The sequence below is a fragment of the Hemiscyllium ocellatum genome, chromosome 3, assembly GCF_020745735.1.
Source record: "Hemiscyllium ocellatum isolate sHemOce1 chromosome 3, sHemOce1.pat.X.cur, whole genome shotgun sequence".
NCBI classification, from domain to species: Eukaryota; Metazoa; Chordata; class Chondrichthyes; order Orectolobiformes; family Hemiscylliidae; genus Hemiscyllium; species Hemiscyllium ocellatum.
In genome coordinates, this window is record NC_083403.1 from 62,758,708 (window position 1) to 62,879,430 (window position 120,723).

General features: G+C 41.3%; 2 protein-coding genes across 2 annotated transcripts; one reads left to right on the plus strand and one right to left on the minus strand.

Moving 5' to 3' along the window:
* The first annotated feature begins 42,758 nt into the window (after positions 1-42,758).
* Positions 42,759-78,985, plus strand: slc35f6 (solute carrier family 35 member F6). The gene is made up of 6 exons (XM_060820982.1): positions 42,759-42,903; positions 60,950-61,022; positions 61,540-61,711; positions 70,150-70,365; positions 75,449-75,559; positions 77,731-78,985. Exons 1-6 carry the CDS (start codon positions 42,827-42,829, stop codon positions 78,201-78,203), a joined length of 1,122 nt encoding a protein of 373 aa, XP_060676965.1. The 5' UTR covers positions 42,759-42,826; the 3' UTR covers positions 78,204-78,985.
* Positions 78,986-84,432: 5,447 nt separating this feature from the next.
* Positions 84,433-120,329, minus strand: clu (clusterin). The gene is made up of 9 exons (XM_060820992.1): positions 120,165-120,329; positions 107,603-107,719; positions 101,509-101,657; positions 99,446-99,610; positions 96,872-97,259; positions 92,882-92,986; positions 90,492-90,712; positions 86,768-86,982; positions 84,433-84,628 (listed from the first exon to the last, which is right to left on the minus strand). The coding sequence occupies exons 2-9, from the start codon at positions 107,685-107,687 to the stop codon at positions 84,619-84,621; spliced, it is 1,338 nt and encodes a 445-aa protein (XP_060676975.1). The 5' UTR covers positions 107,688-107,719; positions 120,165-120,329; the 3' UTR covers positions 84,433-84,618.
* Positions 120,330-120,723: the final 394 nt, after the last annotated feature.

Sequence of the window (120,723 nt, forward strand, 5' to 3'; positions counted from 1 at the left end):
AGCATTGAGTATAACAGTTGGGAGGTCATGTTGTGGCTGTACAGGACATTGGTTAGGTTACTTTTGGAATATTGTGTGCATTTCTGGTCTCCCTCCTATTGGAAAGATGCGGGTAAAGCAGATAATCAGGAAAGAGAAGGGAAGTGAATGCAAGAAGAGGGAGGTTATACTGTAGTTACATAGGGCATTGGTGAGACCACACCTGAAGTGCAGCACTGGTCACCACCTTTATGGAAGAGTGTTAAACTGTGGAAACAGTTCTGAAAAGGTTTACTAGATTTATATCTGGAATTAATGGATTGCCTATGAGAAAGGTTTGACAGGCAAGGTCTGTATCAGCTAGTGTTTAGAAGAGTCAGAGTTGCATTAACTGAAACACAAAGATTCTGCAGAGACTTGACTGGGATGAGGTGAAAATGATGCATCCTCTTGTTGGAGAATCTAAAATAGGGATCATACTTTAAAACTGAGATTAGGGGAAAAAATTTCTCAGGTTTGTGAGTATTTCAAATTTCCTTTCTCAAAAGGCAGTGGATGCAAAATCTTTAAATATTTTAAGGCAGAGGTAGATAGATTCATGATGAGCATGGATTGAAATATGAAGACCATGCAAAAATGGAGAGCTGAGATTAAAATCAGATGAACCATGATCTTACTGAACGGAGGAGCAGGTTCAAAGAGCTGAGTGACTTATGCCCTTGTTCCTCATTCATGTGTTCATATGCTGGCTGAATCCAATGCATCTTGTCCACATCTCGCACTTCCACCCTCAGACCCCACCCCTCCAACCGTAACAAGGACAGAACGCCCCTGGTGCTCACCTTCCACCCTACAACCTTCGCATAAACCAAATCATCCACCGACATTTCCACCACCTCCAAACAGACCCCACCACCAGGGATATATTTCCCTCCCCACCCCTTTCCGCTTTCTGCAAAAACTGTTCCCTCTGTGACTACCTGGTCAGGTCCACGCCCCCCTACGACCCACCCTCCCATCCTGGCACCTTCCCCTGCCACAGTAGGAATTGAAAAACCTGCGCCCACACCTCCTCCCTCACCTCTATCCAAGGCCCTAAAGGAGCCTTGCACATCCATCAAAGTTTTACCTGCACATCCACCAATATCATTTATTGTATTTGTTGCTCCCGATTGGGGAGACTGGTTGCCTCCTTGCAGAGCACTTTAGGGAACATCTGTGGGACACCCACACCAATCAACCACACCGCCCCGTGGCCCAACATTTCAACTCCCCCTCCCACTCTGCCGAGGACATGGACGACCTGGGCCTCCTTCACCGCCGCTCCCTCACCACCAGACAGCTGGAGGAAGAACGCCTCACCTTCCGCCTCGGAACACTTCAACCCCAGTGCATCAATGTGGACTTCAACAGTTTCCTCATTTCTCCTTCCCCCACCTCACCCTAGTTCCAAACTTCCAGCTCAGCACTGTCCCCATGACTTGTCCTACATGCCTATCTTCTTTTCCACCTATCCACTCCCTGACCTATCACCTTCATTCCCTCCCCCACTCACCTCTTGTACTCTATGCTACTTTCTCCCCACCCCCACCCTCCTCTCATTTATCTCTCCACTCTTCAGGCACTCTGCCTGTATTCCTGATGAAGGGCTTTTGCTCGAAACGTCGATTTTACTGCTTCTCGGATACTGCCTGAACTGCTGCGCTTTTCCAGAACCTCTAATCCTGAATCCATCAATCCTGAATGCCATGATGGTTTCAGAACAAGAATACCTATAATTGACATTATCTTTCCAATCCTGTAGTTGCAAGGGAAATACTATGAAGAGACCATTATATAGTATATTGCCTTCATTCATCTCATCAAGACATGTGAGCAAAGGAGATCTATAGCAGTTGGAAGAAATTGGCTATCTGATGGAGCTACTCAATGTGAACTTCTCTTTCCAAGACAAGTTAAGCTATGACCAAGCAATACAGAATCTTTTCAGATCAGAAATGGGGTTAAACAAAGTTGTGTTCTGGCACTGATACTCTTCAATATATTCAGTCTTTGTTGCTGTCCTATGTATTTAGGTCATCAACAGAGAGTGTCAACTTACATACCAGAGCTGTTCAGTCTTGCTTGGCTGATATCTAAACACCATGTCCTTAGCAAAGAGGCACTTTACACTGAAGATGTCGCTCAATATTATATACTAAGGAACAACTGTAGTAGTAAAAGGACAGACTCTGTCACACATCTGAACAGTTTAATTTGACAGTTACCACAAGGAAGACAAATTTATGAGTCCAGGATGCCACCATACCACCACACATCATCTTTAACAATGTAACACGTTGGAGGATGCCAAAGGCTTCATCTATTCAGGCTGCACATTTTCCAATAGTCATTCAATGTTGAAATCAACACATGCATCACAAAAGCTACAACTGTAATGTTTAAGCTGAATAAGAGAGTGTGGAACAACAACAAAGTGACCAAAAACATCAAACAGTAAATCTTGCATGGCTGCATCATCAGCAAATTCCTCTATGACAGTGAGACTTAGACAACATACTCTGGGCAATGGAACAGCCAGAACAGAATCCTCCTTCACTACCTCAAACATATCCTCAGCTCCTCTTGGCAGGACAGATCTTGGAGTAGCTAATTTCATCAGCATACGCTTATTGTTAAGCCAAAGACATCTGCACTAGAAAAGCCATATTAATGGAGTGGATTTGGGCTGTATACTCAATGACCTTCTATACATTGAATTGGCCATAGGATCCTGGACATTCATATCTCCAACATAAGAACACATTCAAGTGAGATCTGAAGGTGGTGGACTTTGACACCGTGAATTGGGACACAGTCAGTAATGGCTACAGAGGAAATTAAAAGAGACAAACTACAAGTGAAAAGCTCAGCTGCTGAGAAGAGAGTACTTAGAAACAGATGCTAGCAACTTGTGCATCATCTTATTCACTGTATTTCTATGCAACAAATGCAGCCTCATTCCAGAGCGGTGCCCCTGAGGCATATCAGCCAATGCTTAACACAGAGTTGACAATCATAGCTCAAATCATCACTTTACAAGATGGAAGGCTGCCACCGATTGGACATTGAGTGTGAATTAAAACTAAGTTGGAGACTTGAATTAAAATTAATTCAGAGCGAGAAAAGCTATATGAAATATACAATCGATGTCTTATTCCATCAGTCAGATATCCATGACAATGTTTAGCATGTTAGTCATCCTAGTGATTTCATGAAAAGCAAGTAGTGAACAATTGATGACCATTTCTGTGCAGTTTATAATTGAGCAGGCATCAATTCCCCAGATCTGACAAATCAACCTGTTTACACAACCCATACCTTCTGACTTCTCCTGGCCTCTGCATCTTTTCTGGGATCTCAGACTCCACCTGAAATCTCCAACTACCTCACTCCACCCATTCTCTATCTCCACTCACCTTTCGAATTCTGATTTGTCTCACACTGAATTCTGACCTGTCCACCCCCATAACCCTTTCTCCTTACCATCTGAACTCTAACTGACCCCCAACTTCAATCTCTCACTGTTCCCCTTCTGTTCAATCTCTGATTCACTCCTGACCTAATCTCTGACTTCTCCAATCTCGCACAGACTATGAACTTGCCACAGGCCCCTTGCTATCACTGACCCACCTCCAGCCCTTCCATTTAAACCATAACTGACCTCATCATCAATCTTCTCCTAAACCAATCTGTAATTCTCTCACTACCCTGTCCAATGATTTCAAACATTCCTCACCTACCCAATCTTCTTAAGTCTATGACATAGTACTTTTTCAAATGCTTTTCTGAACTCATATGCACAACAAAAAACACACTCTGTATCAACATCCTTGATTCCTGGAAGAATATACAAATTCATTGGCATTAAAACAGGTCGCTTCTAAATTGGTGTACTTTTCCAAATGAGTTAGGCAGTAAAATCCCAGGGTTATTCTGATTTGCATGCATCGTTTTTAGCTTATTCTATTCAAGCAACTATCAATTCCCTTTTGCAAGATACTTAAAGACTCTGCTTTGAGAGGAAGCAATTTGTGGCAGGCAATTCACTATTTTACCAACTGAGATTAATTTCTAACTTATCCTTTCTTTCAAATGCCTACATCTAGAAAATAGTTACGGTCTTTTTCTTTATTTCCAGTACATAACAAATGCTGGTCAGAAAGCATGTGTGCCACCTGGGGAACGCCAGGTCAGACAGATATTAATCCTAAAGCCTTGTTAACCTCTTTTGGCCAGGTTGCCGGGGCCTATTGCACTTCCACGGGCAGCATACCCATTTAATTGGTATACATTTCAGGTCATTTGCCGCTTTTGAATTTAAATTTACAAACATATAGTAGTAGTTGCTGAAAAGAAGTGGAAAGGCAACTCAGCGCTCCACTGTGAATTGTGCAATTTTACAGAGTTTCATAAAGGAATAAATTCAGCTCCTCAGTTGCATTAGTTACCCATGCTCCTGTGCTCTGTAATCATGCCATTGTTCAACTGTCACAGAATAAAATCTTGATTTCAAGACATAAGAGCTCCAATATTTGCTATATTGTGCCAGCTGATTTCCTGAAGTGTTGTACACAAAGAGTCAAAGAATATGGTCTCTCCCATTCTGCAGCATTTCTGCCTTTTATTGCTGTTCCTTTGTCAGTCCTGCCTTTTCAAAGTAACACAATAAACTGGCCCCTGTTGAGTGATTATTTGAATGTAATTTGTCTATCGCATCACTCGAATTGGCAAATGGTATGGGTGAAATTACATGTGAGTGGCAGTAAGTATTCTCTCCTGGCTGTGAACGTTCTTAACCACCACAGTGGTTGAACTACAGCCATCAAAGTTTTGGATGTTTTATATGACAACGTTCATGGTTTCTTGCAGTTTTTTTGAAAAAAATCAAAAATAGAAAGTGGAAGATCACGCTAGGAGAATGAAAACAGAATCAGTAGCTCTGTTTTTCTAGTTAGACAAAGTGGTAAGGGAGAGAAATAATAATAATAATAATAATAATAAATTATAGTTACTTTGTCATCACAGATTCTCAGACTTCCTTACCAAGTGTCATGACCACAAAGTCTGGAACAGGTCTGAGTAGAAAAAGGCCGATCATCAGCGCTTTTAAAATGTCAAACAGGGACAGATAACATATGTTGCCTTTCTTGCAGCCCCCCTCATTCTGAAAACTGTATAAGTATTTAATCTCCTGCACAGAAATCATTAACTGAAATGTCTGCCACCAGTTGCTGTTCTGCAAGATTCTTGTTTTGCATGACAGCTTCCCTGTCTTTCATGAATGAGAGTCTGTCTGAATCAGGTATCTCGCAGGCAGCCATTGTATGTTCAAAATCTGACTTGATTGCTATGCAAAACGTTACCAGTCTCCTAGGTCGAATTTGCATATAGCAGCTGCTGGATAATGCTTCAGTTCACTTGGATCAACTATATTTCCAGGTCATTGCAGGTAAAGAAAAGTCTTGTATGTTGACAAACACAATAAAAGACTTGTTACTTAGAGTTTGGCAAGTAGATACAAGTAGCCATGTAAATCAAATGCTGTGATAATATTTTTACCTGCAGATCTTTCTTGCTACTTTAAAAATTTGCATTTTGCAATAAATTCAAATAAGTGGTATAACCAGGATTACATTGTCAACTAGCATATCCCATTTCCTCTATAAGCAATCATCAATGACAACAATATGTACGTTCAACACGTTAAAACATCCTAAAGCACTTGTCAAGGGAGTATTATGATGGATGACCAGACGCTGAGCCACACAACATAATATGAACACAAGTTCCATTGAGATTGGTCAATAGTGTTTAAAGAAGCATCTTAAAAGATAATGAGTTAGCAAATTTAGAGAGGGAATTCCAGAACTTACGGCCTACATATCCAAATGCAGTTGTCAGATATTTGATTAGATTCCCTACAGTATTGAAACAGGCCTTTTACAAGTCCACACGGACCTTTCAAAAGGTAACTCACCCAGACCCATTGACCTACAGTTACCCCTGACTAGTGCACCTAACACTACGGGCAATTTAGCATGGCCAATTCACCTGACCTACACGTCTTTGGATTGCAGAACATCCAGAGGAAACCCATGCAGACACAGGGAGAATGTGCAAACTGCACACAGACAGTCACCCGAGGTGTGAATTGAACCTGGGTCCCTGGTGTTGTGAAGCAGCAGTGTTAATCACTGAGCCACCATGAACTTTGAGGATGTGTGAAGGGCCTGAATTGAGAAAGCACAGTAACTTTGAAGCATTCTTGGGTTAAAGAATGTCATAGAGGAAGTGGATGGTGTTGGACGTTGGTGAGGGTGTTGACTGAGAATTTCTAATTTGAGATGTTGCTAGACTAGTTGGTGGTGTAGGTAAATGGGATGATCAGTGAACAAGACTTGACATGAATTACAATACTAGCAGTAGAGATTTGGATAAGATGGCTCCCATACAGTTGAAGGTGGGAAGAGACCATTGCAATCCAGGGCAACAAAAGTACAGATGAAGATTTCAGCAAATAGCTGAGGCAGAGTGGCGATAAGCAATGTCATATAATCCCTATAATGTGAAAGCAGGCCATTCAGTACATTGAGTCCACGCTGACCCTCTAAAAAGCATCTCACCCAGACCCAGCACTCCCACACACTATCCCGGTAACCCTGCAATTACAATGGATAGGCCACCTAGCCTGCGCGTCTCTGGACAACATGGGCAATTTAGCATGGCCAATCCATCTAACCTGCATATCTTTGGACTGTTGGAGGAAACCAGAGCACCCAGAGGAAACCCTCACAGACACAGAAGAACCTGCAAACCCTACACAGACAGTCACCCAAGGCTGGAATCAAACCCAGTACCCTGGTGCTGTGAAGCAGCAGAGCTAACTACTTCCCAATGTGTTATTATGATGATGGAAGAAGGCAATGCTGATAAACACTCGGCTCAGGGTCAAATTGAATCATGAAAAAAGGAAGGTGTGTCATAATATTCTGGCACAAATAGCAGCAGTATGGGGTAAATGTGTTTTTTGTCTAACAGCATGCCCTCACATTTTGGTGTTGTCAACGCAAGCTGATTACTGCAGTCAATACCACCTGATGAAGGAGAAGTGCTCCGAAAGCTAGTGCTTCCAAATAAACCTGGACTATAACGTGGTGTTGTGTGATTTTTAACACAGTGAATAAAGTAATACATAAAGTAATGGGGTACTGTATGATTCCTTCACTAATGGTAATTACTAGCTTTTGAGATCATCATGCCAAGGAAACCAGAACTAAAGCCTACCTGTTTTCTCCAATTTTCAATTATGTCTAATCATAGCAACATTATTTTCAGAAATAGGGTAACAGAAGACAGAACTCTATAGCAAAACAACTTTGCAGAGAGTGTGGCTTTGCAAAAAGAGCTAAGGCCATTTTTATTTGTTTTTAGGATATTATTATCATTCCTAATTCTTTTGTAACTACATGGCGTGCTGGGTCATTTCAGAGGGCAGTTAAATATCCAGCACATTGCTGTGGCTTTGCCATCACACATAGGCCAGACCACATAACGATGACAGATTTCCTTCTCAAAAAAATATTAGTGAACCAGTTGGGCTTTTATGGCAATACAGTGGCTTTTTGCTTCTCATTACTGAGACTAGTATCTAATTTGAGATATATTAACTTACTGAATTCAATTTCTTGCAACTGCTGTGGTGAGGGTTAAACAAATGTTTCCAGAGCATTAGTTCAGGCTTTGGTTTCCTATTCCCAAATCATTAGCTGAATGCTTCCGTTCCTGACAAGAGAAACAGCCTGAATATGAGTTTGCAATTTGCATTGTGTCTGGAGATATTGAAAAGTTTATCATTTCCAGGATGCTTTAGGCATTGATTGACTGTTTGATTTCAGCGAACACAGCCCCCTCACAGCTCATGAGGCTCAGAAAATCTAGTGAGTGTCCTTCCCACTCACTCTCAAAAGCTGTATTACTGGAGATGGGTTAGACATCTGGCAGTCCACTTGCCCTATGGCCTTTTAAAGGCCTAAAGTGACCAATGGACAGCCTCCTAATACCTTCACCACTGTTTTACAAGCAACAGGAGAAGCCAGAGGCAAAATAAGTACTTCTTCCTGCCAACCCACCCTACCCCAAGCCCATCCAAAATCCCAGACATACCTTTAAGTCCATACTTTCTTCAATCTTCTCCCTCAGGATGGCCTGTGCAGGTTGTTCTGCGATAATGCATGTTTTATAATTTAGGTGCGAACTGGGACTGGGCCAGAAGTGAAGGTTGCTTATGATTCCTGCCTGTTCTCTGGCTCCTTCTGATAACCACGTCATTTAGTGGAGGCAGTGAGGGCTGAAGATGCTGGAGATCAGAATCGAGAGTGTGGTGCCGGAAAAGCATAGCAAGTTAGGTAGCATCTCATGAGCAGGAGAATCGACGTTTCAAGCATAAGCCCTTCATGAGGGCATTCTTGCTCTTCGGATGCTGCCTGGCCTGCTGTGCTTTTCCAGCATCACACTCTCGACATTTAGTGGAGGCATGTGTCTGGTGGCAGTAAAACTACCAATCAATTCATGGTCAATGTCTGATCTGTATAATTAAAGCCACAAGCTTCCCATAGGGAGAGTAAACTAAGGTCACCATCCAGGAAACCAGAGAGCAGAATGCCAGTGCTTCAGCCAGGCATGGTGGCTGACTGCATCTTCCGAGCTGCAGAAACATTCTCAGGTCACACTGTCGAGGAGATCCCCTGTCCCAACCAACTGCTTGTGTATTTGAAGAAATGAAGGGGGTGTGTAAAGTAAAATATGTGCCCTTTCCTCTGCCTTTTAATACTTGTTAAACCTAGCCAAATATTAATGATGAGGGTTTTAGAGAGTCAAACCTGACAATGATTCGTTTTTTTAAATCGGAAGAAAAACGCAGGGCCAGTAAGGAACGACAATAACAAGTCTCTATCCAGGGAAAGAGAACACAGTCATAATTATTTATTTTTTATGGGCTGTGTTTTACAGCCCCCTCACAACTCATTGTGCTCAAAAACTCAGGTGAGTGTCCTTCCCACTCAATCTCAAGCTGTCCCCTATATTATTGGAGATGGTTAGGCACCTGGCAGTCCACTTACCCTATGGCCTTTTAAAGGCCTCAGTGGCCAATGGATGGCTTCCCAATACCTTCACCACTGTTTTACAAGCAGCAGGAGAAGATAGAGGCAAAATAACTACTTCTTCTTGCCACCACCCTACCCCAGGCCCATCCAAATCCCAGACTTACCTTTAAATCCATACTATCTTCAATTTTCTCCCTCAGGATGGCATGTACGGTTGTTCTGTTTTAATGCACATTTCATCAATGCAAATTGGCTGTAATGCAATTGACAAGAAAGGGATGCTGTTTCTAACACATGAACTGTTAAAAGACGTGTTGACTATAGCATGATTCTATCGCCAAAGCTTTAAGTGCTATTTGTATTGCACTTGTACAGGAATGTGGCTGTTGCGCTAAAGAAGTAATGACTTACTGCCAGACTGGCAGGTCACATTCATCGGCAGTTACCTAGGGTGGGGCTTCCACCCTGACAGGGACAGAAACCCCACGCTGAAATAACTCAGGTGGCTCCTGATGTAATAATACAGCAGTTCCAAGGAGAAGGGATGAGGACCAATTTTTCAGTCACCGGATGGGGTGGGGGTGCTGGGGAGTGTGGATTGGGGAACATATAATCCCATAAAATCCCATGAGGTTAAATATAAAGAGGCAAAGTTGAATGGTCCTCATAATGGGTGTGGGGATCATTGGCCATGTTTGAATACATTTGCTACAACTTTATGCAGATATGATAATATTGCATTCACCCCATGCTCCCATACCTATCACTCCCAGCTCGAGAGTCAGGACTGAGCCAACTTGCAGGTGACTGGGAAGCTCCAAGCTAATTTTATGATTGTTGGTCTAGGTTAAGGGCAAGAATTCCCCCATGCCCGTCAGGGTGGCAGACCCGTCTCTGAGAGCTGCCGGTCAATCAAAAGGTCAGCGGCTCTTAAGTCCCAGCAGGACCACTGGGAGGAGTGGTCACTGCTGGAATAACAGGCATTGCCCAGAGAAGACACCAAGGACCTCGATGTAAAGCACAAAGAATTACCATGGGGTGTGACCTGAGCACAGGTCACTCAACACAAGACAGCCCCAACTACCCAGCAACAAGGTCACATGCTTGACTTCAACCTTTAACCCTGGTAACTGCTGCCACAGGAAAAATTTTCACGGTGAAGAATGGAATCACTTTGTTCACAATGCGTCACAATTGTATTCCCTTGCACCCAAAAAACTCTGGCAAGATGCAGGAGTAGAAAATGCAAATATTTGGAATTAGTCTCATGCAAAAAGCAATTATTGTTGCATCCATGTTTGGGATCAAAAATAGAATTTGTCACATGGGGGTTTTCTGCAGAATCATTTAAGCTCTGTCAGAACAGAGAAGCAAATAAAATTCAGCTGCTGGAGTTCTCAAGAAGTAGAGTTCTGATCATGCACCAATTAGACTTTGCACTTATTTATTTATTTAGTTTATTTATTCTTTGGTGTACTGCAGAGGATGGAAAAGTAATTGATTGTAACTCAGTCTATAAAAATATTTAATCATTTGATCCTCTAAAATCCATTTGATGAAGGCAAAACTATCAGCATCTTTACAGCTGAATATAGATCTAACACTTCCGTTTCATTCCCGCCTGCTAAGAGTGAAATTCACTTAGGTTGACCCATAGGTTATCATTGCTCCTATGAATTTGAGGTCATGACCTCCTGTGCCCCGCCAACCTGTCAAATTGCTTGTCATTTTAGTGGATTGGATAACTTTTGTCACCCAGGGTGGGCTTCCTAAAAGTAAGCACCCTCCCTCTCCAAATATATCAGCTGCTCTGTTCCTGGTCAAGAAGTGGTTAGCAAAATTGAACAATGAGGTTGCTTGATGCATTCATTCTTAGATCCATTTAGTAATCTTGCTGTTAATAGTAGGGAATGCTGCAAACAGTGACTATGACTACATACTATGAATATGTATTATGTACTATGATCATGACTGTACAATACTATGACTCTATGATGAGAGTGATTTAATGGAATCCTCAGGTACATTCAGCTCAAAGTTTCAGGGTTATTTTGCGATTGCGAGTTTTTTTAATGTCCTCTTTGAGGTGTGTTGGCTACTGCAACTAAGTTTTCAAACTGTAGTCAGTGAACTTTTCGGTTTACTGAAAAGCTAGTTGTGGAAGAGCTGACTGAAGAGACAATTGGATACCTTCCTTTTCCTGGTTAACTCCAACATCACCAGTGTCCTTTTCTTCTTCATTCTGAAGACATATTCTAATGCTGGTTCCATATATTGCCCCACTGCCCAGAAAATGTATGCAACATAAAGCAAATTATCATCTTATGGGGTTCTAGACTGCAATACAAAAAGCTATCAGACCAGGCATAGCTGGACTGTCTGCTGAGCAAGAACTCTTGTAGAGTTAGGGATATGATTAGCATATTTCTGCAGCTGAATGTGAGTTCATGAACAAAGTGTGCAGTGAATAGATTCCATTCGCAGTCAGCCAGGCTTTAATTTGTTGTGTGGGGGTGAGCAAATTGAAGATTGTCACAAAAGCGACACATCAAGATGGCTACTGATTAAATTGGCACGAAACTGGGCTGCTGGTCAGTACATGTCCACTTTACATTAATATAGTAGAAGCCTCTATTATGCATGATGGAAGTTTTGTTACATGAAGATGCCCAGAGGGTAACCTGCATGCTACAACCCAGCCTTGCAGACCTCTACAATCTGTACAAACCTTGAGCTCTTCCTCCAGGTGCTAGATGCTCCTCCTCCCAAATCCTTCTTGATTCCTAGAAGCAGCAAGAAGTCTATGACTGCATTGCATGGCGCCCCTGCAAACTTGTTGTATATGAAAGCTTTTTGTTCAATACCAAAAATTATAAATAGTAGCAATTTCAAACTATTCAAGAATTCTAACAAATCATCTAAAGGCTGCAGTAGAACCTCATTTTACAGTCAAGCAAGCAGAGTTTGCTGCCACAAATATCATGCAAACTCAATTCACTGCAGTCATATCTGCAGATAACAGTGCTCAAAGGGACTTATCACCAATCTGTCCCTTAACACCTTATAGCAGCAGGATTGTTGAGGCATCTCCCAGGGAAATAACAGACTGTGGAGCACCCACTGTACTCTCTCAAGATGATAACATCTATCCCCCTACCACTCTACCACGTCCCTTATTAATAGAGACAATAAAAAACTGCAGATGCTGGAATCCAAGGTGGACAAACAGAAGGCTGGAAGAACACAGCAAGCCAGGCAGCATCAGGAGGTGGGGAAGTCAACATTTTGGGTCAACACTTCTTCAGGACTGGGGGTGTAGGGGGAGCTTCAGCTAAAGGGGGTGATGGGGGGGAGCAGGGTAGTGAGGAGGGGATAGGTGAACACAGGTAGAGATTATGACCTGGTTGGTCAATGGGAGGAATGCATCCGGTTGGTGGCTGGAAGGAAGGGTCCCTTATTATTGCCTGTCACTCAGACAGGGTAGACAAGCAGGTGACTGGAAGAACATAGCAAGCTAGGCAGCATCAGGAGGTGGAGAAGTCAACGTTTCGGGTTATACCCAAAACGTTGACTTCTCCACGTCCTGATGCTGCCTGGCTTGCTGTGTTCTTCCAGCCTCCTGCCTGTCTACCTTGGATTCCAGCATCTGCAGTTTATTTGTCTGTCACTCAGACAGGCCATACTACTGCTCCTCTCAACTCATCCATACAATTCAGTTCTTGACTGGAATTTTATAAGGGACTCAAGGAGCAAGCTGGGGTCTTGGAGGCAGTGGTACAGAAGGCAGAAATATCAGATGTGTGCGTGAAAGAGGTGGACTGTTGATTTTGTTGGGTTCAAGATCACAGTTTCCCTAATATAGGCAGCTCACCATTTGTAAGCAATTTTCAGTTAGTTTATTGAGCTTGTTAAGAAGCATAGCTTTAGATATGGTAGATGAGCTAATTGGGTAAAGAAATATACATTACTGATACCAGAGGATAAACAATTTATGCATGTAATGGGGGCTTTGCTGATTAGGCAGTGATTTATTGCCCTGGAGAAGAGTGTGCTGTCTTCTTGTACCACTGCAGGCCATGTGCTGTAGTTAGACCCACAATGACGTTAAGGAGAAAATTCAGGATTTTGATCCAGTGACACTGAAGAAATAATGATACATTTCTAAATCAGGATGGTGAGTAGCTTGGAAGGGAACTTGCAGTGTTCCAAGTATCTGCTCCCTTGTCTTTCTGGATTGAAGTGGTTATGTGTTTGGCACGTGCTGTCAAACGAGCTTTAGTGAATTCTTACAGTGCATCTTGTAGCTGGTACACGCTGCTGTTACTGAGCATCAATGATGGAGGGAATGGATATTTGTGGACTGGGTGACAATCAAGTAGGCTGATTTGTTTTGAATGTTGTCAAGTATCTTGAGTGTTGGAGCTATAGTCATCCAGGCAAATGGAGAGTACTTCATCACACTCCTGATTTGTGTCATGGAGATGGTATGCAGGCTCTGGGGAGTCAGGAGATAGTTTGTGGCTGCAGGATTACTAGTTTCTAACCTGCACTTATAGCCACCGTATTTGTGGTTAGTCCAGTTCAGTTTCCAGTCAATAGTAATGCCCCTAGTGGGGATTCAGTAATGGCGCTGCCATTGAATGTCAAGGGATGATGGACAGGTTTTCTCTGTTGGAGACGGTCAGTGCCTGGCACATTTCTATTGTGCTCATGTTTTGTGCCACTTTTCAGCTCAAGTCTGGATATTGTTTCGGTTTTGCTTATTTGAATGTGAGCTGCTTCAGCATCTGAGGAGTCCATGAATGGTGCTGAATATTGTGCAACCATCAATGAACATCCCTTATGACCTTTTGATGGAGGGGAAGGTCATGGATTAAGCAGCTGAAGATGATTGTGAGGAAGTTAGAAAGCCACGAAAGAATAAGTTCCGTTTTTACTTCTTTATCATGACATCTTGGGAACTCATGTGTTAAACATTCCACTGCTAAAAGGACTCACTGCAGTATCGATTGCATGCCTGTCCTCTTACAGAATGAGATGGGACATCACAGCACGGGGGCTGGCTGACTCCCAGAGAACACAATCCTTTGGAGCCATAAATGTGGATTTCCCTTGCAGTCTCAGGCAAAGTTGTTTGTCCTCCCTGGACAAGACTGATCGCCATAACCTTATTAACTGTCTCCTGTTCCCATTATCATGCTTCTCTTACCAGTTAACATGGGCATGTGAATCCAACAATGAGAACAAAGCAAAGTCCTTCTGTCTAAATCTCTATCCATCAACATATGATTATGAAGAATACGATAACCAGTCTCTATAAACCATTTGCTCGTTATCACAGGAAATCAGCTATCACCAGGCATTTAAAACTGTAATTACCTGTCTTAATCAATCAACTGTGTGAATCATCAACCTCTGTATTAAAATATCCTGTCTTCATGTGTGGAGCAGAGAGTCATTGAGAAGTGCTACCATAAGTAGGCTATACTTTTTATCGTGCTCTAGGGGCTGGTAGTTTCCCCTGAGTCAATCAACTGTCTGAATCCTTTTGGCCAATAACCATGGGACATATCGAATCATAAAGTCTTAGAGGTTTTACAGCACAAATCAAAGCCCTTTGGCCCATCATGTCCATGCTGTTCATCAAATATCCATCTATTCCAAGACCATTTTCCAGCACTTGGCCTATGGCCTTCTAACCTATGACATTTCATGTATTCAACTAAATGATTCTTAAAAGTCTCTTTCATCCTTTTATGCAGTGATTCCAGAAACCACACCCTCTGAGTAATTTTATTTATCCTCAAATGCCCTTTAAACATCCAGCTGCTTATCTTAAAACTGTGTTCCTGGTTATTGACCCATCTACTAAGGGGAGAATTTTCTCCCTAACTACTTTATTTAGGCCTCTCAGAGCTTTGTACACCTCAAACAGATATCCCCTCAGTCTTCTCTACTCTAACCCCTACCTATGCAGTCTATCTTCATAGCTGAATCATTCCTGCGCTGTTGAATATCTTGTTGAATCTCCTCTGCACTCTCTCAAATGCAATCACAGCCTTCAGCTATGGCCTGCACACAGAACTTCAGCTACGGCCTAACTAACATTGTATAGAGTACCATCATAGCCTGTTTGCTCTTCTATTCAATGCTTTGACTAATAAAGGCAGGATCCTATTTGCTTTCCAAACCATCTTATCTCTTTGTCTTGGTATGGATGAGTAGGATTGAAGGGTCTGTTTCTGTGCTGTATGGCTTTATAACTCTATGCTGCCTTCAAGGATCTGTATATGCACACCTCAGTCCCTCTGATCTTCTGTACTTCCTACACTGTGCAACGGGCATTTCTTTGCCTCACAAAATACAAGACCTCACAGTTTTCAGGATTAAATTCTAATTGCCATTGTTCTGCCCATCTGACAAGCCTGTCTATACTGACCAGCCTGTCTACACTGACCAGCCTTCTACACTGACCAGTCTGTCTACACTGACCAGCCTGTCTACACTGACCAGCCTTCTACACTGACCAGTCTGTTTACACTGACCAGCCTGTCTACACTGACCGGCCCATCTACACTGACCAGTCTGTCTACACTGACCAGCCTGTCTACACTGACCAGCCCATCTACACTGACCAGCCTGTCTACACTGACCAGCCTGTCTATACTGACCAGCCCATCTACACTGACCAGTCTGTCTATACTGACCAGTCTGTCTACACTGACCAGCCCATCTACACTGATCAGCCCATCTACACTGACCAGCCTGTCTATACTGACCAGCCTGTCTATACTGACCAGCCCATCTACACTGACCAGTCTGTCTATACTGACCAGCCCACCTACACTGACCAGCCTTCTACACTGACCAGCCTGTCTATACTGACCAGCCCATCTACACTGACCAGCCATCTACACTGACCAGTCTGTCTATACTGACCAGTCTGTCCTCACTGACCAGCCCATCTACACTGACCAGCCTGTCTATACTGACCTGTCTGTCTACACTGACCAACCTTCTACACTAACCAGCCCATCTACACTGACCATCCTGTCTATACTGACCAGTCTGTCTACACTGACCAGCCCATCTACACTGACCAGCCTATCTATACTGACCAGTCTGTCTATACTGACCAGCCCATCTACACTGACCAGTTTGTCTACACTGACCGGCCCATCTACACTGACCAGTCTGTCTACACTGACCAGCCTGTCTATACTGACCAGCCCATCTACACTGACCAGTTTGTCTACACTGACCGGTCCATCTACACTGACCAGTCTGTCTACACTGACCAACCCGTCTACACTGATCAGCCTGTTTACACTGACCAGCCCCTCTACACCGACCATCCTGTCTATACTGACCAGTCTGTCTACACTAACCAGCCTGTCTACACTGACCAGTCTCTCTACACTGACCAGCCTATCTACCCATCATGTGGTTTAAGGTTTTCCTTCTCACTATTTCCCACATCACCAAGTCTCATGTCATCAGAAACTTAATGATCATACCTCTTACATCCATGTCTAGATCATTAATGTACATTACAAACAGCAACACTGAGCCCTGTGGTACACCACTGGTCACAGGCTTCCAGTAACATAATCTGCAAATTGCCTGGATCTTATGGGCTCGTAGTTGCTTACATAATTAGTCTCCCAAAATTGACCATAAGACTTGCTGTGTCCATGCAGACTAGATGAGCCACATTCTGGTGGTTCACACCTAGTTTCCTCCTTGAAAGGTTCAATGAAATTTGTTAGGCTTGATCTCCCCTTCACAAAACCCTGCTGATTACATTACTTCATTAATCCTTGCCTCTTCAAATGTAAATCAATTCTGACCCTTAAAATCTTTCCAATAGGTTCCCTATTCCCCACAGTTGACAGACTCACTGGCCTGCAATGTTCTTGTCTATGCTGAAAATGCGTTGCTGGAAAAGCGCAGCAGGTCTGGCAGCATCTAAGGAACAGGAAATTCGACGTTTCGGGCATAAGCCCTTCATCATTTTCAGCTCTGATCTCCAGCATCTGCAGACCTCACTTTCTCCTCAATGTTCTTGTCTAACCCTACCACCCCTCTTGAATAACAGCACTGCATTAGATATTCCCCAGTCCTCTGGCACTTGTTCTGAAAGTTCATTTCAGAGCCCCTACAAACTCCCCCTAGCTTCCCACAGCAGTCTACAATATATTTCCATGGGCCTGGGGACTTATCCATTTTCACACCTGATAAAACAACAAATACCACCTCTTTCTCAATGTTAATTTACCAACTGTATCATCTCTGATATCCATACCTACACCATCATTCACGATAGTGAATACAGATGCAAAGTAATCATTTAAAACATAAAGCCATATCTTTTGGTTCCACTCACAGATTACTACTTTTGTCCTTCAAGGTCCTTACCCTTTCCTTGTATATCTTCTTTCTCCTAATATACCTATATCATACCTTTGGATTTTTCTTGATGTTAATGTTCAGTGTATCCTCATGTCCACTCTTCATTTCCTAGTTTCTTTTTGAGCAAACCCATGCACTTTCTATATTCGTCTCAGGCATTGACTGTTTTGAGCAGTATCTTCAACATTTATCATAAGCTTATCTCTTTTCTCCTTTATGAGTCCTGTACTTCCTTTGACATCCAGAGTTCAGTTTGTTGGTCCCACTTTTCAACTTTATGGGAACATAGAGTCACAGAGTCATATAACTCTGATACAAACCCTTCAGTCCTATTAGTCCATACCAACTAAGTTCCCCAAACTAAACTGGTCGCACTTGCCTGCATTTGGCCCGAATCCCTCTAAACCTCATCTATTCTCCTAAATGCCTTTTAAATGTAACAGTACCTGCATCCTCTGGCAGTTCATTCCACATATGAAGTAACCTCAACATGAAAATATTGCCCCACTGGTTCCTTTAAATCTTTCTCCTCTAACCATAAAGATATACTCCATAGTTTTGAACTCACCCAACAAAGATCTTTGTAATTCACCTCATCTATGCCTCTCATGATTTTATAAACATCTGTAAGGTCACTCGTGAACTGCCTATGATCCATTGAAACATGTTCCACCCTATCCAGCCTTGCCTTATAACCCAAACCCTCCAGGCCCAGCAACATCCTGGTAAATCATTTCTGAACCCTCTTTAATTTAGTAATATCCTTCCTATAGCAGGGCCACCAGAACTGTATACAGAACTCTAAAAGTGGCCTCACCAATGTCCTATACAACCTCAACATGATGTCCCAACTCCGATAGTCAATGGTCTGTGCAATGAAGGCAAGCATGCTAAACACCTTCTTATCCACCCTGTGTACCTGTGATGCAACTTTCAAAGAACTATGTACCTGGACCATGAGGTCTCTCTGTGCAACATACCACTCAAAGGCCCTACCATTAACTGTATAAGTCCTTCTCTTGTTTGGTTTACCAAAATACCATACCACGCATTTATCCAAATTAAACTCCATCTCCCACTCCTCATCCCATTGACCTAATTGATCAAGGTAGTTTTGTGAGCTTAGATAACCTTCAGCGCTGTTGACTATACCAGCAATTTTGGTGTCACCATAAACTTCCTAAATTCTCACCCAAATCCAATGTTTATATTAATGACAAACAAATGTGGACCTAGCACCGATCTCTGTGAACACTGCTAGTCACAAGCCTCTAGTCCAAAAAACATCCAGTCACCATCACCCACTGTCTCCTACCTCAAGCCAATTTTGAATAAAATTGGCAAGCTCACCCTGAATCCCATGTGATCTAATTATACTATTTAGTCTACCATGCAAAACCCTGCCAAAGGCTTTACTAACGTCCATGTAACAATGTCTGCAACTCTGCCTTCATCAATCTTTTTGGTGACATCCTCGAAGAAAATCAAATTTTCCATGCACAAAGTCATGCTGACCATCCCAAATCAGTCCTAGCCCATCCAAATGCATGTAAACCCTATCTCTCAGAATCTCTTCCACCAATATATCCACCACTGATGTCAACTTCACAGGTCTATAGTTGCCAGGTTTCTCTTTACAATCTGTCTTAAGTAAAGGCATAACATTAGCCACCCTCCTCACCTGTGGCTGCCAGTGTTATAAATAACTCTGCTAGGAGCCCCATAATTTATTCCCTAACTTCCAACAACGTACTGGAATACATTTTATCAGATCCCAGGATATATCCACCTTTATCCACCTCCAGCACTTTCTCTTCTGTCACATCTTCTGTCAAGACATCGATATTCATTTCCTCAAGCTCCCTAGCCTCCATTTCATTCTTCACTGTAAAAACTGACATAAAACATTTGTTTAGTACTTCTCCCATTTTTGTGATGTCACTCATTGGTGAGCTTGTTGATCTTTTGCTCTTTATGTACTTATAAAATCTTTTTCGGGTTCTGTGCTATAAGTCCCAACATCCCGTATACCCTTCAAGAGACTCTCTTGTTCCCAGTTGTCTGCACCTAATATATGACTCCTTATTCTTGACCAGAGTCTCAATATCTTTATTTATCCCTATTCTTACCAATCTTACCCTTCACTGTCACAGGAACGTAATGCCTCTGAACTCACGTTATCTCACTTTTGAAAACCTCCCACTTACCAGTCATCCCTTTACCTGCAAACAGTGTACTCCAAACAACTTTTGAAAGTTCCTGTGTCATACCAACAAAATTTGCCTCACTCCAACTAAGAATTTTAACGTTTTTACAAGACCTATCCTTTTCCGTAACTATTTTAAAACTTACAGAATTATGATCACTGGTCCCACAGCACTCCCCCGCTAACATTTCAGTCACTTGCCCTGCTTTATTTCCCAACAGAAGGTCAGGTTTTGCTCCTTCTCTAGTAGGTACATTTACATATTGACAAAGACATTTTTCTTGAACATATTTAATAAATTTCTCCCAAGTCTTTAACATTATGGCAGTCTCAGTCAATATTTGCAAAGTTGAAATCTACTATTACAACCCTATTACTCTTACATATATCTGAAATCTCTGTATATATTTGCTCCTCAATTTCACCCTGTCATTTGGGGGACCTGCAGTACAATCCCATCAAGGTGATCAGCCCTTTCTTATTTCTGACTTCCACCCATAAAGCTTCACTGGACAACCCCTAAAAAAAATCCTTTCTAAGTGCAGCAGTAACGTTTTCCTTAATCCTGCACTTCAGTCCTACCATTTTGAATATCTTCTGCTGATCAAATTGAATTTTCCTGCAAGTAGCTTTTCTTTGTCCGCTTTGGCCAGATCCTATCTTATCTTTTTAAATTTGGCTTTCCCCCAATTCAGAACCTTTATTTCTACTCCATCTTTGCCCTTATCCATTTTGACCTAAAACGTACTAAATTATGGCGACCACCAAAATACTGCCACATCTAACTCTTGCCTGGCTTTGATCCCTGAAATTAGATGCAGCACTGCCCCCACACACTTAAAAGCACTCATCAACGCATTTTAAGAATTCCATACCCTCTAAGCCTATCATACTGTATCTATCTGAGTTAATATTGGGGAATTTGAAATCCTGATTATTGTTAAAGCTAGATAGATCAAGAAATGATTAACACAATTGACAGCAAAGTTCAAGTAGATAATAAATTCAGACCATTTAAAACATTAATAACATTACATTTAAATACAAATGTGCTGGATTAACTCATACTGAAATTTAAAGAAAAACAATAAAATGAAAATAATCTACATCGTTTTTTAATCTGTTTTCATTCTGGAAATATTAGATTTACAAGTAAACTTTCTCGTAAATTAAGTTTTCAAGAACTTGCAGACTTTGTGTTAACATTATTTTCGTATACAGTGCTTAAAAGATTTTTTAAGGTATCTCCGAATATTACGCATAATTTAGTTGTAGTATTTGCAGGTGAAATTTTTATTCAGTAAGGTTTTTTTAGCCATCATTTTCATTTATGACATTTTTATGTATTCTAAAATGAGGCTGTGTTTTATGAAGCAGTGTCTCCATGTTATTTCATTTGGTTTTGTTTACTTTTTCTCTTCATTGTGTGATAGGAAAGAATTAGTGGACAGGTTCAAAGAATGCTGCTTTAGACAAAGACAATCTTTGTTTTACTAGTTTCTGTCTACATGAATGCTATAAGGGGAGATTTAAAGTAAACAGACCATAGAGTTATATGACTGGCACAGGATTTATTTTAAATTTAATTGCTATTGTCACTGCAAAATACTTTGTTCTGTTTTGAATTTTGGCGCCGATGTTTGCATAAAGAATGGATAAACCTTGCCACTTATCCTGAAATGTTGCTGATGAGCAGATCAAGCCTTTGTTCTTGGCTTGTCCTGTTCAACTACTAATTTGTTTGGCTCCTGTATGCCTGAGGCTGCCCATGACTCTGATTTGTGCTTACCAACCTTGGAAAATGCAAGAAAAAAGCTGTCAACTCAAAATAATTGTAGAGCTTATAGAATACAATGACAGCACAATGTTGGACACAGGGTCACAATTTGCAACCTAACCATTCCCATTGAGATGAGTTATAGACAACAATTTACTGTTGCCACTACATTTAACTGCTGGTAGTGGAGGCCTAAATATCATCTGAGCTGCTATCTACCTCCACATACAGATAAACTGCATGTGCTAATATTATGTGGTTCAGCTAACAGTATGTGGCCCAGTTTTTAAAGAGAGTCTGTCCATCTTAAAGGGAAACTGCATTGAATTAAAGGCATTGTTGTTTCAATTGTAAACAAAGAAAATATGAACAGGGTGGTTTGCTGTTACTGGTTAATAGATGAAAAAAATACCATGGGTGATTTGCTGATGGAAAAGAACAATAGCTGTGTAAAGAAACACAACTAAATTATGGCTGATCTCAGCAGAAAATACGTTCCTGAGTCATGATATGGAGTCAAAGGGATGTAGGTGGACAGGTGTGCAGTCCCACAGTTCTGCAGAGATTCATGAAATCCTCAAGAAGCCCTCCAATGGAAATATTGGATAGTGAGGCCAATTTCTGGCATCTGTCTCCAAGGACATAGCAGATATGCCACAAGATTTCTAACAACTTTATGCTGGGTGCTCAAGGTCAGTGAATGTGTTCTCACGTGCCATCTCCCACATCACCATCAGCACAGCTTACTGCACAATACCTCATTGCTAACCCACCTGGAGCCTCTGGCTCTCAGTATTCACCCTGACTTCATATCTTGTTCTGTTTCCACATTTTAAAAATTTGTTTCATGACAGGTGGCATCACTAGCTAGTCCAGCACTTATTGATCATCCAATTGCCCTGGCCAGACAGATAACAAGCTATCTTCTTGAACTGCTTCAGTCCTTGGAGTGTAGGTTCGTATCGGTGTTTTTAGGAAGAGAGTGCCATGATTTTGACCCCAATGCAATGAAGAAATAGTGACGTAGCTCCAAGTCAGGATAGTGTTGGGGCTTTATGGGGAGATTGTTGGTGATCATTTTCCTGTGCATCTTCTGTCTCTCTACTCCTAGGTCATTTACATTGCAAGTTTGGAAGATTTTGTCAAAGAGCCTGGGTGAGTGCTGCAATGCATCTTGTAGATACTTTAATGATGACATATCATATTTAGCATTTCTCAAAGGACTAAAGTATTGATAGTTTATGGAAAAATTGATTTATTTCAAGTTTGTGGAAATATCTGGATAGAGTTCAGGAAAAGATTATTATGAAGATTGGAGTGGTTTTTTGACAGGGCTTTCTAGTTCCTCACATTATTGGTGAAAACTGCTTGCTTCAGTGTAAACTCCTGCTGTCTGTGTTCCCTCTGCTTTATCCTCTGAGGCCTGTGCACAGCAACAACATCCAGAACGGACATCAACCCATCCTCACACTGATTGGCATGCAAACAGAATATACAGACATTCTCTGTGGCTGCATTGACCCCATGAGTTTGAGGGAACAGTGCGTCTCTGACTCGAACAAAGAGAGTGTTTAGCATCTGGAAATCACTGGGATCAAGAAGCCTGAATGAAGGGATGCCCAGCCAATCTTTCCTATTTACAAAAAGAAAGACTTGTTCAGCTCAGGGTGAAATATATTTGTTCTTCTTATACAGTGGTTGCAGGAACTTCTCAATATTATATTTCCTGAGCATTGAATACCGGAAAGCTTCCAGAGATGATCATGTGTGATTAGTGACATTACCACAAATACCAGAGCATCAAAACGACAGCTTCTGGAACATTCTGGAGTCCAGAAAATCATAGAATCCCTACATTGTCCACTCAGTCTATCGAGTCTGCACTGACCTTCTGAAGAGCATTTCATGCTATCCATGGATTACAATGGCCAATCCACCTAACCAGTACATCTTTGGGCTGTAGGAGGAAACCAGAGCATCGGCAGAAACTCACACAGAGAACATGTAAACCCCACACAGACAGTCTCCTGAGGCTGGAATCAAACCCAGGTTCCTGCCACTGTGAGACAGCAGTGCTAACCACTTAGTCATCATGCCACCCATGGAGAAGTTTCATAAGGCTGATATCTAGCTTTGGACATGTTGTCTTATGAGGAGAGGTTGAAGAGATTAGGCTTATATGCATTAGAGTAAAGAAGAATGGGAAGCAATCGTGTTTTAACAAGATGGCATCAGAGTAGGGCTCTTGAACCAGAGCTCATCAGCTCAAAACACTTTTCATCATCATAGAATCATATTTCTCACTTTTCTTTTCTGTTTCTCTTTCTATAACCTTTACTTACCTCTTGTCCTGAGCTTGGATAGCATCAGCAATGGCGAGAGCCCAGCATGGACAGCAAGCAGGCTCAGGGCATGGGCCATGAGCGAGACAAGTGCAGACCTCAAGCAGGCCCAGAGTGCAGACCTCGAGCAGGCCCAGAACTCAGATCTCGAGCAGGCTGAGAGCACGGACCTTGAGCAGGCCCAGAGTACAGACCTAGAATAGGCCCAGAGCATGGACCTCGAGCAGGCCCAGAGCACGGACCTCGAACAGGCCCAGAGCACATAACTTGAGTGGGCCCAGCATGGACATCAAGCAGGCCCAGAGCTGGACCTCAAGCAGGCCCAGAGCACAGACTCTGAGCAGGCCCAATGCCAAGGAACTCCAGCAAGTCCAACATGTGAACCTTGAGCAAGCCTAGAACACAGACCTCATGTAGGCCCAGCATGGACCTCGAGCAAGCCCAGAGCATGGACCTTGAGTGGGCTCAGTGTGTGGACCTCTAGTGAGCCCAGCACAGAGGTGAGTGGACCTAGCACGGGCCCCCAATGAGTACTTACTAACTTTTCCGCGGTGGGCTCAGGACCTGACATGGGAATTGGCGGCTGCCACATTAGCAAAGATGATGTCAGTGAGATGGGCCCAGCAGCAAAAGATGGTTCCTGAGGATCAGCAGCTTCAACATTGGTTAAGTCCAATGTACACGACGGCAAAGCGGTAGAGGAGGGATGATGCGACAGGCGTTACTGATGGTGATGAGCTGGCTTAGGACTAATGGACTCTCATTAGGCTATATATAGTCATCCAGCATGGAAACAGACCCTTCAGTCCAACTAGTTGATGACAAACATGTTCTCAAACTAAACTAGTACCAATTGCCTGCATTTGGTCATATACCTCCAAACCTTTTCTAATCACGGACTTCTCCAAATGATATCGTTTTTTTTTCTTTACTCTTAAATTATTCAAAATGATGCCAAATTGCTTTTCACTGTATTTTTGTTGTGTTCTTACTGAAAAATTCTTAATGTACCCATAAAATCATTTGTGCATTCATTCATTCAACCTTGCTGAAACATAAGATTAGAGGACTTGACAGGGTAGACATGTTTACCTGCGGGAGAGGATAGGACCAGGGGGTATAATCTCGAGTAAGGACATGCATATTTAAGACACAGATGAAGAGGAATTTCTTCTCTCAGAGGATTGTGAATCTGTGAAACTCTTTACCATAGAGGGTTAGTGAGGTTGTGTATATTTTTTTTTAGATATTTATATTGAAAATTTTAACATGTTTTAACAAGTTTACAAAAGAAAACTAAAAAAAAGACCCAAGTATAAACATTGATATACGGTTGAATCTTAAATAAATGATAACCAAAATCTATCAAACAAGAAAAAAAGAAATACCAAGAGAAAAAAAAGACAAAACTCAACTAACTTCTTGTCTAACTTACGACTAACCTGAGTGTATCATTAAAATTCTTACATTATTCAATAGAAAAAAAAATCCAACGGATAACACATGAATTGAGCAGTGATATACATGCTCGGAATGTGTTAACATCAGATCACAGCTAACCCCGTATTTATCCAAAACATCCCGAGCAGAGAGCATATAAAATTCTCAAAAATAAAAGCTCTTTAGAGCATTCAGATCAGTATAATATAGAAAGACTATTTCTCAATCGTTAAAAACAAGTATAAAACGTAATTAAATGGAGATCTTCGCCGATATTCTCAGGGGCATCACTTCCTTTCCAAAAAAACCCCATCATAACCTCTCCCAATCAGGGCCCCACCCTTGACCCAGGCACCCCATGATAGGATAAAGAAAATTCAAATATACTACTGAACTAGAACTAACAGTGAGTACCCTATCCACCAGCACCACCCCGCCCCCCCCCAACCACACTAACACCTGGATATATTTGGTAATGTTAATACCATATATGAACATACATGACTATAAAATTACAGTCTCAGCAAATAATAATTAAATCTATTAATATAAAATGACAGGGGGAAAAACAACCCCGCTCCCAAGGACAAAGATAAAATAAGATAAGGTAGCCACCTTCCCCCATCTACATTAACTAGACCCCCCGGCCTATGTATATATATTTTTAAAAAAAGGGGGAAAGGAAGTCGCTAAGTAAAGGATGAATAAATAAATCCTTCTTCCCACCCCCCCGGAGATAATATTAAACAGTAAGATAATGAAAGGAAAAAAAAGGGGAGTACACCGAAGTGGGGGTAGGGCAAAACAACATCAATTAACTCTTATAATTTGTCTAAGAGAGTCCAAAAGTTCCTTGGCCTTCTCCGGTGATCCGAAGTTATACACGGACCCTTCATGGCTAAAATGTAGTATAGCTGGGTAGCGCAAGGAGTATTGAATGTTTAAATCCCTTAAAGGCTTCTTTGCTTCATCAAACGCCTTCCTCTTTCGCACCAAAGCTGGGGAAAAGTCCTGAAATAACATAATCTTGGATCTTTATAAGTCATGGCTTGGGGATCTTTCCCAAGATTTCTAGAGGCTTCCAAAAGCATCTGCCTCACCTTATAGCTCTGCAGCCGGAACAGGACGGGGCGGGGGCGGGGGCGCTGGTACGAGCCGGGCCCACGTATTGCAACCCAGTAGGCCCATTCTACTCTTACCCAGCCTGATCCAGCCTCCAGATTCAATAACTGCGGAAGCCACTGTTCAAGGAACCTTGTAAGCTGGCCTTCTTCTTCCCGTTCGGGAAGCCCCAGCAAACGAATATTTTTTTTTGACGACCTCGATTCTTGAGGTCGTCAATGTGATTCTCTAAGGTCCGGACTTGCTGCTCGAGAATCCGGACCCGATTCACGGCCGATTCTGCGATGGCATCGGAGGAGGCGACCTTTAGCTCCGCCCCTCCGACTCGGCATTCAATTTCTTCGATGTCTCGGCCGTGCTTTTGTAACGTGGCCGAGAGTGAATTCCACCGACTTTGGGACTCTTCTGTGAAAGCATTGATCTTCGTGTCAAGTTTGGAGATTATTTCCACGAGGCTCGCCACCGGGGCGACTGCGGACGCCTCTGCTGCAGCTGGAGAGGGTGGGGGAGAGGCTTTGAGAACTGCAGGCTCCTTTCCCCCTAGTCATTTTTACTGGTGACTGAAGTGTATAAATTTAGTACTAAACTACTAATTACATTAAATAAAAACTATTTTTAATTGATTTGGTGAGTGTGGTAGAGGAAGGTGGCTCACTTTGCCTAGGTCTTGAGAGGAGCACTATAGACTCAGACTTGCTGAGTCGCCGCCATCTTGGATCTCGGTTGCGTATATTCAAGACTGGAGTAGACGGATTTTCAAGCAGTGAGGGAATCAAAGGTTATGGGGAAAAGTGGAGCTGAAGATTGTCAGATCAGCCATGATCTCATTAAATGGTGGAGCAGACTCAATGGGCTGAATAACAATTCTTCTGCTCTTCTGTCTTGTCGTCTTAAATAAATTGGCTTGTCTGTTATGTTAATTTTTTTTAAACTGTGAGTCTTGGGCACAATTGTTACAGATTATATTCAAGCATATGCTGGAGACGTATTTGATAATAAGTCTACCAAGGTAGTCAGCAAGACAATTTATAGTCTTAACTGTCACATTTCATTACAATGTTAGACAGTTCACTCATCATCGGTAATCTTAGCTCTTATATCACATAACCTTAGCCATAAACAGGGTTGTACTGAGGTGTCCTTCTCATGTTTTTATTAACACTGTGTTGTGTTGTTATGATTGTGGCTCCACATTTCCCTCCTGCTTGCTCCCTTATCACCACAAGACTACTCTTCAGTGTGATTTACTAACCGTAAATATTTCCTCTCTTGGCTGGGTTTCCAAAGATTTCACAACATATTCTAGAGTATTGACTATATTTCCCAGCATGCATAGAAAAGGTACTTATTTTGTTTGTTCTAAAGCTACATTTAATTATCAAATCTTGATCAATTTTCCCAAAGAGTCTCACTTCAATCATTGAGTAAGTGTTAACTGTCAACAACACCTCCCATTACATTGCTGATGATTCAGAGGAGACTGATGGAGTAATCTTATAGACAGCCTCCTGTTAGCTATTAGAAAGTGTGATGGAGTTCAACCCCAACATGGAAGAGGCAACTAAAAGAGCTAGTACCTTTTTGCACCTTCTACTCCATTCGTTTGTCAATTTGCAGAGACAACTGCAGCTTCAACACCATACTTGTCTCAGCCTTGAGGGGAAAATACTACCAAATGGTCTGCCTTCTCTGTGAGAATGAGTAACATTCCATACCAAATTCAGGAACGCACAGAATACCTGCCAAAACACACCACAGTACACTTCCAGAGGCTTTGCAATGGCAGAGGTTATTCCAAATAATCATATCTGTAAGTCGGGTGCCTGTCTGTTTAAGTAACAATCCCAGTGGTCTCTTTTTTGCAGCTGATGCATGTTACTTGGTGAATGACAATCCAATTCCTGCAAGGCAGCTGTGTGGCCTGACGATTAGACAGCACATCAGCCAGTAGGGCTCAGTAACACCACTCCAGCTGCTGCCAGTGAATCAAGGAAATGGCATGTTGAGTGCTCATTAACTATACAGCTCTGCTTGGAGACACATTGCACAGCACTGGTGACCCCAGGGATTCATGTTTTGTGCCTAAAACATGGCAATTTAGTCAGAACTGTTCCTGCTCTGGCAGTTGTAACTTCACAACCAATTTAGTTGTCTCGGCTGATATTCAGTGAACTCTGTCATTCAGCTTCTTGTATATCCTTTCTTTCTAGTTCATTCATAGAATGTAAGTGTCACTGGCTGGGTCAGCATTTAATGCCTAACCCTAATTGCCCAGAGGGCAGTTAAGAGTCAACAATATTGCTGTTGGTCAGAACTTACATGTAAGCCAGACAGGGTAAGGATAATATTGAACCAAATATCTTTTTTGACAATCGGCAACCATTTCAAGCTCATCGTTAGACTCATAATTTCAGAATTTCATTGAATCAAATTTCCCCGTTTGCCATGGTGGGACTTAACCAGGCCTTCAGGTACTGGGTCTAATGCTTACGAAAGTGTTACCATTGGAAATTGGTCAACACAGTGCAGAGAATGTACTGGGCAGATTCTGCTCAGTAATCTCGCTCAGACCAGCTTCCAATCCAAAGTGTTTCTTACATTCTGAGGGGATCAAACCTACTCCTGAATGTAAAGCCACAGAGTTAAGGTCTTTATGGTGTGCTACTAAGTTACTTACAATTCCAACTCATTTCCAAAGGATTGTTATTAAGTCAACAGATGCAACTGCAATCACATCTGGTTGGAGGTTGAAATGAGATCTAATATCTAGTGTCAGAGTCCAGCCAGTTCTGAATACTGATCTGTGTAAATATTGTAAAAATTGGATATTCGCTTCTGAGTTGTCATGGTAAATGAAAATACATTGTATAAAAACCTTGCTGGCAGCTGGCATCTTAATTCCATTCCTGAGTGATATTGGCATCTTCCTGGCTGTGCAGCACATCCAGTGCTTGAATTTCAGGTTCGATGAAGATCTCAAATTGGCATCTCGGATTGCCAACTCTGGCTGGATGTGTTTCTGGAGGTTCAATTATGTGATGTGGTCACATGATATTTGGTCGCATCACTGTTAACTGTCATGTCTGGTTTCTCGCAAGAAAAACAGTCAATTTGGATTAGCTGGTGCCTGTACCAAAGCAAGGGTCACTGCCAACGGAAACATTAGTGCCAGGGGAACCAAATTTCATTTACTTCAAATGAAATAGAATTGCATGCTATAGTTTCCTTTCAAATGGAAGATTTTCAGGCTATATTCTTTCTTTGTGCTGAAATTGAAAATAAAATATTCGAGATGAGGTTAACTAAATCCTACCTTTTTCAGGTCATGATCTTAAGAGTAATGTGATAATTGACAGAAATTCACAGTATAAAACAATCAGCTGGAATGACAAAAAATGTCAGCTTGCAGATATGGAGTCAAATAGTTTGCTACACTGCCCTCTGGCTGTATTATAAATTCAGCATTATTCTTCCTGAAAGAGATTCATAAAATGGTTAACTTACATGTAAAATACTATATTAAATTAAGCAAAGCAACTTATCTTCTCTGTCACGCTTGTTCTAATGATACCATCTTCTATGAGGCTGCCTCCAATATGTCCTCTTTTACCTCCTCAGGATTCCACAGCCACCTGCCTACCTTGTTTGATTGGGCCCTCTGACCAATTTCCCAAAACCTTTCCCTTTACTCCTTTTTCTCCTTCCCAGAATAATGATAGAGATCCCCTTGTCCTCAATTTCAACCCCAGCAGTCTCTGTATTCAAAGGATCATCATCTGCCATTTCCACCATCTCGAGAAGGGTACCACCACCGTGTTCCCCTCCTCTCTTGTCTGGCGTTTCACAGGGTTTGTACCATCTACGGCACCCTGGCTCGCTCCTCCATTGTTCCTAACACTATCCTACACACACCCCAATGGCACTTTCCCATGCAATCGGAGATACTGTAACACCTTCCCTTTTACATTCTCCCTCCTCACTATCCAAGGACAATTCCAGGCATATTGTACTCCTTTCAATATAATCTCAGTACTCGCGGCTCACAATGTAGTTCCTTGGAGTCATACGGCACAGGCTTTCTGCATCATTTTATTTACGCTAATGCCATTTATCAGCACTTTGGCCACAGCTTTGAATATTATGACATTTAGAGAGCTCATCCACATACTTTATAAAAATTGAGAGGTTTTCTGCCTTTACCATCCTCTCAGGTAGTGCATTCTAAGTTCCCGCCAACCTCTGGGTGAAGAAACCTTTCCTCAAATCACCTCTAAACCTCTTGCCCTTCACCCTAAAATTATACCTTTTCATTATTGACCCTTTAACTAAGGGGAACAGTTGCTTCCTATTCACTATGCTCGTAGAGTCATAGAGACATACAGCACGGAAACAGACCCTTCGGTCCAATTTGTCCATGCTGACCAGATATCCCAACCCAATTTAGTCCTACCTGCCAGTAACTGGCCCATATCCCTCCAAACCCTTCCTATTCTTATACCCACCCTGACGCCTTCTAAATGTTGCAATCATACTAGCCTCCAGCATTTCCCTGAGGAGCTCATTCCAAACACACACCACCCTCTGTGTGAAAACGTTGTCCCTTGGGTCTCTTTTATATCTTTCCCCTCTCACCCTCAATCTATGCCCTCTAATTCTGGACTCCCCCACCCCAGGGAAGAGACTTTGTCTATTTATACAATCGATGCCCCTCCTGATTTTATAAACCTCTATAAGGTCACCCCTCAGCCGCCAATGTTCCAGGGAAAACAACACCAGTCTATTCAACTCTCCCAATAGTTCAAATCATCTTTGTAAATCTTTTCTGAGCCTTCTCAAGTTTCACAACATCTTTCCGATAGGAAGGAGAACAGAATTGCACGCAATATTCCATGTCCCTCATGATTTTATACTCCTCAATCAGGATCCTCTCAGCCTTCCCTGCTCTAAAGAAAACAACCCGAGACTAGCCAACCTCTCTTCTTAACTAAAATGCTAGAATCACAACATCCTGGTGAATCTCCTCTGCACTCCCTCCAATGCAACCACATCCTTCTTATAGTTTGGAAACTAAAACTGCATAAAGTATTCCAGTTGTGGCCTAACAAAAGTTTTGTACTATGTCAACATTACATTTGTGTCTTACAATATCGGCAAGTGTTGCATTTGCCACCTTATCCATCACCTTAACCTGTCCCAATGCCTTCAGTAGTCAAGAGTGTGGTGCTGGAAAAGCACAGCAGGTCAGGCAGCATCCAAGGAGCAGGAGAATCAATGTTTTGGGCATAAGCCCTTCATTAGGAATACTGAGATCCTTTTAGAGAGAGGAGAACTTCTTCAAGGTAGGCATCCTTACAAGATTTGGAGATACCGGTGTTGGACTGGGGTGTAATCCTTACAAGAGGCTTCGCAGTAAGGTTCAAATCAACTAGGAGAACATGAGGACTGCAGATGCTGGAGATCAGAGTCAAGAATGTGGTGCTGGAAAAGCACAGCTAGTCAGGCAGCATCTGAGGAGCAGGAAAAATCGACGTTTTGCGCATAAGCCCTTCAACAGGAATCTACTGCCTTCAGTAGTTTGTGGACAACTCCAAGATACTTCTGCTCCTCTGAGCTTCCTAGTTTCCTGCCATTCATTGAGTATTCCTTCCTCTTGTTATTTCTCCCAAAGTGAATCACCTCACACGTTTTTAGGGTTAAATTCCATCTTCCAGTAATCTGTCTATCTGACTAATCCTTCTATATCTTCCTATAACCTAACAACTTGCTCCTCACTGTCAACCACCCGGCCAAATTTTGTTCATCTGCAAATGTACTTATCATTCCCCCATTTTCATCAATATTATTCAGATGAACAATAAGGGCCTCAGCACTGATCCCTGTGTACACTACTGGACACTGTCACACAAACAGCCTTCTAACTATCACACTCTCTCTCCTATCACTAAGCCAAATTTGGATCCAACTTGGCAAGGTACTGTGGGATCATGTTCAAATAATGCCCGGAATCAGTGAGTGGCCCTTTTATTCAGCAATGACAGCACAAGCTCGAGGCCGCAATAGAATCCCCAAATACAGTTCTTACAAGAGCTCCTTTATACATGGTTCTTAAATATATTAAAATTCCGTTATTATGGTGTTACATTTTTTATCTCTAGTGTACAAAGGTTTGAAGGGCTTCTGTCCTGGGAGTCAAGAGTTGGGTTCAAACCTGTGCTAAGTGCTGGCTGCTACTTCCGATGGGAGGTAGACCATTTAGGACAGAGATGAGGAGAAACTCCTTCACCCAGAGAGTGGTGGCTGTGTGGAATGCTCTGCCCCAGAGGGCAGTGGAGGCCCAGTCTCTGGATTCATTTAAGAAAGAGTTGGATAGAGCTCTCAAAGATAGTGGAATCAAGGGTTATGGAGATAAGGCAGGAAGCGGATACTGATTAGGAATGATCAGCCATGATAATATTGAATGGCGGCGCAGGCTCGAAGGGTTGAATGGCCTACTCCTGCACCTATTGTCTATTGTCTATTGTCTATTATCTGTCCGGTCTGCTTGCATGATTTGGAGGTGTTAGTCCTTTTGTCTTTTAAGTTAGTAAGTATTGACAAAAATGTTAGGCCTATATGGTCTAAGCAAATTAAAAATTGTACCTGTACTTAATAAAAGGATAAAGGATATTAAACTGATTATTGCTGCTTGGTTGTGAGATTTATTTAACAATTTGTCGGTATGAGTTTCTTTCATTCAAGCAATTTCATGCAAACACTGTTTTGTCAGTTAGTTTCATAGAGGGATAATGGCCTTGTTAAAAGGTATTTAACAGGTACGTAATCTATTCAGGTCCAGGAGATGGTTGGTAGGGGCTGATTAATATATTATAATGTTTCATGGAGACTTGATGGGGATGGTATTGTTCTGTATGCTGCACTTATTCACTGCTTGTAACAAGGGCTGATAAGCTGTGAAAATGCACTAATGAGTTTGAAAGGATTGTTTTTAAATTTGGTTACTGTAGCACCACAGTTTTATGCATGAATGAATGAAACCATGTTATAGTAAATAACAGATTTGTAAAGGGTTATGATTGAATGAACAGGAACTTGGTATTAATGAATATAGTGAGCTAGTGAGTGAGTGAATAAAGATAACCTATAACATAATATCTCAAAACACAATATCTTACAGTACCATGGATCCCAAGTGCTTTTACCTTCTTTAACAGTCTCCTGTGTAGAACCTTTCCAAAGTCTTTCCGGAATTCCGGATAAACTTCATCAACTGCACTACTCTCATCTACACACCTGATACCTCCTGCAAAAATTCATTCAAACATGTTAGTCATGACCTCCCTCTGACAGCCATTCTGGTCAGAGGATTGAGGATAGGAGTTGGGAGGTCAAGTTGCAGCTGTACAGGATGTTGATTAAGTCACTGTTGGAATATTTTGTGCAATTCTGGTCTATAGGAAGGATGTTATGAAACTTGAAAGGATTCAGAAAAGACTTACAATGATGTTGTCAGGTTTGGAGGATTTGAGCTATAGGGAGAGGATGAACAGGCTGGGTTGTTTTCCCTGGAGCGTCAAAGGTTGACAGGTGACCTCACAGAGGTTAATAAAATCATGAGAGGCATGGATAGGGTAAATGGGGGTGACCACAACTAGAGGGCATAAATTTAGGGTGAGAGGGGAAGGATATAAAAGGGACCTAAAGGGCAACATTTTTACGCAGAGGGTGGTGCATGTATGAAATGAGCTGCCAGAGGATGTGGTGGAGGCTGGTACAATTGCAACATTTAAAGGCATTTGGATGGGTATATGAATAGGAGGGATTTAGAGAGATATGGGCCAAGTGCTGGCAAACAGGACTAGATGGGTGGCATGGTGACTCAGTGGTTAGCACTGCTACCTCACAGTGCCAGGAACCTGGGTTCAATTCCTGCCTCAGATGACTATTTGTGTGGAGTTTGCACATTCTCCCCATGTCTGCGTGGGTTTCCTCCGGGTGCTCCGGTTTCATCCCACAGTCCAAAGATGTGCAGGCCAGGTGAATTGGCCATGCTAAAGTGCCCATAGTGTTAGGTGCATTAGTCAGAGGGAAATGGGTCTGGGTGGGTAATGCTTCAGAGGGTCGGTGTGGACTTGTTGGGCTGAAGGGTCTGTTTCCACACTTTAGGGGAATCTAATCAAATTAGGTTGGGACATTTGGTTGACATGGACGAGCTGGACTGAATGGGTCTGTGTCTGCACTGTACATCTCAATGACTCTGTGACTCTATGACCTGGGGATTGTTCACCTTTAAGTCTTCCAAAACCTACTTGCTCCCTATGTCAATCAGCACAAGAACATCATAATTCCTCTCCCCAAATTTAGTACCTCCATCCTCCTTAACCTGAGTGAAGACTGACATGAAATGCCCATTTAATGCCTTATAATGTCCTTGGTTCCACAGACAAATAACTCCCTTGGTCCCTAATCATCTCCAAATGTGACTGTTTTGTTGAGGTGACTGTTCTGATGAGGTAAATGTTTTGTTGAATACTCTGTGGAGAATAGTTTTTTTAGATTAGGTTAGATTACTTACAGTGTGGAAACAGGCCCTTCGGCCCAACAAGTCCACACCGACCTGCCGAAACGCAACCCACCCATACCCCTACATTTACCCCTTACCTAACACTATGGGCAATTTTAGCATGGTCAATTCACCTGGCCCGCACATCTTTGGACTGTGGGAGGAAACCGGAGCACCCGGAGGAAACCCACGCAGACACAGGGAGAACGTGCAAACTCCACACAGTCAGTTGCCTGAGGCGGGAATTGAACCCAGGTCCCTGGCGCTGTCAGGCAGCAGTGCTAACCATTGTGCCACCGTGCCGCCCAGATGTGGTTTCTTTGTTCAAGAGCAGCAGGGATAACCCAGGCAGTTGCAGACCAGTTAGTCTGATGTCAGTGATAGGGATATTATCAGAAAAAGTTCTGAAAGACAGGCAGGAATGGTTAGTACAAATTTGTTAGAGGGAGATCCTGCCTAATTTAATTGAGTTTTTTGAAAAGGTGACTAAATATATTAATGAGGGTAGTGCAGCTGATACATGGAACTCAGTAAGGCTTTGGAAAGATGGTCCAAAAGGTAAGAACTTATGGAATCCAAGGCAAATCAGCCAAACTGGATCCAAAACTGGTTACAAATAGAAGGCAAAAGGTGGATGGATGTTTTTACAAATGGAAGCTGTGAAAAGCAGTGTACACAAGATCAGTACTGGGACCTTTCTGGTTTATTATAGACATAAACAACTTGTACAAGAATGTAGAAGGTATAATTAGTAAATTTGCAGATAACATGAAAACTGGTGGTGTTGTTGATAGTGAGGACGATAGTCTCAGGCTACAATCTGATATTGATCAGTGGTAAATTGAGCAGAGCAATGGCAGGTGGAATTTAATCCTGTTAAATTTGAGGTGATGCATTTTGGGAGATCTAACAAGGGAAGGGTATGCACAATGGTCCCTAGGGGAACAAAGGGATATTGGTGTACAAGTCCACAGGTCCCTGAAGGTAGACAGGGTGGTGAAGAAGGCATATGGAATGCTTACCTTCATTAGCCAGAGCATAAATACAGTGCATTATCCTCTGCCATTTTCGTCACCAATGGTCAGACCCCACCACCAAAGATATATTTCCCTTCCCATCCCTATTTACGTCCCGCAGAGAACATTCCCTCCACGACTCCCTCATTACGTCCACGCTCCTCTTCAAACCACCCTCTACACCTGGTGCCTTCCCTTGACACCACACTTGAAACCTGTACCCACACTTCTCCCCTCACCTCCGTCCGGTGCGCTAAAGGATCATTGCAATCATGCAGAGATTTTCCTGCACATCTACCCACCTCATTTATTGCATCCATTGCTCTTGATGTGGTCTCCTCTACATCGGGGAGACAGAATGCCAACTCGCGGAGCAGTTCAGGGAACATCTCTGGTCTGCATGCACCAAACAACCCTACTGCCCTGTAACCAGACACTTCAACTCCCCAAGGACATGCAAACCTGGGCCTCCTCCACTACCAAATCAAAGCCACCCGCCAACTGGAGGAAGAATGCTTCACCTTCCGCCTTGGGACCCTGCAACCACACGACATCAGCATTATCTTCGCCAGTTTCCAAATCTCCCCAACCCCCACCTCATCCCAGGTCTAACCCTCTAACTTGGCACTGCCCTGTTGAACTGTCCTATCTGTCCATCTTCCTTCCCACCTACCCGCTCCACCCTCCTCACTGACCTATCACAGTCACTCTCCACACGCATCCACCTATCACCATCTCACCTACCTTGCCCCCGCCCCCACCTCCATCCCTATTGATCTCTCATCCCCCTTCCCCTTCCACATTCCTGATGAAAGGTATATGCCTGAAACGTTGACTCTCCTGCCCCTTGGATACTACCTGACCTGCTGTGCTTTTTCAGCACCACACGTTTTGACACAAAATACGGAGTAAGGAAATGAATAAAGGAGGAAGAAAACATTGTGATAACTTTATAAACATTGGTTAGGTCACACATGAAATATTGTGTGCAGTTCTGGTTGCCACATGATCAGAAGCTGGTGATTGCACTGAAGTGGATGCAGAGGAGATTTCACAGGATGTTGCCTGGGATGAAAGGTATCAGCTATAAGAGATACGGGATAGACTAGGTTTGCTTTCCTTGGAGCAGAGGAGGCTGAGAGGGTATCTGATTGTGGGGTACAGAATTATGCATAGGTAGAGTACATCGTGAGAACCTCTTCTACAAGGTAGACATCTCAAGGCCGAGCGGGGAATAAGTTTAAGATGAGGAATAAATGGTTTAGAAGAGATTTAAGAAAAATGCTTTTTAGCCAGAGATAGCAAAATGAAGAAGATAGCATGAGAGGATAATAGGATAGTACTATTACAATGTGTAAGAAGCATTTGGACCAGCACATAAAATGCCAGGGCAATGTAGACCAAGTACAAGTAAATTAGATTAGTGTCATTTAGTGCTTGTTGGTTGGCAGACATGTTGGGCTGAAGGGTCTGTTTCTATGCTGAATGACAGAATGACCCCTGCTTAGCCCTTTACACTGACTCCAATTTCTAGTTTCTTCCTATTTCAATAAACCACCTTACTCTCATACTAACATTTCCACCCTCACCCTGCCTGCAGAATTCCAATGAACCTCAATGCAAGCTGAATGAATGACATCTCATTTTCCTCTTAGGTATTTTAGAGCCTTCAGGACTCAATATTGAGTTTAACAAACTCGGGCATGAACATTTTGTTTCCATTCACTCCTCCTCATTTGTCAACAGCACAAAAACTATAATTTTCCAGCTCTCTTCACTTAAGTCTTAGGTCTTAAGTCTTTGGGCGGCATGGTGGCACAGTGGTTAGCACTGCTGCCTCACAGCGCCTGAAGACCCGGGTTCAATTCCCGACTCAGGCGACTGACTGTGTGGAGTTTGCACGTTCTCCCCGTGTCTGCGTGGGTTTCCTCCGGGTGCTCCGGTTTCCTCCCACAGTCCAAAGATGTGCGGGTTAGGTGAATTGGCCATGCTAAATTGCCCGTAGTGTTAGGTAAGGGGTAATGTAGGGGTATGGGTGGGTTTCGCTTCGGCAGGTCGGTGTGGACTTGTTGGGCCGAAGGGCCTGTTTCCACACTGTAAGTCTAATCTAATCTTAACACATCAAATCTGTTTTTCTCTGCTCTCACAGATGCTGTTGGACCTATTGGCTTTCTTCAGCATTTTGTGTTTTTATTGTAAATTTTCCTTTTATCAGTTCTGGCAGCTTGTGCCCAAGCGAAGGGCTCCCCAAGCAGGAAAAGTCACCTCTTTTTTTGAACACTGTGGTCCCTGGCACATCCAATCAGCAGCACCCCAAAGTTTACAAGGATGTTACCAGGTTTGGAGGGTTAGAGATATAGGGAGAGATTGAATAGGCTATGGCTGTTTTCCCTGAAGCGTCGGAGGCTGAGGGGTGACGTTATAGAGATTTACAAAGTCACAAGGGGCATGGATAGGATAAATAGACAAAGTCTGTTCCCTGGGGTGGGAGAGTCCAGAACTAGAGGGCATTGGTTTGGGTGAGAGGGGAAAGATATAAAAGAGACCTAAGGGGCAACTTTTTCACGCAGAGGGTGTTACGTGTATGGAATGAGCTGTCAGAGGAAATGGTGGAGGCTAGTACAATTGCAACATTTAAAAGGCATCTGAATGGGTATATGAATAGGAAGGGTTTGGAGGGATATGAGCCGGGTGCTGGCGGGTGGAACTAGATTGGGTTTGGATATCTGGTCAGCATGGACCAGTTGAACCGAATGGTCTGTTTCCATGCTGTACATCTGTATGACTCGATGACTCTATATCATGGGGCCTGACTGATAGATCATTTAAGCATTCATGGGGTATGGGCATCATTGTCTGGGCTAACATTTATTGTCCATCCCAAGTTGCTCTTGAGAGGGTGGTGTGGTGAGCTATCTTCTTGAGCAAGGGGTATTCATTTTGAGGGATGTATACCCACACTGGCATTAAGAAGGGAGCTCCAGGATTTTGAGCCAGGGGCATTAAATTAGACAGCCCAATTCAGTTTTTGATCAATTGTAATCCCAGGATGTTGATAATGAGGCGTTCAGTGATGGTAATGCTGTTGAATGGTAAAGTTAATTGTTAGACTTTATACTGTTAGAGATGGTAATTGTTTGGCGCTTGTGGTGTACAAATTTTACTTGTGACTTGTCAGCCCAAGTCTGGATGTTATCCAAGTCTGGCTGCATTTGGATATGGACTGTTTCAGTATCTGAGGAGTAGTGAATGATGCTGAACAATGTGCAATCAGCATCCTACATTGCCAGTTCTGATTTTATGATGGAGAGAAGGTCATTGATGAAGCAGCTGAAAACGGTTAGGTCTAGAGGAACACTTCCTTGAGGAACTTCTGAAGTTGAGTTGACTGACCTCCAGCAACAGCAGCCATCTTCCTTAATGCCAGTTATGCCTCCATCCAATGGAGAGCTTCCCCCTGATTCCCGTTGACTCTAGTTTTGTCAGAGTTGTGTCCCACCACACTTAGTCAAGTACAGTTTTGATAACTAACAGGGAGAGGACGTTCTGTGAATATTGTCATCCTCAATGATGGGGAAGCCTAGGATGAGAGTGCCCATCTTCAGTCAGAGGTTATAGCTGTGTACATTGGATACTGCAATGCAAAAGGGTCCAGTAACATTTGGCTGTGATTCTGAAAACTAGTCATGCTCATAGCAAGCTGTTCCAATACAATTGTAAAAAGGCACCTACTAGTCATTGTGTAAAATATCTAGGTGCATCTTGTATAGCAAAGAAACAAATCCAATCTGACAATTAGAGTCCATCATTCTATTAGAAAAGTGGTGGAAGGTGTCATTGAAGCTGCTGTCATGTGACTCTTACTTGGCAATAACTTCCTCACTGACGTCCAGTGTGGATTCTGCCAGGACCACTTGGCTCCAACCTCGTTTCAACTTTTGCCTCGACATAGACATAGTAGAATTGCTGAAGTGATGTAGTTATTCTTGACATTGAGGCAGTGTTTGGCGGATTGTGGCACAAACATGCATTCATAAAATTGGAGCTAATGATAATCGAGATGGAGCTTCCCTGACTACATTCATAGTCAGAGCAGAGGAAGATGGTCATGGCTGTTTGAGGTTAGTCACCTTAGCCCCAATGCATTAAAGTAGGCAGTCCTCAGGGCAGTGTCCTAGGCACAGTCATCATGAACCATTTTAAAATTTATTCATTTTGTGGGATGTAAGCATTGCTAGCTGGCCAGTATTTATTGCCCATCCATAGTTGCCCTTGAGAAGGTAGTGGTGAGCTGCCTTCTTGAATTTCTGCATCTACCTGTTGAAAGTTGACCCACAATGCCATTACAGAGGGAATTCCAGGATTTTTACCTAGTGCCAGTGAAGGAACGGCAATATATTTTCAAATCAGGATGGTGAGTGGCATGGAGGGGAACTTGAAAGTGATGGTGTTTCCCATACATGTGCTGCCCTTGTCCTTCTAGATGGAAGTCGTTGTGGGTTTGGAAGATGCTGACTGAAGATCTTTACTGAATTTCTGCAGAGCAGCTTATGAATAGCACACACTGCTGCTACTGAGTGTTGGTGATAGAGGGACTTGATGCATGTGGATGTAGTAATAATCAAACAGGCTGCTTTGCCCAGGATGGTGTCAAGTTTCTTGCGTGTCGTTGGAGCCGTACCAATCCAGGCAAGAGGGAAATATTTCATCACACTCCTGACTTGTGCTTTGCAGATGGTGGACAAGCTTTGGGGAGTCAGAATGTGAGTTATTTACTGCAGTATTCCTCGCCTCTGACCTGTTCGTGTAGCTGCTGTGCTTATCTAGTGAGTCCAGTTGAATTTCTGGTCAATGATAACTCTCAGAATGTTGATAGCAAGGGGATTCAGTGATTAAACTATTGAATGTCAAAGGGTGGTGATTTGATTGTCTCTTATTGGTGATGGTCATTGCCTGGCATTTGTGTGGTACAAATGTTACTTGCCACTTGGTAGCCCAAGCCTGGATATTGTCCAGATTTTGTTCATTTAAATCTGGACTGCTTCAGTATCTGAGGAGTTGTGAATGGTGCTGAACATTGTTCATTCATTGACAAATATTCCCACTTCTGACCTTATGATGGAAGGAAGGTCATTGATGAAGCAGCTGAAGATGGTCATGCCTAGGATACCACCCTGAGGAACTCCTGCAGAGATATTCTGGGGCTGTGATGACTGATCTCCAACAACCAAGACCATGAACTGTTTCATCAATGAACCTTCCTTCCATCTTAAAAACAAAAATCACAGACTGCTTTGGTTCCCTTGAGAAGGTGGCTTGGACAATAGTTACTGGCATGCCAGTAATGCCATTCATGCATTAAAAAATGCAAGTTACTGAATTGTTTTTGGCAGGAAAATAATTGTGCAAGTGTTTAATATAATTGATTTTACTATTTAATGTTGGAACACAAATAATCATGTTCAAAAAAACCAACGGCATTAGCGATTTGCTGAAGATTGACCACCTCTTCGACAGTTCTCACTTTCATTTATATTGTTTTAGTTTCTTAAATTAGTATGTTTTTGAGTCTAATCTTCCACTGGTTAAATCTTGTTTCAGTGATACTGCACAATATCGCTTGGCTTTCATTATTGTGAAAGGCTAATATAGATAAAATGCATTGTTTTTAGCAGGGTTGAAAAAAATGAAAAATAAACTGCAAGCAGGAAACAATGATGGGCTGAGGCATTGTGCTGTAAGCAGTTCTACAAAGTCTTTGACCTCTGAACACAAGATTTTTTTTAAAGCTACGGATTGAATGAAAGCCCTGTGTTTAGTCATCCATTAGTGAAATAATGTAACTGCTGCAGTATAATTACTACTCATCAATGTAATGGTTAAGATTAGATTTAAATTGGGGGCGTCCCTCAACCGCTACGAACATTATGTAACAAGGTTCTCTATCTGTGAGTAATTTCAAATATAATCTTGTCAGATAACTCCCTTACTTGGAAGAAGACTGAAATACATTGGACAACCCATTTGTTGCCTTAACTACTGTCAACATCATGGAATTACGGAATTATAGAATCAGAATCATAGGGTGATATCAGGAGGCCAGTTATCCCATCATGTCTATGCTATCGTTTTCAATATGCTGTCCATTTATTCCCATTGTCTCCATAATCTCACATTATCTCCCTTTGGTTAGACATATATTCATCCAAAATGATGTTAAGAGTGAGATCAATAGTCAAAAGTAAACCCCCTGTAAAAGCCTATTTGCTCATATTTTATGGTACAATGTTTTGAAATGAACTCTGCACCCTCTACAAGCAGTGGCTAGCACTGCTGCAGCGCCAGACACCCGGGTTCAATTCCCGCCTCAGGCGACTGACTGTGTGGAGTTTGCACGTTCTCCCCGTGTCTGCGTGGGTTTCCTCCGGGTGTTCTGGTTTCCTCCCACAGTCCAAAGATGTGGGGGGTCAGGTAAATTGGCCATGCGAAATTGCCCGTAGTGTTAGGTAAGGGGTAAATGTAGGGGTATGGGTGGGTTGCGCTTCGGCGGGTCAGTGTGGACTTGTTGGGCTGAAGGTCCTGTTTCCACACTGTAAGTAATCTAATCTAATAAACCCTCCTCAAACTAAGCAAATCTGACTGGAATGAAATCACCCCCAGTGGTTAAACAGTGAATAGCCCACACGTTTCATCTTTGCTGTTCAGTGTCAAACTCTCAGCTGACTGCAGCATGTGATTTCTGGTTCCTTGATCACGAGGGAAGGAAAGGGTGTTCCTTATAAAAGCCACTGAGACTTGTATAGAATTGATACGTTTCTAGTTATTCATGGCGTGGACCAAGTATCAGATTTGCCTGGCAGTGATGATGCTGATTACAGGGTCTATCAATACGCTGTCGGCTAAGTAAGTAACAAAATGTATCATTTTACACGGAACAGCTCTCCAAGAGCTGAGCTGTAAGTTACGAGCTCTCTTGCCCTTTTTCCTCTCCCTCTCTTTTAGCAGATCACTGCACTTAGGGTTATTTCATTCTCTAATCCTGTTCGGGTTTGAAATCCGTCAGTTATTAATCCCTTCGCATTCAGCAGCGGAAACCATATATTTTTTATCACTAGTGGGTCAAGGGTGTAGGCTAAATAGTTAAACGCTAAATGAAGCCGGTGATTCATAAAGTTCTGTGCGGTGGATCCCATTTTTATTTGTAGTCCCTCTCCATGTTTTAAGCAGACTTTCTGCATCCAGCTAACGTGAAGGACTGCAAATCCCAGGCTGCAGTGCAGTCTGCACTAACAGGAAGCACAAGATTTAGCACTAAACTGGAATGTAGATATGTTTGCATCCATTAGGAGACACATGGCGTGGGCCCACTTCTGGAGCATCTGGGACTTGGACTTGAACTTGCCCCTTCTGGCCAAGAGAGGTTGACATAACTGCTGTGCAACAATACCACTTGTGAAAAAGTGTGACTTAATAAACTTAAAAACTGAGCAGTGGATGCTCTAAATCGGAAACAAAAATAGAAATTGCTGGAAAAGCTCAACAGATCTGGATGGAGAGAATTCAGTGTTAATGTTTTGGGTTGAGTGACCCTCCTGCAAACTGACTTCTGTCCACAGATGCTGCTAGACCTGATGGGCTTTTCAGCAATTTGTCAACAACACTTAATTCACAAAGTTTGAACCTACATAGGGAGACAACAGTGGGTCTTCAACCTGCCTTTTTTTGTCTTGGTGACAGTTTTAGCTACTGAAAGTAGCTGTGTACTCATGTTGTAGATCACTGAGATCCAGTGCCATGTTTGAATTAGTGATCTGTAAGGTTTGTTGGTGTTCTTAGGACATGCAGTACCATGTTAAGTCATGACTATGTGATTGATTTTATTTAGAATAAATAACATAACATTCTGTTCCTCTGAACTGCACACTGTCCCCCCCCCCCCCCACCCAAACCAAAAGAATCCATACTCCAATCAGATCATAAGGCTTCCCCTCACTAGAGGAACTGCATATTGCACATTGCCCCCTCTTCTCCTCCTCCTTCTCCCCCCTCCCTTGCAGGCAAGGGGAGAGATTGAGTCCTTTGTGGTATGTTTGGCTGGTCATGCATGAATATTTAGTGGGTTTTTTTCCTTTCCTCTGGGGTGGAAAGGTTTGCAACATCACTTCAAAAACCTAGCAACTGATCAGTTTTCCCCCTGAGTTTGAGGATCGGGGGTCTGAAACACTTTTTTTAACTGGGGTGGTTGAAATGATTGTGGTGCTTCTGCTCTTGAATTCTCATCTCCTGATGAGACCCGGGTAACTAACTTAAACTAAAGTAGTGATGTCTCTTTAAAACTGTTTAGTTTTCTATAAGCTCATTCAGAGCAAAATTGTATCAGTCTGTACATCTAATCAAGTCTAGATATGTAACAATCTCCAACACCAGGTTATAGTCCAACAGGCTTAATTGGAAGCACTAGCTTTCGGAGCACTGCTACTTCAGATGGTTGTGGAGGGCACCATTGCAAGACAGAATTTATCACAAAAGCTTAGTGTGACGTAACTGAAATTATACACTGAAAAATACCTTGTTTGTTGAGTCTTTCATCTGTTTGAATACCATGATAGCTTCACTAATTTCATATGTAAATTGCAACTTTCTTGAGTTGCATTCTCAGGTTAACTAACATTTGATGTTAGCTAGACAACATATCAAGTCTAGACTGATACATACATACTTTATTGGTAGAGAGCACTAAGGAAGACTTGCCTGCTCTTCTACTGTCATTGTATCCGAGGGGGTAGGGGTAGGTTTCTTCCTATCTGTGCCACTCAAAATTATGCATTTCAATAATGTCTCTCTCCTCCCTCCCCCTTCTGAGGGAAAACTACCAAGTCTATCTGATCTCCTCCATAACCAAAGTTATGGTGAATCTCCTCTGCACCCTTTTGGTGCAATCACATCCCTCCTATCATGTGGATTCTAGAACTGAACACAAGATTATAGTTGTGGTCTAACCAATGTTTGAGTTTCAGTATCTCCTCCCTGCTTGTAAACTGCCTTTCCTTTTTAACAAAGGTAATACCCCATATGCTGCCTTGGAGTTCAGTCTTCACCTAGAATTCTACGACTAGAAAAATTCTCATTTGTTAGCTTCTGTGGAGAAACTGTTGATATTGACTCCAACTCAATTACTTTGAAGTGTTAACTTTCTACCTCCATAGATGCTGCCAGTCTTGCAGTGTTTATCCAGCACTATGTATTTCTGCTTTTCTTCATCTGCAGTACTTGGGTTTTATTCATACTGCATTCCCCCTACAATAAAAGCCATTTGGTTTTTTCTTTAACTTTCTGTCTGTACCTGTGATTCATGTATAAGGGGGCATCCCTCTGCATCACAGCAGTAATACATATGTTTTCTAATCTCTACCAAAGTTCATGACACTGCATTTTATCACATGATGATTCATCTGGTTACTTTCCCATTTACTTAAATGCATCAGAATCTGCAAAGGGAATCAATCACTTGTATGAAAATGTGGATGTAATGAACAGTCTCTACTAACTATTAGTAGCAGTTCAGAATTAGTTGAGGTCCCAGCATGATCCCTGTAGTTCCAGTTTGTCCAAATGAATAAGGCTCCTGTAAATTCTAGCTGGCTTTATTTCAATCCTCTATCCATACTAGATCACACTCCATTCCACAAAATAGAATACATGAAGTGTAGAATTTTAAGTTTTGCAAATCTAAAGATGTTACACTTATTGCTGTTCTTCACCACCCCTATCCTGGCCAATCCACCCTCTGTTGCATCCTCAAACAACACTATTTCCAGAGTTGCAGGTAGATAGGATAGTGAAGGAATTTGGTATGCTTTCCTTTATTGGTCAGAGTATTGAGTACAGGAGTTAGGAAGTCACTTTGCAGCTGTACAGGACATTGGTTAGTCCACTGTTGGAATATTGCGTGCAATTCTGGTCTCCTTTCTATCAGAAAGATGTTGTGACCCTTGAAAGAGTTCAGAAAAGGTTTACAAGGATGTTGTTGGGGTTGGATGACTTGGTGCTATAGGAGAGGCAGAACAGGCTGGGGCTGTTTTCCCTGGAGTGTTGGAGGCTTACAAAATCATGAGGGGCAAGGTTGGAATAAATATTTCTTCCCCTGGGGTGGGGAGTCCAGATCTAGAGGGCATAAGTTTAGGGTGAGGGGAAAGATGACGCCTATGGGGCAACTTTCAGAGGGTGGTATGTGTATAGAATGAGCTGCCAGAGGAAGTGGTAGAGGCTGGTACAATTAAGAGGCATTTGGATTGGCATATGAATAGAAAGGGTTTGGAGAGATATGGGCTGGGTGTTGGTAGGTGGGACTAGATTGGATTGGGATACCTGGACAGGTTGGAGTGAAGGGTCTGTTTCCATGCTGTACATCTGACTCTGCGTCAGTGACTTTGACTCTGCCTAAGCAGAATACTTGAGATAGAAGTCTCTCTCCTCAAAAACATTGAAATTAAATTGACTGGCCTGATCCTTTTTCAAATAATTAGGCTGATTTTCCCCCCCCCCCCCCAGTCTAATGGGACTTCCTGGAATTCATGTAGTTTCTGAAAGTTACCACAAATGCTTGCTACATTTTGTAGCCACTTGCTTTAAAACACAGGGCTTCAAGTCACACTTGTCAATCTCTATCCTTGTTTTCTCAGCACTTTCCCATGATTTGCTTTAGTTCCTAACTTCACTTCTATTGTGAAGAAAATTTTCTCCTCCACTTCCCTGAATAGTGTGGGACAATTCATTCATCTATAATGAGATGGTTGTTCTTGTGTAATCCCACATTACTGAAAACTTGGTTAAGAAACAGCACTTAGTGTTGGCATGCTTTAGAATTAGGAGCTCATGCTTTAGAAACAGTGTCCCCCAATTTGTCAGTTGTTAGTGAGTTTGTTAATGAAATCTGCATTCTAACAGAACAACCTGTGATGGATCCTGTTCTCTTAAAAGGTTACCATGCTCTTGAGTTTTTTTCATAAGGGGGTAATTGGCCAGGCTCCAACTAGGTGGGATTTGAAAGGCTTATTGGGCTGCCTTTTGTTCTCATGTCTTGAGCAAAAACTGTATAATCAAAGGGGAGTGGCCAGCTCACTGTGTAGCTAGCTTTCATTTAGGTTAGTTTTTGATTCCGTTCATCAGCAATCAGCCTGAAAGACTGCTTGGGCAAGTACAGCTGTCCTCAAGTCAAGCCTGTAAGTGTTTTTTCACTTTTACTGTGCTGAGATTAGATTACTTAGTGTGGAAACAGGCCCTTTGGCCCAACAAGTCCACACCGACCCGCCGAAGTGCAACCCCTACATATACCCCTTACCTAACACTACGGGCAATTTAGCATGGCCAATTCACCTGACCCGCACATCTTTGGACTGTGGGAGGAAACCGGAGCACCTGGAGGAAACCCATGCAGACACGGGGAGAACGTGCAAACTCCACACAGTCAGTCGCCTGAGGCGGGAATTGAACCCGGGTCCCTGGCGTTGAGGCAGCAGTGCTAACCATTGTGCCACCGTGCTGCCCTTGTGACTGTTGTGACTGTTCCAAAAATATTTGGAACAGCATCATTTAAGTCCAGATAGTCTGGGCTTTTAGAAGTTATTTGATATTCTCTTCTGTTCTTTCATTCCATAATTTTGTAAGTACATTGTTTGCTTAAAACTTGGCAGTTGGACTAGCTAATTCACCCCAGGACCTAAACAAATAGCTACAGTCTGGGCTACCTGCTTAATGTTTGAGGGGTCAGGTGTGGTCCATAACACCTGTAATTGAATGGATGGGATTTGACTTTGTGAATAGGAAGTACTTTAGTGAAAATTCTACTTGAAATGATGCCTGTAGTTGTATTGGAATAGCTTGGCTAGATTGTTTGTTTTGCAGCATAAGGTTTCACTGGACTTCAGTAAGGTGTTTAACAGATTTCCCATAGCATACTTGTTAGCAAGGTTAATCATGGAATATAGGGAGAAATAGACATTTGGATACTGAACTGGCTCAAAGGTAGAAGTGGTGGTGGACAGTTGTTTTTCAGACCAGGCCTGCAACCAGTAGAGTGTCATGGATTGGTGCTGGGTGCACTGCTTTTCATTTATATAAACAATTTGGATGTGAGCATAAGTATAGTTAGTAAATTTGCAGATGACTCCAATTGGAGGTGTAGTGGACAGTGAAGTTACCACCAATTACAACAGGATCTTTCAGATTGGCCAGTAGGCTGAGAAATGGCAGATGGAATTTTAATTTAAATGTGAGGTACTGCATTTTGGGAAAACAAATTTGAGCAGGACTTGTACACTTAATGCTAATGTTCTTGGGAGTATTGTTGAGCAAAGACCTTAGAGTGCAGGTTCATAGCTCCTTGAAAGTGGAGTTGCAGGTAGATAGGATAGTGAAGGCATTTGGTATGCTTTCCTTTATTGGCTGGAGTTGGGAGGCCATATTGTGGCTATATAGGACATTGGCACACTTTCAAAAGTGACCATCCTGGTCTTTCCTATCAAAGGATGTTCTGACCCTTGAAAGGGTTCAGAAGACTTAAGGATGTTGCCAGGGTTGAAGGATTTGAGATGTAGGAAGTTGAAATAGACTAGGACTGTTTTGCCTGAAGTCAGAGGCTGAGGTGACATTATAGAGCTTTACAAGAGGGGCATGGATAGGATAAATGGTCTTTCTCCTGGGGTGGGAGAGTCCAGAACTAGAGGGCATAGATCTCCTCTTCCCCTCACCCTACACCTAAGGGGCAACTCTTCCATGCAGAAGGTGATAAACGTATGGAATGAGCTGCCAGAGGAAGTGGAGGCTGGTTCAACTGCAGCACTTTAAAAGGCATGTGGATGGGGAAATGAATAGGAAGGGTTTGGAGAGATATGGGCCAGGTGCTGGCAGGTGGAACTGATTGGTTTGGGATATCTAGTTGATGTGGACAGGTTGGACAGAAGCATCTGTTTCCATGCTGTGCATCTGACTCGATGACCTTGCAAGGCTGTAGCCTTTGCCAAATCTGGGGTGCTTTCATTCTTGTGTAGATTGAACTGCTTTGGCTGAGCTGCTGGAAAAGCACAGCAAGTCAGGCAGCATCTGAGGAGCAGGAGAATTGACATTTTGGGAATAAGCCCCTGATGAAATGCTTCAGCCTGAGTATGCTGCCTGACCTGTGCTCTTCCAGCATCTGCAGTCCCTACTTTCTCCTGCTTTGGCTGAAGTCTGGCTTTGTGGTGATGGGGCCATAAGGAGGCAGAGATGGATCACTTGCTCCCCAGGCTGAAGGTGGTTGAACTTGGTGTTGAGGATGGCAATGCCAATGGAGTTTCCTCTTTAATGCCCTCATGAGGGCAGCATTTATTGCCCATCCCTAATTTCCCCAAGGATAGTTGTGCCAACCACATTGCTATGGGTCTGGAGTTACTCTTAGGCCAGACCAGCCAAGAATAGTATTTTCCTTCCCCAAAGTGAACCCGATAGGTTTTTCTGACAATTGATGGTTTCAATGTCATTAGACTCTTCTAGTTTTTTTGTATTGAATTCAAATTTCTCCACCTGTCATGATGGGATTCAAATGCAGGTCCCCAGGCAATCACTGGACTGTCAACCCAGTGACTATGCCATTAGGCTATCACCAACTCCATGGTTTAATTGGCATCTGCTCTAGACTTTTAATATAGTGGAGCAACACAAGCTCTGATCTGATCCATTGACTGTGGTATTGCTTTGTTTTCTATAGTATGCATGACCTCTGCAGCTTTGACCTCACTTTGATATGCCTGGTGCTCTATCTAGCAAGCTCACTTTTCATTCTTTTCAGTTATGGCCAGGTCTTGGCTTCAGATTTAAAGTTTGGTTGGAGACATACCTAGTACAAAGGGTTTGCTTGTTGGTTAGTCACTTCAGTTCAAGGAAATCTCTGCAAGTGTTTATGTAGTGTCCTTATGTCTTCAGTTGCTTCATGACCTTTCCCCTTGTTATAAGGTTGAGTAGAGATGCACACTACAGTCAACACTATTCATGTCAGCAGACATGAATAGTCCATGTGCAAACATAGCAAGATGTGGACAGTATCTGCATTTGGGTAAAATTCATATCTCAAGCCTCAGCCCTCCAGTTAGAGGCACTAACCATTGGCCATTGACATTCAGTGACATCACTGTCACAGTATGCCATATCACTAATGTTTTGGGAGTTGACTGAAAACTGGACTCTTGTCAAAATACTGCATTTTCAGGGTTAAAACTGTCAACACTAGGCTATAGTCCAACAGGCTTATTTGGAAGCATAGCTTTGAGCATTGCTCCTTCATCAGTGGTTGTGAAGACAGTGCTCGGAAAGCTAGTGCTTCCAAATAAACCTGTTGGACTATAGCCTAGTGTTGTGATTTTGAACTTTGTACACCCTGGTCCAATACCACCATCTCCAAATCATGCCTCTTCAGGAGCAGATCTGAGGCTAGGAGTTGCTGTGAATAACTCTTGCTTTTCCCCAGATCCTCCCCATTTACAAGGCACAAGTCAAAAGGAGGATGGAATACTTTGTACTTCTGTGGGAGAGTACACACCTAACAATACATCTAGGACCAAAGCCGTCTACTTACCATATCAACAAGTATTCACTTGTTTCACCATTTACAGTAGCAGCAGTGTGCCATCTACAAAATGCACTATGGAAAGTTACCAATTTAACACCTTTCAAACCACAAGTTTCCTTCTAGAAGCACTGGATATACCACCTGCAATTTCCCCCTTCATGTGCTCTCTAATCTGCCTTGGAGATATGTTGCCACTCCTATTGGGTCAAAATCCTAGAATTCCTTTTCCAACAGCATCATGGGTCTACCCACACCATATAAGCAGCAGCAATGTTGTGGTTCTGTTAGAGCTGGGAATTTGTGTTGCAGACATTTCATCCCCTGTCTAGGTGACATCCTCAGTGTTTGGAAGCCTCCTGTGAAGCACTTGTGATGTTTCTTCCAGCATTTAGCAATTTCGTATCTGCTGCTTCTGATTCAGTTCCAGCTGTCTGCTGCAGTGGCCAGTACATTGGGTCCAGGTCGATGTGCTTATTGATTGAATCTGTGGATGAGTGCCATGCCTCTAGGAATTCCCTGGTTGTTCTGTTGACTTGTCCTACAGTAGTAGTTCCTGAAGGGCTCATGCCTGAAATGTCAATTCTCCTGCTCCTTGGATGCTACCTGACCTGTGCTTTTCCAGCAACACATTTTTAGCTCTGATCTTCAGTATCTGCAGTTCTCTTTCTCCTATAAGTGTTGTCCCAGTTGACCACCTCCTGTTGTCTGTGTGGCTACGAAGGATAGCTGGTCATATGGGCAGCAAGGTGGCACAGTGGTTAGCACTGCTGCTTCAGTGCCAGAGACCCAGGTTCAATTCCCACCTCAGGTGACTGACTGGAGTTTGCATGTTCTGTGTCTGTGGGTTTCCTCCAGGTGCTCAGGTTTCCTCCCACAGTCCAAAGATATGTGGGTCAGGTGAATTGGCCATGTTAAATTGCTCAGTGTTAGGTAAGGGGTAAATGTATGGGTGGGTTGTGCTTCAGCAGGTTGGTGTTGTCTTGGGCCAAAGGGCCTACTTCCACACTAAGTAATCTAATGTCATTTTGCACAAAACACTATATAGGACAAACAGGAAGACGACTAACAATCCGCATCCATGAACACCAACTAGCCATGAAACATGACCAGCTATCCTTAGTAGCCCCACACTCGGGTGACAAGTAACAGGAGTTCAGCTGGGATGACCCTAATAGGACAAGCCAAACAGAACAGCCAGGGAATTCCTAGAGGCACGGCACTCATCCACAGATTCAATCAAAAAAGCACATCGACCTGGACCCAATATACCGGCCACTGCAGCAGACAGCTGGAACTGACAACCAGAAGCAGCAGATACAAATCACTCTCTAAATGCTGGAGGAACCTTCACAGGAGGTTCCCAAACAGAGGATGTCACCTAGCCAGGGGACAAAACGTCTGCAACACAAATTCCCAGCTCAGTGAACAGAACCACAACAAGCACCCAAGCTACAAACCTTCTCCCAAACTTTGAAGCGGCAGCAATTCACAAAAGCAGCTCCTTGTCACTTCCTGAATGTCAGTTTGGGACTGCTCATAAATTCCCAGCCAGTGAAGTTGACACTCCAAAATGGAATTTAAAAACTCCATAGACTGAATATATCAGCTTACCAGATAGGACATGCTCTGTGCAACTTTGAGTTGTCAGATTTGTAGAAATCCCTTGTGTTGTGGTACCACACCATGTGACAGATATTTTTGTGTAAAGAGGACTTTTCTCTAAGGTTAGTCCTTCCTGCCAGGAATGTAAATAACAGATATATCACTATGAACATAGTCCTGCGACTTCATGTTATGAAGGTGTGGGTGTGTACACTAAAGTGAAAGCTGGTAAGGACTGAAAGTGTGCTGAACAAGCTTCACAACTAAATGTTTTTTAACAAATAGCTGGAGGTGTGTTGCTATGGTACAAATTCAAATTTAGCCAATCTGTTTAAATTATGCCCCAAGAGACCAAAAACTACTTGTTTTATGTTATCAAAAGTTCAATTTCAATGAGCTAGTCTGATGTACTGTCCAATCTTTTATACATAAAACAACAAAAAGCAGCTAAATATCAACTGATTAATAGAATACCCCTCAAAGGTACCTGATCATAAATGTGTAGAGCAGAAGACTGAAGAAAAGATGACTCAGAATCTACACAGCTGGCTGATTTTTGAAATGATCTCTTCCTTTGGTATATCTTATTGGGGTTCTTTATAGGACTAGTAGAGTGGGAGGTAAGAAGAGGTTTGAGAAAGGAGTTTAGTTTTTCTTTTTTGGGCTTAATTATCACTATTTAAAGAATAAAATTGAGTAGCAAAGAATTTTCTCAATTTTAAGATTAGTGCAAGATGAGCTTTTGTGCCTGGCCTAAATTAGCAGAGGGGTTGACCTGTTGTCTAATATTTAGGTGTTTGAATCAAAGCTGATAACTATCTAATGAAAGAATGCTGACCTGGAACTTGTATTTGTATCAATGCTATTGTTAAATCAGCTTAAGTACCTCCATTTAAGTCTCTACAGTAATCCGTTTCCTTGGTTAATCTAGGAGAAGCACAATGGTAGAGGCTTATCATTGTGCAGACTGATGTATGCGGCCTTTCAGTCTGCCACAAGGTTGAGGGGGATGAATGCTGAGTCTCCTACCAAAGGTGTCACTCAAGGAAACCTGTGGAATTCCACCACAGGAATAAACTTATCAGAACTTGCAAGTGGTTATCATTTTTCTCAACCTCCTGGAACAACAACATTTTTGCTGTTTTTAGCACTGGTATTTATTTTAACATGGAGTTTGAGCTGTTTTTAACATTCAAATACAGATTGGTCCTTTGAGTTTGGACACGGAGCTAATGACTAATTGGTGGTTGGATTTGCTTCTCTGCACTGGAAAAGCCCTTGAATTTCAAAGCCACAATGACTCATTTCCTTTTGGTGGTTTAGAGAACAACAGTGCAAGTCAGCAATTGTTGATCAGATATATTATGCCTCACTAAGGGAGTCAAATTCGAGTGAATGTTCCCAACACTTGAACTGGGGGTGGAAGGGACATCTTTTTATTAAAGAGTCTCTATATGTAATGGATATTGGGGAAAATTCTAATGGACTTCCAAAAAGTCTGGAATTGAAGGTAAATTAGCATCTAATATGGTTTAGATTGATGTTGACTTCACACACTTAACAGTAACCAGGAACTGCACCTCAGTCAAAGACCAGGCAGAAGTGAAACTTGACATGTGTGGTAATTCAAATGGAACTAGATCAGTTTAGATCATCTCCTTTGGATGAGTTGTACCAAAGGGTTTGTTTCGGTGACGTTTAACTGACTAATGTAGCTGATTTATTCAGCTACATTGTACATCAAATGTATTCTGGTCCATATTTGTTTACCACATACCATTCTTTTTGCAAAACAGTTCTAAAGATCCAGTCATGATAGAAGTGGCTTAATGCTCCAATTATTTTGAAATAAAGCTCCAAAGGAACTGGTGGTTCCTCTGGTAAGCAGACTTCAAGGTGTAGTTCTCACCTGGTCTATCATTCAGGTGAGTTTTTTTTTGCAAGACCTTTCTTTAAAGGACAAATAGTGCCTTTTGTCAGGTGTTATAGTGCAACTATATGTACAAGGTATTCCAATCTCATCTATCAAACTTTAGTGAATATAGAACATTTCATTGAATCTCAAACTTGCTTGATTGTTGCCAAAATGCTAACTTTCCATTAAATGAAACTCTTGAATAACCATAGCCTAGCAACAGTTGGATATTGCCAAAATGATCATCAAACAATAACTTTGCTTATGGAATCCAAAGACTACTGATTTAAGTGTCAGATGAAGGTGAGAAATTGTTTGGTTTGTGCCATAGACTCCTTTCCAACACCTCAGTTTAAGCAGGGCTCTGAAATGGGTTCAAAAATCCTAAAGGGGTGAAAGTATGATGCCAGAGTATAAATCTGGATCTGTTGAAAATGTCCTCTTGTCAAGATCGGATGCGTTGTTAAATGAAATGAGCTTACAGCAGCCAATTCTATAAGCTCAAGTGGTGAGATTTGCCATCCAAACATGACTTCAGATACCAATTCTCTCCAACACCAAATGGCCAATTCAGGAGGAATCTCTAAAAGTCATTTGGTTTCAATGTTAACTGCTTATCTTATCTTCAATGCTGCCAAACCTAGTTCTCATTTTTCATTACAAATGTAGAGGATTTCTTCAGGAATATCTCAACCATACAGGCCCTTCAGCACTCTGCCAAACCTTTATTCTACTCGAACATCAGACTAACCAAAATGCCCTTAATTGTATTATCTTTCATGTGCCTATCCAGGAGTCACTTAAATTTCCTAATGTTAGACTCTACTACCACTACCAGTAGTACATTCCACACACCCACCATTGTGTAAAGAACCTGCTTCTGACATCTCTGCAAAACCTTCCTCCAGCTAATTTAAAAGTATGCCCCCTCAAGTCTCTGGCTATCCACTAAGCTTCTCATCTATGAAGTCTCCTCATTCATCTTCCAATGAGAAGCCCTAGCTCAGTCCTCTTAAGACATGCCTTACAGTCCAGGCAGCATCCTGGTAAATCTCTGCATCCTCAAACTTTCTCATCTGAGACAACCAGAACTGAACATAATCCAAGTGTGATCCAACCTGGGCTCTAGAGCTGCAGCACAACCTCGTGGCTCTTAAATTCAGTCCCCCTGCTAATGAAAGCCAACATGTCTTAACAGCCTTATCAAATTAGGTGGCAACTTTTGAGGGACTGATGAACTGTTCCTCCACACTGCCAAGAATCCTGTCTTTAACCCCATTTTCTGCATTCCAATTTTAACCTTTCAAAATGATTCACTGCACCCTTTTCCAGCTTGAGCTCCATCTGCCAATGTCTTGTTGCAACCTATAACAGTCCTCCACACTATCCACAACTCCACCAACCTTTGTCATCAGCAAACTTACTCACCCATCCTTCTTCTTCCTCAGTCACTTATGAAAATCAGAGGTCCCAGAATGATCCCTGTGGAACACCACTGGCCACCAAACTCCAAGCTGAATACTTTCCATCCACCACCACCCTGTCCCCTATGGGACAGCCACATTTCCTTGTATTCCATGTCTCCATTTCTGAATGAGCCTACTGTGGGAAACATTGATTTCAGCAAGGCATTTGATAATGTATCCCATATCCACTGCTCTACCTTCATGTTTTGTCACTGTTTCAAAGGATTCAATAAGGTTTGCCAGGCATGACCTGTCCCTCAAACCATGCTGACCATCTCAAACTTTTTGCTTTTCAAAGTAATCAATCTTGTCTTGAATCCTCAAACTTTGCTCACCACTGACTTAAGACTAGTCTGTAATTCCCAGGATTATTGCTATTCCCTTTAATTTGCCACCCTCCAATCATCTGACACTACTCCAGTGGACAGTGAGGATGCCAGGATCATCAAAGGTGCAGCAATCTCTTCCCTCTCTTCCTGTAGCAACCAATGGTATATTCTGTCTGACTGGAGGATTTATCTATCCTTGTTTTTGAAACTTTCAGCACATCCTCCTCCCTAATCAACTTTGTTTCCTTATTCAAAGACCTCCCCTAGCAACTCCAGGCACCATTCCATCCTCTATCCTTGATTTGGCCCTACCCTCACTCTGGCTATCCTCTTGTCGCAAGTGAAGAATGCCTTGGGGGTTTCCCTAATCCTACCCACTAAAGTTTAAGTGCCCCCTTCCAACTCCCTAAGTCTGTTGTGTCTCCTGTCTGGCTACTTTTTTAACCCTCCACCTCTGATCCTTGCCACCTCAACTTTAAGCATCCTCCTTCCTCTACTAGATGTTCCACATCTCGTCACCCAAGGTTCTTTCAACCTAACATTCCTTGTTTCAGTGCTGGATAGGTTTGTCTATCAGCAAGTGCTTCCTAAACAACTCCTCATTTGTTGTGGCTTTCCCTGAACATCTGCCGATTTTTAGGCCTCTTGGCATTGCAAATTCTTCTTTCTCCCCCTCCTCCTTCTCCTCCACCACCACCACCACCACACCCCCCCCCCCCCCCCCCCCCCCCATTACTTTCCATACTCTGTTCATATCCCCCCTCAGGACAGTAAAAGTCAGATGTGATCACTATCGCTGAAATGCTGTCCCACTGAGATCTGTGAAGATGCACAAGGCTTTTGGACTTCATGCCAGAAGGCATTTTTCAGTAAATTGTCTGAGATTCAGCTGAGTTGGACAGAGTTTTGTTCAGTTTCTACATTGGGAGATACTTAAGTTCTAACTGTGTTGACTTGAAATAGCAATTCCTTTTAAAGGTCTAGCTCAGTTCTAATGGGTTTGGGCTTTTTCAAACACACCTGATGTACCATAAGGATTTTCATACTACATAAGTATCTATCTGGTTCCAGTCACCTATAACCTTCCACAACCACCCTGTCTCATCACTTAAACTCTTTTTTGGATTCAACTTGTCAAGTTACCTTGGACCCCATGAGCTTTTCCTTTTCGGTTACCAGCATAAAGCCCTTGCTGAAATCCAAATACTACAGCAACTGCCCTATCCTCATCCAAACACTTGGTCACCACCTTAAAATTCTACCAGACTATTAGGCATGGCTTCTCTCTGACAAAGGTGTTGCTGACTATCTCTGACCAAATATATTGTCGAAATGGAGATTAATTTTCTTCAATGTTTTCTTAGATTTCCATACAACTATTAGATCAGGTCACAAGACCAGTGAGTCTGTTCCACCCTTTTGATGTAGAACCAAATTACCTGTCCTCCAATCCTCTGGCACTTCCTGTGGCCAGAGACCACTTTCCCTTGAGTAAGGGCCTCTACCATTTCTTCCCTTGTCTTACAACACCCTGGGATAGAGCTGGGGACTTGTCCATCTCTAAATCTGTCAAAGCCTCTAATACCACTTGCTAATCAATCTGAAGAATGTCACACTCCTGAATGCTGTACTTTGCATTGTCATGAGTAAAGATAATTGTGAACTACTCATTTTAACACTAATGTTCTTCATCCTATTTGCCATTGATTTTTTTAAATTGCTGCTTTGTTACCTAATAGGGCTTCTTTTTGTTCTGTTTTCTTCTCTTTTCTCCACCCCCCCCCCCCCCCCCCCCCCCCACCCCTCCCAAATTCTCATCCTCCAGTGATGTCCCACAAGGATCAGTGCTGGGACCACTACTTTTTGACATTACAAATGACTCTGTGAATGTAGGAAGTGTAGTTAAGTTTGCTAGGGCTAAAATGTTTTTCCCCTGCTCCTTGGATGCTGCTTGACTTGTTTTTCAGCAACACTCCAACTCTGATTCCAGCATCTGCAGACCTCCGTCTCCCAGTGAAGGTTACTTCAGTACAGTGGAACTTGATCAGTTGGGCCAATGGGTGGAGTGGCAGATAATTAGACAAACTGAGTTGCATTTTGGAAAAATAAATCAGCAGTACTCTTAATGGTAAAGTCCTGGAGTGTCTGAACAGAGACCTTGGAGTGCAGGTTCATAATTCAGTGGAATTGCAGGTAGGATAGTGAAGGTGTTTGGTATGTTTTCCTTTATCGGTCAGTCAAATTGGGGTTGTACAGGACATTGGTTAGGCCACTTTTGGAGCATTGTACCATTCTGGTCTCTTCCTATCAGAAGGATGTTGTGAAACTTGAAAGGGTTCAGAAAAGATTTACAAGGATGTTGCCAGAGTTGGATTTGAGCTTTAGGGAGAGGTAGAGTAGGCTGCGACTGTTTTCCCTCAAGCGGCAGGGGCTGAGGGGTAACCTTCAGAGGCTTATAAAATAAGGGCCATGGATAGGATAAATAGACAATGTCTTTTTCCTGAGGTGGGATTCTCTAAACTAGAAGGAATAGGTTTAGTGAGGGGAAAGAAGACTTAAGAGACAACTTTATCAGGATAGTGTGTATGGAATGAGGTGCCAGAGAAAGTGATGGAGGCTAGTACAATTACAGCATTTTGAGTCATCTGGATCACTATATGCATAAGAAAGGTTGAGGATATAGGCCAGGTACTGGCAAGTGGAATTGATTAGGATAACTGGTTGGCATGGACAAATTGGATCAAAGGGTCTGTTTCCATGCTGTTCATATCTGACTCGTGATATACTTGGGCTTCTTTCTAATCTTGCTTTCCAGTTTTTTAATGCTGTCCTTGCCCTCCTAGTTGCTTTCTTGTTTTCTTGCATCTTCTGTCCTTTTCTAGGACTTCTGTTTTGCTGTCTTCTGTTGCAGGTCTTTCCCTTTATCCAGACTCGTGGTGCAGTATGAGGCTGGGTCAAGTTATGACATGTTGGCTCAGGTGGAGCCAATGACCTGCAGTTTAATAGATCATGACCTCTTTCAACAACCTGCTTTTGATGGCTGAAAGTGGTGTCCAGTTGCTGACTTGCATGTAATACACTCCTCCTCAAGTGAGGACTCTAGTGGTACTTGATGTTTCCAGTCATGAATGGATTGAGTTTCTTGTTGATGGTCAGGTGTGCTTTTGTGCTGGATCAGCCTCCAATGGCAACAGCTGATCAGGATTTGAGGGTGGAATAGTGGGAGCAATAGGCCCTCTGAAAGCAGACCATTTGACCCACTTAGTCCACGCTGACCTGCAGTGTCCCACCAGATTCACCTACCCTATCCCTGTACTTCCCAAGGCTAATCCACCTAACATACCCATCCCTGGCAATGGGTAATTTAGCATGACCAATCTACCTAACTTGCACAGCTTTTGGAGGAAACCAAGCACCTGAAGGAAACCCACACAGAATGTGCAAACTCCTCCCCCACTGAGGGGGAATGGAACTCAGGTCCTTGGAAATGAAAGGCAGCAGGGCTAATCACAGCTATTCTGCCACTTGTCTAGTCCCAGGAGTCCAGAGATTTACATCTGCCTACTCAGCAGTCTGAGCATGCTTTGGAATAATTGTTTCCAATCACCTTGTGTGGAACAGACTTGCAATACAAAACTTTTGCTGATGCATTTGAAACATTCAGACATGTTGCAAAATCAAATAGCAGAATAAGCAAAATTTGAACATTACATTTTTCAAGACTGTAGTAACAAATAGCTTTTCTCAATTCAGCTGCTGACCAAGTGATACTTCTCCCCATGAAAAGTATGATGCAGTTGAGTCAGCTGCCTAGCTTGCTTTATGACCAGTGAGTGCAGCATGGATACTTGCTGCTGACCAGAGAACTATGGTATTTGTTATAACTGGTAGTGTAAACAAGACAAAAATGCCTCTTTATTCTTCCAGTACTGCAAAAATCTTAACAGGTGTGCCTCCATAATGGCAGTTGCTTCAAATGTTGACCAACTGTGGTTTACCAAGTTACACCCCTGTGGATTTGAGTTACAAAACTAATATCTGGCATCCTAGTGTTATCTCTACATTCCTTTCCTTCATCTATCCATACATGCCAGAAACCCCTGCAATAAACTTCTTGTAAGCTACTGGGAATTACCATTGATTTAGAGATGTTCAGAAGTGAATGTTTGAGTCTTCAAGCTGCTGTTTGTCCCATTCGCAAATGATCTGACATTGTACAGCCAAGCAAACCCTGGTTCATGTAACTTTCCACACTTCTTTAATCATGACACAGCCAAGGAGCTGCATGTACTTTGATACCTGTGGCATGTAAATTTTCTGCTCCGCTGTCAATAAGTGGTTACAATTGGGTGTTAAGAAACTGCTATCCAAAAATGATTGTGAGCTGGTGTCACTGAAGCTTTGTGATAAATGACAAAATGCTATGTTTGTTTGTAGCAAAATGCAAATTCATTTATGTAAACCAAAGTTCTTTAGCTATACAGCTTTCCAAAAGGCATTAATGGTATGAAATATTTTTGCATTAACTTGTTGGATTTGACTGTTGCCATAAGGCTATGGCAATATTAGGGTAAGCCAAAACAGTCAGGAAATGTGATTTTGGAAACTCTTTTAGAACTTGAATTTGAAGTGGTCTTAAGACTTTATTCAGTTTATAGATGTATACATGCTTGACACAGTACAGAGTATTTCTTCAACCATGGAAGTTCCAGCAAGGATCCCTGAAGCCAAGGCAGTCATACTGAGTCAAATCATCAACTAGAAGTCTGATTCAACATTTTCCTTTTAAATGATGAAATCACTTTTTCCCCCTTGTTTGTTTCCTGTCTACTTTTCAGCAAGGTAATGGAAGTTTCCCAGTATTGGGTTGTATTGTTTGTCTTGCTTCTCACTTGAGGCTAGTTGTTAAATCTTAATTTTTGTACAAAACAGGTTAAGTGAGTCTCTGTTATTTTCTAACTTGTAAGACAAACCACACTCTTTTTTTGCTACAATTGAACAAGCAATGAAAATTGAATTTTTTGACTTTCGTCAGGTGGGCTGATGGATTTAGTGCCAATGGTTGCAATGGATCACCAAAACATCTGTTTGATCATCCTTTCCTTCAGGTGAGTAGGCACTATCAGCATTGCTGAAAAATCCTTTTTCAAATCTTAGCAATAATATCAGAACTAATTTGTCCAGCTTAGTTTTTAAAAAAATCATATGCTTGTCAAGCAAGCAGAACAACTCCTGCAGTAAGTATTGATTGGTTTTCAGTTGTTTCCTTGTCTTTGATCTTTGTCACTGACACAGTGGCTTCCTGTACCCTACTGACTGACTTTTCATGACATTGCCCCACATTCTCTCTACTCCATATCCCAGCTGTTCTCTTGTCCTCTATTTAATCAAGATTTTAGCTTTTTTTTTACTTTGGGGTCTGGGAAAATTCTGAATCATTCTTAACTTTTGCTTCTGCCATCTACCCTCCAATTTGCCTAAATGTAAGGCAGTTGGAGCCCATGTCTAAGAAGTACTAACTGAAGGAGATTTTGTGAAGTGAAATGAAAGAAACTCCAGGGAACTCAACTGAGGGGCGGGGAAGAAGCTTGTCTCTTACCACCATTATTTCTTGTCTCCTTTCAGGCTGTGGGAATGTTTCTTGGAGAGGTCTCCTGTTTGGCTGTATTCTACATACTCGTTTGCCATGATCGAAGAAAACCAGAACCCCAAATGGCTTCTGCAAAAAAATTCAACTCTTTCATTTTCCTACCCCCTGCACTATGTGACATGACAGCCACCAGTATTATGTACATTGGTAAGCATTACTGACCTGACTCTTCCAAGGATTTTTGGAAAATAAACCAAAATACTCAGATAAAGAATTAAATAATATTTCTTTTGGCATTTTGATGTAGTTCCACTTTCAACCAGTTAAATTATCAATTTGAGTACACGAGTCAATTTAAGACATGCCATCCAGTTAGACTTGTTACATGATAACTGAGTTATAGATAGAACATTACAGCATAACACAGGCCATTTGGCCTTTTGTGCAAACCTATGGAATCAATCTGAAGTCTAGCTCATTGCTGTACATCTCTACAGCATTGAAACAGACCCTTCAATCCAACCTGTCCATGCTGACCAGATACCCAACCCAATCTAGTCCCACCTGGCCCATATCCCTCCAAACCCTTCCTATTCATATACCCATCCAAATGTCTCCAATGTTGCAATTGTACCAGCCTCCACCACATCCTCTGGCAGCTCATTGTGTCCTCTGTGGAAAAAGTTGCCCCTTGGGTCTTTTTTCATATCTTCCCCTCTCACCCTAAACCTATGCCGTCTAGTTCTGGACTCCCTAACCCCAGGGAAAAGACTAATTTATCCAATCCATGCCCCTCATAATTTTGTAAACCTGAGGTCACCCCTCAGCCTCTGACACTGCAGAGTAACCAGCCCCAATCTGTTTAGCCTCTCCTACATAGCTCAAATCCTCCAACCCTGGCAACCTCCTCGAATCTTTTCTGAACACTTTCACATTTCACAACATCTTTCCAATAGGAAGGAGACCAGAATTGCACGCAATATTCCAACAGTGGCCTAACCAATGTCCTGTACAGCTGCAACATGACCTCCCAACTCCTGTACTCAATACTCTGACCAATAAAGGAAGCATACCAAACATCATCACTATCCTATCGACCTGCAACTCCACTTTCAAGGAACATTGAACCTGCACTCCAAGGTCTTTGTTCAGCAACACTTCCTAACCTTACCATTAAGTGTATAAGTCCTGCTAAGATTTGATTTCCCAAAATGCAGCACCTCTCATTTGTCTGAATTAAACTCCATCTGCCACTTCTCAGCCCATTGACCCATCTGGTCCAGATCCTATTGTAATCAAAGGTAACTCTCTTTGCTGTCCACTACACCTCCAATTTTGGTGTCGTCTGCAAACTTACTAACTGTACCTCTTGTGCTCGCATTCAAATCATTTATCTATATGACAAAGTAGAGGACCCAGCACCGATCCTTGTGGCACTCCACTGGTCACAGGTCTCCAATCTGAATAACAACTCTCCTCCACCACCCTCTGTCTTCTACCTTTGAACCAGTTCTGTATCCAAATGGCTGGTTCTCTCTGTATTCCATGAGATCTAATCTTGCTAATCAGTCTCCCATGGGGAACCTTGTCAAACACCTTACTGATATCCATATAGATATCATCTACTGCTCTGCCCTCATCAATCCTTTGTTACTATTTCAGAAAACCCAATCAAGTTTGAGACACAATTTCACACAGCCATGTTGACTAACCTGAATCAGTCCTTGCCTTTCCAAATACATGTACATCCTGTCCCTTTGGATTCCCTCCAACAACTTTCCCACCAGTGATGTCAGGCTCACCAGTCTGTAGTTCCCTGGCTTATCTTTACTACCTTTCAACAGTGGCACCACATTTGCCAACCTAGAGTCTTCCAGCATCTCACCTGTGACTATTGATGATACAGATCTCAGCAAGAGGCCCAGCAATCATTTCTCTAGCTTCCCAGAGTTCTCGGGTACACCTGATCAGGTCCTGGGGATTTATCCACCTTTAACCATTTCAAGACATCCAGCACTTCCTCCTCTGTAATCTGGACATCTTGCAAGATATCATCTATTTCCCTACAGTCTGGATCTTCCATATCCTCTTCCACAGTAAATACCAATGCACAATATTCATTTAGTATCTCCCCCATTTTGTGACTCTACACAAAGGCAGCCTTTGTGATCTTTGAGGGGCCCTATTCACTCCAGTTAACCTTTTTGTCCTTATTTGTCAAAACTCTTTGAATTCTCCTTAATTCTATTTGCCAAAGCTATCTCAGTCCCCTTTTTTTTGTCCTCCTGATTTCCCTCAAGTATACTCCTACTTCCTTTCTACTCTTCTTAGGATTCACTCGATCTATTCAGTCTACACCTTGCATATGCTTCCTTTTTTTTTCTTAACCAAACCCTCAATTTCTTTAGTCATCCATCATTCCCTATACCTACCAGCCTTTCCTTTCACCCTTATAGATGTATACTTTTTCTGGATTCTTATCTCATTTCTGAAGGCTTCCCACTTTCCAGCCGTCTTTACCTGCAAACATCTGCCTCCAATCAGCTTTTGAAAGTTCTTGCCTAATACTGTCAATTGGTCTTTCTCCAATTTAAACTTCAACTTTTAGATCTGGTCTATCCTTTCCATCACTCTTTAAAACCAGAATTATAGCTATCCTACACTTCAGTTTGCATCCATATGTTTATCTAATGACTATTTAAATGCCCTCCAGTTGGAGATTCTACTACTGTGTAGGTCTGCAGAACAGTCTCATTATGTAAAGAAATGACCTCTGACATCTGTCGTAATATCTATCACCCCTCCACACAAAGCAATGTCCCCTTGTGAGCTGTTTGAGGGGAAAAAAGCTCAGTCTACCTACCTAGCCTTCTGATTATCTTGTCTCAATTAAGTCACCTTTCAACCATCTTCTCTCCAACAGCCTCCAATCCCTCAGCCCTTTCTTCCATACCGGGCAAATCCTAGTCCATCTCCTCTGAACCCTTTCCAAAGCTTCCACATCCTTCCTCTAATGCAGTGACTAGAATTGTACACAATACTCAAGTGCAGCTGTTGCACCAGAGGTTTGAACATGGCTCTGACTCTGAAACTCAATCCCTCTACTAATAAAAGCTAACAGTCTGATCAATCTGGGTGGCAACTTTCAGGGTCTATATACATGGGCACCCTGATCACTCTGCTCATCTACACTACCAAGAATCTTGCCATTAGCCCAATAGCTTTTTATTCCCATTGCTCCTTCCAAAGTGAATCACCTCCATTTTCAATATTAAACTCCATTTGCCACCTCTCAGTCCAGCTCTGCAGCTTATCTATATCCCTCTGTGACCTACAACCTCCTTTGGCACTATCCACCACTCTACTGACCTTGGTGTCGTTTGCAAATTTGCTAACCCATATTGAAGGTTCAAAAGTATCTGGTTTCTAGTGAATGAGGTTTACTTTGTATCTTGCCTTCTGTGCCTGTTTGCAAATGTGCAACCTTTTTGCTTCTCTCTCAGCTAAGAGGTTGAGAAAACCTTTAAAGCTGCTATTGAGAATTACTAAGGGTGAAGCTAAGCCCTACATTTGGATTTTTGTCCTCTTGAAATTGTAAAGAAAACGTAGTGGTGCGCACCTGTAATCCGGCGACTCAGAGGCTAAGGCTATCAGATTACTTGAGACCAGGAGTTCTGGGCTGCTGCAGACTGTCAATCAGGTGTCCTCACTAAGCTGGGCATCGATATGGCATCCCCGGAGGAATCTGGGATCACCAGGTTGGGTAAAGAGGGGTGAACCGGCCCTGGTCTGAAACAGAGCAGGTCAAAGTCCCCGTGCCCATCAGTAGTCAGATCGTGCCTGTGAATAGATGTTACAGTGCAGCCTGGTTAACAGTGAAACATGCCTAACTTGGAGACTGCATAGATTCAGTTGCTCTTTTTAACCAAAGAACTTCATTTTAGAGGAAATGACCCCTAGGGAAGTAGATGGGGAACTTCCCTAAAGAGAAATCCACTTCAGATTAGACTCTGATGTTGTCTCCAATTTGTTTGGTGGCATGTGACTATCATGGCAGCACAGTGGTTGGCACTGATGCTTCAGTGTCAGAGACCTGGGTTCAATTCCTGCCTTGGGCGATGGGAATTTGCACATTCTCCCCATGTCTGTGGGTTTCTTCTGGGTGCTCTGGTTTCCTCCCACTGTGCAAAGATGTGCATGTTAGGTGAATTGGCCATGCTAAATCACCTGTAGTATTAGGTGAAGGGGTAAATGTAGGGGAATGGGTCTGGGTGAGTTGCACTTCAGCAGGTCAGTGTGGACTTGTTGGGCTGAAGGGCCTGTTTCCACACTAAGTAATCAAATCAACAACACCTGTTGTCTCCTCACCAGAGGTGAAATGGGTAAGGCTGTGACATGTGCAGTTGGGCCCAAAGTGAAAAGAACAGTCTTTCAGTAGCGTCTGAGATTTTGGACTGAATGTCACAGCAAAGAATAAGCTTGTATTGTCAGTTGAATTAAGCTTTAGGTAGAAGTTTATTGTTTAGACTAAGCAGAACAACAGACCTCTCCATGATTACTAATGACAAAAGTCTTTTGGTGTTTTAAAAATTTTAATCTTATCTCCTGATTCTTCCAGGCCATGTATCAAGTCAACTTAAAGAGGAAATAGTCTTAATGTCATTAGTAATGTTGTGTCAAATGATGACACTTCAGTTCAACAAAAATATGGACTTGCAAGAGTTTAATGGTGAAAGGTGTCAATTGTTCTTGAACCCATCCGTTTATTGACCATTTTGTTGGAAATTCCTACATGTTACTGTAGACTAGACAGATGTCAAGAACCAAATGGACTGGAGAGAATCTAAACTCCCTAACACATAGCAGTAACTTGGTTTGATCTTACCCACTTTTTGCACATGGAAAAATGTGAATCAACTTTTCTTATATAACCTGGTAGATGTTGTTTAGTTATACTGTAACAGCTTGGTTTGAGTGCAAATTTTCAGAATATTATCAAGGAGTATATACCTTGTCATATCTGGTGCCTTTTGCCACTTCAGATATTTCTTGGAAATAAGACCAGAAATTGATACTGGGAACCCCATAAATCAGTCCAGAGATGAATCATCTACTTAATACCTCCTGGCTGATGGTAGATATTTCAATTTCATCTTGGCACAGATTGGCCAAGCACCTCCTGAGACTAGAGTATTGATGGAGCCACCTCCAGAGGGGCAGTGATGCTTGAACAGTCAATGTCAGCCTGTTGCTCAACTGGTCTGAGAAAGCTCTCCGTTTTAGCATTATCCCCAGATAGTAGCAAGATTAACTTTGCAGTGTCTGGTTGGCAAGTTGTGGCATCTGAGTAGATGCTATTTAACTCTTGAAGTTTTAATAGAACAGAATTGCTCACTGACTCACTCAGAGTTAGAACCATGTGATTAACATTTGAAGTTTACTTTTCATTTTAAAATGAAGATGTTAGCGTTTAGCCATTTGATTTAATAACGTAACCAGTGATTCTCATAACTGGGATTGCATGGAGTATGTCTGAAATAAATGACTTATTTACTGAATTACTTTGTCTTTAGTTTCTTTGAGTACATGAGCTGTTACACCAGATTTTATTCTTGATGACCACTAGCAATATTTAGCAACAACACTGAACTTTAATCAGTTTTGCTTTTCTCCCTTGCTGTTCTAATGTCTGATCTGTGCATTTTTTAGTCCATCAGAATTGGAATTTTTTGGCCTGTATGACTCAGTACCACAGCACAACTTTTAGCAATGAATCACTAATGGGAAAGCAAATTAGTGAATGCTGCTCAAACATTCACTAATCAAAAGATTTCATTTGAGCAAACCCCAGTTGCTGTTGTAGCAACAAATTTTTCTCAATCCTACATTCCAGAAGTAGTCCATCAAGTTTAATTCTCTGAAGATCACACCCAGACACCTCCCTATCCCCAAAACACATTTTAACAATGGCTAATCCAGCATCTACACATTCCTGGACACAGTGCAATTTGACATGATCAATCCACCTAACTCCTCTTTGGACTGGGAAGAAACACCAGTGGAAACAGCACGTGCCAACTTCAGTCTCCAAGACTGGAATAGAACCCAGGTGCCTGCTGCTGAGGCAGTAGCACTAACCACTGGGCCACTATGCCCCCTTCTGTTTTAACTTGTTTTCTGTATTAGTGTTAATATTTTACCCACAGCATAGCAGTGAAAATGGACCACAACCTGAATTGTACTTTGCTCCTGCAAGTTGCAGGAAATTGTTTCTTTGACAAGGTTGGGTGAATGTTACTGATTCCAGGACCACTGATCTAAATTGAACAGCATTAATTTCTTCAATGTACTGTTTTTGCTTACCTCGCCACCATCCTCATTAATATTCAGTTTTCATGTGTCGTCTACTTGGCCACCTTTTACCAAAATAAAAGGGGAAGTGATGCTGTCCTGTGAGGTCCACCATTCTATCCTCAGCACTAAATTTACTGCTGACTGGGCAGACTTCGTTTCTACAAATGTGTAGTGTGCAGAAGTATCTTTGGTAATAAATATTGTTACTGTGGGAGGATGGCAAAACTAAACATAGCTAAAATCCAACTAGATCATCGATCAAGTTGAATAATGGCCTAAACCAAGCATCCCAACTATTCTGCTCCTGTGTTTTTAAATGTTTGGAGCAGTAGATAAAATACTCATTTAAGGTCTGAACTTTCTTAGGGAAATAAGCTTATCTTGTAGGGAAGACAGGTATGAACATGCATCATATTTAAAAATTTTCTAAATAATGATCCTCTTTAGAGGAGGCTTGTGTTCTATAAAGGCTACATCCATCAGGTATAGTCCTAGCCCCCTTTCAGGGAAAAGGTTTGAAGCCATCCATTGCTGTGCAATGAAAACTAACCTGATTTTACAATTGACTATTTTTCTAGCTCAAGATGATCTAAACTGAGCAACTTGGTACAAATCTTAAACAGGAGGTAGCCATGGGGCCCCAGCTATGCCTGCCTCTTAGGTTATGTGGAAGAGTCCATCTTCTGCAGCTACACTGGCACCACCCCCCACCTTTTTTTTTCCTCCACTACATCAATGACTGTATCAGTGCTGCCTCATCCTCCCACAAGGAGGTTGAACAGTTCATCCACTTTACCAACACCTTCCACCCTGACCTCATTTAACTGGACCGTCTCAGACTCCTCCCCTTCCTAGACCTCTCTTTCTATCTCAGGTGACCAAATCAACACGGACACTACTATAAACCAACCGACTCCCACAGCTACCTAGACTACACCTCCCACCCTGCCCTCTGTAAAAACACCATCTCATATTCTCAATTCCTTCATCTCCACCACCTCACTTCCAGGAGGACCAGTTCCAATACCAAACAACCCAGATAGCCGCCTTCGAAGTCTGCAATTTCCCCCGACATGATCAATGCTCTCCACTGCATCTCCTCTTCCCACTCCTCTGCCCTTGAGCCCTGCCCCTCCATTTGCTGCCAGGACAGAACCCCACTGGTCCTCACCTACCACCCCACCAACCTCTTCCATATACATTTCATCTGTCGTCATTTCCACCAGGGATATATATTTCCCTCCCCTATCAGTGTTCCAAAAAGACCACTCTCTTCATGACTCCCTTGACAGGTCCTCCACCCCTCCCCACCTCCACTCCTGGCACCTTCCCCTGCAACCACAAGAAATGCAAAACTTGTGCCCACACCTTTTTTTCTCCTCCCCCCACCCTTCCTCCAAGACCCCAAGGGATCCTTCTGTATTCACCTGCACCTCCACACATTTACTGCACCCAATGTGGCCTCCTGTATATTGGGGAGACAGGCTGCGTACTTGCAGAACGTTTCAGAATACACCTCTGGGACATCGGGACTGACCATCCCAACCACCCTGTGGCTCAGCACTTCAACTCCTCCTTCTTCTTTTTCTTCCCCCCCCCCCCCCCCCCCCCCCCCCCCAAACCTTGTCTCAGTCCCAACCCTCAAACTCAGCACCACCTTCCTAACCTGCAATCTTCTTCCTGACCTCTACACCCCCACCCCTGCTCCAGCCTATCACCCTCACCTTAACCTTCTTCCACCTATCTCACTTCCAACACCCCTCCACCAAATTCCCCCTCCCTACCTTTTTGTCTTGGCTTGCTTGGCACACTTTCCTCATTCCTGAAGAAGGGCTCATGCCTGAAACGTCAATTCTCCTGCTCCTTGGATGCTGCCTGAACTGCTGCGCTTTTCCAGCAACACATTTTCAGCACAAATCTTAAACAGTCAGTAATGGTTTTTTAGTGTTGGTTTAATTTGTTCTTGCTAGCTAGTCGATTCCCTGATCCTTGTGCTGTCCTTCTCTTGTAAGCCAGCTGTTGGGAAGGGGTGGTGTGAAGAGGAATGCAATTGGGAGTTTACTGCTGACATGAGTAACCCCTTTCCCTCCCTGAATGACATGGGCTTTGTGCTATCAACATATACTGAAATTCCTGTTCTGATATTTACCTTGCATTATCTTCAAGATAATGCAACCTTGTGCAGTTGCTGTGGGTCTACCTTTTTTCAAAGTTGATCGGTTTTGTTTTCTCTCCACCAAGTCAGGCCCATCCATTTGAAGTGTTTCTTTACTGTATATTTTATCTTCCAGCTTTAAACTTGACAAGTGCATCCAGTTTCCAGATGTTACGTGGAGCTGTTATCATCTTCACTGGCCTGCTCTCTGTTGCCTTCCTAGGCCGTCGTTTAATATCCAGTCAGTGGGTGGGGATTTTTTTCACCATCTGTGGCCTCGTGGTAGTGGGCCTAGCAGACTTTGTCAGTGGGAATAACAATCAAGGCCACAAGTTATCTCAAGTTATAACTGGTAAGTAAATGTATTAAGTGCTGTATGTGGATAAGTTCTTTTTTGAACCAACTTGTGTTTTGAATTTGGTTTGCAGCTGCTTTTAAAGTTTGGTTATCAGAGCAGGAAAAGAAACTGGCTGGGCAAGTTGCTCTTTGAAGTAGTTCAAACTAGTCCGTTTCAACGTGTTAATGTCTTTGTTTTGCTAATAAATCTTATGATTTGAGAATCTTTAAGAATTTGAGAGTAGTGAATATGGAATTAACACCAGCTTGGTGGTTTAAATATATTTAAGGCTGACAGTTCGTCACTAAAGGATGTTCTGGGGGAAAGGGCTGAAACATGGTCTTCAGGATTATCAGCTCAGCTGTGATCTCTGAACGGTTGAGCAGACTCAATGGGATGGATGGCTGCCTGTTCTAGATTTAAGTGGTTCTAGAATGAATAGCTCATTAGAGATCATCCTCCATTTCCATAGCAATTCCAAAGCCTCTTGGCAAATGCCAGTCAAACAACTAGTACATGGAATACAAGTGGATTAGATGCATCTGGAGTGAATGTGAATGTATGGAAGATCAGAGACTCTGGGGAAATAGCATACTTCACCCTTTTTGGGAAAAGAGTTTAATGTGAGGAAGAGCTGTAGTGTGGATTTAAAGTTTGAAAGTTCACATTTTTCTCATGTGCTCTCTACAGCTACTGTCTGACTAGTTTTGGCACATTTTAATCCACCCTGATTGCCTTTTTTATTCAACATTCTTGGAGTCAGATGTACAGCCACAGAAACAGACCATTCAGTTCCAACTTGTCCATGCCAACCAGATATCCTAATCTAGTCCCACCTTCTTACCTGAGCAGATGTCAATTCACCTTTTTTCCATTGTTCAATAAGTTGAATTTTTAACTTTTTTACCAATGTCTTTTTTAAAATGGCCAGTTTTGAGGAATGGTAACATTGTTTCCTGAAACACAATCATTTGTAACACTGCTGTACTATATGGAATAGAACTCAGACATTTCATCAGTGAAGCACTGCTGGATATCTGCAGCAGAATTGCACTCTAACACAATCTGCAACCTTGTGGGCTGGCACATCCTCCTCTACTAACGTTTTTTAAAGCTGAGGAACCAACCCGGTTCAACGACAAGGGTGTGCAAGGTCTGGAAAGCTTCAGGTTGAAGTTTGCAAAGTAGGACTGTGTATGCCGGGCAGCATAAGCTGTAAGTTAAGGCTCTCACTTCCACAAGTAAGACTGAAGCTCTGATATCCTGACGCGTCCATCTGGATTTGAGTCTATATTAAGCATAAGCTTGCAGAATACTCATGACTTAGGACTAAGTCAGCATAGTTTTGTGAAGGGAAGGCCATGCCTAACAGATCTGCCACCTTTTAAAGAATGATGAGCAAGCTGGCCAACAGCCAGTGGACACTGTTTTGGATTTCTAGAAGGCCTTTTGCTAAGGAGTCTCTCAGGATGCTGCTAAACAAACTGCTTGTAGTGCAGCAAGGTACTGGCCTGGATAGAGGTTTCTGGATTAGTGGTGCTGGAAGAGCACAGCTGTTCAGGCAGCATCCAAAGTGCAGCGAAATCAACGATTTGGGCAAAAGCCCAGATAGAGGTTCGGCAGACTGGCAGAGGGTAGGGATAAAGGGGATTTATAAGTCTAACTAGTGGAGTTCTGAAGAGGTCAGTGTTGGGACCACCACTATTACATTATAGACTAACAACCTAGACAAAAAGAATTGAGGGCAATATCTTTTTTCAAGTGAAGGGCAAGCAGAGTTGAAGTGGGAAGGTTGCAAATGGACTTGGCTAGGCTAGGAGTGACTAAAGAATTGGCAGTGGAATGCATTGAAGTGACATGATGCTAATGATTGAGTCCCTGCAGTGTGGAAACAAGTCTTTCCAGCCCAGCAAGTTGATATCAACCCTGAAGTATCCTACCCAAACCCATTCCCCCTACTGTATTACTCTACACTTATCCTGACTAATGCACCTAACCTACACATCTCTGAATGCCAGGGGCAATTTAGCATGGGCCAATTTGCCTAAGCTGCCCATCTTTGGACTATGGGAGGAAACCAGAGCACCTGGAGGAATCCACTGCTACGAGGAATATGCAAACTCAGTTCCCAAGGCTAGAATCAAACACGTCCCTGATACTGAGGCAGTAGTGCCAACCACTGTCACTCTGCTGCCCCATGTGGTTATAACTTTGTCCCTAGTCAAGTTTAATTCTAGTACCATTCACTTAAGATTGCTGGGTGAATGTTAATCTTGTTGTGTGCAGGGACAAATCCAACCCAGCCAATTATGACCATCCATCTGTACTTGTCTTCCATTGCTCTACTGATGAATTGTCATCTGTGCTATGAAATGCTACTTGGCAGCAACCTGTTCATTTAACATTCAGTTTGGATTCTGTCCAGGCTCCTTCCACCTCTTACAGCCTTAATTCAAATTTCAACAAAAAAGCTGAATTAGTGTTGAGACTCATGTGACAGTCCTCACTTCACTGATGTTTGACAGTGTGCATCATAGCAAAACCCCAGTCAAAGAATTGGGTGAAGAGCTTTTTCTGGCATATCATACCTAGCAGTCTGAGCCATAGCATGGAAACCAATGCTTTTAGTCCCAATTTATCCATGTTGACCTGACATCCCAATGCCAGCATTGGGCACATCCCTCAAACTTTCTGTTCTTATACCCATCCAGATGCTTTTAAATGTTGCAATTGTACCAATCTCCACCTCTGGCAGTTCATTCTCCATACACCACCCTCTGGAGGAAAAGTTATCCCTCCAGTACTTTTCTAAATCTTCCCCTCTTCAGACCTATGCCCTCTTGTTCTGATACCCTGAGGAACGGTCACTGAATCTGAAACATCAACTGTGATTTATCTCAGATCAAGCTTTCCAAGCAATTTTGTTTTTGATTTCTCCCTCATTTTGGACTCCCTCCCCCAGCCTGGGGAAAGGCCTTGGGCATTCAGCCTATCCATGCCTCTTCTGATTTGTAATAAACTTTTCTGTAGGGTTACCTCTCCAACCTCTCTCTCTGGGTAGAAAATAGCCCCAGCTTATTCAGCCTGTCCAGAGCTCAAACCTTCCAGTCCCAGCAACATCTTTAAATTTCCTCTGAACCCTGTCAAGTTTAATAACACCCTGTTCTATAGAAGGGTGACTGTGGCCTCACCAATATCCTGTGCATCTGTTGCAAGAGCTCAACTCTTGTACTGTTTTGACCAATAAAGGCAAGCATGCCAAATCCACTTTCACCACCCTGTCTATATGCAACTCTGCCAATGAACTATACATTTGCGTCTCTGTCTCCGTCTCACCACAGAAAGGTAGGATTGATTGGTGCATACGGACCAGAGACATTTCCCTGAACCATTCCACAAGTTTTTGTATTTGGAAACTGGAGACCACATCAAGAGCACTAAACAATAGATGAGATTGGAGGATGTCTAAGTAATTATCTAGATTTGAAATGATCCTTGGGTGGTGTGGGCACAAGTTGTGCACCTTTACAGCAGAGGGGAAGGTGCCAGGTGTGGCGAGGGGGTTGGTGAAGAATATGGAGTTGCAAAGGGACCATTCCCTCTAATGCAGAGGGGTTAGGGAGGTTAAAATGCTGACTACTTTAATCATGTTAAGAATACCTACCCCCAAATGGATTACAGCAGTACACCACCTTTACTGCCCACTTAGTAGCAGTAAATGCTGCCCCAGCCAATAGCGACAGATCTATAAATCACTTTTATCTTTAAAATCCAGACATCACCTTTTTGAGACTCTGCTGTTAATGTACCAATTTCTGGTACAACTGGGGAAGAACTTTAGGTCCCCTGTATTATAATGTTAAACAATGGCTGCAGCTCCTGCTCTGGTTCCCCTTTCCTATCTCATTTGTAGACTTACACTCTTGTCTGACTGCATCAGACGATACTATCCTATTAGATGTGACTAATTCCTGGAATAAATACCTCTACCTCCATCAGCAACTGAACTGCTGATCCTGCAGCTGCAAGTACTTCATCCAAAAGCTCCACATTCAGATGTGATGTATAGTCCCTACTCTGCCTTCAGTTAATTCCTACACTTGCCAAAGTGTATCTAGCATTCAGTCTTCAATATTGCTAAGTTAACTTTTTTCTGATGTTGCTGTTCTGATTTACCTGCTGTTCCTGCACAAATTCCACATTCTCCAGTGTGGAAACGGCTGTTGACCTAATGCTTTCAAATGCTGACTAAAAGCAAAAGCCTTATCACTGAAATGGACAGCTCCCTTTAGTGGTGCTGGAAAAGCCTAGCAGTCAGGCAGCATCAGGAGCAGGAAAAGCTACCTTTTTGGGCAAAAGCCCTTCAGGAAAGAAGGTAAGGAGCCTTTGGGGTGGAGAGATGATAAATGGGAGGGGGGTGGGGCTGGGGAGAAGGTAGCTAAGAGCGGATGAAGGTGATAGGGTTGAGCAGATAGATGGCAAGGAAGATCGGCAGGTAGGGGAGGTAATGAGGATAGTGCTGAACTAGGGGGAGGGGAAACTGGAAGTCTGCACTGATGCCCTGGGATTGAAGGGTTCAGAGGCAGATGAGAGGTTCTTCCCCTAGGCATTGGGTGGTGTAAGAGGCATAAGACCTGCATGTCCTTGGCAGTGGGAGGGGGGAGTTGAAATGTTGCACCTTGAGGTAGTGGGGTTGATTGGTGTGGGTGTCACAGATCTTCCAAAAGTCGTCTTGAAAGAAGACATCATTTCCATGTAGAGGAGACCATATCAGGAGCAACAGATGCAACAAATGACATTGGATGTGCAGGTGAAACTTTGGATATGGCAGGCTCCTTTTGAGGCCTTGGATGGAGGTGAGTGGGCAGGGCAGGGGAGGAGAGGTGCCTTCAATCCTGATGAAGGGCTTTTGCCCAAAATCTTTTTCCCCTCTCAGATGCTGCCTGACCTGTGCTTTTCCAGCACCACTCTAATCTAGACAGATCTGCAGTCCTTTGCCTAGTCTCCCTTGTTTCTATCAAGGCAATAGACAGACAGGAATTTCACAGTAAATTTCCCATTTCAGTCCTTTCTGTAAACTTCCTTTGTCTATTTTTAGGAGACCTCCTAATTATCATTGCACAGATCATTGTGGCTATCCAGATGGTACTGGAAGAGAAATTTGTTTATAAGCATGATGTACACCCACTTCGAGCTGTAGGTACTGAAGGTATGTTCTACTGATGTCAATGTTCTCTCCAGAAGTGAGCATGAATGAAGCTGTGTACTTGCGTTCTCTTGAGGGAAGATGCTTGTCTTAATGAACCATTTGTCACTTTGGTACAAATATTCTTAACTGGGTTGTCACCTTTTTTTGCAACATGGCTGGAATAATGGTGTTTAATAGTGCATGAATAATTGCTTTTACCAAACTTAACCAGTAGGGAGGTGAAGTTGAAGATAGATTCACGTTAGTTTTAACTTCATGCCTTTTAATGCACAATTGCTAATCACTAATTTCAGTAGCTTCATCTTGTATCCTAACATTTTTTCATAGCTTTTACTTGAGGAATTTAGACAGCCTTGAGGAGAGAACCCCCTAACTAGGGAAAAAGTACATATACACTTCTCTTTAGAGTTGAATAATGTTAAGGTTGCATCTGCAGAGAACCCTTCAAATGCTGCCTCCTGGATTTGTAACATGGTCAGTAGGAAGGGAAGTTTAGTTGTTTGTTTTTTACTTCTCAGTACCTGCTGCATGAGCATAAGTTTTACTCTTGATTTACTGTGGCACATGGTGCAAATTGGAATGAAAAGGTCGTCTCTGACCATGCAACTGCTATCAAACGTTACAAACAATACAATTCATTAATGCCCCTCTAGTGAAAGATCTGTTTGCTAGGCCTACATGTGACTCCAGGCTCATAGCAAAGACTTAACTGGGGGTAAATGTAATCTGGTAAGGACAATAAATACTGGCCTTGACGACTGTCCATGTTTCCATAAATAAATTGCCAGATTGACTTGAGTTTTAATTTCATTCATAAGTTTAATAGAACACTGCCATCAATGTATCTAACTTTAAATTTACACTTTTTTTAAAACAGGTCAATGAATCTGTTCCTTTATTCCATTGCCTTGCCTCACCATAATGTACATGTAATACCTCCAAAGAGATGAATGAGGTGCAACTTAGCATAAACAGCACTAGAATACCCCTGTCCCTGCTCCAATATTTAATGATTTTGGCATTACACATGCTTGGACAGACTATGCACTTTTTAGTATTCCTGGCTTGCTTACTGTGATGCTGCTCCATAACAAGTTATACTGTCCTTGGCTTTTTTCAGAGGTTGTAAATGACACTCCAAAAGGTCTGGGTTGAAGGGTTTTGGGGCCTATTCAATTATAGCTAACAGGTAACTGCCTCAGGCAAAAGGCACTAAGGTTTAAATAAAAAAAAAGCTTGTACAATGAATGGAGAATGGCCAGTCCTCCAGCTCTGCTAAAGCCAAACCAGCCTAAATCAGAAAAGTGGAGTGTTGAAAAAGCTGGACTCAAAAATAAGGGAAAAAAAAAGCAGATCCATGTTGATCCTTCCACAGACATTTCTCCTCTGAGACCCTGCTTGGTTTTCACCTTTGTGCAAGAGATGTTTATGGAGATCATTGCAAGTACTTGGAACAGCATAATTAAGTTGTGGTAATTTTTTTTCAAGATAGGTTAAGGTGTTCTGTGATTTTTGTTTCACTTGGTAGTTTTAAGTAGAATGTACATAAGATTAAGTGGTTTGACCAACTGCATTGTTCCTGGAATATCTGCTTAACCAGCAAAGCTGGGCTACTTCATGTTTCTGGCCTGGTTCATAACCATTTTCTTTCTTCTGACTTGCCCAATTTTATCCACTCTTGTGGTTTCTCTTACTATTTCTAAAATGCTTAAATTGAGTTAATTATTAACTTTTTTTTGAAAACCAATACTAAAATCTTTCCCTAGAGAGCCATTGTGGATTCCATTTTGGGATTTTCATTGGAATATATTTGAAGTATTCTTTTAGAGGCAAAGTTTGATTATTCACCTTCAGGCTACCTTTTTGGTCTATAACTAGCCTTGGCCAACTCTTCTTAATGTAAAGACAGTATGTCTAACTTGTTCTTTGAACAAGACTGCTCACAAGTCTAAGTGACTTCCAGTGTGCATACCTAATGATTTGGTTGGTTTGTCACTTGAACACTGATCAATGCAGTGCACAGCATTGAGTGAGTGGCAAGTGGTTTAACAAAAGCAAATTACTGAACGGTTTCAATTTTTATTGTAGAAATTCCACTGCAAACTTAACTATTTTGTCAACTAATCTTCAGGTTTATGCTAGCAGCTAACATTTTGTTTTTGTCTTTTTAGGAATGTTTGGCTTCATCATCCTAACTGCACTGCTGATTCCAATGTACTATATCCCTGTGGGCCAATTTAGTGGCAATCCCAGAGGTGTCCTCGAAGATGCATTGGATGCTTTCTGTCAAATAGGTCGAAAGCCACTAATCTTTGTAGCCCTCTTGGGAAATATCTTGAGCATTGCATTCTTTAACTTTGCTGGTATTAGTGTCACAAAAGAAATCAGTGCAACCACACGCATGGTTCTGGACAGTCTGAGGACAATGGTAATCTGGGTAGTGAGTCTTGCTGTGGGTTGGGAACAGTTCCATGGTCTCCAAATTCTAGGCTTCGTCATCCTGCTGTTAGGTGCAGCACTCTACAATGGCTTCCATAAGCCAGTCCTAGCAAAGCTTCCCTGGTACAGGGAGCGAATGGAGGAACAGTATGAAAGGGAACGATTATTGACTGAAAACAAGGACTCCATTAATGTCAGTCCATGAAACCAATGCTCTGAAGTTGCTCATGGTTTGCCTCCTAAATGGAAATTAACTTGTTTTCCAATTGAAACAGATCCACCTAAATTCCTTAACCTGTTTAATGGTGCTGCAAGACTGTACACTATATCTTGGAATATTATAATGTACAATTGTTTCTCAGTACCATGAGCCAGGCAGGTGTGCTGAAATCTTTGGGCAACTTGCATGGTCCTGAAATGTCTGAGACTTGCATCTGTTGGAACTGGCATTGGTTACTGACTGCTTCAGTGAGAAGTATGAGATTACAAATGGGAGGAAAAGATGACCTACCTTGATTTTCCTATTTTTTTGTCCTAACCAAAATCTGTTGGGATTCTGCAGCTGGCTGTAGTTTGGTCTCAGTGGTGGGTTTTCTCAGTTGGAGCTCTCCTCCTTGGGTTTGCAGATTTGCCAACAGTGAGGCAGCCAAACTGCTAATGCCCCCATTTCACCCCTTTTTGCCTGTCTTGCAGTGATTGTCCTTCCCTTTCCCTTTCTTTCCACCCCACCAACTTCCTCCTTTGTTATGCTGGTCTGTATTGACAGATCTTAAGTTTAACAATTTTTTAAACTCTGCTTTTGATCATTGTACAGAATTATTTTTAAATCCTTTTTGAGTATTCCATGATTAAAATAACAATTGATTTTTGGGCATTCTCAATGTAATTCCAAGGAAGTAATTTATTTTGCTTTGTAATATGAAATGAAAATATATATAGTTATAAATCTAGTGCTTCAAAAAATAAACCACTATTCTCAATCTTTCAGTGCAGGATCTTCTCGCATTTAATTGTCTTTCACTTGTGAATCGTTTTTGCAGCATCTGCACACTGAACAGAATAGGGACTGGAACAAATAACATGTAGTTCGCCACTGAGATTTTGTATGATTTTTGACCAGGTCACCTCTGATCATACTGTCCATCCATTTGTACCCATGTCCCCTGACCCCACAATTTTTACACAATTGTCAGAATGGTTGATGTGCTTTTTTTTTCCCCATTTAGAATCCTTACAGTGGAAGCAGGCCATTCAGCCCAACAAGTCCACACCAACTCTCTGAACATCCCACCCCCCTCCCAATCCCTGCATTTCCCATGGTTAATTCACCCTACCTACACATTCCTGGACAGTAAGGGGCAATTTAGTATGACTAATCCACCTAACCTAACCCATCTTTGGACTATGGGAGGAAACTGGAGCACCCAGAAGAAACCCATGCAAACAAATGTATAAACTCAGTCACTTAAGGTTGGAATTGAACCCGGATCCCTGGTACTGAGTTCTGGCACTGCTGCTAAAGACAGACTTTTGAGTAGAAGGCCTATTTTGGCCACTATTGGTTAGTCATGATTGCCATGCAGGCTGCTGAATGTTATCAGATGTGCAGCATGGAAACCGACCCTTTGGGTTGGGATGGACAGGTTAGACCCATCTAGTTCCACTTGCCAGCGTTTGGCCCATATCCCTCCAACTCTTATTCATATACCCATCCAAATGCCTTTTTAAATGTTGCAATTGTACCAGCCACCTTCCCTTCCTTTTGGGAGCTCATTCTATACATACCACCCTGTGGGGAAAAAGTTACCCTTCTGGGTCTCTTTTATATCTTTCCCCTCTCACCCTAAACCTATGCTCTAGTTCTGGACTTCCCCCATCCCAGGGAAAAGACTGTCTATTTACCCTATCTATGCCCCTCATACTTCTGTGAACCTCTACAGTCACCCCTCAGCCTCTGATGCTCCAGGGAAAACAGCCCCAGCCTATTCAGCCCCTCCCTGTTGCTCCAATCCTCCAACACAAGCAACATCCTTGTAAATCTTTTCTGAACTTTCTAGTTTCACAACATCTTCCCGATAGGAAGGAGACCAGAATTGCATGCAATATCCCAAAAGTGGCCTAACCAATGCCCTGTATAGCTGCAACATGACCTCCCAACTTCTGTACTCATAGCTATCCTATCTACCTGGTGACTCTCCTTTCAAGGAGCTATGAACCTGCACTCAAAAGGTCTCTGTTCAGCAATGCTCCCTAGGACCTTTTCTTTGTTAGCTGGTTTCCATCCTTCTACCCACTGAATCTGTTTCTTGGTAAGCAATTGTTTGTTCACCAATTCATTTAGGAATAAAAGAATTACTTCCCCATGCTGTCAAGTGATATTCCACTGCCTGAGTTAGGAGGAATGGGTTCAAGTCTTACTTGCTGCAAAGGTGTGCTGTAATATCACTGAACAGATTAATTTGACTGACTTAAAATCCTGGGGGTACATATTTATCAACAAACTGTTGCTGCAGCTTCTCTGATGGGGGTGTCTCTCCTGTGCAGTGGTAGTGTCCCTATCTCAAAACACATCTGGGTTTGCATTGCATCTGTTCAAGAGTTGTTTAAATATCCTGCAACAGGCTGAGGGAGAAATACTAATATTCTAGTAGTTCAGACTCTCCTAGACCTATACAGCACAAGAACAAACCCTTTTGGTCTAACTTGTCCATGCTGAACAGATCTCTCAAATTAATCTAGTCCCATTTGTCAGCATTTAGTCTATATTCCTCTAACCACTTCCTCATTCTTATCTTCCCAACTGCCTTTTACATGTTGTAGTTGTACCAGCCTCTGGAAGCTCATTTCCCTCCACACCTCACCCACTAAGGGGGTGGGGTGGAAAGGAGCAGGGAAGTGGAAGGGAAAAGTTGCTTCCCCCATGTCCCTCTTTATTAAAATCTTTCTCTCTCTCTCTCTCTCTCTCTCTCTCTCTCTCTCTTTTTAAACCCACGCTCTCTAGTTTTGAACTCTCCTAAACTGGGGTTGGGAGAAAGACCCTGGCTATTCTCACTATCCATGCCCTCATGATGAGATAAACCTAAATATCACCCCTCAGCCTCTGGCACTTGAGGGAAAGAAGCCCCAGCTGTTCAGCCTCTTCCCAAAAGCTTAAACCCTGGCACCATCTTTGTACTCTCTTCTGAACCTTTTCAAGTTTTGCAATATTCTTGTTGCACAGACTGTACAAGTATTCCAAACGTGGCCTAACTGCAGCAATATGACACAACTGGCCAATAAAGGCAAGTGTACCAAATGATGTTTTCATAATCCTGTCTACTTGTGATTTTTTTGCTTTCAAGAAACTATGAACCTGTACCCCATGGTCTCTCTCTCTCTCTCTCTCTCTAGAGCCTGTTGTTCTGAGGTAACCACCTTCACTGTCCACTACACCTAATTTTGGTATCATCTACCAACTTGCTAACTGTACCTGTTACATTCATATCCACATCACTTATGGCAAAAAGCAGTGGACCCAGTATCAATGCTTGTGGCACTCCACTGGTTACAGGCCTCCAGTCTGGAAGCAACCCTGTCTTCTACCTTTCAAGACAGTTCTGTATCTAGATGGTTAGTTCTATATATTCCCAGGTGATCTAAATCTAGAAATCTAATCTTGCTAATCAGTCCACCATGCATAAGCTTGTTAAATGCCTTGTTCTCACAAGCAATCTCCAAGAAAAATACCATCTATCTATCTATTGATCAAAAGGTGCCACAGTATTTTCAGCTCAAAACCCTCACGCAGGAATAATCAGAAGAAAGGCATGTGACATGAGGTCAACAGAAGGACAATTAGTGATAAAGTGGAGAAGACATAAACTGTGAGAACTTGGAGAGAGAGAAAGTTTTAATTTATTGTTTTCTTATTAATTGGTTTTCTACAAATAGGACACTCATTCCAATAGAATTTAGTCCAGTTAGGGAATTATTGGCACGTGGGGAAATTGTCCAGTTTGAAAGTAATTCTGCCAAATTGTTTCATATTAGAATTGAATAAATAAGTTTTGTCATGAGTGAGAGGATTTCATTTCATTTAACTACTCCTTTATAACAGATTGGCACATTTCTTTAATAGAATACAATGCAAGGTGATCTTCTCTGGGTGTTTTGGTTTTATCAGTGGGGTCTTGACCTATGCTTTATAACTCCTCTAAATCCTGTTCCTCAGGATTCCCTCCAACAACTTGTCTCGGTCTGATGGTGTCAGGCTCACAAATACCAAAGAAACCATTTGCCTTGACCAAAGTCAGAATTAATCTAGTTTCAAAGTCATTTACTGTATATCCAAATGGTGCAGATTGGGAATTGAAGGGTCTACTGTACCTGATGGAAGACAATGGGAACTGCAGTTGCCTGAAGGGTCCTTACTGACTCTTGTATTCCTCAGATGCTGCCTGACCTGCTGTGCCTTTTCCAGTGCCACATCTTATCAACTCTGCACTATCTGATTCCCATCCTTTTAACTAGTGGGACATAACTGGTCAAGGTCTAAAACTTGCCAGCCAGTACTTCCTCCGAGCAATTTTGTCCTGTATGTTCTTGACTAAAATTGGCCTTCACTTCAACAATTTAGCTGAACTGCTCAAGGCAACCACAAGCTTTGTAAATTGTGTAACTTCTAAGGAACCTATATATTGCCAGGCCTGACATAGCTCCGTTGTATTAAAGTGACATTTCAGATTAGTTATTTAGATTTTTGGAAAGGTGTACTGTAAGAAGCCAAAGAATTTTAGTCAAAGGGACCAAAGAGGAAGTGAAATCAGTCTGTTCGAAGCAGTGACTTCATCTTCCAAACTCCTGGTATATCCTGATGATCTCCCAGTGCTTGTATTTGTTCATCCAATTGTTCCAGTATTCAAATACAGGCTCTGATTTGTAAATCAATATGGTACTAAATAATTTGAATTTGTGGTCTAATATTACCCATGTTTTTGTTTAAACAAAGATAGTGATGTTCAAAAAACTCAAACTTTACTTTTAATGTGTAATTGTACTAGAAAAAAATCTTGTCCCCACAATAGGTTAATCTGTTTAAGATTTGAAAACAAAACATGGTATGGTTTATACAATTAATAGTAAGGTCTGGAGTAGTGCTGTTTGGCATAGATTGGTTGGGCCAAATGGTCCATTTTCGTGCTGTATGATTACGTGCACTTCCAGTGAAGCACCTGATCTGTTCTACAGTGATGTGGTTGAAGTCAAATATTGGGTCAGTTCACCATTAATCCTGTTCTCATTACTCATGAAAGTGTCAGAGACTCAGCCACCACAAATTTGACTCTATTCTCACTGAATGACCATGACCGAACCCTTCTTCCTGATTCTCATGCTGGCCGGTATTGTAAAGTGGGTTCCTTTCCTGTGGTAGTGTATATCTCAAGAATCTTAAGAACTCCTCTTCAAAAAAAAAAAATCACCATTTGCACCCTATGTGATTGTGTTAAACCATCTAAATCCTTAGCTGATCTCCACTGAAATCTCACTTCTGTCACTGGCTCTATGAATGAAATTGCCCTCATCTAGTTCTATTCATAAGGTCTATACAACAGATAGAAATTTTGTTAAGATGTAATGTGAATATAAAATCTTCTCAAGATTTTTACATTAGCAAAACTTGTTGAGGCTGGTATGAAAACTAAGCATAGAGCATCAGCAATGTCCATCTCTTCCCCAGGTCTTTGAAAAGACTCCTTTCCCTCAGCTGCTTTACTTAACACAACTTTTCCAAATTCACTTCACTACCCCATTATGTCAAGAAGAAGAAAAATGTTTACTCCACCAAGCAGTCATGAAAATCTTGGTATTGCTCCTCTCATGCCGATTCTTCCCCTCTGCTCCTTGCAGGTACCCCGGCAGAACGTTTAAGAGGAAATTGCCAAATCTCAGTGATGCTGTGTGTTGTGTCACCATAGTCTTAGGGGAAAGTGGGGGCTGCAAATGCTGCAGATCAGAGTCGAGTGTGTGGTGCCGGAAAAGCACTGCAGAAGAATCAACATTTTGGGCATAAGCCCTTCCTGATGAAGTGCCTTTCTAGCACCACACTCTCAACGCACCACACTCTCAACTCACCACAGTCCTACCAGACCATAGGGGCTGCTCACTCATTACAGAGAAGCAACTGGTGGTGATTTAACCAGAGGGTCACCGAATCTCAGGCAAGGGAAGAGGTTGAGAAGGAGTCCTTCATGGTAACCTCAAACTGGTGACTGGAATTGAACCCACACTGCTCTGTGAACCAACAATCCAGCTAATGGAGCTAAACTAATTCCCTCTCAGGTGATGCATTTCTTTACAGATGGAAATGTGATGAATGTACATGAAGTAAACAGCACCAGGGTTAATTACCAAATCCTGGGTGATGATGTTATGTTTAAAAGTCAATGTAGTCGATATTTCTTTTGCATACAACAGCATTTATTTAGTAGTTCATGTTGAAGGATTTTAAAGGAAAGTGCAGTATGTCAGCAACACATTAGTGCAGAGATTTTCAGTAGCTTTGTGCTGTAAACCTATTTGTTATAGCAATAAAGGTTTATGGAAGTAGTCTTTAAAGCAGATAAAGCGAGATCTTGCTCCCTTCATGCTTCTCTGTAAAAAGGAAAAGATTGACAAATGTTTAAAGATTTACTATTGAATATTTTAAAAATAAATATGTCCAGAATCTGCATTTTTTTATCTTTGCTCCAATACTTAAAATGTTTAAGTCGCCAAGTCTAACGTTCAATATTCTACCAAATTTGAGAGAATAATCACATTTTGAACACAGAACATGCTAGATTTTTTTAAAAAGCCAGTTTATCCAACCTCCTTGTGCAGATTTGTGCTAAGAGTTTTGAAGAGACATGAGCAAATGAAAACCGCTGTGATACAAGAGTCTTAAGTATTCTCCTTGGCACTGAATATTAACCATTCATTGAGGTAGGGCTTCTACAAATCACACCTCAGAATGCCTGTGGTAATTCATATCTGAGAAAATGTACTTGTTTTTGGAGAGAATATAATGCATCAATTATGAATTTTATTTCAGTTGCATAGACATGTTTGTAGATTAGCCATGCATGCTGTATAACCAATTTACTTTTACAAAAGAGAAGCATGTAATTATGAAAGGATTGGGGCCAGTAGAAAGTAAAAACCTCAATCTTTAGCCAAATCCCCTAGTGGGAACAAGGCTTGTTGCATGCCTGGAAGGATCATTGTGATGCCTAATGAACTTGGCCAGTTGGGTCTCATTGCCATAATGATGAAGGTAAATCACTCAGCGTGTGAACGACCAAAACCTGCACATCCAACGTACAGATTAAGTTACGTTTACAATAAAAAAAAACAGGGTTTAGAGTTAGTGAAGCGATCCTGATTGGACATGTGGGATTGGGCATCACAGTTTCAGCTTTAGGTGACCAGCAGAATGAATAAATGAAACTCATTCACTTCCCACAAAAGTCATTTACTAATGTGAACTCTATTCTCTTTTGTAAAGCCCTCAAAATACCCTTTAAACGTTATAGTAAGTTATTCAGCTCCTATTATTAAAGAGTGAGGAATACTAATTGACAAAAAGCACTACAGTGAAAAAAAGCAGAAGGAAGCTTATAACCAGCAAAAAAAATCCAAATGAAATAAAGTTTGTGCTTGTTATGAGTAGACTAGCTTCCATTTGTTTCAAATGTCGTGGTTTAAGTATCAATTAGGATGCTGTGCTCAAGTTCCATTTAAAATGGAGTTTGGAGGACTTTGGATAGCCAGCATGGAAAAGATTTATACAAAAAAAAATTGTGTATGCTGGTTACCCCAAATTTGTAGAGCAGTTGGGAGATTAAAGTGGTCTCAAACAAAGCTGATGAGATGACAATCATTAGCAGTGAGTTCCAAGTTATCTACAATTGGAAAACTGAAATTGGAAAACATTCAGAGTTCAATTTCTGGGTCAGTAAACCTCACCGGGTATCCATGATGGCTTAGGCTAAAGCAATTAGGCTAAACAATTTAGTAAAAGACAGTCTATAGTTCATTCAGTTTCCATACTGCTCCAATAGTTCCTCGGTGAACTAAAGGAGAGACAGGGTTTCTTGCTAGCCAACAGCGATAAAATAATTTGCCTCTACCAAGTGACCCGTATGAGGTTTATGACTGAGGAAACAAGATCGATCATTCTACCCTGTTTTTAGTGTGGCATAGCTGTCATACAAAATCCATCATGTATGAAATGGTGTCATATTCTGTCACTGGCAAATACAGAGGGCTGGATTTTAAGGGTTGGGGGCAGGGGAGCCATCTGAAAGCTGACATGTTCCTTGAAAACACTGAAACATCTAAACAAAAAAAGTCAACAGGGGGAATTCTCCTACCAACCAAAAAAAAAGTCACTTAAGATAACATCGACTGCAGGAAGCGACTCAATGAAGGTAATGGGAAGATGAAGGCCTGAGGTTTTAGGGCAGGAAGAGGTCCTTTATTGCGGGGGTGGGGGGGAAGCAGAGGGACAGATTCTGTTGGGCAGCCAGTGAGTGTGCACACTGCAAGCCCTGAATTAGATGGTCCCAACCCGCACCTCTGTTCAGGTATGCTTGCCCACACCACCCAGCTGCCAATGCTGGCCAGTATTATGGCTCTTTGGTTTTTCAAATAATTGGACAGGCAACTGGTTTTGGCACTCACCAAAATATTAAACCACACTTCCATAAAATACATTTTTTCTTAAATATACATGATGAATGTGCTACTCACATGGTCTCTAGTTTATGGTCTGGCTGACCTTGTAATATTTTGTTCTCATTGTAATGCTTTAACGCTTGCTGAGCCAGCATTTCGGCAAACTCCGGATCATCCCAGTTCTGCTGCCCTGGAACTATGAAAGTCAATGGAGGCGAATCAAAGATCTGGACAGTAACTGTGGTGCTGGGATCTTTGGATGGACTCTCATTCGGGGACCTTGACATTATCTGGAAGAAGAGGGAGAATGAGACAAGTCAATTCCACTGTGCTGGTGCAAACAGAAAGGGATAAGTTCGATTCAGGAACTTTTTCTGTCTTATTTCATCCATCCATTGATTTCTGCTTGTTGCCATGTATTGACTACTGATGCAATATCAGACAGTGCATTTCCTCAACTTTAAAGGACGAGGGAATTAAAATGGCTGTACCAAAACAGTTACAGCCTTGGTGCCATTTTGAAGAGGTGGATGAGGCAACTCTAAGATCCTACAGGTGGCAAGTGCCAGTGCTCCAGGCAGTTGGCCAAACATCCTCTCTGCCTGGGTACATGAGCAGTTATAACTGCCTATGAAAGTGTCATGATTTGGAGATGCCAGTGTTGGACTGGGGTGTACAAAGTTAAAAAAATCTCACAAACCCAGGTTGTAGTCCTTCAGGTTTAATTGGAAGCACACTAGCTTTCGGAGGGATGCTCCTTCGTCAGGTGATAGTGTGTTAACCTGCTGCAGGATTTAAAAAGATGAGTGTGTCACCCTCTATAACAGATTCCTGCCTGTTTTAAAAGTTGGAAAGTTTCTAATTGGCTCCCCAGCTTTGACAGCCGACTAACCAGCCAGTCTCCAGGCCAATTAAAGAGGCATCAACTCCTCCACCCCCCAATATCGACATTACAGTGAGTGACTGCTTCTCCGAAAGGCAGGTTTGGGCAGTGGGCCCAGAAACAGCTGTCACCAGTTTCCTACTTTCCAGTTACAGTTCAGCTCCAGGACAGTAACCAACACAGAGTTTTGGTCCATACCTAATTAAAAAGGTTCCGAAGACAGTGAATGAAAAAAGAAAGACAGAAAGAATGAATAAAATAGACATAGCAAAATAGCTGATGTGGAGAGGACTCTTTCAGCTGGATTGGAGGAAGATTATTTCCCATGTACAAATGCAAGTTTCAATTACATTGTCATACTGGCAAACCAAAGCAACACACAGTTTTAGTCATATTACTGCTACAATTTTAACCATTATGTCAATTTTAAACCTAGATGACATACTCGGAGGATAATTATTTGCATTCACATGCACTTACAAAATAAAAGGAAAATGAAACAGTACAGGTGGTTCTAGGATAATGTGCATTTTGGCAGCATGATATAACATCGTTGAAGAATTTAGGGAACGATATTTTGGACAATGCTTACGTCCACTGGCAATAGCGTGATTCCAGTGGGGGAATGGTTTGCACGAGTTGATCTGCGCTTGCGCCAGTGCACACCGAAAGCTCCGCACCATTTTGCGCATGTGCCGATGTTCTTACCATTCTGAGCATACACTGGTGTCCATGCATATATAGCAATGGTGCTGGTTTCGGTGCTGTGCTGCACATGCGCCACAGTCTCAGCACAGTTCTGCGCATGTGTTATGATAGCACCAATTTTAGCTGCTGATAGTACATTTTAAAAAATTAAGAAAGCTGCTGTGTACTAAATTTACTTTTTTTGATTAGTAAATATGATTTCAACCTTCACTCAGGCTGTGCTATACTTTGCATTAGACTTTTGGGTGATTTTTGAGCAATTGAGAATGATTTTTTTTGCTGGTCTGTCCCCTAACCCCACCTTTCCCATAGACCCCATTGTTTTTATTAAGTGTTTTTGTATTCAGTGAGGTTTCGCTAGAATGCAACTATGATGCAACAGGAGAGCTACCTGTATTTGGTTATTCCCACTGCACTATTTTAAATAACATGCAAATAAATTTCCAACAAGCAACCATGTTAAAAAACAGGAGTTGTATTTCTGAAGAGGTTGGCAGTTGTAATGCTTGCTCAGTGCAGGCATAAAACTGACGTGCAAAGGGGATTGTGTTAAGATCAATGCCCCCCTACCCCAATCAGTCAATGAACAAATACCCTAGCTGGTATGGTACAGAGAGCCTTGAATAAAGGAAAGTACTAAATAGCAAAGATGCTAAGTTAAGTTGATATCTATCAGACCATTTGACTTCTGCATCACAGGCTTTAGGAAGCACAAACTTAGGGTTGACAGGTTGCATCACCCAAGCCATTGTTCCCTTAAAGTATATTGAAGCACTTGGGATGATCAATGGACTTGAAAGGGAGATAGACAGAAACTATTTCTTCTGCTGGGAGAGTACAGAACACATGGACATAACCTGCAAATTAGAGTCAAGATGTTCAGGGCCAAAGGAAACTTTCTTATTAAAATGGTACTAGAAATCTGATACATTTGGTCCAAATTAGTTATCAAAATTAAATTATAATTCTGTTATATAACACTATTAAGTGATCAATGATGACTACAGTCTGAAAAACAAAAAAAAAGCCAAGGACTATAACAGTAGGATGGAGGAATGGATAAATCAGAGTGTATTTGACAAAGTGAGTTCACTGTTTGGCATGGTTTGCGAGGCTACTGTAAAAGTTTACAAGTGGATGTGCAGGCCATTGCAAGGAAACAGAGGAGAAGAATGTTTTGTCTCAGAACTCTCAATTACTTAATTAGCTTTTCTCATCTTTTAACATCCAATATGATTTAATAATTTCTAGTGAATGAGCGAGGTAAGTAAAAAGGTCTGATGGCAGGTAAATAAAAGGTGGAATATTTGGGGCCAGAATAGTTGGTGGGAGTGGGGTTTTGGGGAAGAGGAGGTGGTGACTGTCAAGTCCAATTGGTCTATTGGGAATGAGAAGGTCAATGGTCAGTGTGGGATGTGGAGGAGCATTCAGTCTAATTATTCCCCAGAAATCACAGTAAGTTTGAATTTCTCTACTTTTTCCAAGGTAACGATTAAGCCAAATTAGTTTGAACCAGTCAGAAGTCAGTCTCTCAAATGCAAGAGATGGGGACCCTCTGAGGGGATTTCAGAGAAAGTAATTGCCAACCGGAAGTTTCAACTGCCTTATAATGGTGTTGAATGTCATGAGGTGGTGGGTAGACTTCCTCTTGTTGGAGATAATCACTCTTTTCACTGATGTGGCATGATTGTTAGTTGCGAGAGTGTGGTGCTGGAAAGGCACACATCAGGCAGTATTCGAAGAGCAAGAGAATCGATGCTTCAGGCATAAGCCCTGATCAAGGGCTTATGCCCAAAACGTCAATTCTCCTGCTCCTCGGATGCTGCCTGAACTGCTGTACTTTTCCAGCACCACACTCGCAACTCTGATCTCCAGCATCTGCAGTCCTCACTTTCTCCTGATTCTTAGTTGCCATTTATTAATCAAACTGGATGCTGTTCGGCTTCTACTGCATGTAAATAACTTCAATGTAAGCTGCATGTCAATAACTTCATACTGCATCATTGAGGGAAAGTTATTAACAAAGCAAAGCAAGATGTCTGGGCTCTGGGCTGTATCACATATCAGTCCATAATTTGTTCCTGTATTTGGGTATCAGTAAAACTATCATTTTGTTTAAAACATGTTGCTGTTTTGTTATACAATCAGTTTTTCTGAGTGTTGAAAACGGAGTGGCCCCCAAGATTTGCAGGTATTCTTTCAACTCACAGCCTTAACATGAAAAGATCCATCAGGGCTCTGTGTATAATTTGCCAGCTTAGACACCCATCCAAACTGTTTGTTCAGTTTCTCTAACTCCTTGGTGCCATTTTCCATCTTCTGCTGAAATTCTTTCATTAGATTATCATATTTCTTTGTAAAATGCTCTGCCATGGAGAGAGCCTCTTCAAATGCCTTTCGCAAGGGTTTATGATCCACATCAAAACACTCTGAAACACAAAAAGGAAGAAAAAACAGATGAGTCATTGAAAAAATTCCAGTCATTAAATTAACGTCATGCTGCTTATTATTAATAGATGGATTACTGTTCACAATTCTACTTTAATATCCAATTTGCAAACTGGCAGTGTGTTAGCAGGTGAAGAAACTTTATGAGCGTATGGCCAAAAATATAATGAGCAACTTTAAAGCTTGTTATTCCATGGTGTGAGTCATCTTTCAAACAAATTTTAAATAATTTCATGGTTTCTAATTACAGGGACTTTGAAATACGATGGTTAGAACTACCCCTACACTTGTTAAAATGTTTTATTTAGTTAAGTGAATGTGAATCATAATTTGTAGGAAAATTTTCTATTCGTTTTTTTAAAATTTGTTTATGTTGTTTCTCGGGGTTTGAATCAATTCATTTTTATCCATTTTTTAAAACTTCCTTTTCTTCTTAACTGTCGCATGACACTATATTCTTTTTTCCCCCACATCATGCCCAGCCAGTAGCACTTTAAAATATCTCCAAACTATTCAATTCAACTGCCTAAAAAATGTTAAATCATTTTAGCTTTCATTCTTCATTTGTGTTCCAACATATTACTTTAGTTTATTCACATACATGAGTAGTGATACCTTTGAGTGGGAATGAATTGTTCATAATGAATTTATCAATTTAAAACATTTTCATGTTGAAGGTATTAAATTTGTGTATTGACAAATATAACAGGCAATTTGCACACAGTAAGATTCCACCAATAGCAAAAATGTTAATCTAGATTTGTTGATGGATAAATGTCAGTTTAGCCATTGATTGAAGGAGGACAGGGGGATCTCAAAGCATATTTTAATGTGAATTTGAGATAAAGATTTTAGTGACTTAATCAAAAGCCGAAAACTCAACAATACAGCAGTACACTATAGTAACTTATAAGGGACAGAAAATTCTGGGCAGTGCCTTAAATAGATCTATGATAAATTGAACAATGCATGCAAGGCCCTACTAATGGCACAGGGGCTTGGTCATGTCAATTTACATGAATTTAAATTCCCTGAATTTCACACTTCAAATTTAAAACAAAAAAGTTCTTTCACAGAATGTGGCAGTTGGCTAGGACAGCATGTTTGCTCATCCCATCCCACTGTACAGTACTGTATAGACTGTCACATTTAGCATCAGAATTATCATAAAACATGCTCAAAATTACACTGAAACAATATCTAGCTGAATGTAGGAAAACTAGCAATGCAGCATAATTCATTCAGTCTGGCTTGCAGCTAGTATTTTAGAAATAAATTTCTCCTCAGAGCAGGGTTTAGCTACTCATTGTGAAGAATGGTCTCCTGGGAGGAGATAGAAAAAAGGTCCAAGATGTGATGTGTAATTATCACTCCTCATAATGGTTTCTGATTCAGACACTTGAAAAAAATAACTAAACTATATTTCAAAATATAGAATCATATAAACTATGATTCAGTTTATTAGAGATCTTTAATTCTCACATCATTTTCTTTCCTCCCCCAACTTAAAATGGATGGACATGCCTAATCTTTTGGAATACAAAACACACCCATTACACAGACAGAAACAGACAAGGAGGAACTGCCAATAATTTAGCAGTTATATAATTTTGGATTAAGCAATTATCTTTTCCTTCATCTCCACCTAATTCTTAATGTGCAAGGCACCACCCTGCCAATTTCTTTGTCTTTCTCAAGTAGAATTTAATTAAAAATAATAGGCAGCCAAATGAGAAAAGAAAAAGGTGCATTATATGGCTACACATAATGATAAACAGTTTGTTTTAATGATTTTGACAGTGATGAAGGATAAATAATAGCCAGTAAACAAAGAAAGTTTTCTTGGTTATCTTTAAAAGAATGCCATGGGATCTTCTCCATCCACAGAGGCAATGCATAACTTGCTCTATAATACATCAAAGTCACAGCCTGGTTAACACTCTCTAAATCAGAGGTCGAGAGACTTCAGCCAAAGTATGTCACTAAGCAAAAGCGAATATTCACATTGCATGTTTTTAAAATGCCTGAAAACTTCGTAAAGATAACAAAACAAATAAATGGCCTCAACCACAAACATAAATCTTATAAATGGGAATTTTGTTAGCTTCATTTTCTTTTATGATTTAATTGCTTGAATGCTTTAAAATTACCTAGGGACATAAGTTCTTTGCATTTTTCACACTTATCTGAAAGTTTCATGCACCCAGAAGAGTTGCGACGTATTTCACGGCAGATGTACTGATCCCCTCCTTCTGCTGAATTTGTCATATTTGATTTTTATGAAAAGAAGTGAAAAATAAGAGAAAAAAAGTTGAATGGGTATGACAATAATTTATCTGAGTTAACAGAATGCATAGAGTTACAGAGCACAGAAACAGACACTTCGGTCCACCCAGTCCATGCTGACAATAATCCCAAACTAAACTAGTACCACATGCCAGCACCTGGCCCATAAATCTCCAAACACTTCTTATTCATGTACTTATCCAAATGTATTTTAAACATTATAACTGTACCTGCTTCCACCACTTCCTCTGGCAGCTCATTCCACACACGAACCACAGTGCAAAAACACTTGCTCCTCATCTTTTCTTAAAAATCTCTCTCCTCTCATCTTAAATATATGGCCCCTAGACTTGAAACTGCCCACGATAGGGAAAATACACCTGCCATTCACCCTATGTAAACCCCTCTGATTTTAGAAACCAAAGTCACGCTTTAACCTCCCACACTCCAGCAAAAGGACCCAGCCTATCCAACCTCTTTCTATTACTCAAACCTTCCCTTCCCGGCAATATCCTGGAAAATTGTTTCTGAACCCTCTCTAGCTTAATAATATCCTTTCAATAACAGGGTGACCATAGAAACAGTCAGTCATTCAGGCAACAGACCCAATAGGGATCTGAAGACGTCAGTGAATTAGAATTATTAACTGATTCAGTCTTGACAGATGCTTGGAGTTTCTCCAGCATTTTCTGTTTTTATTTAACCAAGTTCATGCTGCCTTTTGTTTCATAAAACTGTTTCTTACTCCTTTTAAAAATAGCTTTCCCCTGATTTTGTTAAAATTACTCTTTGTGGTCATATATTCCCAATTCAAAATCAACCTGAGCAAAAAGCTTCTTCTGACTTCCACTTTGGATTTCAGTGACCATCTTGTATATATAGTGCCTAGTTATGGTCCTGCTGCCAAGTGAAAACACCTTCTCTATCTCCACCCAATCAAACCTTATATATAAACCTGAAAGGACTCTAACGAAGTCACTCTTCAAATTTTTGAGTAAAAAGTGAGGTCTGCAGATGCTGGAGATCAGAGCTGAAAATGTGTTGCTGGTTAAAGCGCAGCAGGTCAGGCAGCATCCAAGGAGCAGAAAATTCCTGAAGGGCTTATGCCCAAAACGTCGAATTTCCTGTTCCTTGGATGCTGCCTGACCTGCTGCGCTTTAACCAGCAACACATTTTCAACTCTTCAAATTTTTCCCTTTCTAGAGGAATGAGCTTGTTCAACCTGTCCTGATCGTTCCAACTTTTCAGATTTAGTTTAATTTTAGCAAATCTTTTCTTGTCCAGTGGTTCCATTATCATCGTTACAACACAGAGCCCAGGTTGTTCACAGGATTCGCAAATGTGGACTAATGAAAAATTCTGAAAAGAAGCTTTAACTTATCTTTTTTTAGTTCTTATCCCTTCAAATAAATGGACATTTTGTTTGTTTTAATTTTTAAAAAGCCTTATTAACATGAATTGCTGCTTTTAGTGACATATAGGCGTCTACACCCACAGATCATTTCTTCTCCTGTCTTAGATGCTTACTTTACAAAGATTATGTCCCCTCTGTATTCTTCTACCCAAAATGAGCTATTTCATATTTATCTACCTTCTGACATTTTGTTGTCAATTACATGCTGTTCTGCAATGCTTCCCAAAGGAAGTTGCAGTTCTTGACTGTACAAACTAAACACCCCAGCTTGCAGTCAGCTATGCACTTGGACTTGTATTTCCAGTTCCAGAATCAAAATCACTTATGTAAAATGTCAAACAAGTGTTCCTACCACTGATTCTTTTGTGAAACTACTGTTAAACTCTTAAAATGTCTGTTTTCTCTAACATAGTTTATTATCCACACTGCTGCTTGTTCACTGACTTCACAACAGTCAGGAGGCTATAATGGCATCAAGGAACCCTAGCAACATTGATTTATTGGAGAAAAATTCTCAGCTGGTCAAAGCACAAAGCTTATGAAAGGATTTTTGGAAATCATAGTTTGACCACTGCAATATTCTTAAATATCTTCTTTGTTATTTTCTCAAAACAATTCGATAACATTGGCCATTCCCTATAGAGATCTGCATTGACTGCTCTCCATTTTGATGAAGGTTTATAACAACTTTTCTATCTGGTGGAGAAGGTTTAAGCTGCAATTCTTTGCACAATGACTCATTTTGCTTTAATCCTTTACTAAGTGAAACCATTGGCCAGAACTTAATGGTTCTCGCAGTGATTCCATCCAACAGCTAGGAAGCCAGGGGCAACCTGGTTGCGGCCATTATTAGGAAGCCCATCGGAATTAAATCCCAGCTCCTGCAGGAGGCATTTTTCACAGGAATGTCTCCTGCCGGGCAAATGTTTCAGGGGTTATAGGCCCTGAAAAAGTTAATGAAGACTTGTGCTCCAGAACTTGCCACACCCGTAGCCAAGCTGTTCCAGTACAGTTACAACACTGACATCTACCCAGTAAAGTGGAAAAACACCCAGTTATGTCCTGTTTACAAAAGGCAAACCAAATATCCTATTCACATGGAGTACAACCTACCTAATCTGGCTGACCAGTACTCCAATTTCCTCTCAAACATCAATGTAATGGATGGAATCATTGATAGAGCTATCAAAGTGGCACTTCCACATCGGTAACTTGCTCACTGCTTCATAGTTTGAGTTCTGTCATGAACATGTGGCTCCAGATTTTATTACAGCCTTGGATCAAACATGGTGAAAAAGATCCAAACTCCAGAGGAGAGGTGAGAGTGGCTTCTCTTAACATCAAGGCAGATTTGACAGAGTGTGGCATCAAGGAACCCTAGCAACATTGATTTAATTCGGAAAAATTCTCAGCTGGTCAAAGCATAAAAGGAAGATGGCTGTGATTGATAGAGGTTAATCATCCCAGTCCTGGGACATCACTGCAAGAGTTCCTATTGGTTGAGTCTTAGGCCCAAAACGTTCAATTGCTTTTGAGCAATAACCTTCCCTCCTTCACAAGGTTAGAAATGATAATGTTCGCTAATAATTCAACAATGTTCAGCACCATTCATAACTTGTCACACATTGAAGTGTTCCTATGCAGTAAGTTCAGCTTTGGGATAATAAGAGGTAAGTAACATTCACACTACCCAAGTTTAAGACAAGTACCATCTGCACCAATGGTGAATGTAACCACCTCCCCTATACAGTCAGCCGTCTTACCATTGGTAAATGTCACACCAACGACATCCTGGAAGTGACGACTGACCAGCAACTGAGCTGGAGAAGCCACATAAATACCGAGGTTACAAAAGCAAGTCAGAGACTGGGAATTCTGTAGAGTGTATTTTAGACCTGACCCAAAGATGCCTGCTTGGTTCTTCCTGGGAATGTTTGGTCAGCACTAACATTATTGCAGGTAGCTGACACTACATGTTTACATGAGCAAGACCTGCAATCACAGCTCTCTGCCTGTAGTCTCAATGACTGTAGCTGTTCTCAAGGGAGGCTGTATGTGGATGATGGCGGTATAACAATAGTGTAACACATGATCTAAATACCCGGGGGAGATGCATTCAAATGCCACCTTAGCAAGTGGTGCATTTTAGGTCAAGTGGACACAAAAGCTTGATTCTATCCCCTGCCAAAATGATACTCTCCAAACATTAAATATTCTGTTTAAAATGTTTTTGATACTCACCTGATTTCTTCAATTTTTAGTATTTTTACATGGCTTCTCATACTCTGTGTTTAAGGCCTATGCATCCTGCCAAAGTACATTAGCTCTTATTTCCCAACACAGTTTTTCATCTGCTAGTTTTTGCCCACCAACTTAAGCCATCTACACCTCTTTAGACTTTGTCATCTTCAACACTGGTCTTTGTATCTATATTTCTTACCTGTATTGTGAGAAGTTCCTTTATTCAGTTCATCCTCGTGCATAATTTTGTGCAATTTCTCAAACATCCGCTGAGTCATCTCAAAGAAAGAGGAAAGCATCCCATGGCTATCGAACATGGAATGCCTAAAGGGGGAAGAAGATGAATCTGGGAATAATGAAAAATGCCTTGGGAAAATTCCAAAATGGCTGAAGGGGCGGTCAATCAGTCTGTCTGTTCCTTCAAAGGCCCTCATGGTTTCTCTGAACATTTCATCGATGTCTTCGTACTGTCTTTCGACGTGTTCGAACTGTTGACCCTGCTCTGCATTCTTTTCAATCAGGGAGTCAAATTTTTCCCCATTGACCCATACAGAAGTCAGTGGTGTGTCATTAAAGAACCTTTCTACCTGTTAAAGAAGATAAGTAATGAGATTCCAAAGTTGAATGGTGAGACTATCTTATGCTTAAAAATCACTGTCTCATTTCAAATTAGCAGGAATGATAAATTAAAGTATCTGGAGATCTATTCAGTTACCTCAGCACTGCTGTTTTAGAAAACCCACAGAAGATTTAAGAAAAAAAAATTAATAGCTCATAAAATGTGCAAGCAAGTATTGCAATTTATCGAGGTGTAATAATTTATTTCTTATTAAAGATAAATTCTGAGTGTGTTCACACTTCTTTATTATGTATATTACAATGCAATAAATCTTAAATAGAGACATACTGATGGGTTAGTGGTTGGTTGCCACTGAATCTTATAGACAAAGCTTGTCTAGGAGATATCCTGAGGACCAGAAAACACCGCACAACCCATTTCAAGCACCTAAATTCTCAAAAATTTTTTCTCCAGAGGTTGCTTCTCTTCTGCTTTTACTGCTAACTGCTGATAGACAACAGAGAGTTTAAATTGATTATAATGGATAATTCACTGTGTTGAATCAACTCAATGTTGCAGTTTGCCACGGCGGAATTTGACTTCAACATCAAGGCTATTAGTCATCATCATGAGATTTGTGACACCCAACAATTCGCTAACACTTTGGGAGGACTTTGCATTTATACAAAAAAACATTAGATCTCAGCAATTCTGAGTGAGTTACCCAAGATTTGCTAAGAAAATAGACAGGGAAAACTGCAGTTTTGAAATGGGATGTCAGCAAAATGGACTATTATTGTTAAGGTTTGTTCTCGTCAAGAGCGGAGAAGCTCCTTATTTTAAAAAAAATAAGATTAGTGTTTCTGACATTAACTATAGGAGCTGAACATTTCAGACATCTCTATAATTAGATCATCAGAGCTAATTTTTGGAATATCAATGGAATGATTATGAACTTGAACAGTTTCTCTCTCCATAGATGCTGCCAGATTTGTTGAGTTTCTTCAGCATTTTTATGCCTGTTTTGTTCTAATTGAAAAATATCAAATTTTTTTGTTACTATTTCGATGTCTGATTCAACCTGAATTTATGTTTCTTCTATTTTCAGTTTACGCACTTAGGTTCAGGATTCTTCTTTTATCAGGAGACACTAAACGGGAGACACTAATCTGGGTCACATTTAGCATTCACTTGGATCTTTACAGCAGATTGTTATTTCAAAGTTTCAAACACCTTCAGTATATTTAAATTAAACTAGGGTGTTTGACTGCTGATCCTCATCCACAACAAAATGTCCTTTGACCAAAAGAAATTTGTTAGAATTACAATGTAAACAGGCCTCCAGTATGCTTCAACTTTGCTGTTTCTATCAATGCTCAGCCTGTCCATGCTGAGAGTGCCATTGGCCCTGGATGGGAAATTCTAATAAATTCTGAAAAATTCTAATTCCAGTTTCTTGAGCGAATGCCTCACACTGCTTCTGCTTGATTCTGCCAAGGGCTGGAACATTCACCCAACAGTGTGCAATCAAGCTCTACAGGCTCTGCTATTATCAAATGTTGTTATTCTTAAACCAATTTTATTCAGCTGCATTTTTTGTTACTTTATAATCACTCATTATATCCTACAAAATTGTATGCAGAGATAAACCGAACATTCTGCTTAGCCAGTTTGTTTACTCTCCATGTGAGGATTCCACATTTAAAACTATCACTGTAACTGTTTGTTCCTATCTCCCTCATATTCTTATCTCAAATGCCCCTAAACTACTCTCTTCAAGCACTTCCCATCACTTCCAATGAGGGGGAGCTCCCCATTCTTGTCACTTTTTGGTATAGTATATTCTGAATTGGTGCCTCTCATAATTAGTTGCTTCTGGTGATCTTGTCTGTCCATCCAAACTTTTCACCGGTCAGCTTCCTTTCCTGGAGTCAAAAGAGACTCAGCCTCTCAATCCTTCCCGATACTATTATTGGTATGTGTCACTGGCCCAAATAGATTTTCCATGAAGTGGAAAAAGTCAAATCAAAATCAATAAAGGGATTCACATTTCCTCTTCAAGCAATTGTTTGAAGGAAGCCAATTGGTCCATCATACTAAAACAGCACACATTTTAAAGCACCACGTTCCGAAACATTTACTACACATCATCAATAAATATTTTATAAAAGTTGTAAAAATCTTACAAGTGTCTCACAATATTACAGTACTTACATCTTTCTCAACCGTACCAAAGCCCCTTCTGCAAACTCTCGAGTAAAACTGAGTGCACGTTTGCTTCAAGCATGGCTTACAGTCTTCCCATAGAGCTTCCTTTGATTGACATTGCTCAGCATTAGTCAGCTTTTTCTGAGCATCTTTAGCAGCTACCAGAGCTTCCTGGTTAACATTAGAAAACCAACAGCCATTTAGCAATTTTGATACTGCAGCATTTGTGTAAATAATAAGCTCAAATACAACCAATTTTTACTGCCTAAGCATTTTCAGCTTTTTTATATCAAGTTAACACATTTGCCCTAACGAGGGATGGTGTTGTTGGCAATTTTGTGCATGTAACGTCAAAGTAATGATTAAAGACGTTTGGTTAACTCCACAAAAAGTTGGATACAGATTAAATATCTCTTTACTTAACAGACAATGTACATTAACCTCAGTTCAAGACAAGCATCATTGTTACCTAATGATCCACTTTTTCAATTAAAACCTCGTTGGAACTTTCTGCTCATTTATAGGTTGTATTATACAGTCCACTTTTTGGAATGAAGTCAACTGAAATCACATGTACCAATATCAATTAAAACCATTATAAAAGATGACAGGGGATGTCTCATTCCATCAGACTGGGCATTCAAACCAAAAAAACAAAATTACTACTCCACACAACTTGTCTTGACTCCTTGAAAGAACTTTACAATAAGTCTAACTCCCTTACTCTTAGCTTATACTAACGCAATTGAAGACAGAAGTCAGGCCCTAGATGCTCAGTGATGGAAATCTGGGCAGGAATGAATTAGTGGCTACAAATTTACACTGGGGTCAAGAGTAGAAAAAAAATTACAATTTGTCCCCAAAATAGTTTTAAAATCAGAGAGAGTCAAGGGAATGAACTCTCCCTACATTAGGAACTTCCTGGATTCATGTTTCCTATCATCCAAAGAGCCAAATGACAAAAAAAGGTCACAAAAGTTTAATTCAGAGGTGTTGAGCATTCCAGACCAGGTTCATTGTGAGGAGGGTAACAAAACATCTGCCTCTTTTAAAGCAAGTTGATTAGCAGGATCCCCGAATGGTTCGGGTGCTTGGACTTGCCATTTCTCCCTTACATTTGACAGCTATGACGCACCAATGCTGATACAGGTCCCTGAGAAGATAAGGAACTACTTGATTGTTGCAGGATTTCCCAAGGAGTAAACCTTGGCCGATGGACTTGGGAACGGGACCAGCAGCTTTTGGTGACCTGGGTGATTAGTGTCGGGGACTGGGATCAGCTCAATATACCCATCCCTTTTCACCTATCAACATTTAATGCGCTGACTGAGAAAATTATTTCATCCCACACTTGGAGAAAAACAATGGAAAAAGGCACGAGATGTGGGCATGAAACACTGACATAATAGTATTAATTATGATTGTGAATTTCCTTCTTGGCCACTGTAATGCCATTTACTTTAGGGTGGCTTTCAGAGGCCACCACTTGCCCCACACCCATGACCCCAACTATTCCCAGACTGGGGCTACTGGAGACCTGTACCAGCTCCCTGTACCCTCACCCCACATTAATACACCTAGCAGTCAGGTCTTCTCACCTGTCAGGGAAAGAAGTGATCAGAAAGGTGTTAAGGCTCTTAAATAGCCATTAATTGATCACTTAACAGTATCAATTCCTGGCAAGTCACAATAGTCCTTGGTGGAACTTGTTGCTCAGCAGTTCATAACTGGGGTGGTGAGAAAGGGGAGAGTTACTCTCCGGGGCTAACTCACTGCATTACTTTGCCTTCACACCACCACTCATACCAATTCCAGGGAGGAAACAATTGCATGCTTACTGACAAATGCTCTGTAGTCACAACTTTGGTTCCAATTTTATTCTAACTTGCTTGGCTGGAATTATGGCTGACAATCATTTTTGATTCATCTGGTTTTAACTTTCTGTTGGTGGGTATAAGTCAGTAGGCAGCCCTTTGCTGAAACATTACCATGAGGCAGATTGAATTAAAACTGGATGCATTGCACAAGTAATATTTAACCACAGCAATCAGTAGAATAGAGCACAATACCTCCTTTTGTTTGCTGGTTTGTTCCAAACGTCGTAGATACTCCTGATGTTGTTGGTCACTTTTATCCGCAATAGATTTCATAGTCTTTGCTCCATTGATAGCATTTTCAATCTGTTTATTGAGATACTTTTGTCCCTCTATTGACAGTTCTGTAAAAATATCCTCAAGGTTAGCACAAAATTTTTAATAGTTTTCTCCTTATTGTAGATGGTGATTTCTCATGTGACTGATATCAACTTGCTTATCCCTCCCTGGTACTAATTTTCTCCTTTTACTGTTCTTTATGTGAATATGACCAGTCACCCCAATAGAAATGTGTAATTATATAGAAACCTTATAACAATCAATACAATGCCTGCACATATTTGTGCTTCATGCATGAACTTGTCCAATGACCGATTTGATCAGGGAAACTATTTCAATTAATTTAATTCCGACATCATAAATAATCCATAGTTTAATGTTTCCAATCAGCAACTACAAGAATAATATTTGGTTGAGTCTCAGTCTGAAGCTAAATTCTAACATCCCAGCCAAGATTTGATACGTTGATAATTTTGGATTAAAACGGGGACTTTCCTTTATCGTTTAGCTCAGTAATTTTTATTCAGAGACACCAAGTAATCTGATTTTATTGAAGCAATTGATCCATAAACATATTATGCAGTCCATCAGGTTCACCTTTGACCATCCTGGTCATTGCATGATGCAATAGGAACAGGGTTGCTGACTAATTATAACAATTAATCTTTTTCAATTATCCACAACAGACACAGGCACAAAGCTAGAGATACCTCATTAAGTCCACAGTCATCTGGTTCTTCTGCGTCACTCACCAGTCAGCATGGCTCGAATTTATTTATGATTTGGAGATGCCGGTGTTGAAATGGGGTGTACAAAGTTAAAAATCACAAAACACCAGTTTATAGTTCAACAGGTTTAATTGGAAGCACTAGCTTTCGGAGCGCTGCTCCTTCATCAGGTGGTTGTGGAGGACACAATTGTAAGACACGGAATTTATAGCAAAAGTTTACAGTGTAATGTAACTGAAATTATACATCGAAAAATACCCTTGATTGTTTGTTGAGTCTTTCATCTGTTCGAATACCATGATAGTTTCACTTCTTTCATATGTAAATCACAAAACTTCTTTTTAAAATGTTACCAATTGTTACAGTTAACTTGAGAGTATATCAGCCAGATAATATATTGAAGGTGTTAACCCCCTGTGTTCTCGGTCTGTGCCATAATGCTTAGACTGATTCTAATTTAAAAAGTGAGTTAACAGAGTCTTACATGAATTCATGCAGTTTTTGAGCAAAGTACAATATAACTCTGCAAGTACAAATTCACCCCACAAACATATATGTATGTGTGCATATGGGTTTTTGTGTGTGTGTCTGTCTGGGGTGGGGGGTTGAGAGTGTCTGTGAGAGAGTGTATATATGTGTGTATGTGACTGTAAAGTGGTCTAAGTCTGTGAGAGGATGAATGTGAGAGTGTGGGAGTATGTGTGTCTGTAGGGGTGTGTGTGAGTGTCTGTGTGCCTGTCTGTGTATACGTGTGTCCATGTGTGAGTGTGTATAGTAGTGCCTGTGTGTGTGTGAGTGAGTGAGTGAGTGAGTGTGTAGGAGCATCTGTGTGTGTGTGTGTATAATGCAATGGTGGTCACCTGTAGTGTGACATGAACTCAAGGTCCAGGTTGAGTCCCTCCCTATGGGTACAAAACTTAGCTATCAGCCTCTGCTTGGCCACTTTTTGCTGCAGCCTGTCCCGAAGGTCTGACGTCAAATTTCCTGGACTGCTGAAGTGTACCCCAACTGGGAGGGGAACACTCCTGTCTGTTGATTGTTTGTGGTGCCCATTCATCTGTTGCAATAACCTTTGCTCGGTTTCCCCAATGTCCCATGCCTCAGGGCATCCTTGCCTGCAACGTATAAGACAGACAACGCTGACTGAATCACGAGTACCTGCCACGTACATGGTGGGAGGTGTCCCCACGTGTAATGGTGGTATCTATGTCCACACTTTGACATGTCTTGCAGCGTCTGCCGTGACATGGTTGTATGGAGTTGTCCTGAAAGCCGGGCTGGGGAACACTTCAGCGGTCCAGGACATTCGACCTCGGACCTTTGGGTGACCATCCTCCAAGGCGGACTGCTGCGAAACGTGGCCGAGCAGAGGCTGATAGTTAAGTTCCGTATCCACAGGGAGGGCTTCAACCGGGACCTTGGGTTCATGTCACACTGCAGATGACCACCATTGCATTATACACACACCCACAGGCACTCCTATACATACCCACACACATGGACACACGTATACACAGACACACACTCCCACACTCACAAATGCATCCTCTCACAGACTTAGACACTTTACACTCACACATATATACATACTCTCTCACACTCACAACCCCCACCCCAGACAGATAGGCAGACAGGCACACAAACACACACAAACCCACATGCACACACATACGTATACGTTTGTGGGGTGAATTTGTACTTGCAGAGTTACAGTGTATTTTGCTCAAAAACTGCATGTATCCATGTAAAAATTTATTAACTCAATTATTAGATTAGAATCAGTCTAAACATGGCACAGACCAAGAACACAGGGGGCTAACACCTTCAACAAATTATCTGGCTAACACCAATTGTTACAGTTAACCTGAGAATGTAACTTTTAAAAAAAGGTTTTGTGATTTACATATAAAAGAAGTGGAGCTATCATGGTATTCGAACAGATGAAAGACTCAACAATCAAGATATGTTTCAATATATAATTTCAGTTACATCACACTGTGAACTTTTGCTATAAATTCCGTGCCTTACAATTGTGTCCTCCACAACCACCTGATGAAGGAGCGGCGCCCCGAAAGCTAGTGCTTCCAATTAAACCTGTTGGACTATAAACTGGTGTTGTGTGATTTTCAAATCTATTTGGTCACTGTAAATCAAACTGTTAGTTTCTGAAAGATATCAAAATGACAAATGAATAAAATCAATACCAACTGTCTCCCATGTCTGCTGAGATGTCAGTTCCATATAATTTACTGTTTGATCTTTGATGTTTCTAGAGATTGGTCATGTACAGCTCTTGCCCTCGGTTTCTATTAATTCTGGACAAGATAAAACAACTTTTCACAGTTTACATTATCTAATCCCACCAGAATCTGATCCCACCATATTACTATTCATCCTTTTCTTTTCCAATGGGAAATTATCCCATTGATGTAATCACTTCTCACAATACATGCCCTCCGTTCCCACAAATATCTGAATGCTTCTCTCTATTTTTTTCAACAGCTACAATATCTGTTCATACTGCAGTGACCAGAACTGTCGACAACACTCTGCGCATGAGTGCAAATGATTTTTAAAAGCCGGATGATTCCACTAGGTTGCTTCACCACTCACCTTTATCTTACATCTTAGCACCCGGTGTTACTTTGGTTTAAAAACAAGTTTCATTCACAAATTCATCAGGTGATAAAGGCATTCCCATTATTTCATTTGTTCTTATTTGACCCCCAATGTTGGAAGAAGCATATTGTGCCTGATTGCTCATTTCTGGCAGATGTTACACCCTGTTCAAGTAGGTCATATTCTGAAATTCAATCCATTTTTAAAAGAAGTCTGGACAAAAATGCTGTCAAAAATGGCTACTAAAAAGGTTACCAGACTTTTTTTGTGGCTTAGAATGATTGTCCTGTGTCAAGATGGAACAAAGAGCATCCCATAATCATACCAGTCAACATCATTCTCTGAAACCAATTAAAAAGATGTTTTGTTTTTGGTGAACACCTATATAAAACTACAACACAGAACCAACATAAACACAGCCCATTATTTCAAAATTGGAATTGAGAGTTGAGAAAAGCTACAAAATGAGTCAGCCATAATCATCCACATTCGATTAAAAAGATCAATTAGGGAGTTGTGTGCAGAAAAACCTACCAGTTCAGCCAATCTGGGAAAGAAGCTGTAGGCCATCAGACAGAAAGTATATAACTTGCTCCAGGCTAAAGGTCATCTGAAAACTAAGCTTCTAAATATTCATCTCCAAGAAAGCTCACAACCTGCTGACAGCCTTTCACTTTACAAGATCCTGACTTGTAAAGGATTACATCTATTCAAGACATCATAGGCCTACCATATCAGAGACTGGAGATAATAAAAATTAAGCTGAGTTAAGAACCCGTTAACAAAAACAGAAATTGCTCTGGCAGTATCTGTTAGGGAGAAAGCAGAGTTAATGTTTTGAGTTTGGTTACTCTTTGTCAGAATAGTTCTACTTTCTTCTCATGGAAACTGCCAGACCTGCTGAGTTTTGCCAGAAATTGCTGTTTTTGTTTCAGAGCTCCATCATCTGCAGTCTTTTATTTTATGAAAATGTTAACCTGGTTTTAACTGATCTGTACATTTATCTTTACTCAATCTCCTTGAGATTGGTGTGTGTGCAAAACCAAGTTTATGCGGTGTTGTAATTACTATGGAAACGTTGAAAATAAACCATCTTTGCTTTTAAAGTTATAAAAAGGTTGTTGTTGAAGTATTTAGTTTGAACAAGGGTAAGAAAGAAAAGCTTATTTCCAAATAGAGCATACTGATTACGGGCAGCAAGATAGCACACAAGAAGTGCGAGACAATAAATGCACTGGTATGAATATGAGCAGAAAAAAAAGATTGACATCGTTCAATTTTGGACCATCATCCATCTCAGATAAACCCACAAAATAGAAAAGTGACAGCAGACCATTTTGGCTGCTAAATGTAAGCTGGCTACTTCTAAAAGAAAATCATTGCAATTTATCAAAAATTGAAAAACAAAATGATATTTCTCACAAGCCCAGAGGCTCAGTGGTTAGCACTGCTGCCTTACAGCGCCAGGGATCTGGTTTCGATTCCAGCCTCGATGACAGTCTGTGTAGAGTTTGCACATTCTCCTAGTGTCTGTGTTAGTTTCCTCCCACAATCAAAAGATGTGCAGGTTAGGAAAATTGGCCATTGTGTTCAGGGACGTGTTGGTTAGGTGCATTAGTCAAGGGTAAAAATGTAGGATAGGGGAATGGGCCTTCGTGTGTTACTCTTCGGAGGGTCGGTGTTGACTTGTTCGGCCAAAAGGGCCTGTTTCCACACTATAGGGATTCTCTTTTGAAAAAAAAAGGGTACTTTACATACAGCTATACTAAATAGAAACAGAGTAGGCCATTCAGACCCTCGCAATTCAATGAGAACATTGTTGATCGGACTGCAACCTCAGACCCATAATCCCATCTACCCCAGCAGCTTGCTTAACAAAACTTCTACAATCTCTGCCTGAAAAATATTCAAGGACTCTGTTTCCACCACGTTTTCAGGAAGAGTCCAAAAAGATCATGACCCTCAGAATAAAGTTCACCACGTTTCTATTTAATTTTATGACCCCTTATTTTTAAGTAATGACCCCTAATTCCTAGATTCTCCCTCAAAAGGCTACATCCTCTCCATATCTATCTTGCCAAGATGCCTCAGGATCTTATGTTTTAATCAAGTTATCTCTTACTCTAAATCTTACTGGACAGAGGTCTACCTTGTCCAATGTCCACATAAAAACAACCTCACCATTCCAGGAATTAGTCTAATAAATCTTCTCGGAACTGCCTCCAACACACTTACATCCAATAATCACGTCTGGAACTTGAAATGTTATCTCAGACTCAGTACACTTCTGATGTTCACTAAGTGCAAGGTGGGGAAGATGCCGGTGTGGCGACTAACCAGTTTCCTACTTCAATGGAATTTTAAAAATCACTAAATATACATGGCAATGCACTTGACACCTTTATATACATTTACTGTCTGATAATATGATTAACAGTGTAATTCTGCTGACCAAACTAATTTTTAAATATTACTATAATTTTAGCTGAAGATGGTTAAACTAAAATACAAGAACACTAGCAGAAATTGTTTAGCACAAATCAGCATCATCAACACCAAGTTTGGAGGTAATAATGATATTCCATCTTAAAACTAACAGCAATGAAGGTAATAAAAGTTATATTTAGTTTAGAAATATTCACTGACAGAAATATATAACTTACTGCGGAGTTTCTCTGGTGGAACCTGTTGCAAACTTTCATTTGCAGCAAGCAGAAGAATAAGCCACAGCGTGAACATCATTTTCATCGCTTTCTCAATAGGACTCAGAAATTCTCAATCTGAAACAAAGACAAATGACTATTACAGTTGAAAGTTAAATCAAGAGAACAATATCCAATTCAATTTGGATTTCAAAGTCAGCAAAATGCATACCATTATGCATCCATCAATGGCTTGTCACAAACAAACAAATTACCAATTCTTTGCACATAAACAACTTGTGCGTTCTTGAATCTTAATATCATAATAACAGTAAACAGACAAAAAGCGGAGTCTACTACAATTTAATAATTGCACGTTATGAAACAGAAAACCACCAATTGTACGCCATAAAAATAGAGAGTGTGATAATCTAGCAGACCTCAGTAGGGAGGAAACCTTGTACACTTTGTTGATCCTGCATTCTTTTCTAGTGAGGAAAGTGCAGGCTGTTTCATAATCATGGCTCACCCATCCAACCAGTAGTAATTTAGTGGGGAAGTGGTGAGTTGCCTTGTGATTCTGATGTCTTTGTCCCTACTTTGATCCCATGTTGGAATATAGGCATTTTGGGCTTTATTAACACTTAGCTATTTTTTAAACCTGCAACTTGTTTTAGAAAGGTCTAATGCTTGAATTTTGAACCTAAGTCATGTATGTAAACACCAATGGATATTCCACTCTCCCTTTTCAACATAAGCATTGTAAGGATGAGGATAACTTGTTGACTTTGCTCATTAAGGAAATCAGGGCAGGACTTATACACTTTATAGTAAGGTCCAGGGGAGTGTTGCTGAACAAACAGTCCTTGGAGTGTAGGTACATTGTTCCTTGATAGTTAGGATAGTGCAGAAAGTGTTTTGTATTCTTTCATCTATTGGTCAATGCATTGGAGTATTGGAGTTGGGATGTCATGTTGCTGCTGTACACGACTGTGTGAGATTCTGGTCTCCCTCCTATCAGATCAATGTTGTGAAATTTGAAAGAATTCAGAAAAGATTTACAAGGATGTTGCCAGGGTTGGAGCTTAAGGGAGAGGCTGAATAGGCTGGGGCTATTTTCCCTGGAGTGTCAGAGGCTGAGGGGTGATCGTATAGAGATTTATTAAATCATGAGGGGCATGACTGGGTTGGGGGAGTCCAAAACTAGAGGGCATAGTTTAAAATGAGAGGGGGAAAGATTTAAAACTTATCCATGCAGAGGGTGGTGTGTGTATGGGAATGAGCTGCCAGAGGAAATGCCAGAGGTATTTAAACATTTAAAAGGCATTGAGATTGGCATATGAATAAGAAGGATTTAGAGGGATATGGGATTACTGCTGGCAAGTGGGACTAGATTAATTTAGGATATTTGGTCAGCATGGAGGAGTTAGACTGGTGGGTCTGTTTCCATGCTGTACATCTCTATGACTAAGGAATGCCTGTTTCTGCAATTTTGGGAAACATAATGTAACAACTTGGTGCAGGGGTAGGTGATTCAGTCTCTTGTGCCTGCTTCACAGTTTAAATGTGAAAAATTGGGGTACTGGGATAGTCTTATGGATTTCAGTTCTGCATCTGATGTCCCCAAAGTACTGTACAATCTATTGCTACTGACAGGATGGGCGTACACAGTGGGAAAAATAGGTAGAAATACTCAATAACAAATACATTGTTGGCAGTTTTCTAACTGCAAAAGATGCTGATCATGCAGCAAATCAAGTTTGTTGGCGATGAGGTAGCTTTAATGCTGCATTTTTCAGATGTCTAAAAAGAGACCAAGAGGCAGGTTCTGCCAGTAGTCTCAATATCAGTGTTTGCCGTGTTGGTTCCAAGCTGCTGCAGCTACTATTTGTCACAGTGGTGTATATTGACCTAGAGGCGATGATGCCATTTCTTTCTGTTGTCAGCTAGTGAGTCCAAAAGCACAAAAACCAATGTTTAGGATTGTCCTGTCATATCTGTGAGCATCTTTGTAGTGGTGTCCTGCTACTTGTTTGCCCAGCTACCTCACCAGACAGAAGACCCAACCTGTAGGTGTGCCCAAGGCAGCGAGGTCATCTCTGCTTGCTAAGGTTTGCCATTGACAGGACTGCCATATTCGTGATTTTATTCTTTCATGAGATGCCACAAATAGCAAAAATGAAATGTCTTTGAGCTTCTTTTCTTAATAAGTTATCCATCTTTCACCATTATCCCACCAACATCCTGAAAATACTGGCCTAATGAAACAAGATCTTGATATGAAGAACTGGCTCACGTTATTCAATGCACATATATGAGTCAGTTAACATGGGCAGCTGCTTTCCTGGTGCATAGGTTCTGCATTAGGAGGCAGACTGCCTTCACTGTAGATCTGAGGTAGCAGAATTTGAATGATCACGAGTACAGATACTGTACCCCATAAGCACAAGTTGTTTGGCACATACAGTAAGGGAGAACAAGCTGCAGGCAACGGAGAGACAATCCATGAGTCAATGTAGCAATAACACACACTGATCAAATTGATCTTGTATGCTTAATCCTTCAAGTGATAATTGCTCAAAGCTATCAATCAGGTTCATAATTAAATGACCAATGCTGATCAGTCAGGAAATTGTTAATTTACCTGAATATATTTCAAAAGGTTGGACTCTGGATGAAGAACCTGAACAATGTCTTCAACACATGAATCCAAGCAGAGATCTGTGGTGAGGATCAGCTCAAGAGGCATCTTTTTTGTAAAAATGGCATTATTTGCCACTTATGAAGAAGAGTAGAGGTCCAATTGTTCAATGCGACTGCTGGCACTTAGTACTATCTGCCACCTTTGCCAGTACACGGCACAGGATAAGGATAGTTTGAGAAAGCTGCTAACAACCTCCTGTGTCTAGGGCTTATCTATGATCAGTGGTAAAGGAAAGGCCAGGGTCTTTACAGAAGATGGAATTATCTTATTTAATAAGATGGTTTATTGCATGATGGCAGTATATAAAACTGCCATTACTAGTCACGCAACACAGAATACATCTGCTCCCTCCTAAGGCTGGTTTAGAACTCCTGCCTCCACCCAGAGACTTGTTACAACATTGTGTTAGCCCCACCTAATCTGACAATGCAGCATTAATTCTTACAGAACCAGTACCTTATGCAACAGAAATGGATGGGTGGGTAAAATTACACAGGCTAATTGTGTGGTGGGGGGATTGTGGGGTGAGAGCTACATTTGTCAGTTTTGTGGGGTCAGAAGTTAGTAATCAGGTATTGGGAGGGGTGTTTAGTCAGGTGGTTGGGTTTGCAGAGGGTAGTTGATTTAGATGAAAGGGGGTAATCAGATTTGGTTGAGGAGATTTTCAGGGATCAGTTCTGGGGTTACCTACGCATTAAAATTTGTTTTGATCAGTCTTAATAGTTGCAAAGAAGAGACACTTTGGACTTGAAATGTTAACTTGCTTTGCCTCCCCACAGATGCTGCTAAAATTGCTGAATTGCTTGAGCACTTGGTTATTTCAGATCTTCATCATTGCAATACAGGTTGGTCTGCAATAATGTGCATTTCGTCAATGCAAACGGGCTGTAATGAGATCAACGAATAGTGGTGCTGTTTCTGTAGTGCAAACTTTTAAAATGGGCGCTAGCTATAACACAACTGCATCACCACACTTGGTAAGTGCTACTTTCATTGTGTGATTTTTATATTGCATGGGGTCGCACAAGAACGCAGCCATTGCATTACAAAAGAACTGCCTGCGTTTTGCTTTTACCCGGGTAACTATCAAGGCAAGTTGTCAGGGAACTGTCCAAAATTTCCGACTCTAGCTCAAAAGTGGGAGACATTTATGATGGGAATATCAGTGAATGGTACTTGATGTGAATGAGAATAAAATTCCACAAAGTTGGGCATGACCTCGAGTTCAATGAGTGGTATAGGAGATACAAGTCAGGAAATCACCACAATGGAAGCTAAATATTACAAAACAAAATTGATAAAACATTTCAGCCACGGTTAAGGTTCTGAGGAACTTACAACCTATCCAAGATGAGCAAATAAAAAGGAGTCTAAAATGTGATGATCAAGCGGCAGATATGGGTATGCTGAATGTAACTCCTATCTGAAGACAGATGTCACCAAGGGATAGCATGTAGTTGAGAAAGAAAGGTTTTCAACTAGTGTGAAACGGGTGCAGAGTAAATTCTGATGCACAGTTTAAAGGGCTCACTAGCCTGGTCAACACATCACACAGCTTTAAATGGTGCCTGAAGAACCACAGCACTATATGTTTATCCCTTTCTTCATAGAACTTCCTGCCAACTGCAGTGCCAAGTATTACAAGGCCACTTGTGGCTGTTTAGATCTCAAAGTTAGCAAAATGAATATCATTTTGCATACATCAGTGGCTTGTCACAAACAAATTTGCAAATATTTGATGTATTCATGTGACTGGATTGCAACCATTCTGAAAACACACTATCTTTCTTCCTGTTCACCGATAAAGTGGAAAAGTTCTTTTGCAAACAGACAGAATGTGCTGAGCAGATAAGAAAGTGTAACCATTTTATTCATGCTCAAGTCAGAACCAAAGAGAACTAACACAATATGCAAAAAAAGGGACAGACATAATATAATATTGCATGATTTAATAGCTCCCACAGAGCTCAGCATACATTGATACAGGCCCAAAGAAACACTGAAGATATTGTTATTTCATACATTAATGCTCACAAAAGCATTTTTAAAAACTCCTGTAGACCCAAATTTATTAAAAATGACAGAAATTCACAATGGCAGCAGAACTGTGTACACCTGAGGGGTGGCACGATGGCTGTGGTTAGCACTGATGCTTTATTGTGCCAGGGACCCAGGTTAGTACTGCTGCCTAGGGCAACTGTGTGTGGAGTTTGCACATTCTCCCAGTGGGTTTCCTGCTACAATCCAAAATTATGTGCAGGTTAGGTGAATTGGCCATGGCAAATTGTCCACAGTGTTCAGGGATGTATAGGTTGGGTGCATTAGACAGGGGTAAGTTGAGTAATAGGGTAGGGGAATGGGTCTGGATGGTTATTCTTCGGTGTGAACTTGTTGGGCCAAATGGCCAATTTGCACACTGTAGGGATTTCATGGGGCAGCTCAGTGGTTAGCACTGTTGCCTCACATCACCAAAGACCCAGGTTCAATTCCAGCCTCAGGCGAAGGTCTGTGTGGAGTTTGCACATTCTCCCAGTGTCTGTCTGGGTTTCCTCCAGGTGCTCCGGTTTCCTCCCAAAATCCAATGATGTGCAGGTCAGGTGAATTGGCTATGCTAAATTGCCCATAGTGTTAGGTGCATTAGTCAGAAGGAAATGGGTTAGGCGGGTTTCTCTTTGGAGGGCCAGTGTGGACTTGTTGGGCTCAATGGCATGTCTCCACACTGCAGGGAATCTGATTAGGACCATTATTTGTGCAGATGCTAAACATCAACATGGATTGGCTGGGCTGGGCCTGTTTCCTTGTTATAACTTCTATGTAATTTTCTTGAGAACATCAATAGACTGTATTTATATAGCAGCTTTAACATGGAAAAAAGATCACAAGGCACTCCAAAGTCATTTGATCAAACAACTAATGACACCAATTCAAAAGGTATTAAGATGGGTGACTAAAAGGGGGGACTTAAAGAGGGTTAAGATGATGAGACAGAGATTTTAAAGTAGAATTCCAGAGATTTGGATTTAAATGCCAGAAGACAACTGCTATTGGGGGAGGGTAGAATCAGAGGGAGATGCAGTTGGAGCAAAGCAGCAGTCAAAGAGCATGTAGACATGGAAGAAGTTACAGTGAGGGCCACGATCAGGAAGGAATTTGAAAACAAAGGGGAGAACTTTTAAATTTAGGTCTTGATATTTGCGCAGATAGTAAATCAGGGAGTATAAGGGTGAGAGAGAGAGAGAGAGAGAGAGAGAGAGAGAGAGAGAGAGAGAGAGAGAGACAAAGACAAAGACACCGAGACTCAAGGAGGATGGTTAGGGAGAAATCAAAGACACTGACATTAGTTTATGTTTATCCAGAGCTGGAATTGTTCTATTTATTTTCTCTTACATATTCCCTCCTGGAGAATTACTACTGAATTTGCTTCCAGTTTCCTTAAAACAGATTCTCATTTACCTCTTGGTCCTTTTGTAAACTACTCAAATCAGTATCCTCTAGTCTGCCAGTGGAATCAGTATGTTCGACTTACCTGATCAAAAGTCAACATTTTGAATGTCTCTATTAAATATGTCTTCAATCTTCTGTTGTACGGAAAACAGCCCCAGTATTCTACAGAGAGCACTGTTCTTCCAATAAATCCCTTCCGCCGCCTCACAGAAGACCTAAATATCTTTCCTGAAACGTGTGCTACCTAGATTTAATGGTGAGGCTCCAACTGAGACTAAATCAATGTGTTATCAAGGTTTATCTTCACATCTTTGTTTTTGTATTCCGTCCCTTTATTTGCAAAGCCCCTGACATACTTTTAAACAACTTTCTCAACTTACCACCTTCAAGGATTTGAAACATGTGAGCACCCCAGTTTTCTGTTCCTGCACCCCCTTTAGAATCTTTGCATTCCAGAATAATCCTGGAGTAATAAGGACTTACAGCAGAATACAGCAGTTCCCCAACAATGCATGGGATCATCAGGCTAGATCTGATGTTGAATAGACAGCACTAGGGCAGATCCAGGGTAGATAAAGGTTTTAGTGGGGTACAAATAATGTAAAAAGTGGAGGTCAGGTGCTATGCAGTGAACTCAGGAAGTATATCAGAAAACAAAGGGTTAAGACCTAGATTGTAAGGAGTTCCACAGCGTAAAGGATATTGTTAACCACAAAGAGTGCTCACAGAAAGCAGTCGGGTTGGAAGGAATAAGGAAAACTGGTGTGGTGAGGGATACATGAAGAAGACAAAAGATGGTGTTAACCATGATGCAGGAGGAGGCAAATGACATGGCTGAGGGGCTGAAATGAATATGCACAAAGAAGCTGATGTAGAGGTTGGAGGATTGGATCAGAGTGACGCCAGGATGAACGAGAACAAAATGAACTGACATGGAAGTTGAAATCACCAAGATTGAGAACATGGGGTGGGCGAAGTGCACGTTGATAGGAGAGGAGACAGCAGTTGAATAAATACGTTGCTGAAAAAAAGAGAAGATGCCAGAAGAAACAAACAGTGGGTTCTATTTACTGGAATAGGGTGCAAGCTAAGGTCAAATGAGCAGAAGTAACATTTGCCCAAGCTACATCTGTTCAGGACTCAAAGAATCCAAATTCAAATGCATTTGGATGATCCAACTCACGTGATGTACAAACCAAATATTTTGAACAACCTCTGTTAAAACATCAACTACCAAATAAATGAATGCTACTTACAAATTTGGTGAAGACAGTAATGCTCCAGGTAAGGGTGATGGAAGAGGAAAAGCATTTACAGTACCGTATAATGCTCTGTATTTAATACACAGCAAAATGCCTAAATGGAAGTGGAATAAATTGAATTTTGATAATATATAAATAAATGGCTTGTCAGACCTGCAGTGGTACACATTAATCAGTTGAAAAACCTCTATATAGGGTTACATTTTCTACTATAAAGAGCCCTTTTAAAATTCTTGGAAAGAAATGGTCTAATTCTTAGTAATTAAAGTCACAGTTAATTTCTACACTTTGGAAAATCAGATGCTTGTACATTGGGGGTTGGTTAGCTGGATGACTGTTTACAGCGCAGGCGATACCAAGTTTAGATTCAATTCCTGCACAGGCTGAGGTTACCATGAATCATAGAATAGAATTATATAATTCTGATAGTGTATAAGCAGGCCATTCAGCCTACTGAGTCTACACCAACCCTCCGAAGAGCATCCCACTCAGACCCACCCTATCCCTGTAACCCTGCATTTCTCGTGGCCCAACCTGCACATCTTTGGACTGTGGGAAGAAACCAGAGCGCCCAGAGGAAACCCATGCAGACACAGAGAGAATGTTCAAACTCTTCACAGACAGTTGGCAGAGGCTGAAATCAAAGCCAGCTGAGGTAGTGCTAACCACTGAGCCACACAGTGCTAACTCTCCTTCTCAACTTCTCCCTTTGACTGAGGCATGGTGACCCTCCAGTTAAACCACCAACAATTGTCTCTCTGCAATGAGAGAGAGACTGGAATAGTGGTGACTTTACCTTTACACAGCAATCAGCTGGGTGGAATGAATGGTCTTCCTTAATTTGATGTTTCATAAGAGAGTATTGATTGTTTATAAAAAGCAAAGAAAACCCAATGGCAATTTATTATAGAAACTGAAATGGTTAAAAATTCTTATGGAGTCAATTCATCCCATTCATCTTCTTTCAAAGATGTCAATTATCTTGCCAGCTGGAGATCTTCAGATATTCCCTGATGCTGAGTGACTCGGACTCCTGCGATGAGTGGTTCAGCTGCTAAAATGGGAAAGCTTAACTTCAAATCACTTCAAGGTCCATGTCGATCGACTGAGCCCTGGAAACGTTTTATAGGTTTGGAGTGCAAATTTCTTGGAAAAACAATTGCAATTGGACCAAGATGTTTTACAGGAGTAAAAGAAATCAACTAATTTTACACAAGGGAACTGAAGTTTTGCAAATGCTAATAGGATGCGTAACTTTAGGGAAGGTCTTCAGGAAGTAGTATTTCTGGAAATGTAACAATATAACTGTAGCATAAACAAGTTAACAAAAATAATCTTAAAGCCATAGGACAGCCTTGATAGAGAATTAACAGTTATATTAACAAAGCCATACTAGGTTATCTCCTTCAGGCTAGATTACTTAGTGTGGAAACAGGCCCTTCGGCCCAACAAGTCCATACCGACCCACCCAGACTCATTCCCCTACATCTACCCCTTCACCTAACACTACGGGCAATTTGGCATGGCCAATTCACCTAACCTGCACATTTTTGGACAGTGGGAGGAAACCGGAGCACCTGGAGGAAACCCAGACAGACACGGGGAGAATGTGCAAACTCCACACAGTCAGTCGCCTGAGGTGGGAATTGAACGCAGGTCTCTGGTGCTGTGAGGCAGCAGTGCTAACTGCTGTGCCACCGTGCCACCCACTTTTCCAGGTTTTGTGCAGAGCCACAGAAACAAACAAACAATCTCTGGTGTCCTGAGTTGGTTCAGGAACTATCTGCCAGAAAGTTTGGACATTCACAAGGTTTTTTTAAAAAAATGTAACTATTCTTATACCATTTGGATTTCTGATCGGATTGTGCTGCAGCCAAAATACCTTATTCATCATTATGCATTTTATCACCTGATGATCTCGGATAAATTATGAAGAAGTCTAGTCACCCATCTCACTAATCCCAGGGTCACTCTGCTCCAACTTCCAAATGAATTTCTGAGCATATTTAAAACCAGCACTGCAACCATGTCATTTCCCTCTAGGAGAAAAAAAAGCTTCTTGTATCATTGTGGTTTTCTGGGCATTGTTTTAAATTTCTGCTGCTTGATCCAATAAAAACAGACCCTAGGCAAAATTCAAACTGAAATATTAATGTGTGTACTACTAGAAAACATTATGGATTCATTTGCTAGCAATGCTCGTTATATTTTACATTGATGCAAGATATCATTGTTAATACAAACTGTCAAATTGTCTTTACATCATTGTCACAAATGGCTGTTCTGTCCCTTAATGTAACTTAATCCTGCATTGTCAAATGTTGACTCAGTAGCAAATGCTGCTTAACTTTAAGCCTGAAAATTGGCAATTTAAGCCCCACTTCAGAAATGTACGCACATTTTTATACTGTCACTCAGAGTGTGCTATACCATTGAAGATGCTGCTCTCTCTCTCTCTCTCTCTCTCTCTCTCTCTCTCTCTCTGATGAGATGTTGAGCTGAAAGCCCAGTCTGTCCTTTTACCTGGCTGTAAAAGAACATTTTGAAGAGAGACAGGAAATTTCCCCTGTATCCTGGCCAATGATTGTCTCCATATCAGTGTCACCAAAAGAAAGTATTCTGATCGATATTAGTGTGGTATGTGAAACTGTGTGGAAAAACATCACTACATTTCCTACAATAAAATTATGACTGTTCCTACAAAAAAAAGGTGTTGATCATGCAGCATGATGAGGTTATGAGCCTTTCTTAACAGTGTGTAATTCTCCCTGACCTGGCTGGAATGAACAATATGTAAGAACTAAGGAATCCACATTCTATTCCTCCATGGTACACTGTAATTAAAACTGGTCATCACCTGGAGCTACAGAGTTAATAGACACAGCTATAAATCCCATTACAAGCAGATCTTCATTAAATCCCAGATATAGTTAATTTTGATAATTCAAAGTGAAAGGCATCAAGGATTACTTTCTAACCATACACAGCAAGATCCATGGTATTTTTTAATTTTACATTAAAAAAGGAATCACCTACACCTAAGAGCAGTTACATTAACAAAGATCTAATATTTTACAAAAGCAAAAATACTCCAGAAACCTTGAAGAAAAAAAATCTAAAAATTGCTAGAAATCCTCAAAACTGCCCTGATGAAAGGTCACAGACTTGAAATGCTAATGATGTTTCCCTCTTCATCAATGCAGAGAATTTGCAGCATCTTATTACTAATAGTTGTCGAAGGCCTAAATAAAGTGCTACACTGCAGGTCTTCATAAACATTAAATTTTCAGCATTCAAGTGATTTTTTTGGTGCTCTTCCCCATCTTGTGAAGTCATCATTTTATAGATCAGTATCCAAATAGCTCAATTATCCCAATTTGTTCTACGTATCAGCACGGCTAATTGCTTTGGTTCAAAATTTAAAATTAAACATTATATATTTTTTAAAATGATCAAACCAATAACTGCACCAATGTTCAGCCTCGCTTTAGAGCAGTTGTTCTGGTAAACAGTAAAAAAAATCAGCATATTGAGTTTCTGTTTTAAAACACTGTCTGAGATGCAGTGAACCTGCAGCAGACTAGAAACATACAACTGCAGTCTGGCAGTGAGCCAACACCCAGAACAATAACCTTGACTATCCTAAACAATAGCCAGAAAGAAAAAAAGAGCTGTCTCCATTATCATGTTTTCATCATATTGTTACAGTAACCTTATTAATGGCAGTTAAGAAAGGTGTTCAAAACCAAGTACCTTTTTATTTTATTTATTTAAGTGATTCTGTCTATCTTGCTCATCTTCCCAAGTTTATGCAATGATGACTACTGGGAGGGGTATGTTGGCAGCAACCACTTAACAAAGAATGACACTCACCCTCTACACAGTTAAAATCAGACAACACCAGGTTATAGTCCACCTGTTGGACTATAATCTGGTGTTGTGTGATTTTTAACTTTGTACACCCCAGTCCAACACCGGCATCTCCAAATCATGACCCTCTACACAGTCCTTCCCATCTTCTTGCGTCGGTCTTTGTCCAATTTCCTCTCTCAGTAAGAGGAAAGGAAAACGCTACATTGTTGTTATCTCATTCAAAACTTCTCACATCTAGCATATACACCCACTACAAAGATATTCAGCATTTTAAAAATAAAAATCAAACCGTGGGAACTGCACCATAGGCCGTTACTATCTTTGCAATGTACCACCAGCTACTTCCCCCATTCTTTCGATAGAATGTTTGCATACCTATCAATTTAGCCAACCCTGTCGAGATAGTTAATGAATTCTAGTTCTTAGAGTTTAGCATTTTTTAAAGGCAGGAAAATGTGTTTTACTCAAGTTGAACTTTTTTTGCAAACCAGATTTTGAACTTATTCTAAAGTCAACATGATAAATCTACAAGCTATTATCAGTCTTTGCAGAACAATGTAACTTTTGTTTTTATTAAATAATGCAGACTTTGTGTGCCCAAGGCCCTATCTGTTTCTCAACGCAAGGTGGAGCAGCTACATTGACTTACAATGTGCCCAAATTACAACCAATAAGCAGTAATTGGACCACACTTCTGTGGAATTCCTTGTGGCAATAACTGAAGCAATTAGTCTTCAGACTAATTACAGTATTAGACGTCTGTACATGCATTTTGCAGTCTTACCTCAAGTATTAGTGGCAGATAGCTCACGATAACTTTGCAACTTAGTTAGAAGCACACGCCAAATATCAAGATTGGTCAACTCACCCTTCAGTTCTAACTTTAGGATAGAAAATGGTTAATACAATTCTGGCCCTGACTGACAAGATATAATAGGGTGCTGTTTACATTAATTCTTTCAAATAACATATAAAAATTAAAATGAGCTTATATTATCCACAATGTACTTCAGCCTATTCCGATCGCTCAGCCTATTGTTTAAAGTTTAATTGCTCCAGGTTCAATTTGATCTTCATATGTTACAAGCATTAAATTTACCGTTGGTTATATCTACCTCTACATTACTGATCACTCGTCGCACTCTATGTTTTGGAACAACATTCTTCCAAACAGGATTGTTTAATTTAAAAATAAACTTACATTATTTAAAATAAGCTATTATTTTGATGTAACACTAGTCAACAATTCCCTTTCCGAACTATTAAGAACTGAAAAATAAACGCTTTCTTGTGTCCATACCTTGCGCAGAGACCTGCCCCTGCCCTTCCTGATCTCCGCTTCGCGCAGCAGTCCTGGACCTTTTTATCCTGGCACTCAAGGTTACATTTACATTTTTTGTTGAGTCACCAATACGCAATGTTGAATAGCTTTCTGGGACTTTCTGGAAAAATCTACATGGACTGTCTCATCCAGTCGAAAAAAAATACCCCAAATGACTGGCATCCAGGCATTCGGTGCTAATGCTGCGAGGATCCAGTAGTGGGCAACACGACACAGGCTATAAAGCGTGAAGGGAGCACTGGCGTCTTCCACAAACAGCAGGGAGTTTTATCCTGGTTTCATTGTCAATTATTTTCCTTCATCATCGCCTCTGAGAGCGTTTATGAGACTCAAAGGCACGGGAAATACTTAAATCGGGTTAAATGACCAGTAGGAATGTACATTCTGATCATGATAAGTTTTTATTTTTATGAACTTGCCGGGAATTGTTGAGAAATATTATCTTCTAATGTTGAGAAGCATTAGGAGAACCAGGCATTGAAAAAGTGTTTTTTCACATTAGGTTCTAAGGGATGAG

Bases quoted from the DNA above. Each gene is read 5' to 3' on its own strand.
- slc35f6 (XM_060820982.1), top strand. From the start codon at position 42,827: ATGGCGTGGACCAAGTATCAGATTTGCCTGGCAGTGATGATGCTGATT. The intron at 61,712-70,149 runs GTAAGCATTACT...TTTATCTTCCAG, and splicing joins CACCAGTATTATGTACATTG to CTTTAAACTTGACAAGTGCA. The intron at 75,560-77,730 runs GTATGTTCTACT...TTGTCTTTTTAG, and splicing joins TCGAGCTGTAGGTACTGAAG to GAATGTTTGGCTTCATCATC.
- clu (XM_060820992.1), bottom strand. From the start codon at position 107,687: ATGAAAATGATGTTCACGCTGTGGCTTATTCTTCTGCTTGCTGCAAAT. The intron at 101,658-107,602 runs GTAAGTTATATA...ATATTTTTACAG, and splicing joins TCCACCAGAGAAACTCCGCA to AACTGTCAATAGAGGGACAA. The intron at 86,983-90,491 runs GTGAGTTGAAAG...CTCTTCTTCCAG, and splicing joins GATCTTTTCATGTTAAGGCT to ATAATGTCAAGGTCCCCGAA.